General features: G+C 40.2%; 2 protein-coding genes across 2 annotated transcripts; both read right to left on the reverse strand.

Annotated features, from left to right (window-relative positions):
- Positions 1–8962: 8962 nt before the first annotated feature.
- Positions 8963–101394, reverse strand: OXSR1 (oxidative stress responsive kinase 1). The gene is made up of 18 exons (XM_007971749.3): positions 100993–101394; positions 84586–84698; positions 75720–75828; positions 66996–67137; positions 49010–49065; positions 43141–43250; positions 40920–41021; positions 40123–40256; positions 34812–34860; positions 34119–34184; positions 27607–27729; positions 21772–21807; positions 18363–18509; positions 16850–16914; positions 14556–14608; positions 12962–13030; positions 12048–12112; positions 8963–11626 (listed from the first exon to the last, which is right to left on the reverse strand). The coding sequence occupies exons 1-18, from the start codon at positions 101060–101062 to the stop codon at positions 11552–11554; spliced, it is 1584 nt and encodes a 527-aa protein (XP_007969940.1). The 5' UTR covers positions 101063–101394; the 3' UTR covers positions 8963–11551.
- Positions 101395–122110: 20716 nt separating this feature from the next.
- Positions 122111–126465, reverse strand: MYD88 (MYD88 innate immune signal transduction adaptor). The gene is made up of 5 exons (XM_007971751.3): positions 126068–126465; positions 125104–125238; positions 124535–124715; positions 124255–124346; positions 122111–123972 (listed from the first exon to the last, which is right to left on the reverse strand). Exons 1-5 carry the CDS (start codon positions 126432–126434, stop codon positions 123818–123820), a joined length of 930 nt encoding a protein of 309 aa, XP_007969942.1. The 5' UTR covers positions 126435–126465; the 3' UTR covers positions 122111–123817.
- Positions 126466–127205: the final 740 nt, after the last annotated feature.

Raw genomic sequence — 127205 nt, forward strand, 5'->3', positions numbered from 1 at the left:
TTTTGAACTATTTTAAGGGATAAGCAGAGGAACACCACTGAAGGGAATGCAAGGAAGCAATGTTGTGCAGGGCAGCCCTGGCCACCTGACTGGCACAGCTGCTGGTAGCCTGTTAATCAGTCAGCCTGCAGTACAGGTCATGACAGGGCAGACAGTGGAGGGCAGAAGCATGGCCTGACATGCTGCTCAGGGAGCATGCTTTGCTCTTTGCCCCACCCCAAACTCTCCCACCAGGATCACCACTGTCCCCAGCTCTTTTTCCTTCACTTAGCTTCCTTGAGTGTTCTTATTCTCAGCATTGTCTCTATTGAATAAACAGTTGCTACCAGTCGCCACTGCCTAGTCTGGTATTCCTCTTATGGGGAAGAACTGAGGTGGAGACAAGCCTTGTCCTCTGCCCTCATCATCTCCTCACTCCAGTCAGAAAAGGAATTTTTGCTTTGTTTGGCTCCAAGCAACCAAGGAAGCTAGAGCTAGGAGGTAGGAAATGGTAGCCCTGCCAGTGATTCACCCTGAGAATCTGTTCCTTCCTGGCTCTGGCCCTCAATTGCCCCATCTGGGTAAAGGATGGTCTCTAAAGATTCTTCCACTTCTTGGTGTACAGTTCTAAAGCAGAGAAAGAAAGAATGATTAGTAGACTCCTGACAAGAGTGAGGCCTGATCAAAGACCTCCCTAGAGTCAGTCTCCAGCTGAACTATGATCCCCAAACCTTGGAACTGAGGCACCGAATGTCACTGGTCTCATGTTACCTCTACGTTCCCCAAATCCTAATGTTTTGCTTTACTTCTTTCTCCCCTTAACTTTGTCCTCCCTTCCTCCCCACCATATCCTGCAAAGACTGCCAAAGGCTCTCTATAATGCTTCAAGGCCCACGGCCAGGTATCCTCTTTGAAGCTGTCTTCCTCATTTTCCTCTTTGTACCTGCCTTCATTCAAGGCCACAGCTAAGACCAAAGAGGGGTGTAACGAGAGTTTTCTAACCAGCCGAGCAGTTTTAAGTGGAATGAATACACTCTCCATATGGGAAGTATCAGGAAGATCACTGGCAACCACGTCCAGGGAGCAGAGGCAGGTGTGTGGGGTAGAGGGAGAGGGAAGTATTCCTCAAAGATCCCCTGCAGGGATGGACTAGATGATGTCTCAAATCTTTTTCAAATTTGCAATTTAATGATTCTATTGAATAAAAAGTTGTGGTAAGACTTCTGGTTTCTGGTCTGGCACATAAGGAGCTTGGAAGTTGCCACTCCTTTTTAACAAGTAAAATGTTGAACAAACTGAAAAATGAATAACTCTTCTTAGATCTGTCAGTGAAGTGAAGTCACAAGGCAAAAGACTGCCCCAAAAGTTAGAGACACACAGGTGAATACAGAGAATTACAATTTAGGCCAGGCGTGGTGGCTCATACCTGCAATCCCAGGACTTTGTGAGGCTGAGCGGGTAAGATCACTTGAGGTCAGGAGCTCGAGATCAGCCTGGCCAACATGGGGAAACCCTGTCTCTACTAAAAACACAAAAATTAGCTGGGCGTGGTGATGCATACCTGTAATCCCAGCTACTCAGGAGGCTGAGGTTCAAGAATTGCTTGAACCTGGGAGGCAGAGGTTGCTGTGAGCCAAGATCGCAACACTGCACTCCAGCCTGGGCAACAGACTGAGACTTCGTCTCAAAAAAAAAAAAGAATTACAATTTACTGGACCAGAAATCCATAAGAAACCTCTGCAGGAACCAGTACCAGGATAAGAAAACCTGAACTGTAACTGACAAATTGCTGGAGACGCAATGTAGATTACTTTGAGAGTTAAGAACTCCAAAGAAAGGCCTCCATATTTCTGTGGCTTTTACTTCCAAGAGCTCTACTGGGTTCACACAGTGAATATCAGAGAACAATTCTCTTATGCTTCCAGCAGGGAGAGGCAAGTAACCATTTGAAATAAGCCAGAGTGTTCTGTTTTTTTTTTTTTTTTTTTTTTGAGACAGAGTCTGGCACTGTCGCCCGGACTGGAGTACAATGGCGCAATCTCGTCTCACTGCAATCTCCGCCCACTGGGTTCAAGCGATTCTCCTGCCTCAGCCTCCCGAGTAGCTGGGATTGCAGGTCCCCACCACCATGCCCGGCTAATTTTTTGTACACTCTCCATATGGGAAGTATCAGGAAGATCACTGGCAACCATGTCCAGGGAGCAGAGGGAGGTGTCCGTGTGTGGGGTGGAGGGAGAGGGAAGTATTATTCCTCAAAGATCCCCTGCAGGGATGGACTAGATGATGTCTCTTTTTCAAATTTGCAATTTAAAGAGAGGATGGGAGACTGAGAAGCACTTGTAACGTTCGCAGTGCAGAGACACAGGCTCACTAAAAGACCGAGACCTAACCACAGGACCATAGACTGCTTTCCCTCTCCCCACAATTTACCACATCATTAAAGGCCTATTTACTGGAATTCCCTTTACCCAGTACACGTCATGTCTAGCTTTCAACAACAGATTACAAGGCATACTAAAAGGCAAAAACACCATCTGAAGAGAGAGAGCAGAGATCAGAACCAGACTTAAATCTAGCAGTGTTTTGGAGCAGTGTTTTGCCCTGTGACTTCACTTCTTTGACAGATCTAAGAAGAGTTATTCACGTTGGAATTACTAGACTGGGAATTTAAAGCAACTATGATTGACATGCTCTTAGGAAAAACTCAATTTTTCCTCTGCTCTCACACCAACAAAATAATTAAAAACAAAGGCTTCTGTGACCCCCAAATATGTGGGAATTTCTCCCCACCAGCTAGGAAGCAATCAATTCTGTAGCCAACACCAGCTGGGTTTCTTCCAATTCAATTCCAACACTATCTACTTGCAGATAGCATCAGACCCCACAGGTTGAGGGCTAGATCTCCAAGACTGGTGTTCCCACTTTCAGACACCAGTCACAAGTCTGGGCCTCTGGAACTTCTGACAGACCCACTTAAGGTGGGGTTCCCCTGACACCTCTTTGGGTTAATTTGCTAGAGCAGCTCACAGAACTCAAGAAAATGCTTATGTTTACCAATTTATTATAAACAATATTTAAAAGGATAGAAATAAACAACTAGATGAAGAGATACATAGGGTGAGGTCCGAAAGAGTCCCAAGCACAGGAACTTCTGTCCCTGTGGAATTGGGGTGCACCACCCCCCTAGCATGTGGATTTTTTTTTAAAGACAGGGTCTTGCTGTGTTGCCCAGGCTGGAGTGCAGTGCACAATCATAGTTCATTGCAGCTTCATACTCCTGGGCTCCAACGATCCTCCCACCTCTGCTTCCTGAGGTCACTGGGATTATAAGTGTGTGCTATTGCACCTAGCTTCCTGCACATGGATGAATTATTGTTCACCTTCCCTGTCACCCTCCATGTGTTCAGCTTCCTAGAAGCCCCCAGTCCCATCCTCTTGGGCTTTTTTTGTGGAGACTTCATTCAACAGGCATGATATGAATAGAAGCAAGGACAAAATGTGATTGTACAAAAAGGGTATGATCTAAACCCAGCAAGCCCTGTCTGTTCAGATTCTTTTTGGCCACTCTGTGTAGCATTCCTTCCTCCAGGATATAGGGCAGGTCCCCCCTCTGGAATGAGGGCCTTTTATGACCCACAATCAGATTAGAGTCCTGCCTTGGGCAGAGAAAAGGAGACTGGAGAAGGTAAGAAAGAGAGATTGTGTTTACTGTAACAAGGGTTTATGGGAGTCATGGGCCAGGAACTATGGACAAAACATACACACACACACACACACCCTAAAGATGCTAAGGGCTCTAATGGAAAGTAGACAGCATACAAGAACAGATGGGCAGTGTAAGCAGAGAGATGAACATTCTAAGAAAGAACCAAATAGAAATGCTAGGGATCAAAAACACTGCAACAAAAATGAAGAATGCCTTTGATGGGCCTATTGGTAGACTGGATATGCCTGAGGAGAGAATCTCTGAGCTTGCGGATATCGCATAAAAACTGCCAAAACTGAAAAGCAACGAGAACAAAAACTGAAAGGTGAAAAACAGAGAATAACCAAGAACTAAAGAAAAACTACGAAAGGTATAACATGTGCAATGGGAATTCTAGGAGAAGAAAGATAAAGGAACAAATGAAATATCTGAAATAATAATGATTGAGGATTCCCCCAAATTAATGTTGGTCGCCAAACCACAGACCCAGGAAGCTCAGAGAACACCAAGTAGAACAAATGCCAAAAAACTACACCTAGGCACCTCATTTTCAAACTACAGAAAATAAAAGATAAAGAAAACTCTTGAAAAAGTCAGAGGGAAAAAACACACCTTACCTGTAGAGGGTTAGATAAGAATTACATCTTTGGGAGGCTGAGGTGGGCGGATCACGAGGTCAGGAGATCGAGACCATCCTGACTAACATAGTGAAACCCCATCTCTACTAAACATACAAAAAATTATCCAGGCATGGTGGCACATGCCTGTAGTCCCAGCTACTCGGGAGGATGAGGCAGAACTGCTTGAACCTGGGAGGCAGAGGTTACAGTGAGCCAAGAGCACGCCACTGCACTACAGCCAGGCAACAGAGTAAGACTCTGCCTCAAAAAAAAAAAAAAAAAAAAAAAGAATTACATCAGCTTCTCCTCAGAAACCACATAAACAAGAAGAAAGTGGAGTGAAATATTTAAAGTGCTCAGAGAAAAAAGCCCCACCAACTTAGAATCCTGTATCCTGCATAATTATCCCCCCAAAATGGTAAAGAAATAGAGACTTTCTCAGGCAAACAAAAACTGGGGGAATTTGTTACAAGTAGACCTGCCTTGCAAGAAATGTTAAAAGAAGATCTTCAGAGAGTAGGAAAATTACATAGGTCAGAAACTTGGAAGTACATATAGAAATGAAGAGTATCAGAGAAGAAATAAGTGAAGGTTAAAAAAAAAAAAAAAAAGTTTATTTTACTTAAACATAATTGACCTAAAAGATAACATTTTCTTCAAAATAACAGCAGCAAATTAGATTATCTTTGCTTGTGTATATATATATACACACACACATATATAATATATATGCTTATGTGTAACTGAAATGAATGACAGCAATAATATAAAGGATGAGAGGGAGGAAACAGGATTATTTTGTATTGGTACTACCTGTGAAACAGTATACTGTTATTTGAAAAAAGACTTAAATTAGTTAGAAATATACATTGCAAACTCTAGTCAACTACTAAACAAAGATAAAAAAAGAAGTATAATTGGTATGCTAAGAAAGGGGAGAAAATAAAATCATATAAATTCTCAATTAAAACTACAAAAGGCAGAAAAAGAGTAGAAGACAAAAATAAGTTTGAGGAACAAGGGCAACAAATAGGAAACTATAACAAGTGTTAGTCCAACTGTATCAATAGCTGATCACTTTACATGCCATCAGTATTAAAAACATCAACAAAAAGGCAGAGGTAGTCAGTGTGGATCAAAAAAACCCAAGACTCAACTGTATGTTTTCAACAAGAAACCCCCTTTAAACATAGACACATATAGATTAAAAGTAAAGAAATGGAGAAAAATATACCATGCAACACTAATCAAAAGATAGTAGGAGTCGCTCAGACCAAGTAAAGTTACCAGGGATAAAGAGGGACATTACTTAATGGAGTCAATTTTCCAAGATGTAACAATCCTTAATGTGTATGTACCTAAAATCAGAGCATCAAAACATGTCAGGCAAAAACTGATAGAAGTGGAAGGAGAAACAGATGAGTCCACTGTTACAGTGGACACCCACATGCAAAAAAACTGACCCTACAAACAATCTTACACCCTTCACAAAAATTAACTCAAAATGAATCACAGACCCAAACAGAAAATGCAAAACTATAAAATCCTTAGAAGACAACAGGAGAAAACATTGATGACCTTGGGTATAGTAATGACTTTTTAGTTACAACACCAGAGACGTGCTCCATGAAAGAAATAATTGGTAAGGTGGACTTTATTACAGTTAAATGCATCTGCTCTGTGAAAGACACTGTTAAGAGAACAAGAAAAGACACAGACCGGGAGAAAATATTTGCAAAAGGCATATCTCATAAAAGACTGTTAACAAAACTATACAAAGAACTGTTAAAACTCAATAAGAAAAATAACTTGATTTTAAAATGAGCAAGTCTATTAACTATAAATGGCTCTTTAACCTTCCAACCTCACATATAGAGAAACCAACACCAGGATATAATTTCTCCCCTATCAGTTCAGCAAAAATTAACAAGTATAATATATTCTGTTTGCAAGTCATGCTTACATAATAATTGAACTCACACATAGTGAGGGAAAAGGGAAAGCTCTTCCTTACAGTAGAATTCCAATTCATAAATGTAGAATAAGTGATGGAAGCAGAAAATCTTCATTGAGTCAGAATCTGGGACAGTTAATTTAAAACAAAAAAGAAAAAAATTATTTAGCAAATATCACAGTTATAATTAAGCTACGTAAGAATCATCAAAGAATGCTAACGTTTTTGAGCAAAGTTATGAGTAACAAGATTTATACAATCTCAAACTACCTCCTCACAAAACATTAATTAATAATAAGAGGAAAAATAGTAACTTTACAGTGGAGAAATCCAGCAAACACACCTTAACCAAGTGATCAGTTAACATGACCACTCATGAGATGTTTACATGGTGTGCTTCCTGATGATGAATTGCAAAGAGCCTGACATCAATTCAGTGGTTTTCTTTCTCTAAACGCATAGCCTGAATTCAATCATGAGACAACATCAGATAAATCCAAATTATTCTGCAAAACAACTAGCCATCATTTTTCAAATGTGAAGGCCATGAGAACAAAGACCAGGAGCTATCCCAGATTGAAAAAGTCTAAGGAATTATAACAATTAAATACAATGTGAGATCCTGAATTGAATCGTGGGACCAGAAAGAGTAGTAGTGGGGCAATTGACAACTTTTGCATAACATCTGTAGACTAGTCAATAATATATCAATGTTAATTTCCTGATTTTGATAATTGTAAGTGGTTATGTAAGATGTTAACATTTGGGGAAGTTGGGAGATGGGTATAGGGGAATTCTTTGTATTGCTTTTGTAAATTTTTCTGTAAGTCTGAGATTATTTCAAAACAAAAAGTTAAAATTAGGCGGGAAATGGGGAGGGCTAAAGACCTGAACACACACCTCACCAAAGATACACAGATAGCAAATAAGCATATGAAAAGATGCAAATGTCATTAGAAGTTGCAAATTAAAAAGAGGTATCACTACACACCTATTAGAATGGCCAAATCCAAAATACCAGTAACAGCAAATGCTGTTAAAGATGTGGAGTAACAGGAACTCTCATCCACTGCCGGTGGGAATACAAAATGCTACAGCCACAAGGTTTGGTAGTTTCTTAAAAAACATAGCCTTACCCACGATCCAGTTAATCGCACTCCTTGGAGTTTATCCAAATAAGCTGTTGCTGTTTTCAACTGTCTACACAAATATCTGCCCTCAGATGTTTGCTACAGCTTTATTCATAATTGCCAAAATTTGGCAACAATCAAGGTGTCCTTCAGTGGGTGAATGAACTGAGGTACAGACTACGGAATATTATTCTGTTAAAAAGAAATGTGCTATCAAGCTATGAAAAATCATTGAGGAAACTGAAATGCATATTACTAAGTAAAAGAGGAAAATCTGAAAAGGGTACATACTGTTTGATTCTAACTATATGACACTTTGGAAAAGGCAATAGACAGTAAAAAGATCAGTGGTTCTCACAGGGTAGAGGGGGAGGGAAGAACAGGTAGCACAGAAGTTTAGAGCAGTGAAACTATTCTGTGTGATACTGTAATGGTAGATATATGTCATCATGTATTTGTCAAAACCCATAGAATGTACACCACCAAGAGTGAACCCTAATGTAAACTATGGACTTTGGGTGATAATGGTGTGTCAATGTACATTCATCAATTGTATCAAATGTACCACTCTAGTGGGGGATGTAGTGGAGGCTGTTTGTGGGTGGAGTCAGGAGGTGTGTGGGAACTCTTTGTATCTTCTACTCAATTTTATTGTGAAACTAAAACTGCTCTAAAATTGAAGTCCATTAAAGAAAAAAACAAAACAAAACAAAAAACCTTGGGGTAGATAACCTGACTCAAAGGAGGAATCCCTGAATGGATGCACTGAGTATTGCTGCCAAACAAATAAAGCTAAGGAACCAAGCCTAGTGATATGACCTGATTTTGTCAGAAATGGGCAAGTGAAGGCTCAATTTGCCCTTGACCCTTTCCCTTCCCTCCAGATATACCATGGTCACTTACGAGTAACCAGTACCTCCTTCCTATCCCCATGATAGTTTGATTCCACTTTTATAACTTGCTTATCTTGAAAGCAAACTCAACTAGCTGCAGGCCAAACAGTACTGTCAACTCCAAGGCTCCACAGCCCTGAGCTCTGAAATACCAGGACCCACAAGCAGTGTTATCATGGATCAAAAGCCACTGCCATTGGGAAGGATGGATGATGAGGGAAGATTCCTCCTGCAGTTGGGAGAATAAGAGGAATACAAAGGAGCCTAGAATCTTATATGAAACTTCACCATTGCAATATCAAAGCCAAGAAGGGATAAGTTCAGCCCTGTTCTGAACTTTCAAAAGAGACTCCCAAGGGCTTGAATCTGACATCCTTCCTTGCCCAACAGCACGAGCAAAATCAAACATTTAAAAAAGATCAAAAGATAAGAAAAGGAGTTCCATATCCCACCCTAATTCCTTGGGCTGACCTCATCCCTCCCTTTTAGGGTTGCAGTTTCCCCAACTATATAATGGCTTTAACAGTTCTAGGTAATTTGTAGATCAACAGATACATATAGTTTATATGTACTTTGGCTTCTATTCACATGAAAAATTAAAGTTGGTGGTGATTCCCTGACCCACAACCCACAGCTCTCTGCCAAAGGCCACTAAAATAAAGCATCCATACACCACTATGGACAATTTACTCTTTATTGATTAAAAATGAAGAAAACATGCAGTAAAATACAAAGTCCAAAAAAAGGAGGAAAAAGTTGAATATTTTACATCTTCCATAACCTAGCATACATCATAAGGAGGAATCTCCACTTATTGGTACATCATTATTCTATCCTCCAGATTATTAAATATCAGCTGGCTCTAGGATTTGGTTCAAAACTTAAGCAAACACCCCAACAAATCCATTAGTCATTTAGAAAGACCAAACATTTCACAAATAGCATTGGCACATATTACTTTGTGCTATAGTTAGTCCCTACTCCAGGGACAAGGGGATCCTGGGACCTAGTGACAGAGGTGCACTCTGAACCAGCATTCCTAGAAAGGAGTACAGTCACTCACTAGGTTACGTGCTGTTCCACCTGGGCAGTTTCTGTTCATGTATTTTCTCAGTGTCACTGCACAAGCCAGCAAGGGCAGTCTACCACACATCATGCAGAAGAAGTAACACTGTCCTGGGACATGGCGTCTGTCTTCTAATTCCTAGCAGGGCAAACAATGAACTGAAAAGAAGGAGAAACCCCAGCCCAATTCTATTTGCCATGACTGCCCCACTGCAGTTCACAGGTAATGATGGGCTAGAGAAAGTGAACAGGGGATAGGCTGCTGCTCACTCCCAGCAGGGCACCAGACCATCTCCACATAGAATGCTAGAACAGAGTGATACTACCACCCCTTGGATTCATAAATAAGTAGATGATGATGGGTTTGTTTGAAACAAACAAACAGAAAGACTCTAAGGTAAGCCACTAGTCTTGTGCCAAGGAGGATGCTATCTCTTTTCTATACCTCATTCCCACCTCCCCGTCCTTTTTCCTCTCCATCCCCCCCACAAAAAAAGAAAAAGAAAAGCTAAATATTTTTCTAGTAAGCTGGTCAATCTTGTTTTCTCCCTTCTGGCTCAGCAGGCTCCCTCCTTTTACCAAGACTGCTGGGACACTGAACTTTGGTGTCTGATTTTCTCACCTACTCTCCTCCCAACTCCCATCTGAAATTCATCCCCTCTTCCTCCCCAACATCCATCTCTTTCCCAACATGCCTTTGCACCTAGGGCAGGTGAAGAAAGCCCATGACTAAAACTAAAGGCTCAGAATGAAACAAAAGGTGTGACAAGTTATTTGTGGGGAAGGCTTTCAGGTATGTTCCAAGAGAAAATAAGGTAAAACAACCTTGTTCATCAGACCAACACTTCTGGAAAGGGCTCGAGTGATTCTGTAAAGGGCAACTCTCCCCCTTTCCAGGGACCCACAGCCCATCTTTGTGTATCTTTTTAAGGCCAGATTGAGTATCCCACTCATATATAAAACTCGGCGGCAGGGTTACCAGCAGTTAGACAAAGACTATGAAACGGTAGGAAAAAAGAAAAATCAACCTCACTGATTATTCACATATTGCATTATGAGTGCTCTTTTTAAACCTAAAGAATAATTTATATTATTTCTGTAGAAAATCAAATGAACACTGTCTACTCATAAAACCTAAAGGTCATGGCACATGTGGTTTCACTTTCCATCTTGAGTTAGCTTCAGCACACAGAGACCCCCTCCAAAGGGTCAGTGCAGGAGAGCAGGCAGAAGGCAGGCCTCTCCGGCCCAGTGTGTGTCTCCTTTATTGCTGTAGAAATCTCAGCCTTGCATACCCATTTCCTCATGACTTGGAGGCCAGGCAAACTGATTTTCATGGGAGGATTGAGTTTTTCTTCAATTTAATATTTGAAAATAAATACTTCTCCAATGATATGAATTATGATTTTCCTGTTCAAAAACCACCTCTTGCAAAAATTCACATTTACAAGCCATTACTCGATGTTGTCTGTAAAAACAATCCAAAGTTCCACTTTGAAGGATCCGATGGCTGAAGTTCGGCTACAGTCAGATGTTTTGCACCAGCTGAAGTTAAGGCTAGCAACCCTTTCTGGAGAGAGCAATGAAGAAGGGGGTGCCTGAGGGCAGCTTCAGCAAAACGCTTAGAAACACCATGAACAAAACAAGAACACAGTTTAGGCTGCCTCCATCTGAGGCTGTGCTTTTTCCTAACAAAGGTTGCTAGAATTCACATCAGGTACAAAGAAAAAACACTAAATTAAATTCTCTGGGCTCCAGCTGAACAATCAATTCTACTTCAGTGGTAAAGAGATATCCCAAGATGTCCATATCCTGGCAGGTGTGCGGGAACAGGCGGGATGAGGAAGCCCGATACAGTTGCTACTTTTCCACCTGGGCCATCATTGGAGTAAGGCAAGAATGAGCTGACAGATCTCCCTCCTGGGTGTTGAAGCACATGGGCCACTTCTCAGATGGAGGAAGACAGGGGACATATGAAGTAAGTTTACTAACGGAACTCTGGGGATGCTGGCCACTAGTGATCCAACTTTTCTTTTCCTGTGGGAAAAGGAGGAATGATGGCAGGAAGAACATAAAGACTTCTAAAGCTCCTAGCCGGGAGGTTTGTTGCTGGGTTCTTTGGCAGTAGTGGGTTTAGGCCAATAGAAGCAACAGAGATACGCATGTGTGGAATCTCCTTAGGCCGCCTCTTCCAGGGTTGTGGTTTAGCTGATGCTGAGCTGGGCAAATCCTATCAGTTTACCATCATCAGGAATATCCGAGCCTTCGACACCAGATGCCTAAGAACCAAACAAAATGAGAAACTGTGATTATTATAAACAAACTTGCAGGTAGCAAATAAAACTGACATGGGATAGTGGGAAGGTAGGCAGTGGACAACAGGTCCCTAGGATACAAATAGGAGACTGACGAAGGTATTTATTCCAGAAAAGAAGGGGGCTGGGTAAACAGCTAGAGTCAGACTGGCTAATAGTTTCTCTTATGAATAGCCAAGGGGCTGGGGTCAGAGGTTTCCTGGCATGGACAGAGGAAGAGTGGCCACTCAAAGGGAAACATCAGCCCAGGGCACTGGGGAGGCTAAATGAACACAATCCACCACATTTTAATATCCTCATCACTCAGGGCACATAGATGCTGGTCTGGAGAAGCTGCCAGTGTGTAAAAGGCAAGATGTTTTCATAAGGAAGAAGGGATGAGTACCAGTTTGAAAGTGACAGATCGATTTGACTGAGGTTCTTCCACAATTTTCTGCAAATTAGCTGCCACTGTAATCATACAAACAGAAGGTAATGAATGAGAAGTTACATAAATCCACTTTCAACCGTATTTTAAAAGCTTAAATGGTAGTTAAGAATATGCTCTGTACAATCAAAATGGAAGCAGACAGATCAAATAATCACTCCCCAAATGAAAGTGTCTTTTAAACTGATTTCTAAGTAGTACACCTTGAGCCACTGTCAAATTAACTTTCTTTAAAATGTTGTTTTAAGCTAGGAAAGACATGCAGGTAAAAGAGGTATGATTTCCTGATTTATGGATCAGAAACCCCAAGGCCAGAAGTCAACAAACCAGCCTGTGGTCTGTTTTTGTTCTCCGGCAAGCTAAGAGTGGTTTAAAAGCAACAGACACTGTACATGGCCCGCAAGGCCTGAACTATTTACTATCTGGTCTTTCATGGAAAACTGTGCCTAAGGACATGGTCTTTTCCTTCAGTAACAAGGACCTGTGGCCTCATTGGGCCTTCTCTCTTCCTTCCTGCTTTTCTAGGACTAAATCTCTAACGACTTTCGTTCAACTTGGGCCACAAAAATAAGGTATCCAAAACAGATCAGATATGGCCAAGCTTACTTTAACTTGTTACTTTTGCCATAATTTCTATTAGTCTCCTAAAGACCTTGGGTGTGCTTTCACTTACTATCATTGGAGGTCACAAACAAACTCAGAGGTGAAATTTTGTGTGTGTTTAAGGAACTATCCCATTACCTATAATTTCAGCAAAGCCAAGAACCATTTCAAGAACCATCAGACCTACTCAGTGAAATTAAAAACCTGCTTTTCTATGTACTAAGTATACAGAGACACAGGGGCACATGGGCAGAACGCAATGGAGTTACCTATTACTAAATCCCGTCCGTCGACCAGGCCAGCAGAAATGAGTTCCTGAGAGACACCCTCCGCTGTATCTGCAAGGACAAAGAAGACGGTGCTCTGTTTTTTGTGCATGCTTGACACTGTTAACTCTCACAGCTCGTGTGGGTGTCAGTGTGCCATGCTAGGCCCCAGTTGGCTGCTAAATCCACAGAACCAAGAAGGCAGGCAGGGTCTTCCTCCCAAAGACTTTTCCTACCACTGGGATTATCTCAAGTGAGGAATTCTCACAGATCTAGCTAGAGGGCAGAATCTGTATAAACCAGGTGGCAAATATCTGGTTTATACAGCTCAATGTAAAGATAACTTTCTAAATGGTGTAATGTAGATGGGTTCCGGCCCAGTCAGAAAAGCACCTGACATTGATGTTGCAGAGGAAATTCCTATTTTCAAGTACAATCCTGGACTGAGCTCTCAGAGCTCTGAGACATGATGTTGAATACTGAGCATCTCTAGGGCTAAAAAACCAGAATGATTTATTCTCAAAAACTGAGGCAACAATTTTTGTCTCAAAAAAATTTTCTCTTCTCTTTGGGAATCATACTCCAAGTTTTTTACTAAATTCATTTACTTTTTTATTCTGGTGGGCTTTTCTTCTTATCTAGTGATCCCAGGTGGTACAATCTGAGCAATGGGTATAACTAGAAAGTAAAAAGATGAGGATAGAGTATCCCCAATTAACCTCATCTTCAACCGACTCAGTAGTACTGGTTCCCAAGGGCTTGAAAATGAGCACCTCAGAGGGAACAGGAGGACTGCTGTGGAGTGTCCACACATTCACACAGGCAACCAGCAATTTGAATTAATTCCTGAAAATGTGATGTTGCCTGGTTTTTAAAAAGTAAAACTGGTAACACCTCTGTACATCTGCATCTTTTCTCTTTAGTGGTTAGTTGCTGATGATAGTGAGACAGCAAGAAGAATAAGCATGATACACAGAAGAGATACTTGCTGGCTACTCCCCAAATTAGAATCCTGAGTAATAAAGGCAAGAAACAAAACATGCCTTGTTCAAGGTGAAGTTCGACAGCCAGAAACAGTACATGACAAGCCTCAGCTTCTGTCTGAGGAGAGAGGAGACTGCAGACCTTGTTTCTTTACCATCATGGAGGACAACCATGTATAAAGCAAGAACTCTGGATTCTGACAGATCTGGTTTGAATTCCAGCTCTACCTCTTTCCAGCTGTGTGACCTTGAACAAGTTACTTTGCCTCTCTTTAAGTCTTGATTTCATCATCGATAATATGGGGATAATAATTTTTCCTTAGTAGGCTGCTGTGAGAATTTAATAAGATAACACTTAAGACAATGCCTGGCCTATACTAAGCTGTAAAGAGCTATTATATATTTATTACTGTTTGTGTTATTATACAAGGTTTTCTAAATGTGTTTAGTAGTCTACGAACTGCATTTTTATCTCACTTATATGCTCCCCAAAACCGGGAAAATTTTTATTATCCTTTAAAAGCAAAACTTCACAAAGGACAGAAACTTCACAACACATTTCATTGAATCACAAATTAGAAGCTATTTTGTTTTCAATCCGTTTGATGCCTCACCTCTCCCAGGAGTAAATTCAAATCGAATATCATTTAGTTCTTTTTTGGAATTCCTATGAAAGAAAGCAGAAGGCATAAAATAAGAATTTCTAAATTTATGCAAAGAGATTCTGCCAACATGTATTAAGAAAGCTGTGCCTCAAGAAAGACTGTTTTGTTCCCATAGATCATATGATGTATTCAGATATGTTCACACTGCAGAACTCAGAGCAAAACCAATTTAGAATGACCATCTAGTTGACCTACAACCCTTTGAATCTATGTCCCTTACTGATCAATATAAACATTTCATGCCTTTGAGTAGATTCTTATATGCCCACTCCCATCCTTATTCCCACTAAGAACATATAAAACTAAGAGGAAAATTGTATGAGCACAGGAAGGTGTGATTAAAATGATACAGGATGCCTTTTTCATCCTTATCCGCATTCCTACATGCCCACAATTCATTGCCTACCACTGGTGATCAGTCTTGGCAGACTCATAAAATGAAATACATGATACTCCCTCAAATTCCATAGGAATTCAAACAATATATGAGAGATGGGGATAATAAGTAGTTTTTATATAGGACTTAACAGATATGCAGGATTTGGGTAGGCAGAGAGGATAGGGAAAGGAACTGGGTCCATACTGATAGCAGAGTTAATATATGACTCCAGAAATTCAAACATGACTGGTGAGGTACAATTACAGTGATGACCACACTACGTACTGAGATAAAGCAGGATCCCTGGAGGTTATAAGGTTTAAAGACAGAGAAATGAGAGCATTATATCTAAGGGCAGATATGCCTGCTCACTTAGGACTCAAATCTATTTTATATAAACAATGGAGAGGGTTTACTTCTATTTGAAGAATAATATTCTTGAGGATGTTACTGAAATTGTGCTTAAAATAGAACTACCCATCTCAAATATAACCTGCCCCAAATGATTTTCCCTTGCATTGCATTGTCTCTACACAGGTACATACAAACTTATACTTCTGCATGTATACACTACCTGAAATTTGCTTTTAGCTGTGTAAGTACATAGTTCAAATCAACCTCCAACCTAGACTTGATTATTAAGGGAGCCATTTAATTTTCTCTTTTCTCAGTGTCCATCTTTCCACAGTACCAAAGAGTGCTATACATAGTCTGTGCTTAATACATTTCACAATAATTTTCTTAAAGTGTTATTCTTTATGTAGAATTAAAACAGCATGAGGTTGTCAAGACATCCTAGTAATTCAGAATTTTTGAGATGAGACCAGGTATATTGAGTAGGCTTCTGTAAAGGAAAGGTAACCAAATCTGCTTTTCACATTTACGGCATAAATGCATTGCTCCTAGTAGCAGGGAGCAATGAGATTCTCCTTACCACATTCTCTTAAATTGCTCTTGCTGCCTCTATCTCCAATTATGACCTTACCGAAAGATGACTAGGAATTCATATGTGCAAGGGGAATGAGTTAATGGTAATGCAGTGGAACTCTTTTTAAAAAAATGTTAGTTTTAAAGGACCTGAGTTGCCTCAAGTGATACTTTAATACTAATTTTTTTTCAAAGGCATTTATGGGTAGAAAGAGACCTAACTAGAGCAATACAACAGCCATAGTTATTCTGACAAGAAAGCTCTGGAATTTGAATCCAGCCACTAGTGCTGGTGGTAGCGGTGGGGGAGGAAGGGGCGGGGGGGGGGGGCAGGGAGTTAAAATGAACAGATTGCTACCTACGGTACTTCCTGCTGAACAATCTGTCAGGACCTCTCTATATGTTCCCACCAAGAACCACCAATTTAGGGTACTGGCTGCAAAACAGAAACAGACTACAAAAACATTTAGAAGTTTCCTTTTAATCTTCTAAAAACAGGGCCTTTATTTGACCTATCACCATCAAAAAGTCCTCCCCTCTTGGGTTAGTTGATCTCAGAGTCGATGGTGCTTACCTGGTCACAATTATAAGACTGATCTTCAGATAAGCCAGTTAGTGCGCTCCCCTAAAAACTGTTCCTCAATTACAGGCTACACTTCCTAACCCAAACTAGCTACACTGCAAATACACAAACTCATCATCAATTAGCATAGAAACAACTAAGAGAACATGTGCATCAGTTAGTCACAATACCGCTGACATCCAGGTCCTCACACTGTTGCTATTATTTCTGAGGAAAATAATACACCGTGAAGCAAACAGAGCCTGATGCTGGAGAACATACAATCCTATCCAGTTACTCTCAGGCACAGACTCTTACAGCACATGCAGAGTATTCAGAAAACAAAACAAAACAAAACAAAAAATGTCTACTTACCTCAATCTTAGTACTAGACTAATTGGGATCTTGGTTTCTTGTGAACCTGATCCTGAAGACAAAGCCTAAAAAGCATTGAAAGGTATACAGTCATTGCCTGAAACATTAAGTGGGGAGGTGACTAATGGTCATTAGCAGAGGAATCATGTACTTGGCAGCAATTTTCTTCATCTCCAGCTAAGGTTGTACTAATCCCCAGGGCATTCCCTGCTGGAGGAGGACATGCACTCCAAGGCAGCAACAAAAGCTGAATGTCAGTTTAAGTCCAACACAATGAGAAAGACAATTCTCAAGCCCAGATGAAATTTCACATATAGCCACATTTACATTTTAAATTTCTGAGACCCCTGTTCCCCTCTACAAGACTGAAAAACACGAAGCTACGTTTCTCATTTTTTAAAAATCTGCCAGTGCACCATATGGCAATACAAAAGGTAGAGCCTGAACCAGCAGCCCTTCAGGAATCCATCCAACCCATACATAGGTTCCATCTTTTTACGGCTAAACTAATCCTCTCTGAAAATTGTACAGCTATCGCTTGCTTATGGGAGGACATGCATTCAATTTAAGTTGTTTATAAAATGAATGTAATTTTTCCATCAGTTTTCCTAAGACAACTGTATCTTTTCCCATATGCAGGACAGAGATGGAAAGCTTGAGGGATGAAAAAGTTAAACGAAGTAAGTGCCATGACTAATTGGAAATGCTCAAAACAGTGATCTCCAAAGGCAGAACACAAGATGATCTACTGGGGTGCAAAAGAAAAAAAAAATCAGACTGCTAATTTCTGTTTCTTTTCATCTAAAACTTTAGACAAGAAAATGGCACTTCTAGTATTTAATAAATGAATGGATGCTGAAAGTCTTACTTTAACCATGTACCATAGGGGCCACATGCTGTATGCAGTGTCTGAGGTTTACTGAAGGGAGAGTAGGAGTTACACAGCATGTAGTAGCCCACTGCAGGGCCTTCATTCACCTGGCTGCTCTTCATGAAGTATGATTTGATAAAGTTTGTGTGCACCTGGATAAATGAGTTTACAGATTATAATACCCAGACTTAACAAACCAACCCTCACAAAATTGACAAGGAACTTAAAAAGAGTAATAGAGAAAAACCATAGATAATAGAGTATTAATAAAAAGTATAAGCCTGAGTGAACAACAAAAATAGTACAGCCGTCGATTCTCCTAGTGTCTGTTGAACTTCATGAACTGCATTCTGAAGTTAAATGTAATAATTATCTAATACAAAGCTGACAAGAAATTCGCCCAAAATTTTTGATGTTTGAAATATTTCCATCATGAACGTATCCTGCTGCGTAAAAACCTGCACGTGATCCTGGTAAAATTCTCTTACCTGTACACGCTTAAAAATGTCAAGACAGAATTTCTAACTTGTTTCAAAATCTACCAAGACATTAACCTAATTACATTACGTTGTGTTCCATATTAGTATCTGCTCTTTTCATCTACCCAAAGGAATGGCCACGAAAGCATATCCCCGGCTTCACCTGTGCTGTTTTTGCTGGCTCTGCGGTGGGTGGGAGAGAGACTTGAGGTGGCTGTGTAGGCATCTGCCCAGCTGGCTGAGGTAGATGAGCAGAGATCTGTTCTGGAACTTGGAGCAAAGTACCCACAGGATCAGTTGTTGGAAAAAGCTATAACGAAAACACACATACAGTGCTTCTTAAGTTGTATGGAAAGGGAGGCAGGTCTGCTGACAGCAAGTACAGCCTTTCAGGGTGATATTTTCAAAGTAGTTTCTGGGTAGTGTACAGGTTTTGTGTCTACTCCGAATACATCTATTCCAAATGGAAGTCAAATATTTTTAGGCTTTTAAACTTTTAACAACTCTGTGAGGTATAATTTATATTCCTCTACATTTATCCACTGTAACTATACAATTTAGCGATTTTTGTACAATACATAGAATTGTGCAACCATCACCACAATCATTTTAGAACACTTCCATCACCCCCAAAAAGTCTTCTCGTGTCTATAGTTAGTTCCTGTTTCCACACCCGGCTATAGGCAACAAATGATCTAATTTCTATAAATTTGCTCTTCTGGGTACTTCATAAAATGGAATCAGATAATATATAGTCTTTTTTATCTGTCGTCTTTCACTTTGCATTATATTTATTTTTAACAAAATCTATTCCATTCCTTTGCCCAGCAAAACAGCACCTCCAAAATACAGATTTAAATACGTAATACAAAATTATAGAAGCTATATTTTTCCATGCATGGGGACTCTGTATTTCTTACAATCAACCAATAATTCCTTAACATATCTGAAATGCATTTTAAAAGTGAATGTGATGCTTTAAAACTAAAAAAAATATATTTTATATATGTTATTCTATATGTCTGAAATAGTTCATAAATTTTAATTATGTAGTTTGGGGGGAAATGACTGACTCTGAGTATAAAAACAAGTTAAACATATTCAAAATTATGCAGTTAGTTGGGGGAAAAACGATGCAATAGCCAAAATGTAAAGTTGAAAGAGAAAAAAATTCCAAGAGTAGTAATAGAGGTCGAATAGGTGATATTATATAAGCAAAATCAAGGAGACAAGGAATAAAATTTTGTGTTCATTTAACTTCATACATAAGAAGTCGTAAGTTACTCATTGGTTCTAGATTTTTATAGGAAAGTAGGTAGGCCTTTAAGAGTACTTTTGAAAATGTTAATTATTAATGCGATTTCAAAAGACTATTTAGCTTCCAAATTGTATGTACTTACATTTATCTATAGTAAAGATGGAAAGGATATATTTTTAAAAGTAATGAGAGAATGCACAGGAATTGGAACCCTTGTTGATGAGCACGTAAAATGGTGCAGCCTCTATGGAAAACAGTATGACGGTCTTTCAAAAAATTACAAATAGAAGTACCATATACCCAGCAATTCCACTTCTAGGTATACACCGCAAAGAATTGAAAGCAGGGTCTCAAAGAGACACTTGTACACCTATGTTGACAATGGCATAATGGACCACAGCTAAAAGGCAGAAGCAAACCAAGTGTCCACTAACAGATGAATAAAATGTGGTACGTGCACACACACACACACACACACACACACACACACACACACAATGGAATATTATCGACCCTTAAAAAGTAAAGACATCTGACATATGCTACAACAGTGATGAACTTCAGAACATTGTGCTAAGTGAAATAGACTGGCACAAAATGACAAATACTGTATAATTCCACTGATATGAGGTACCGAGAGTAGGCAAATTCATAGACAGAAAATAGAATGGTGGTTGCCAGCGACTGGGGAGAATGCAGTTACTGTTTACCAGCCACAGAGTTTCAGTTTGGGAAGATAAAATAGTTCTGAAGATGGGTGGTGGTGGTGGTTGTACTACAGTGTGAATATATTTAATATCACTGGACTATAGACTTGAAAATGATTAGGATGGTAAATTTTACATTATGTGAATTTTATCACAAATGTAGAAACAAAGTAATGAGCATGAGAATATGAGTATGCAAGAGTTCATGTGGAGATACTTAGGCAAAGGAACAAGGAGAAGACTAAAAATAAAAACTAGATAATCTGTAAAATAGCCTCTCATTCAATTTCTGAGAAATCAAGTATTATTCAACATAGGTTAATTTAGAAGTAACAAATAATCCTGAAGTGTCAGTGGATTAAAACAACAAAAGTTGTTTCTTGGACACACTTCAAGTCTATCTCTCACCAGCAGAGGCTAACAAGCTCGGTATCATCCTCACTCAGGAATACAGGTCATAGTAGCAGGAGTGAGGAGACAAAGGGAATCATGAGTGGTTCTTACTTCTGCTAACATGTCACTGGCCAGAGTAACTGACATGGCCATACGTAATTTCAAGGGACAGGAAAACGCAATTCCCTTACCAAGAAGAGGAGCCACACATACAAGTGAACAACAGTTCTAATATAAGTTGACAGATATCCGCCTGTTAATATGTGAAAGAAGTAATTTGTTTTTACTCTTAATACAGTTCTATGTAAACAAATGTACATAATCACATACAGAAATGTACTTTATATACAAAATAAATGAAAAAAAAGGTTACTTTTTAGCAAAGAGGAAAAAATAGAATTGGTTTAAGAGCAAGAGATGTGTTTAAACCAAATACTGAGCTCAGAATGAAGATGCTGCCAGAAGTAAGACTGTATGACAGAATAGATCATAGAAATGATTGTTTTCCTCCGGTAATGAGAACAGGGAAACCAGCCCAATAAGAATCTGCTTAACAGGATTTCCTATCATACTGACGCAGTAACCACAGAAAATAGAATTTATTTCACAAGAGAAGCGGCTGAAAGAAAAAAATTCAAAAAGGACAGGTGGCATATGACAAATTCACAAACAAATTAATGCAAAAAAACACTACTTTTTAGCAGGGCACAGTGGCACATGCCTGAAATTCCAGCACTTTGGGAGGCCAAGGCAGGGAGATTGCCTGAGCCCAGGAGCTTGAGACCAGCCTGGGCAACATGGTGAGACCCCATCTCTACAAAAAACAGGCATGGTGGTGTGTGCCTGTGGTTCCAGCTATCCAGGAGGCTGAGGTGGGAGGATCACTTGAGCCCCAGGAGGTCAAGGCTGAAAGTGAGCCGTGATTGCGCCACTGCACTCTAGCATGGGTGACAGAGTGAGACCCTGTCTCAAAAAAATAAATAAATAACTTTTCATTTCAAGTAGCCCAAGTCAAAAATAAAAATAAAAAATTCACAAAATCAAGAAAGCAAGGAAGAACATTCTGAGCCCTTAGGCCAACTTTTAAAATTTGATTGGTATAAAGTTGCATTCCCATTTAAGCACACATATGCACAAAAAAAAAGTGCTTAAAATTGAAACCAAAACAAAAGCACATATACTTTAACAAGGATTCAATAATCACAATTACTTACCTCAGAATTTGATATTGATTCTTTCACTCGGGGAGACTAAAAGAAATACAAAAAGGATGGTTATTAACTCACAACTCAGGTTACTTGTAGTCAGTCCCAAACTGCAAGTGATGTTAAATGTAAGTCAACTCCATTTAATTCTGATCCATATATTAACTCACCAGCAAGTCTACTGAAAGTTTTCTGGAAAAAATAACTGTCATGATAGTATTGTATTTTTTGCCCAGGTAGCCTGTAACAAATACATCAATGTACTTATCAATTTTAAAATTCTGTATTTTAAAATTGTAAGCTTTATAAGCATACATAATGGGACTGTCACATTCTCCAAAGTAAAATCTTTCTACTAGTGGTGAACATATTATGTATATAAGATCCCAGACCAAACCTAAACTTTTAAGCTAATTATCTAATACATTCTCAAAGCAGAGTAATTCTGTTTACAGGCTTTAATGGAGAAAACTCTTGAGCCAAAATTGATCTGAAAGCTGCATGTCAAGAGTCTACTACCCTTACTCTTGGTGTCGGATATTCAGGAATCTGGTATGTAAAGAAACATGGGTGGTCCAAAAATAAAGCATGGACCACTAGCAAAAATAAAGGCAGTGGAAATAAAACGATACTTGAGGTGAGGTCTCAAATATCTGATGTAAACCACATTTATTAGGAAATGACCAATTATAATCCGCCATATGAAAATTTAAGCTGTTTATTTGGTAAAATAATAAAAGTCAGCAGTAATTCTGGATACAGGCACTGTAGTTTACCAAAAAACTTACCTCTAAACAAATAACAATTTATGGTAAATTCTGCCAACAATGGACTTAGTCAGAATATGTCAAAGATCAACTGATGGTTTTTTTTTTACACTTTTATCACCATTTCATTAAGGAGTAATCAAAGTTCAGGTAATAGCTAATGTAGCATATCAAGTAAGTGGCCAACCCAAAAGGTTTTTTTTTTAAAAAAAAAAAAACTACTTTGTAAATACTGAATTCATCCAGACTACAAGAAAAAAAACTTGTGTAAATAATTTCAAACTTAACAAAAAAGGTGCTAGAATAACAATACAAGAACATAAGCATATCCTTTACCCCAATTCATTTATTATTAACCTTTTTTCCCCTCTTCTGCTTTATCATTTGGGCGCTCACTTTTTCTTTCTAAATATATTTTTCCTATACCATTTGAGAATAAGTTGCATATATCATGGCTGTTTACCACTTAATACAGAGTGTACATTTCCTAAGAATGAGATTTTTTCTTATATAACTTCACACTATAGTTCTCATTAAATTTAACATGATATAATACTTTTATCTAATTTATAGTGTAAATGTCAGTTGACACTAATGTACTTTGTAGCCTTTTGTTTTTCCTCCAGTATGCGATACAGTCTAGGATCATGTATTGCAGGTAGTTTTCACGTTTCTTAGATTTTTAAAATCTGGAACATCAACATTTTTGGAAAATACAGTCCCTCCACTCCCACCACATACTTTATTTTAATATACGTCCTTCACTTGGGGTTTATCTGATGTTTCCTTATTATTATATTTACACGAATTCCCACTTGGAATTCTACATACTGATGTGTCCTTCTTACTGTATTACATGTTCATCTGCCCCTCGTTGGTGTTGTTAATTTTAATCACCTGGTCAAGGAATTTTCCTACTTCTCCAGTATTAAAAAACCCTATTTTTTCCCCTTGTGGTGAATAGGTAATATGTGGGGACACACTTTAAGACCTTGAAAATATCCTGCTTATCAAAACTTCCCCCTATATTTAGCTTCATTGATGATTCCTACCTAGTCCTATCCTTACAAAAATGATTGTAAAATGATGATTTTCCATCTCCAACACTCATCCATATTTACTGGTCAGCACTTGGTAGTCTACTGTAATGAAGAACCATTCCTTTTCCCCCATTTGTTTATCTATTTGCTATTGGTATAGACTCAAAGATACCTATTTTCTAAGTTATTTATAATTAATTATTGCACTTTATTTTGGTGGTTAAATTGTCCCAGATTTCACCACAGTAGGAGTAACTTCGAGCTGGCGCTTATGTCCTTATGTTTTTTTTTTTTTTTTTTGGAGTATCTTTTCCTTCTGGCAAAAGAAGATAATATTCAAGATTCTTCTTACATTTTCCCTGCCCTAGAATCAACCATTCTCAAAGGAGCCCTGGTTTCCTTTAGTGGGGAATGGTATTAGAGACCATTATCTGGATACAAGGCATGTCATTATTGGGGTTTCTTTGCTTCTGGGTCGTTCAGTAGACAAAGCTGAGAAATATATGCAAGTATAGACATACATATATACATACACGTGCACACATACATTCACACACACACATACTTTACAAAGCTTGAATTCACATCAGTGTCTCCAATTCAAACCCATTCCCACCGGATTCTTTCTTACCTTGCCCTGCTCCGTACCTGCGTATATCTTCTTCTATAGTGAGAATCCTGGTTCCCAAGAACATTGAGACATTTACTTGTTTCCTCAATCCTACATCTACAAGAGTTTCTGAACTGCTCTGCATATGCAACTATGAAAAATAATCCTAATAAAAGGAGATCAAGGTTTATCTTAAGTTTTCTCTTTCCCCCATCAACTCCACCTGAGAACACATGGTCAAATACTATATTCATAGGTTACTTGGATTCTTTCTTTTTATTCCCCTTCAGTACAGTTACATATTCACTTAAAATATAACTATACACTTCCACTTCAGGCCATGATGAATAAACAGGGACCACATTTATCTTTCTGCCTGAAACAGCCCCACCTCTGCAAAAAACACAAAATACATGAAACAAAAACTTTCAAGACATTGGGCATTTGTCAAAGAAAAACAGTGATCCCTGAAAGCCAGGGGGAAAGCGGTGGGCCTTGTCCCTGTATACTGCCTTGAAAGCTTCCAAGTTGTGGCATAGGGAGATGGAACCTAGATGAAATCCAAGCAACTGCCTGACTTGAGGAAACAGAGCTAACAGTCTGGGAGACCAAGGTAGATTAAGGTGATAAAACAGTACAAGGAAGGAGAAAGCCAGAGGGAGAGTGAACCCTAGAAAGTTGCAGAGGGTCACTTTCGAATGTTTGACAGAATACTTATCAACGAATGCATGTGAACAAATGCCTGAGAATAGGGGGGAAAACATCAAAAATGATGAGAGAGAAGAGTGCACAGCACTCACACAGAGCCAGGAACAGTGCCTATTTCCACCAGTCCAGCTGGAAAAACTAATAACTCACAGGGGATTGGGCAGTGTTCTCAAAAAGGTCTTATCTCAGTAGTGGGGAATAAATGGCTGTAGGCTGAACACTACTCCAGACCCAACTAACAAATCATAAAAGCAAGATCTAAAAGCATTAAACTATTTCCAACTAACTTTAATGTATCCCAGAACAAAGCTCAAGAAGACTTACAGAAATACAAAATTGTCAGCAAAGCAATAAGGTGAAAATTACAATGTTTGGCATCTAATCAGATTACCAGATATGAAGAGGCAGGAAAACACTCCTCAAGCCATAATGAAGAGAATAATTAACCACACAAAACCAATTCAGAATTGACATGGATATTAGAATTAGAAGAGAAGGATGTTAAAATAGTTATCATAACTGTATTACATATCTCCAAAAAGTTAAGTAGAGACATAGAAGATGGGGAAAAAAATTAAACTTCTAGACTACTACAATGCCTGAGATGAAACAGCAAGTGGATGGGATTAGCAGAAGATTAGATATTGCAGAAGATGAATAAATTTGAAAGCTAGCATAAAAACTACACAAAATAGACAGAAAAAAAGAATTTTAAAAAATTAAGAGAAACAGTGGCCTGTGAGACAACTTCGAGCTGCCTAATATATATGTTACTGGGGGACAGAAAAAAAAGTTTGAAAATATAATGGCTGAAAAATTTCCAAACTTGATAAAAACCTATAAACCCAAAGATCCAAGCTCAACAAAACCCAAGCACAAGAAACATGAAGAAAAATATACCTAGGCATATCACAATCAAATTTTCCAAAACCATTTATAAAGACGAAATCTTAAAAGCAGCTAGGGAAAAAAGACATGTTACTTATAAAGGAACAAGAATAAGAATGTCACAAAATTTCTCAGTGGAAAGATGCAAGCAAGAAGATGGTGAAGAAACATCTTTAGAATGCTGAAAGAAAAAAACCTGTCAACGTGGAATTCTATACCCTGAAAACATACCTTCTCAAAACAAAGACATTTTCAGACATAAAATCTTAAAGAAATCACCACCAAAAGACTTACAACACAAAAAATATTAAGGAAAGTTTTTCAGGCATAAGGAAAATAATATAAATATGGAAATCTGGACCTACATAAGAGCATTACGAATATTGGAAGAATTTTGTCAAAGCCTTTTTCAGAATCTATGAAAATAAAAATATGATTTTTCTCCTTAGATCTATCAATATTATGAGATTTCCTAATACTGAACCATCATTGCACCCTACCCCGTTTGGTCATGGTATATTCTTTTCTTAACATAGTTCAATTTAGTTTTAAAAGATTCATGTTCCTAAAAAGAATTCATGGTCTCAAAAATGCTATAAAGATAACATGAAAAATACTGGACAGAAAACTACTTACTCTGTGGCCAAAGTAGGTAAGTTTCTGTGTTGTTTAGATACCAATGTATTAGGGTTATAAGAAAGCTACTATAACTATTTCAGAACTACCAAATTTATCTATAGATAGCTAGATAGTAATAATTAGATACTGAAAAGCTATAATGTATATCTCCAAATATTTGTTAGTCAGAAGAAAAATAGCATCATCATCCCTTTCACAGGAAGCTAGAGAACTACAAAATTCATGCAGCTTTAGCTTCCTCTGGTAGCTTTAATATAACAATACATGACAGTATCAATTCAGAGAGGAGTCATGTGAAAAAGGAAGGATGCCATAGTCTCACATTTATAAACAAACATTAAACTCACAATTGTATGTAAACAATATTTGCATTTATCTTCTAAACAGTGTTTCCAAGCTTAGAGCTTAATAGATTCGTGCCAACTTCCATTGGAAGGGCCTTTACAAACTTAGCTCTGCAAAAGGACTAGACTCAAAGACCTCATTAGATAAACAAGGTCAACAAATATTCAGGGTTGATCAACAGAGAGTCGTAAGTGCTTTCTGATCCTAAAAGCAGATCCTAAAAGCAGGAAGCGATATACCAGTATACCCAGTATTCATCCCACAAAAACAGTCCTAAGCAGTCAAAGGTATAATACCCTCAAACATTTATATTTCCTTATAAGCACTTCCAGTCTTAGGAATGAGTCCTGACAACCTGAGGCAGTGCTTTCAGGTAAGAGTGATGAAACGAACCAAAAGGAAGACTCTTGTCTTCACTGTTTTTAGGAAACACACATACATGTACACGACAGATATCTAGGATGCACCAACTGAATAAGAGATACACCACTCCTCCTTAGAAGGATAACAGACTTCAGGGGAAAAGCTTCCATTACTGGGCCTTCAAGTTCACTAACCTTTTCTTCTGCAATGTCTAATTGGCCATTAATCCTATCCAGTGTATTTTGCATCTCAGACATTTGTAGCTTTCATCTCTAGATTTGGGTCACTTTTATATACTCTAAATATTATCATATTCAAACAGATGTCTAAGTCCAACTTTCCATGCAGAATTAACTGGGCTCCTATTATTAATAAGCTGTTCAAGGTAATTCTGTCACAATTGTATTCTTTACATTTTAGCTGGTTAAGCTGAACAAGAACCACACAAAGTTCTAGCTAAAGTACACAGTTTAATAAAATTTACCCTGAGTTGTGAAATTGCTGCTTTCCCTTCCTCACTTTCTTCATCAAATTCATCATCACTCCACTCCCAGCCTCCATCCTCTGTCTTATGGAGGCGGCCACTGGAACCTGGTACTCTCCGAACCTGCTCATTAGAAAGAGAAGTGGGTTATGGTGGTGTTTCATGCTTACTAAGTATGAAACTCCATATTTCTCTCTTCTTCTATCACTTCAATCCATTAAGTAGATAATCATTTTCCCCATAAATGTTCCCATACAAATTTATATCCTCCAACCATCACCTGCTCTACTACCTGTCTTTAGTAACAACCACTGTACTTCTATACTCTTGAGCCCAAACATCAAAATCCTTCCTATGTAAAATCACAGGTAAAATCCGATTTTAAATGTCCTGAGACATTTAAGGAAAAAAAAAAAAAAAAGGTTTTGGGTGCTCAAAATGAATAAATCCAAGATTTAAAATCTGTTACTTTTTCTTTTTAATTTGTTAAGTCAAAACTATACTTGCCTATGATTTCAAGAGTACTAGAGCTGTGCATGTTGTATTAAGAAAAACAGCAACCTCCTAACCTTCAGCTTCATCTCCACTGGCAACCCTTTCAACTCATTTTAGCTTATCCTTCTGGGCATTCATCTCTCGAATACATGTTCCTATCATTACTTACTGATTTTTTGGTTTCAAGAGTTAACTGTGGGACTTCCCACAATAGAAGATGAAAATTTAACTCTGTTATGAACTCTCTATTCTTCTCGCAAGATATACTATAATTTTGGTTAGGTCAATATTCAGTGTTTACATAACATGATTATATGTGTCATATTCAGACCTGAGCCTATTGTGTATTACCACTTCTATTTCCCCTGTAGTCAGTATTTACTCTCTCTCAGCTGTTTATATCTCCTTTTACCATATTCAAATGGGTATTCTGTCAGTACCATCTTCTTGAAGAAGACTCTCACCAGAACCTCCTGATCTGTTCCATCCTAGACTGGTTTCACAGCACGTCTCCTACTTCAGATCAAATTCTACCATCAGCCAGAGGATTGTGCGTCCTGGATCACATGACTTCTGTTTTCAGTTTAAGCACCATCTCCACTATTAGCATGTATATTAAAGTCATGCATTTCTGAACTTATCTTGATTCCATCTTCACACTTCATTCATCGTTTGGTTAAAAAAGAAAAGGCTGCATCAGTAATTATTTTCTTTCATACCTTTGAAGAAAACTGCCTCACTGTATTTGGCTTCCAGAAGTGCTACTGAGGTCCTCAGGACTCCTGATCCTGTCTGTGACATTTCCCCCTCCCTGGAAGACTACAGATTCTTCTTTTTGCCTTCAGTATTCTGACTTATCATGGTAATGTGTGTTAGCATTAGTCTATTTTTATTAATTGTGTTGAGTACTTAAGACTCTTTCAATCTGGAAATTCATGACCATCCAGTTTTGGACATTTTTCTTGAATTATTTTGTCAATGATTTACTTTCTTCTGTTTTTCTCAGTTCTCCTTTTCTGGAATTCTCTTTACTCAAATGCTGAACCTTCTCAAATGGTCCTCTAATATTCTCAGCTTTTTTGTTTTCTGTATCTGGGCCTTTTGAACTCTTTTCTGGGAAATTTCCTCAACCTTTGTATTGAATTTTTCATTTCTTCTACGTTTTCAATTTCCAAAAGCTTTTTGTTGGTACTGGTCCTGGTTCTCTGAAAGCTCCCTTATAATTCATATACCATACAACTGAACCACTCAACGTATACAGTTCAATGATTTTTAATATATTCAAAGTTGTGCAACCATCACTACCATCAAATTTAGAACATTTTTATCACTCCCCACAAGACATGCCATACTCTTTAGCAGTAACTGCCCATTTCTCTCCAAAACCCCCAGTCCTAAGTTACCACTAATCTACTTTCTGTTTCTTTATATTTGCCTGTTTTCAACATTTCACATAAACTGAATCATACAACATATGGTCTTTTGTGATGGACTTTTTTAACTAGTATAATGTTTGAAAGGGTCATCCACGCTGTAGCATGTATCAGTACTTCATTCCTTTTTATTGTCAAATAACATTCTACTGTATGAATATACCACATTTAATAAATTTAATCATCAGCTGATGAACATGTGGGTTGTTTACACTTTTTGGTTTTTATGAATAATGCTGCTATGAGCAGTGTACACATTTTTGTGTGGACTTACGTTTTCAATTCTCTGGCGTGTGCCTAGGAGTAGAATAGCTGGGTCACATGGTGACTCTGTTTAGGCTTCTGAGGAACTGCCAGACTGCTTTCCAAAGTGGCTGCACCATTTCACATTCCCATCACCAGTGCAGAAGTGTTCCAATCTCTCCACATCTTTACCAACAGTTGTTACTGTCTTTTTGATTATAGCCATCCTAGTGGGTGTGAAGTGGTATCTCTTTGTTATTTTGATTTGCATTTTTCTGATGGCTAATAACACTGAGTATCTTTTCATGTGTTTATTGGCCATTTATATATCTTCAAGAGGTTTCTAGTCAGATCCTTTGCTCAGTTTTAAAAATGTGTTGTCTTTTTATTATTGAGTTGCAAAAGTTCTTTATATATTCTAGATACAAGTCCCTTATCACATATATGATTTGTAAATATTTATTTCCATTCTGTAGGTTGTCCTTTCACTTTCTTGCCAGTGTCTATTGAAGCAGAAAAGTCTTAACTTTTAATAAAACCAATTTACCTACTTTTTCCTTTTATTGCTTGTATTTTTGGTGTCATATCTAAGGAAGTTTTGCCTAGCTCAAATTCCCAAAGATTTATAGCTATATTTTCTTGCAACAGTATTATAACTTTAGCTCTTATATTTAGGTCAACAATCCATTTTGAGTTAATTTTTTGTAGGATGAGAGTAAAAGACCCAACTTCATTCTTCTGCATGTGAATATTCAGTTGTACCAAGGCCATTTGAAGATGATTCTTTAGTCTTCACTGAATTGTCATGACACAAATGCTTCTTTAATAGTATCATGTTCACTTTTTGTGCATGTAAACTATTTTTTTTTTTTTCTTTTGAGACAAGGTCTTGCTCTGTCACCCAGGCTGGAGTGCAGTGGCGCGACCATGGCTCCCTGCAGCCTCTACCTTCTAGGTTCAAGCGATCCTCCTGCCTCAGCCTCCTGAGCAGCTGGAACCACAGGCACATGCCACCACGCCAAGCTATTTTTTTTTTTTTTTTTTTTTTGGTAGAGTCTGGTCTTGCCTTGTTACCCAGGATGGTCTAGAACTCCTGGGCTCAAGCGATCCTCCTGACTTGTCCTCCTAATGTGTTGCAATTTACAGGCGTGGACTACCACTCCTGGCAAATATAAACTCTTATCTCTAAAGACAGTCATGATTTTACTTAAATTATCTTCTGTTTCCTGTAAGTTTCTTTTTTTCCTTCTATTTATTTTGTCCTCTATTTTTCTCATTAAGAGGTTTTCCTCAGGTATCCTGTAATCCTAGATCTATGCTCATATTTAAGAACAAAGAACTAAAGCACTGATTGGAAGCACTGAGCTTTTAAGTGGGTGGAGTTTGCTTCACTGCAGAGTGATGTGGGTGAGCATTTCCCACCTACCATGTCAGTGCTTTTGATTTTCCTCTTAGGCTAGTCAGATTGATCAAATAAGGATTTTTCAATGTCTTGCCTAGGGGGTAATAAGCCTTAATGTTTATGTTCCGGGAGCTGAATGAAGTGATATAGATTCTTAATATTCAGTGTGTAAACAATTACTTAAATGCCCTTTTCAGTAAGTTATTCCCATATTTAACTGTGCCTGGTGTCCTTCAGTTCAGAGACCATTTCTTTTACCCTTCTGCAGAATAAACCTCCACACATCTCCTGGAGTGCTGCATGGAGTAGGGGAGGGAAACCAGAGTCTAACTCTATCTTAAGACTTTCAACCAATCTTCCTGTTTTTAGCCCTACTTTCACTCTCATTTCTGGAGGTACCCGGCACTGTTAATTCCCTTCCCTTCTGGGGTTCTGTTGTATATGGTAGCTTCCAAGCTTTTCTTAATACTGGTTTAGCAATTATAGTTCTCTGATTTGCCAAGTCTCTTACCACTAATTTATGGGCATCACAGTTTTGAAAATTTGGTTGCAGCTTTCACTTCTCCCATTTTTTGTACACTAGGGGTTTATGCCTTTCCTTTTTATTCTCTCTTTTCTTTTCTTTTTGAGACAGAGTCTCACTCTGTCACCCACGCTGGAATGCAGTGGCATGATCTTGGCTCACTACAACCTCTGCCCTGCAGGCTCAAACAATCCTCCCACCTCAGCCTCCTGAGTAGCTGGGACCACAGGCACGCACCACCATGCCTGGCTAATTTTAATTTTTGTATTTTTAGTAGAGATAGGGTCTGCCATGTTGCCCAGGCTGGTCTTGAACTCCTGAGCTCAAGCAATTCATCCGCCTCAGCCTCGCAAAGTGCTGGGATTACAGGCATGAGCCACTGTGCCTGATCTCTTTTTATTCTCTTAACAGTTCTTTTAGTAAATATTTTTTGGCAGGAGGTATTCACCCACGCTGGAGTGCAGTGGTATGACCACAGTTCATTACGGCTTCAACCTCCCAGGCTCAAGCGATCCTCCCACCTCAACATCCTGAATAGCTGGGACCAGAGGTGTATGCCACCACATCTCATTAATTTTTTAATTCTTTTTGTAGATATGAGGTCTCACTATGTTGCTCAGGCTGGCCTTCAACTCCTGGGTTCAAGCTATCCTCTCACCTCAGCCTCCCAGAGGTGCGGGGAATACAAGCATGAGTCATCATATCCCCGGTATGAGGCTCACTCTTTTTTTTTGAGACAGAGTCTTGCTCTATCGCCCAGGCTGGAGTACAGTGGCACAATCTCAGCTCACTGCAACCTCCCTCTTCTGCGTTCAAACGATTCTTATGCCTCAGCCTCCCAAGTAACTGGAATTACAGACATGTACTACCATGCCCAGCTAAGTTTTGTATTTTTAGTAGAGACGAGGTTTCATCATGTTGGCCAGGCTGGTCGCGAACTCCTGGCCTCGAGTGATCCACCTGCCTTGGCATCCCAAAGTGCTGGGATTACAGGCGTGAGCCACTGCACCCAACCTACTCTTCTTAAATTAATCAGATTTCAGATACTAAATCAACATGAATCTCAGATGGGATTTATTATAAACAAGAATAAGCACAGAAATTTTATCCATATTTTTAATAAGTATAGAAATATATACATATTATTTAAGAATATCCTGTGTGTCAGGAACTATTCTAGGCACACTGAAGATACAGCAATGAAAAAAAGTCCCTGTTCTCATTAAGCTTTTATTCTAATGGTACAGAAAGACTGTAAAATGTCAGATGGTGGTAAGTAGGGTAAAGGGATAGAGTCATGGAGGGTACTATTTTAGTAATCAGAGAGTATTATTCTGAGGAAAGGCCACTTGAGTAAGATGTGACATAAAATGAAGGAATGAGCCAAGTGAATTTTTAACCTAGTAACTATCCATGAGAATAATCTTCCAGGTCTCACCCACTAAAGACATGACTTTAATTGGTTTGGGATGACACTATGTTTCTTTCCTTTTTTTTTTTTTTTTTTTTTTTTTTTTTAAGTCCCCAAGTGATTCTGACATGAAACGATGGATTATAGCCACTGAAAAAGATATATCTCTAAAATAGAGACAAGTTAACTGTTTTATCAGTGCTTATTAAGAATATCATTTCTAAGTATTTAATATACATTTCCGGTTCTTTGTTTTGTTAAATTCTCAGAATAATATCAAAATTCCCAAGCAGTGAGATCTATGGAAGAGAATAAGCCACTGCTAGACACAATGCTTCTGACTTCTTGGACAGGCTTACCACTGTATTATATAATGTATACGACCTTTACCTTCTTCAAGTCTATCATCAACAGAAGCCTCTTTTCCTTCACATTGGATGAGTATGCTTGAGCAGAGAAGTAAGAGGGGGGAAAAGGGAGGATTTTCTTCTCCCTACTCTCACAGAGGTTCATAAAAGTATCATGGACAGGAAAATTAATATATTCTGCCCAAACTGAGATATTAAAGCATTCTCCATGCTCACATCATGACCAACCTTCTTAGAAATTACATATACATAATAAGGTTCTTTCAGTCTTTCTGTAAAAGCAGTAGAAAATTTGGAGTTCCAAAAAGGGTACTGTGACTTATACCCAAAACTATAAATGCTATGTAAAATCACAACTCATTCTGGTAGCTAGAAACAGTTATCAAATAAGAGTTTAGAATTAATTTACCAATTACTATCTAGCATTCCCTTTCATCCTAATAGACAGCAGAGTAATACAAAGGCATACAGTAGACCAAAGATATTTGCTGAATGAATGTATCAAAGAATGCTTTAGATAGGATTGAAAGAAAACCAGTAATTCTCATATACTATTAACAATGTATTACTTAATATATTTTCAAAATGCAAAAATAAAGTAAATTTTTCAGGAAAAGTGAGTTAAATTCCGATTTACCTTTTTTGCTCTTTCAGAAATGGTTGGTGCTCTCTGCAATATTTTTTCTTGAAGAAATTCTTTATTCTGGAGAGGAAGAGTAAGTATTTTGTTCTTATAAGTTTAAAGGTACCAAAAAAACCCCACAAAAATGCTCACCATAATCAAAATGTGATATAGTAACTGTTCTGTAATGAAGTATGAGAAAAACTTTCATTTGTTTACTCTGAAGTTCCTTTAGTACGTTACTACCACAATTTTATAAATTGAGACAGAAAATTAAGAGGTAGTACACTGTATGAACCATTGTCTATGAAGAGTTTGCTGTACTGTATGTTCTTTGAGATCATGGTCCTAGATTTCCAACTACAGTAACATCCTACTATCTGATATATTTGGGAAATGAGATGTTTACAAATTCAGTAGTAAACCTTAAAATCAGAGTTTGGTATTTTTCACAAATTATATTTATAATGGTAAAATTTAATAATCATTATTCCTATGATCAGTTTAACCTAATATTTAAAAATGGATTTACTAAATTCTGAAGCAAGCATCTTAATTATCAAAGGCTGTATACATACTGCTTTCCACAATTATTTTATTTACCATCATTTTTCCAAACATAATCATCCAACTTCTAAGCAGTGAACATAATCTGAGTAATTGAGGAGCATCCTGTAACACACATAATCAAAAGCTAGAATTTCCTACCTTTGCTTTCTGGAAAAATTTGTGCCTTAACAGTTCTGCTGCTGTTGGTCTAAAACCAGGGAGGGAGGGAAGAAAAGGTTTTACAATTAATTCAAGTGTAATGTGAGATTCCATCATCAAAAATCAGAAAAGATTTTTTCAACAGCAAAATAAAAACTCAGTATACTCCACTTTCCTTAAACTGCTAAAAAGCAAAACAAACTTGATACAAGACATTGAATAAAATAAAAATCTCAAAACAAATATTCTGATAATAATTATTAATATTCTTTGAAAGAGTCATTAGTGAAATGTTTTTTCTGGAAGCATGATTTCTTAATAGAGTCTAATATATTTGCTAATTAATAGTATTAATTTAATATTTAATATTATTTCCCAGTAAGTAAGCTAGACAAAATCTATCTAACATTTTTAGCAAGGCATAAAAATATATTTAAACACTCAAAGAGGAAATGGACCAAATCAAGACCTCCACTTCTTGCCACATGGTAGTCTGCCAGCCTTCAATTTAAGGATCTGTGGTAACCTTAAAAATAGATTTCATAATCTCTCTTTAAAAATGAAAATTCTAAAAGTAAAGTATATTCCCCAAATTTAACAAAACTCAGTTTACCTCATTTCTTCATGGTCTTATTTCCTTTTAAGCAAAGACATGACTGTCAATTTTACAAGCTTTTAAAAGAATAACATTCAGAATAAAGAATTTAACATTTAAGAAACTGGACCTGATTTTTTGCCACACACCTACCTAATCCTGAGCAAATCACAACCTCTCTAAGGTTCAGTATTACTTGGCCAAGTCCCTAAGAGCAGTAGCTCTTAAACACTGCTGTGCATTAAACTATCTGGGAAGAATGTAAAAATCCCAATGACCAGTCGGGCACCATGGCTCACACCTGTAATCCCAGAACTTTGGGAGGCCAAGGTGGGTGGATCACGAGGTGAGGAGTTCGAGACCAGCCTGGCCAATATGGTGGCACCCCATCTCTACTAAAAAAACACAAAAATTAGTAGGGCAAGGTGGCGTGCACCTGTAGTCCCAGCAACTCGGGAGGCTGAGAAAGGAGTATCACTTGAACCCATGAGGCAGAGGTTGCAGTGAGCTGAGATTGTGCCACTGTACTCCAGCCTGGGCGACAGAGCAAGACTGTCTCAAACAAACAAACAAAAACCCAATGACCAGGCTGTACCTCATACCAATTAAAGCAGAATCTTTAATTGGCTTTAGTAATTTTTAAAACTCCCTAGGTAATTCCAATATGCATTCAAGTTTAAGAACCAGCACCTCCGATGATTATTATAAAGATTTAAAAACTGGGCCGGGCGCGGTGGCTCAAACCTGTAATCCCAGCACTTTGGGAGGCCGAGATGGGCGGATCACGAGGGCAGGAGATCGAGACCATCCTGGCTAACCCGGTGAAACCCTGTCTCTACTAAAAGATACAAAAAACTAGCCGGGCGAGGTGGCGGGCACCTGTAGTCCCAGCTACTCGGGAGGCTGAGGCAGGAGAATGGCATAAACCCGGGAGGCGGAGCTTGCAGTGAGCTGCGATCCGGCCACTGCACTCCAGCCTGGGCGACAGAGCGAGACTCCGACTCAAAAACAAATAAACAAACAAAAAACAGATTTAAAAACTGAATAAATGTGAAAGTTTCAGTTTGCATAGCAAACTGAAATCCGACATTATCACTCTTATTTTTCCATTCACTCAAGATTCCAATATGCTCAACAATGTGATTGCTCAACATTGCTTATTATTCATTCCTTTCTTCTGACTTCTAAAGTACAACTTATGGGTTCTTTCTAAAGTACAACTTATGGGTTCTTTAAGTGATAGAATGTGACTGGAAAACTCAATTTCCGTGTGCAAAATAATTTCATGCTCATTCTTGAATGATAGTTTGACTAGCTGGAGAACTCTGGGTTAAAGTCACAGTCATGAGCCTCTTAATGCTTTGGCCAACAACATACTATGTATCTGACAGTAGAGCAACAGGTTACACTAAATAGCCTACGCATGCAGTAGGCTGTACCATCAAAGTTTGTATGAGTACACTCCATGATGTTCACACAATGACAAAACTGCCTAATACACATATCACAGAATGTATCCTCATCATTTTAAGTGACACATAACTGCATTTTCTCTGAACATTTCACTAAATGCTGGCCTCAATTGTTGTGTTATTGGGGAAGTGGCTGTCAAGTCTACCTGCTGATCCTCAGTAGGTAATCTATTCCCTGAGATTGCCTGTAGAAGTTTCTCTTTGTTTCGTGTCCAGTAGTTTCACAACAACGTGTACAAGTGGAAGAAGGGAGACACTGCTTGGAATTCTACGGCGATGGTTCTTTACTCTGAGAATATAGGTCTTTCATCAACTCTAGAAAATTCTCAGCCATTATTTCTTTGAATATCGTTTCTACCACATTCTCTCTAGTCTTTCCTGGTAAGTTCATGTATATGTACATGTACATTTGTGTGTGTGTGTGTGGATGTGCATACACACACATACTGAACCTTCTCAGTCTACCCTCCAAATGTTAATATTTCTTTCATATTTCCCTCTTTGATCTTTCTGTGCTACATTCTGAGCAGTTTCCTTCATATACTGTAGTCTGATTAAAACAGGCACTCCAGTCCAGTTGTATGGGTCAGAATTCTGATTCCACCATTTATTAGCTGTGTGACATTGGGGAAGGTTACTTAACCTCTCTGTGATTCAGTTTCTTCATTTGTAAGATAAAGAAAATAACAGTGCTATCCTCAAAGGATTACTGTAAACAATAGTGCCTGGTACTTGATGAGTACATAAATAATCTCCTTTTTGTTTTACTGGTTGTTCTGTTTAACCAGTCCATTGTGTGTGTTATTTTAACTTAGCAATGTTCTAAACAAAGTTTAATTTTGGTTTACAAACTGGAATAGATTTTCTATAGCTTCCAGTTTTCTTACTTAAAAAAAAAGTTTTATAATGATTTTAGACTTAAAAGAGCTGCAAAGCTAGTACACAGTTCCTACATGCCCTTCACCACCTTCTGCTATTGTTAACCTTTTACATAACCACAGTATAATAATAAAGAAATCAACTAAAATATCAACACTGGTACAATACTATTAACTAAACAACAGACTTCATTCCATTTCTCCAGTTTTTCCACTAATGTCCTTTTTCTGTCCCAGGATCTAGTACAGGATACCCTGTTGCTTTCAGTCTTCATGTCTTCTTAATTTCCTCCAATCTGTGACAGTTTCTTAGTCTCTCTTCCTTGGCAGTTTTGAAGAGTGCTGGTCAGGTATTTTGCTGCATATTCCTCGATTTGGGTTTGTCTGATGTTTTCTCATTATAGACTGAAGTTACAGATTTAGAGGAAGAATACCTCACAGGTTATATGCCCTTCTCATTTCATCATATCAAGAGCTGAATCAGTCTTATCAATGTCTTATTAATAGTGATGTTAACCTTGGTCATTGGGTAGAGGAGGTGCATTGTGAAGTTACTATTTTTCCTTTTTCATACTCTACTCATCAGAAGGAGTCAGTAAGTCCAGCTCACACTCAAGGAAAGTTTGAAATATTAATCACTATATTTTTCATTTCTGGCATTGCTATTTGGTTCTTCTGTCACAGTCACAGTCTCTTCTTGTGGGTTTGATTTCTTCTAATTTTAGTTATTTTCAATATACTTAATTTTATATCTTTTCAGATTATCACTGTATTACCTAAATCTTTTGGAGCACTAATCCTTCTGCTTGTGTCTGCTAACTAGTTCATGACGTATTGTTTCACTGTGTGTTTCTTAATTTTGGGTTGTGACCTTATTTCAGTGGGGCATTATGTTCAGGAATCCAAAGGGAGCTAGAGTTGAAAGTGTTCTTCCAGTACAGCTCTGTGATGGCTTCTGTCAAAAATAAAAAACGATTTGGTGAAGCTTTTTTAACTTTCTAATCCTGTGGGTTCCTGGATAACATAGGTAGTATAAACTCTAAACCTGTGGAACGTTCAGGTTGAAGGGCTTGATTATTCAGGAGAGGTTTTTGTTGTCTCTTGGTGATGACAGCTTTTATTTTTGTCTATCCTTTTACTAAGGATACAGACATCTGAAGTTCTTAGCTTTAAGAAGAAGAATCTCAGTTTAAACTCCCCACTGGGTAGACTCAAGATCTCAATTCCAGTCTTCACATGGGAGTTACAAATCCAAATCAGTAGGTTATCAGAATGAATAGTGACCCACTGAAGACAGCCACGGGATTAGTTCACAATATTTCTTCTTTAACTTTGGGCTTCCTCATTATTTCTGGTATCTGAAAATCTTTAAGTGGGATAGATTTTATCTGGCATTTCTAGGTATTTGTAACAAGAAAATTCTGTTCCTTTAATCAACTAATTTGGTAAAAGAAAAGTGTTTCCTGTCTTTTTTAAGTGTTTACTCAGAAACAGAAAAAAAATTATAAAAACGCAGGTATAAATTTTGTTTTTCTTACCCTTTCCAATATTTCCAACAATAAATTCTGAAGCCTTATTACATTTACTAGAGATGTGATCAAGAACATGAAAGTCTTTCCCTTTTAATGATCTTTAGAGAAACAAAAATTAAAGAACTCAGTGCTAAGAAGCTGAGTGGAATATATATGTGAAACAGACAAATAAGATTCCGAAGGAACAGAGCCCTAAATTAGGAATCAGGACTTTTTGAGATTCAAGTCCTACTCCTATGACTAAGTATCAAGTGACCTCAAAAATAAAAGGTTGTACTCAATGATCCCCAACATTCTACGATTCTGTTTAATTCATGAAGTTACTCATATTGGCTGTTCTTATTTATTTGCTCACTTGTCATTCAATCTGTCTAATAATGATAAGGAAACTATTTGAATTTTTGGTCCACTTACTAAAATATCTTTCTAATATGGAAATAAGTATGATTATTAGACACTAAACATAATTTTTCTATGTGTCTTGCCTTTATTAATACTGTAAATGCCATTAAGACATTCATTTATAAATTTTAAATGCAAATTAAAAACAAACCTCTCCACTAACTTGGCACTTATTAATACAGAATTCACAATGTACAACTTTGTAAGAAATTAACAAGTAAAGGGCTGAACTATTTAAGGTATACTGTATACTACAAAGAAGGCAGAAATCAATTCATTTCTGTATACCATAGTATAATGGTCTCTGTATACTTCTTTAAAGTTTATATTTAGTTCTTTTGAAAATAATTTCCTGTACATACAAGTATGTGACTCTTAGACTTCTCACGATGTTTTACTAGAGAGAAAAGTAGATGTTTTCTCATATTTTACCTTTTTTCTGGATCTTTTTGAAGGCACAATGAAATCATTTTTCTAAATGATTTTCCATATTTTTTCAGCATTTCTTTATCTTGAACACCAGTTTCCAAAGAAGGAGGATCATTCTGCAGTGTCAGCATTAAAACCTGCAAGAATTTTCAATATACTATAAACTTGTGATGACTAAGTAAAGTTTAACTATTGTGGTCAAGATTTTTCAATATAGGCACTCCCCCACCAACATACAAATATTTTATTTCCTTTAAGTTTGTATCTGAATCAGTTTTTTAAAATCCAGAGTCATTATGTGTATTTCACATAAATAATATGCTGTAGATGGTTACCTTCTTAACACACACACACACACACAATGGGTATTATGCAGCCTTAAAAAGCAAGAAAATTCTGCAATATGCTACAACATGGATGAACCTTGAGGACATTACGCTAGCCATGCAAAGATAAACACTGTGGGATTCTACGTATATGAGGTATTAAGAGCAGTCAAAATCATAGAGACAAAAATGATTGCCAAGGGGCTAAGAATGGGAATCAAGAGTTACTATTTAATGGGTATAGAGTTCCAGTTTTAAAATGAAAAGAGCTTGGATAAAGATGGTGGTGACAACTGCACAACATTATGAATGCATTTAATACCATTGAACTATATACTCCAAATGGTTAAAGATGGTGGTCAATTTTATGATCTGCGTATTTTACCACAATAAAAATAATTTTAAAAACTTGCAAATGGCTCTGAAAAGGAACTGGGACTTGAGCTGGGGTAGTATTTGGAATACAAGCCTCACCTTCATTGGTGGATATTTATGGTAAGGAGCTGCCCCCGTGGCCAATTCAATTGCTGTAATTCCAAAACTCCAAATATCAGCTTTGAAATCATAACCTCGGACCTGCAAAACAGATTTGCATCATTATTTTTACCAGCACAAAAGGAGTTTTAAAAGTTAGCTTCTGGCCAGGCACAGAGGCTCACGCTTGTAATCCCAGCACTTTGGGAGGCTGAGGCAGGCAAATCACCTGAGGTTGGGAGTTTAAGACCAGCCTCACCAACACGGAGAAACTCCATCACTATTAAAAGAAAGAAAAAAAAAAAATTAGCCAGGCACAGTGGTGCGTGCCTGTAATTCCAACTATTCGGGAGGCTGAGGCAGGAGAATCGCTTGAACCTGGGAGGTGGAGGTTGTGGTGAGCCGAGATCACGCCATTGCACTCCAGCCTGGGCAACAAGAGCGAAACTCCACCTCAAAAAAAAAAAAAAAAAATTAGCTTCTGAGGCCGGGTACAGTGGCTCCTGCCTGTAATCCCAGCACTTTGAGAGGCTGAGGTGGGAGAATGATGTGGGCTTGAGGCCAGGAGTTCAAGACCAGCCTGGGCAACATGGTGAGACCCCATTCCACAAAAAAAAAGCTGTTTTAATTAGCTAGGAGCGGTGACATACACCTGCAGTTCAGCTGCTCAGGAGGCTAGCTTGAGCCCAGGAGTTCAAGGCTGCAGTAAGCCATGATGGCACCACTGTACTCCAGACTGGGTGACAGAGCAAGACTCTGTCTCTAAAAATAAACAAACAAAAAAGCTACCTCTAATGTGTACCAAGAACAATGAAAGTGTTCATAAGCTTTAAACCAATAAAATAAAGTAGGCAAACTCTAAACATATTTGGTAATACAAAAAATACACAACCTGAATGTTCACCAACAGTGAAAAAATTGTTAAGTATGATATATTTTAAAAATTACAGTCAATTAAAAGCAATATTTATTAATTCTAAGTGAAAATATAAAAAACATTTCTGATAAAACGTGAAGAAAAAAACACAAAATTGCTCATACATCCTGAAACTTTTACAAACAGTAAAATACTAGAAAGAATTAAAACAAAATGTTTTGTAGTGCGGTAGCTTTTTTGTTTTCCAAAGGATCTGTATTGTGGTATTATCACCTTAATTTCTATAATGAAAAAGTTAACGAAGGTTGTGAATACTTTTAAATTTTTACAGTGAATATGTTGCCAAATTTCTCTACCTATATACTGTCACCAGCACATTACATGGCTATAAATTTTAATTTTCTATCCTAAGCAATATAGGAGAAATAGGTTTGGGGAGTGTGTAGTGTGTAAGACCTAAAATTAGGGATCCATAGTATGTGCTGCCTTGCCATCTGGTAAAACTGAAGGGCCTCTAGTGACCTAAGTACAAGTTCCCCTCCCCACTCTGCTCTTGCAGATAATGTCTCCTAGTCCAACAATCCTCCTTATCAAACGACCAGGTACAGTTCCTGCTTGCCCGACAACCAGATTTCGGTTCCCTGTCAGCCAGTCTTATCTTCTCAAGGAAACCAAGGGGCATCGCAATCTGCTGGTACTACAAAGCCTGTCTCCAAAGCCCCTTCTCGTTCATTCTGTTAGTAAGTGCAACTCTGCTGATCCTGCATGGCATGCAGTACCCTCCTCCCCTAGGCTGTGAGTATATGTGACTAACAGACAGCTGTCAATCTCATCTGTCCAGTGTCAGGTGTTGTATGTTCAGCCATTCCCATAACTTTACAGTGGGAATCCTTCCCTCACCAACAGGGTGAATACAGGTGATTAAAACAGAGTAAAAATGAATTCGGTTTGTAGCATACTGAGTTTGATATACCTATAAGGCATTTATGTAAAGCATCTATTAAGAACTAAAAACAATTATATGGAGGCTTAGGAAACAAAACTGGACATAATTTAGAAATCATTAAACCAATAAATCTGTATGTAAAAATTGGTATAATTTGTACTAATAAAATTATTAAAACAAACCTCAATTATATTATTGCTGAGTTTCATATATCCTTTGCAAAGTTCTAGAGTGTTTTTGTTGTTTTGTTTTCAAGGGTGGACTAAAATCCTACCCAAGGAACAGGGACATGTTTTCCAAAGCTAACCTGGTATGCCAAAGAAAAGCAAACACTATTACGTTTTTTGAGTTTTAAAACAAAGCCCTAACCCATTTAAAATTGAAAAAAGACACGGTACCTGTTCCATAACTTCAGGTGCCATCCAACAAGGAGTGCCAACAAAGGTCTTTCTCACTTTATTTCGGGTAATATCACCACCGGTTGCTAAAAAAGCACTAACCCCAAAGTCTGAAATAGAATACAACAGCAAGGTATTTAAAGTGCATCAACTATCATAAATGAATAGGAAAACAATATAATGTAGTGACCATCCTATATATAAATAAAAAGCATGATAATTTCTTATCTTTTTGCTGAACTTCTTGACTAAATTAAGACATAGCTTAGACTAGGAACAGTAGCTCATACCTATAATCCCAACACTCTGGGAGGCCAAGGCAGGAGGCTCACTTGAGCCTGGGAGTTCAAGAACACCCTAGGCAACATAGGGAGACCTCATCTTTACAAAACAAAAAAACAAAAAAGACATAGCTTAGCAGGTGCCTCACTCCATGCCTCTCCACCCCCACATATCATCATCTTCTCAGATTTTCCCCCTTGCTCTAATCCATTCTACATACCACTATCGGATTCATTCATCCATTCATTTTTAAATTATCACTTTGACATGGCCCTTTCAGCTCAGAAACTCCTACAGAATGAAATCCAACCTTTTTAGCTTAGTATTCAAAGAGCTCTCAAGAACTCAGCCCCAAATAAATTAGAGTTCATAATTCTAAATACATATCCTAACTACACCTCTTAGTAGATGTATGACATGGGTAAACTTAGTTCACCTCTCTAAGCCTCAGGATTTTCTCTACAAAGATTTTGTCCCACAATGCTGAAGCCAAAGTACCAGTCACTGATAAGGAGGACTGCCTGCCTCACCATGATCCCCCCTTTTCTGTAAATAGCCCTGGGTGTGTATCTGTACTCTCTCACCTTGACCCTGGGCATACCTGATTTGAGCCAGGGTTAGACACCTTAATCCAAGGTAGGCCTATCTTAGTCTCCTAGAAATGTGAAGCTTGAATGGAAAGACAAAGAAATTAAGGGTCACTGGAGCTAAGCCATGCTAACAGCATCCTGAAGGTCACCAGCACAACTGGGTTCCTGCCTATTCTGAGGCTTAGCTGTTCAGCTGATTTTTTTAAATTCTGTGTACTTCCTAGTATATTTTTAAAATTCCTGCTTTGTTAAGTCAGTCACTGATAATTCCCAATACAACCAAAAGAACTTTAACTAATATACTGAGGCACAACTTATCCAACTTTTACATACCTTTTCTGACTCCCCTTTTGTTTTGTGCCCATTCCAGAATACTCTGCATTATGTAAAATGAGTGTGTATTTGTCCATAATTTATTCTATTTTCAAATTGAAAATAAAATTACAAAACAGAAATTATGAAATTAGAAATAAATTTGAAAATACAATAAATTATGGACAACCCGATTGTGAGGATAATTTCAGAATGGCAAACTTTAAAATTCCAGATTCAGAAGTCTATGAATTCTGCCATTTTCAAGCAATTATTTAAAATAATTGCTTGTCTATACAGTAGTTTTAAAAATAGCAAGTCTATACAGTACAGTTTTAAAAACAATAATCTTGTCTGAATGTACTTAGAATTATGAAAAAAAAACATAATCTTGACTGGGCACAGTGGCTCATTTCTGTAATCCCAATACTTTGGGAAGCTGAGGCAGGAGGATCACTTGAGGCCAAGAGATCAAGACCAGCCTGGGCAACACAGTGAGACCCCATCTCTACAAAAAATAGAAAATTAGCTGGGCGTGGTGGCGGGCACCTGTAGTCCTAGTTACTTGGGTAGCTGAGGTAGGAGGACTGCTTGAGCCTACAAGTTTGAGGCTGCAGTGAGCCACATTCGTACCACTGCACTCTGGCCTGGGTGACAGAGCAAGACACTTTCTCTAAAATCGTCATCATCATAACAGTTTTCAATACTCCTAAACTGGCAAATATCTAAGAACTTTAAAATGTTGTTCCATTTGTAACAACAATAACAAAGTAAACAATTTGAAGTGCATTTGAAGGGGAAAAAAGTACATTTAGTGCATTCAGCTCTGCCACTAGTCAGTTGAACTTGGGCAGGTATTTTCAATCTTTGTGCTACAATTTCTTCATCTGTAAAAAGGAGGCAACAACAGTACTTACTAACAAGGTTGTTGTTAAGGATTAAATGAGTTAATAATATACTTGGAGCAGCCCCTGTAATATATTTTAATACTAAACACTCAACAAGTATTAGGTATTCTTATCACTAACCAGAGAGGCAAAGCCATGCCTTAAAATACTTAAATATGATAAAGACTCAAACAGCTTATGTATATACAACATATTTTTTAGGTTCAATTACGAAGAGTTTTTACTTTTTAAAACCTACTAAAAAACTTCAAGTAGCTTTAAAATAGTCAGAATTTTAAATCCAGAACTTAATAATGATCCAGAATTTTTGTATCTTCAGCTGGTATACCTCTGCTTGTTTCCAAATGAACCCTGAAGACTAGTTGAAACATTTAGCTAAGGAATGTGAGAATATCCACTTTACCAAAATATTCTTGTTAAATAACCTGCACAGCCACAATGCCACGGAGACATAATCAATCCAACCATAAAGTTAAAAACAGAAACCAAAGAGCAAAAATGCCATTTGCCTTTCGTTTTAAATTGCCAACTAAAGAGAAAGAGTAACTTCAATGTGAAAAAAATCATTTAGTTCCTCCATTAACAAAATTTCAATTAAAGTACAAGGTGGACTTTGGTGCCTACTATGTGACAGGATCAAAAGTAATGATCAAGGAAGAAAATGCTCCCCCATTTGTGCAACTTCTAATACAAAAGGTGGAATCAGGCAATTATAATACATTAAAATAAGTGTTATCTGTAATAAGGTATGAAAAAACTAGAAGCCCCTAAACTATAAAACACTTAAAACATAGGAGAAAAGCTTCATGACACTGGAGTTAGCAATGATTTCTGAGATATAATACCAAACTTCAGGCAACAAAAGAAAAAGTAGATAATCAAAATTTTAAAACTTTTGTGCATCAAAGGTCACTATCAACAGAATGAAAGGCAACCCACAGACTGGGAGAAAATATTTTGCAAATCATACATCTGATAAGGGATTGACATCCAAAATATGTAAAGAACTTCTACAATTCAACAACAACAACAAAAACAAACACTCCAATTTAAAAATGGGCAAAGGAATTAAGGAGTTATTTCTTCAAAGAAGATATACAAATGGCCAATAAGTACATGAAAAAACGTTCAACATCACTTAATCAATAGGGAAATACAAATCAAAACCACAATGGGATAGATACCACCTTACATCCCTTAGAATGGCTACCACCTGAAAAAACAAAAAACCCAGAAACTAACGAGCGTTGGTGAGGATGTGGAGAAACTGGATTCTTGTGCACTCTTGGTGGGAATGTAAAATGGTACAGTTGCTATGAAAAATAATACGGCAATTCCTCAAAAACGTAAACATAGAATAGCTATATGATCCAGCAATTCTACTTATGAGGATATACCCAAAAGAAATGAAAGCAAGAAACTCAGACAGATATTTGGACACTTGTGTTCACAGCAGCATTATTCACAATGACCAAAAGGTGGAAGCAATTCAAATGCCCATTGATGAATGAATGGATAAACAAAATGCAGCATATAAATACAATGGAATTATTATTCAGCTTTAAAAAGTAATGAAATTCTGACACTGCAACATGAACCTTAAAGACATTATACAAAATGAAAAAAAGTCAATAACAAAAGGACAAATACTGTATGAGTTCACTTAGGTACTTAAAGTAGTTAAATTCATGGAGACAAAAAGAAGAATGGTGGTCACCCACGGCTGGGGTGAGAGGTGGAATGAAAAATTATTTTTTAGCGGGTACAGTTTCAGTCAAGGAAGATGAACTAGTTCTGAAGACAGATGGCGGTGATAGTTGCACAACAGGAATGTATTTAATGCCACAGAACCATACACTTAAAAATGGTTAAAACGGTAAATTTTATGTTATGTATATTTTACCACTACAAATAAATAAAAATAAAAGACTGAGCCAGGAGGCAAAGTTGTTCCCAAATTCTTGTTTTGTGCAGGTGGCAGGCCATGGTGCCACTCATACTAGACAAGGAAACCCATGTCCATTCCATCTCCTATATTTTTATGATTTATTAATGCTTTTGTATGTAGCTGTAGTTCTACTCATTTTCATCATTATATAGTACTCCAGTACACAGGCTGGGCTCACACCTGTAATCCCAGCACTCTGGGAAGCCAAGGTGGGAGAATCACTTGAGGCCAGGAGTTCGGGACCAGCCTGGCCAACATGGAGAAACACTGTCTCTACTACAAATACAAAAATTAGGCGGGTGGGGTGGTGCATGCCTGTAATCCCAGCTACTTGGGAGGCTGAGGCACAAGAATCTTTGAACCTGGAAGGCAGAGGCTGCAGTGAGCCAAGAGTGTACCACTGCACTCCAGCCTAGGCAACACAGCAAGACTGTCACCAAAAAAAAAAAAAAAAAAAAAAGGTATTCCAGTATATAAATTAACGACAATTTATTTATCCATTCTACTAATAAAGGGCATTGGGATTATTTCAAACTTGTCATGATTATGAACACTGTGGTACACATATGGGTGAGTTTCTCTAGGCTATACACCTAGGAGCCAAAGTCTTACAGCATGCATATCTTCAAATGTAATAAAATGGTTGTACCAATTTATATTCCCATCATCAGATACGAGACTTTTTTCCTTGCTTTACACCCACATCAACAATTAGTACTGTCAAGATGTTTTTGCCAGGCCAATCAATTTAATGTGTTATCACAATGTGATTTTACTTTGCATTTAACAAGTTACTAGTGTAAGCTTGAACATCTTTTACTACATTTATATTTGGATACCTTCATTTGGGAAGTGCCTATGCCAGTTTTCTGCCCACTTTTTTAGTTTTTTTAAAATTTTTCTCAATGAGTTCTTTATACACTCTACACTTGAGCCCTTTAACAATTATTCATGCTGCAAATATTTTCTCTACTCTGTGGTTTACCTTTTTACTCTGTTAACAGTAATAAACCATTTGTTCCTCTTTTGATAACTAGAAGTTGCTAATTTTAAAGGAGTCAAATTTATCAATCTTTCCCTTTATATTAGAGCTTTATGTGACTTGGTTAAAATATTTCCTTACCTCATGGACACGAAGATGTTCGCCTAAATTATCTTCTTAAAGATGAAGAAATAATTTAAGATTTGGGTGATTATCTTCCTCCTGCCAAACACCTGACTGTTCTAGCAGTCTGGGACCAAGCTGAGGTTTTCTCAGATGATCTGCTTGCTAGACAATCCCTGGGTACAGTCGTTCTGGAGTCTCAGCCTGGAGGAGGGGGTGTTTCATCAGGATAGCCACTTTTGGCAGGCCCTGGACTGCAACTCTCATCCCTTCAGCTCTGAAACTGCCAAAAGTGCACTTCTACTTCTCAGGCATTTTTTCCTAATTGACAAATACTCCATTTCCCCCAGGACAGAAGCAGCTCTGTATAGTCTCTATACAACATATTTATTCTTAAACACAGTGAAGATTCTTGACTACTTTTCCTTTAAAGGAAAGTACAGAATGCTACGAGAACCCATAGCAGAAGACCTTAATGGAAGTAAGAGGTGGATAGCTGGAAGGAAACAAGTAATGGTCAGAAAAAAATGTCTAAGAGCAGAAATGAAGGATGAGTATGAGAAGCTATCTTGAGAGTCGGTGGCATCCTATGATGTGTTAACAGAGGATCTTGAATAGAGATGGTCCAGCGAACAGGAGAGAATGCTGATTCAGGAAACATAAAAGATAAGTAATGTGGTTCTACTGACCATTACATCAAATAAAAAGAAATACTAATCATTACCTGCAATCTGTACTGAGCCATCTTCTCCAAGAAGAATGTTTCCAGCTTTCACATCTCTTTAAAAAAAAAAAAAAAGTTATGTATCAAAAAATACCTATTCTTTGAAGTAACATAATTTAAGCAATTGTTGACTATATTCATGTAATACTAGCAATATTTAAATGTTCTATTTTATATTAAAGGATATTAAGACGAATAGAAAAATTTTAGTTACTGGTACTAGGAACCCAAACATTAAAAAGAAAGCTAGAAAGGTTCTTATGATAATATCTGGAAAACACAAGTGATTAAATATTCTTGATTGGGATAAAAGTGGCCAAAGAATGTGACCCTCGCCTAATTCTACATTTTGAAATATTTTTTTTCTACACCCCAATGAATTATCATATTTTTAAAATCATCAGTATGCAACTGAAAACAGGGAATATTCTATGCCCGTAACAAAAAGATGGAAACTACTCAGGCATCTCTATAGTTTTAACTATTCATAACAAGTAATACATAAAAACATTCTTGTTTTGAAAACCTAAACACAACTAAAAAAGCCAAAATTCCTTTGACCATCATTCTCAAATCTAAGTACTCTCTCCAAAGTTTTCAACTGTTATCAGTCTGGTTAATAGAATATATACCGATGACATATCTGGGCTTTTCTCCCAATGTAAACAATATTATACTATCCATTCAAATCTACAACTTAGTTTTTTGGGTTTTTTTTTTCAGCAAAAACAAGTTTTTGGCAAAATTTAAAATCCCCAAATCCTAAGAGTAGCAAAACCATCTCTTGATAACCTAGAACTCTCACAATTTACAAGGAAAGTCCAAGAGGGTTCTACTACAGCATTATTCATAATAAAAAACAAAAACTAGTAACAGCCAACAACAGTAGAAAGGTTAAATTAATTCTATTACATCCATGGAATAATGTCAATCAACATGTTGTGACACGAAATGCTAACATACATTATTAAATGAACAAATCAAATAAGAGACTAGTGCATTTTATATGACACCATTAATGTTGCACAAACACACCCCTTTCCCTTGCCAAATGGGATTTTTGTGGAGATTAATGGAATTGAAGTCTAGGGAATAGTATTTGAATAACTTGTGGGAATACAGTCATTTCGTAATTAAAAGTAAACGTAATCAAATAAGCAAAAGAAAGGCAGCCCTTGAAGCTACACAAGAAAAGCAAGGCCTGCTCATGGAAGAATGTCTTGTCATGAAAAGGAGCCAGTGAAAAGCACAGCACTTCATCCTATTCCTGTCCCCGTTTTCCTCCATGTTTAGATATAACCATGCCTTGGCAAACAATGAACAAGAGTTTCACAACTGTGCAGAAGCAGTATCATACCACGGTACACAATGCCTTTCCTGAATATACACTGAAGCATAAGGAAAACATGTTACTGAGTGTTTTGTACTGCTTATAAACCCAAGCAATTTATAGGTAGTTCTCCCAGAGGCTGACTAAGCAGAGTGCAGGCCAGTCTGTTTTACTCCATGAATCTAGTCTCAGATTCTAGTCACTACAAACAGAAGAGAATAGAGGACATTCTCTTTCCTCTGTGACAAAGATCATCCAACTGAGTCAACCACTAACTTCCAGTTCCCTTTTCTGAGCTCACCTAAAACCCAATGGGGGAAGAAAAATAGTTTAGTCACTCCCTCCTCTGTGTTTTTGCAGAAGGCTGTACTATAATATTAGCAAGGTGTCTTATACGATCATATTTCTAGGTCTGTCTCCCTTCTGTATTTCACCATGAACTATATCTGGGCCTGTATCTTAATATACTACTATAGTCACCTGTACTTACTTAGCATTATTATTAGTACATAGGTGGCATTATTCAAATAGGAGGAGCTCTTCTGCAAATAGATTTAAATAACTATTTAAATTTGTAACAAATATTATATAACCATTGAGGAGACGACCTGCCTCAAATCCTCTTCTGGGGGGGAAAAAAAAGTAGTGTATAAAATAAGAAAGAAAAAATGCCAACCAAACACTAAAAAATACTAGACTATTCCCTCCCTGCTTCCCCAATCCCCACTCCCCACCTCCTAACTCTGTTCCAAACGTCAGGGTTATAGACGAATACGTTACGGTAAAAAATGGGAACAATCTAATTATCCATCAAAAGGAGACCAGTTATACACCTGAACTATAAATTACTATGAATACTAATGAACATACATGTTGACATGGAACTATCTCCAAATACATTATTAAGTGAAAAAATGAATGTTAAATATAGTATGTGGCCATTTGTATTTTCTTTAAAAGAAAAACATGACACAGAGACATACATTATGTTTATATTGACAGAAAATATCTCTCAAAGGAGTCACAAGAAAATGGCAACAAGTGATTCCCTTTGGACCAGGGTATTGTGGATTCATAAAAGGAAGAAGACTTAAAAGTTTATGTTTGAGGACAGTTTCAGATTTACATAAAAGTTGAGATGTTAGTGCATAGGAGTTCCTACACACCTCACACTTAGTTTCCCTTTTTATTAACATCTCATATTAGTATAGTACTTTTGCTACAATAAATGAACCAGTATTCATATATCATGATTAGATAAAGTCCACAGTTTACTCAGATTTCTTTAGTTTTTACCTAATGTCCTTTTTCGGTCCCAGGATCCTGCCCAGGATACACACTATATTATATTCAGCGGCCATGTCTCCTTAGGCTCCTTTTGGTTGTGAGTTTTTCACATTTTCTTTGCTTTTGAGAATCTTGACAGTTTTGAGGAGTAATGGCCAAGTATTTTGTAGAATGTCCCTCTACTGGAATATATACAATGTTTTTCTCATGGTTAGATTGGTGTCAGGGGATTTTGTAAGGAAAACCATAAAAGTAAGGTGCCATTTTCATCACATCATAGGAAAGGCATATGGTATCAATATAATTTAACATCAGTGATGCTGAGAAGACTTATTTTGTACCATACACCATTTTGTGCTGTTTGAATTTTTAAAGTCATATATACATATTACTTACTCAAATCATGTTTTACAAGTTTTTCATTTACAAGTCTTTCGTAAATGAAGAGACAATAATCCATTTTCAGCAGAGCCTAAACTTCGAATGACTACTTTTCCTGATCAGTTCCCCAGATAATGAATCCATGTTTCCTTTTGAAACCAAAAGTGTAATCTGTAGACTAGCTTCCAGGAGTAAAAGCAGAATAGCACAATTAACTGGACAATAAAAAACACCACAGCCTGCCCTCAAAACAGGACAACTAACCTTTCAAGGAAAAGATTTGTAACTAAATATCTGGAAATCAATATAGTCCCCAGTTAAAGAACTTTTTAACTCGGCCACAAAGAGTATCAAGCAAACCAGCAGCTCCAAAAGCTAAATCCTCCATCCACTCTTAAGTAGCAAGAACAGTTTTGCTTTTTACTGCTTAATGTCATTTCTCACATGTCACTGTTGCCCCAAAGTTACACATTCCTTATAAAATTAAAAGGAATATCATAGACATGCTTGACTTTTCATTAATACAGAACACAAGTTTCTGCCCATAACATTTTTATTACTCATCAATAGGCACCATTTATGGAAAACTTGAAAAAGGTCAAGAAAAGCAATGAATCAAAACCAAAGCTGTAAACACACTACATTTAAGCATCTTAAACTGACAAAAATATCCAACATTTCTGTTACAGCCAGCCTCTCTAATGGGAAAAATATTTGGGTAGATACAGAGAGGAAAGTCTGATTTAGAGACCTATTCATCCTACTCAAAACCTCTAAAGCCTAGAAGTCAAAGAGAAAACACAGTAGAAATAGAGGAAAATTACTTTACCTAATCCACTAGGGCTGACATACAAATCCACCTGAAATCACAAGTGGACTTTGAAGATATGAGAAGTAGCAAGACATACTAAAAATATCTGCCTCTGCTTCCCAATACAACAACTTTCTCCTAAGCCTAGGTATCAGTGTATTACAGAGTTGGTTACTGCTAAAGTTTAAGTAATGGTCTCAGCCTTGGCTGCACATTAGAATTACCTAGGGAACTTTTAAAAGTCCCAATGCCAAGGCCTCACTCCAAACCAATTAAATAAATTTCTGGCAGTGGACCCAGGTATCAATATAAAGTTTCCCATATTCCAATATGCAGCCCAGGCTGAAAGTCTATGATTTAAAATATCAGAGAATTCCCATTCCAGCTAAATGGCAAACTGTGCATTGGAAAACAAACTTTCATAACTACTATACGGGCCCTTGACCCAAAACACACCCTTCCCTAGCTACAAGCACAAAGAGATGCTAGATAAATTAGGGGGAAAATATCACACAGCTAGACGCAAAGTAAAGAAAAAATTCTCAAGGTTCAGAAATGAAAGAGACACTTAAGAGGTAGAGCAGTAGGTAAGCCCTGGGAGACAGAACAGCGAAACTGGCCAAATGGCTAGGGGGCTCAGGTTTTCAAATCCACAGGTAATAGAAAACATGGCACTGGGCCGATATAAAGTTAGGAGCTAAAACTGAAACCCCCTAATAAAACCAAGAGCCTTGAAAGATTAGGCCACAATGAAAGATATGCTTACCAAAGGTTAGACAGTATAGCTATAGTAAAATAAGATCTTAATTATCTTTATAAAACATTTAAGACCTAATTGTCTTTACAACAAATAAGATCTAATTATCTTTAAAACAACATTTCTAGGAGTAAAAAAGGTCACTTTATAGAAGTAAAAAGGTCACTTTATAGGAGTAAAAATGTCATTTTATAGGAACAAAAGGAATAATTCACCAGGAAAATAACAATCCTGAACCTGTATGTACCTACAACATCTATCACAGTGTTCAAAGGAGTCATTAGGGTTATAGCGGTTCCTGGGACCATGCCACAGATAGCTGGACAGGTTCCAACACAACCTGATACTTAGAGCCCCGCTCAAAGGATGCTGATTTACAGGTTAGCTGATATGAAGGACCAGACAGAATGCCCAAGTGAGGTACATACTGTCTAATGCCCAATGAGTCCAAATAGAGTGCTAGGCCTCCTTTTTGGTGGCGTGATGAGGGTAGCAGAGGGTCAAAGAGACGGCAGTTTTTCCTCAACTGTCAAAGGGACTAAACATTGTGAAACTGCCCAAATAGTCTCACGAAAGTTTATTTGGCAAGCAGGCCTTTGAATTTTTTTGCATCTAACAACTACCCCTAATGGCAGAGGTGTAATAACAGTGCAAGTCAGGGCCACTATCTTGCTAATAAACAGGACATCAAGAGATCATCTATACAGGAAAAGCTTTGGACATCAGAAGGTAAAGGAATTTTAGGATGTAATCTTATCCAGTTCCGTATGTAAGGAGCTTGTCACTTCTGTCTTTACAACAGGAAAAAAGTCTGAAAATCAACAATTCTTCTTAGATACATCAGAGACTGAGGTCACAGGGCAAACTCATGCCTCCAAAAATGTAGACAGGAAGACAGACTTACAGTTTAACGGAGCAGATGCCCAGCAGCAGAAGACTATTGCTGGAGTCAGTACTGGGGTATAAAAACTTAAACTGTCATTGACAAATGCCTGGAGGCTCAGTGTGGACCAGTTTGAGAGTTAAAAACCCCAAGGGGACCCAGTCTAAGGGAGACTCATACACTTAGATGGGTTGGATGAGCTTTACCTCCTACAGCCCCACAAGGTTCTCGGGGTACAGACAGGAGAAAATTCCCCTAATTTCCCACAGGAGAAAGAAAAAAGTAACTAATTTGAAATATGCCCTGAGCATTTTATCAGGGCTTAATCACCTTGGTTTTACCAGAACTTAACCCATCTATGGGAAGGGAGATACCCAGTCTCAGTCCCATCAAGCCTTCCTGTCTCACCTTGAGGGGGAACCGAGAAGCACTTGTGCAGGTGACAGCCCAGGAGCACAGGCTCACTAAAAACACTGAGCTGGGTAGGGGAGACAAAAGTCTTGATAGAAGTCAGAGGAAAAAGAACACCTTACCTATAGAGGAGCAAAGGTGTGAATTAACATCCCACAGCTCAGAAACCATGTAATCAAGCAGAGTGGAGTGAACTGTTTAAAGTGTCAAGAGAAAAAAAAAAAAAAAAAACCTAGAATTCTGTATCCAGAAAAACGATCCTTCAAAAGTAAAGGAGAAGTACTTCTCTCAGACAAATAAAAACTGAGGGACTTTGCAGTGGGCAGACCTGCCTTGCAAGAAATGTTAAGAGAAGATAAAACTTGGATCCACATGAACAATGGAAGAGCATTACAGAAAGAATAAATGAAAATAAAATGAAATCTTTTATTTCTCTTATTCTTAATTGATCTAACAGTCAACAATTTCTATAAAATAATAACAGCAACAAGGTATATAATGATTACAGCTTATGCATAAGTGAAATAAATGACAATACTGTAAGGGAGGAATTAGGAATATTCTGTTATAAAGCACTTGTGCTACCCATGAAACGATAGAGTGCTATTTGAAAGTGGACTTAGATTTCCTGTAAAATGTATACTGCACAGGGCAACTACTAAAAAAGGTTTTTTAAAAAGTATAATTGGGCCGGGCGCGGTGGCTCACGCCTGTAATCCCAGCACTTTGGGAGGCCGAGACGGGCAGATCACGAGGTCGGGAGATTGAGACCACCCTGGCTAACACCGTGAAACCCCGCTCTACTAAAAATACAAAAATTAGCCGGGCGCGGTGGCGGGCGCCTGTAGTTCTGGCTACTCGGGAGGCTGAGGCAGGAGAATGGCGGGAACCCGGGAGGCGGAGCTTGCAGTGAGCCGAGATCGCGCCACCGCACTCCAGCCTGGGCGACAGAGCGAGACTCCGTCTCAAAAAAAACCGTATAATTGAGGCCAGGCACGGTGGCTCACGCCTGTAAACCCAGCACTTTGGAAGGCCGAGGCAGGCAGATCACGACGTCAGGAGATCGAGACCATTCTGGCTAACATGGTGAAACCCCGTCTCTACCAAAAACACACAAAAAACTAGCCGGGCGAGGTGGCGGCGCCTGTAGTCCCAGCTACTGGGAAGGCTGAGGCGGGAGAATGGCGTGAATCTGGGAGGCGGAGCTTGCAGTGAGCCGAGATCGGGCCACTGCACTCCAGCCTGGGCGACAGAGCGAGACTCTGTGTCTCAAAAAAAAAGAAAAAGTATAATTGATAACCTAAGAGAGGAAAGGAAATGGAATCATATGAAATGCTCAATTGAAACCAAAGAAGAGGCCGGATGTGGCAGATGATGCCTGTAATCCCAGCACTTTGGAAGGCGGAGGCAGAAGGACTGCATGAACCCAGGAGTTTGAGACCAGCCTAGGCAACATTAGAATTACCCGGGGAACTTTTAAAAAGGTCCCAATGCCAGAGCGTAGGACCCTGTCTCTACAAAAATAAAAAACAATAGCCAAGCATAGTAGTGAGCGCCTGTGGGCCAGCTATTTGGGAGTCTGAGGCAGGAGAATGACTTGAGCCCAAGAGGTCAAGGCTGCAGTAAGCCGTGTTCGTGCTGCTGCACTCCAGCCTGAGTGACACAGTGAGCCCCTGTCAATCAATCAATCAATCAATAACCAAATAAGGCAAAAAAAGAAAGACACAAAAAGATGTAATCTTAAAAACTATTTCCCTAATCCTAGAGCAAATAGGAAAGCAAAGGCCCAGAAAAGTAACTGATAAAAGAAAAAAAAAATCAGACAACTACAAATTGTAAAGCTGAGGTTTCAATGAGTAATCAGAATATGTTGAAAAAAGCAAGGTACTATACCTCACCAAACATGCACACGCACATGCATGCGCATGCACACACGTGCGCACGTGCACACACACACACTCCTTAACTGGGTTACTCTTAGAATAACAGCATTTCTAAAATTTTTAATTTCATTTTTTTGAGATGGAGTCTCGCTCTGTCACCCAGACTGGAGTGCAGTGGCGTGATCTCAGCTCACTGCAACCTCCACCTCCCACGTTCAGGCGACTCTCCTGCCTCAGCCTCCCGAGGAGCTGGAACTACAGGTGCGTGCCACCACGCCCAGCTAATTTTTTGTATTTTTAGTAGAGACAGGGTTTCACCGTGTTGGTCAGGATGGTGTTGATCTCCTGCCCTCATGATCCACACGCCTCAGCCTCCCAAAATGCTGGGATTACAGGCATGAGTCAACACGCCCAGCCTAGAATAACAGCATTTTTAAAAAATCCATATATGATAGGTAAAAATCAGTCATCTACAGAACTATTCCACTCTAGGAAAAAATGAGTAATTAATTTCTAGTTGTCTAAATTTTCTAACCTGCTTCAGTCTTACAAAGAAAAAGAAACTTCTAAAAAAAAAAAAAGAAAAAGAAACTTCTTTTTATGAGGATGAATGAGAACAACTGACTCTAAGGAATAATGTATAAACTAGGAATCTTGGAAACATTGAGGGTCCCCAATTTATGATGGTTCAGTTTTGACTTAATTATATTTTCTACTTGCAATGGAGTTGTGTCCCAATAAACCCATCCTAAGTTGAGAAGCATCTGTACTCTTAAAACAATAAGAATTTCCATCTAAAACTGTACCTAATCAATTGCTCTTGTACCTGGTTAACATGTTAACAGATCATTAAAAATGAGGTATGGCCAAAGAAGAACATTTGGGAATATTTTTTCCGGCACTGTTAAGTAGAAAAAAATGTCCTGAAAAACAGAAAATTCCAGTCCTCTGGATTATGATAAATCTATGTATGCATACCTTGATATTAGCAATTAACATAATTCGATTAACTACCTCAGTTCTGATTCCATGTTCATCAGGTAATCTTGGGGGAAAAAAGTGCCACAGACTACTAAATGGCCCTCAATGTCCGGAAGGAAGGAAGGAAGGACGGAAGGAAGGGAGGGAAGGAGGGAGGGAGGGAGGCAGAAGGGAAACGGAGGGGAGTCGAGGGGAGAGGAGCGGGGCAGGGGGGGAGGGAGGGGAGGGGAGGGGAGGGGGGAGGGAGAGGAAAGCAAAGCAAGCAAGAAATTTTTACTGCGGACATGACCATCCTGATGAAAGGCAACATTTCACAGCCTTCCATGCAAAACAGATATAACCATGTGACTAAAGTTCTAGCCACTGTGATGTGAACAAAAGTGGTTTCTACAGCTTCCTAGTTGTTCCCTTAACATAGGTGTTCTTGATCCCAGCACTACTGATATTTGGGCTGGGTAATTCTGTCGTAAGGGGTTTCCTGGACATGATAGGATAAATTTAGCAGTATCCCTGGTCTTCACCCATTACATGTCAGTAGCACATTCCACTCCCCAACTCCAGCCCCTGTTGTGACAACCAAAAATGGCTCCAGGTATTGCTAAATGTCCTGAGAACCACTGCTAATAGGAAATGGCATAACCTCTATTTCCCCTTTCCTTCCTTCCTTCCTTCCTTCCTTCCTTCCTTCCTTCCTTCCTTCCTTCCTTCCTTCCTTCCGCTGGAATGTAGATGTGGTGGAAATCAACTTGGATCATGAAGCAAGAACTTAGAGCTAGTAGAGCAATAAAATCAGAGCCTGAGTCCCTGACTCCATGGAGTCATCATACTGGACTGATGTCATTTATGCCCAGACTATTATGTGAAAGAAAAACAATAATCTTCTATAGCCCTGTAAATCAGAGGTTGGCAAACTACAGCCCACAAACTGAATCCAGTCCACTGTCTGTTTCTGTAAAAGATGCAACCATGCCTATTCAGCTACAGATTGTCTATAGCCGCTTTCATACCAGAAAAACAAAGTAGTGGTGACAGAGAACATCTCACCCACAAAGTCTAAAATATTTGCTATCTGGCCCTTTACAGAAAAGGTTTGCCACCCTCCGGTGTACAAAATAATGACAACGACTGTTCACTGATTCTTGTGTGCTAAATACTATTCTAAGTGCACTGTATATATTACCTCATTTAATCTTCACAACTACTTTATGAGATAGATACTATCGCATCCCTACGTTATAGATGAGAAAATAAGGCAAAAGAGATTAAGTAACTTGCCAGAGGTCACCCAATCAGTGACAGGGTTGGGATCTGAATCTAGGCAGTCTGCTTCTAAAGACTGCTAAGAAAGACTATGCTAACCAATGAAGCTGAGTATCCATCGACTTAATATCAGTTACATTTTTTTGGTCACTAACTCAACAGAATTTTAGTCTGCCACTGAGATTAATTTTAAATATATTGTGTTGTCCTCTTTTATTTAGCATATCCATGTATCTATTTTCTCAAGTCAAAGTTTTTACTTCAGAACACTGATGAAAGTATCTTTTTCCTAAACCTTTATAAATCTAGAATTTCTATAGTGAATAGCAAAATTAACCCAAAATATACACTGAAGTATACATTTAGGGTCTTTGTCTTTTTTTTTTTCTTTTTAAGAATGCAATGAGTGGATTCATATCAATTTCAGGCACAAAGAAATTCAGTTTCTGCTTTACTTTGTATAACATCTACTTTGCATAATGTATCAACTCTCATTTAACTAAATGAGTAACATCCTTTTTAAAAGTGGCCTAAAATGCTGCCATTTCAAAAACATTATCTTGACATAATGTCACTGTTAAAACTGTCCTGGGAATTCCCATTCAGAATTGCCCTCAGTTAGCTTATAAGCCACTGAAAAACTCTATAGACCCATTGTATAAGCTCAAGCAAATCCCCTAATAAGACCTCTTTTTTCACCAGCAAAGTAAGATTAATAATAGCAATGTATTACCCAAGCATGTGATAATATATAAAGTTTTTTGTTTCAAAATTAATTTTAAGAATACAAAATATAATAACTTTTTTTCTTTAGAGATTTTCTTCAGGAATTTCTTTAGATAGAACAAAAATGTATTTATTTCTTATGACAATCTCAAGGCAACCAAATGCACATGAAGAGTAGAGTCTTCCAGCTACAGCTGAGCGAAGAAAACAGATAAATCTTCCCCCTTAAAAAGCAATCTTAAAGCTGGACAAATATGATAAAACAACCATTTCGGTGCTCTGGAAATCAACCTGAGAAACATTTTATGCTTGAAAAACAGCTGCACTTCAGGTAAGAACACTGAGACTCTATGGTGTTCTGCTCTGGGACTAGCCCCAACACTTCCTAGCCCAGCTCAGTCAGCATGGAGGTTCTACGGCAGACAGACCATGAAGACTGGCAGCTTCTCTGTCACGGTTAAAAGAGGCTCCTTTGATTGGACATGGTAGGCAACACCTACACCCAGTGACACTGTCAACTAAAGTGACATTCTGAAGGGTGACCAGCAGGAGAGGGTTAACAGTGGCTCTACTAGCCTGTCGTAGCAGTCTAGATAGAGACAAACATATTCTTGGCCAAAGGTACACAGTGGAGACAAAGAGGTCCCTGCTATTCACACACTCCTGGCCAACCCTGAGGATGTGCACATGAATATAGGAGACAAAAGGGCCTATCCAAAAATGAAACCCAGGCAAACTGGAAAACAGAAATTGAACTTAGAAAATGTTCATTTCTAAACCCACAGAAAAATCCAATGGAAGACAGCCATACAGAACCCTCTGATCATCTTCCTCACAGAAACACCAAATTGAACAACTACCTACATGAAAAAGCACCTTCCTAAGAACCAAAACTCAGGTGAATGATCACAGTACCTGATTTCAACTTCACATCACTGTTAGAGACACTAACGGTGATAGGAAAGACAGTCTTGAATTGTCAATGCCACCCCTTCCCCATCCCCTGGCAGTAGCTGCAGGGCAGAGGAAGAATCTGTGCCTGCATTGGAACTCAGTGCTGCTCTGTCACAGCAGAAAGCAACGCCAGGTAGAGCTTAGTCAGCATCCATGGAGGAAGCACTTAGACCGGCTCTAGCCAGGGAGAATCGCGCATCTCAGCAGTCAGAACCTGAGTTCTGTCAAGTCGCGCCTCTGCAGGCTAAAGTGCTCTGGGGTCTTAAATAAATTTGTAAGGCAGTCACGGCTACAAAGAATGCAATTCCTGGGCAAGTTCTGGTGCTGTACTGGACTTGGAGCCAATGGACTTGCAGAGCACACAACCCAGTGAGACACCAACGGGGCAGCCAAGGGACTGCTTGTGCCACCCCTTCCCCCTACCCCAGGCAGCATAGCTTGCAGCTCTGGGAGAGACTCCTTTCTTCTGCTTGAAGAGAGTAAAGGGAAGAGTAGAGGACTTTGTTGTGCAACTTGAATATCAGCTCAGACACAGTGGAACGGGGGTACCAGGCAGAGTCTAGCTCCTAGATGACATTTCTAGACACACCCTGGGCCAGAAGGTAATTCACTGCCTTAAAGAAAAGGACCTAGTTCTGGTAGGATTCATCACCTGCTAACTAAGGAACCTTTGGTCCCTGTATAATTGGCAGTGGCAACCAAGCAGTAGTTGCTGTGGACCTTAGGTGAGACTCAGAAACATGCTGGCTTCAGGTGTGACCCAACACATTCCAAGCTATGGTGGCTACACGGAGGGACTCCTTCTGTTTGAGAAAAGAGGGAAGAGTAAAGGGGACTTTGTCTTGCAGCTTAGTTACCAGCTGGACCACGGTTGGGTAGAGCACCAAGCAGACTTTTGGGGTCCCCAATTCCAGGCCTTGGCTCTTGGATGGCATTTCTGGACCTGCCCAGGGCCAGAGGGGAGCCAGCTGCCCTGAAGGGAGAGTCCTAGGACTGGCAGCATTCACCCCAAGCTGACTGAAGAGCTCTTGGGCCCCAACTGAACACTGGGGGTAGCCAGGCAGTACTTGCCATGAGCTTGGGGCAGTGGTGGCCATGGGGAGAGACTCCTCTACTTGTGGAAAGGGGAGGGAAGAGTGGGAAGGACTCTGTCTTGTGGTTTGGATGCCAGCTTAGCTGCAGTAGAACAGAGGACCAGGTAGATTCCTAAGGTTTCTGACTCCAGGCCCTGGCTCTCTGATGGCATCTCTGCACCCACCCAGGGCAGGGGTAAAATCACTGCCTTGAAAGGAGGAACACAGGCCTGGCTGGCTTTGCCATCTGCTGATTGCAGAGCCCTAAGGCCTTGAACAACATAAGAAATAACTGGGTAGTGGTTACCATGGGCCCTGGGGGAGACCCAGAGCTGTGATGTCTTCAAGTCTGATCCAGGACAGTCCCAGTGGTGGTGGCCACAAGGGTGCTTGTGTCACCCCTCCCCCAGCTCCAGACAGCTCCGCCCAGAGACAGAGACTACATTTGCTTGGGAGAAAGCAAGGAAAGAGAAAAAGAGTCTCTGCCTGGTAATCAGAGAATTCCCCAGGATCTTATCCAAGACCACCAAGGTGGTTGCACTATGAGTCTATAAGAGTCCAAGACTAGTCTGGGTAACACAAGAAGACCCAATCTCTACCAAAAAAAATTTTTTTAATTAACCAGGTGTAGGGTCCAGCCCTATGGGGCTTAGAGGGTGTTCTCCCTGTGTGTGGAGAAGAGAGATGGTAATTAATAAAGACACAAGACAAACAGATAAAGAGAAAACAGCTGGGCCTGGGGGACCACTCCCATCAAGACGCAGACACCGGTAGCGGCCCCGAACGGCTGCGCACACTGATATTTACTGCATACAAGACAAGGGGGCAGTGTAAGGAGGGTGAATCTTCTACGTGATAAGGTGAAGCAAGTCACGTGATCATAGGATAGGAGGCCCTTCCCTTTTAGGTAGCTGAAGCAGAGAGAGAAGGCAGCATACATCAGGGTTTTCTTCTATGCACTTATAAGAAAGATCAAAGACTTTAAGACTTTCACTATTCCTTCTACCGCTATCTGCTATCTACTACGAACTTCAAAGAGGAACCAGGAGTATGGGAGGAACATGAAAATGGACAAGGAGCGTGACCACTGAAGCACAGCACCACAGTGAGGGGTTTAGGCCTCCAGATGACTGTGGGCAGGCCTGGATAATATCTAGCCTTCCACAAGACGCTGGTGGAGCAGAGTGTTCCCTGACCCTTCCTAGGAAAGGAGACTCCCTTTCACGGTCTGCTAAGTAATGGGTGTCCTCCCAGACACTGGCGTTACCGCTTGACCAAGGAGCCCTCAAGTGGCCCTTATGGGGGCGTGACAGAGGGCTCACCTCTTGCCTTCTAGGTCACTTCTCACAATGTCCCTTCAGCACCTGACCCTATACTCGCTGGTTATTCCTAGATTGTATTAGTAATGTAACAAAGAGTAGTATTAAAAGCTAATGATTAATGTTTATAAAAATAATTGATAGTTGTCCATGATCATCTCTATATCTAATTTGTATTATGACTATTCTTATTCTAACTATGTTCTTTATTATACTGAAACAGTTTGTGCCTTCAGTCTCTTGCCTTGGCACTTAGGTAATCTTTCGCCCACAACCAGGCATGGTGGCACATGCCTGTAGTCCCAGCTACTGGAGAGGCTGGGGCAGGACGATTGCTTGAGCTGAGGAGTTTCAGCTGCAAGTGAGCTACAATCATGCCACTACACTCCAGCCTGGGTGACAGAGAGAGAATCTGTCTCTAAAAAGGAAAAAGAAAAGTCAGTTCCCTTCAAACTCATGCCACCCAGCTTTAATATTATACTTTCTGTCTCTGTTGTTCATTAAGTCTTGCTTTCCAAGTCATCTTGCCTTATCTCAAGAAACTTTAACAATCACAGAGACAATCCACGTAATATCCTGCCTCTGAGTTCACTGATGCCATCTCTAAAGACCCCCTCCTCCACTCTACCTGGGTCATCTACTTCCTCCGTTTTTTATCTTGTTATCACCAAAACTGACCCAATTATGAAATTACTAATTCAGACACCCCACTCTCCTATCTTTCGAGATAACTGTTCAACTACTCTACTATGACTACTCTGACTTCAAAGATCACTAATCCACTGACCTGTCTTGATTTTCCATCAGCCTCATCCAGTTTTCAAGATTTTAATCATACTCTAATAACCTGACTCCCTCTTGTCCCTTTGTTCTACAAGTTGCCTGTTTGGAGCCCAAGTCCCAAACAGCATCTTTAGCAAAACTAAAAGACAAAAATGGAGAGAGTAATTTTTTTTTTCTTTTTGACACAGAGTCTTGCTCTGTTGCCCCAGCTGGAGTGTAATGGCATGATCACAGCTCACTGCAGACTCAAACTTTGGGGCTCACTTGATCCTCCCACCTCAGTCTCCTGAGTAGCTGAGAACACAGGCGTGCGCCACCATATCTGGATAAATTTTTTTTTTTTTTTTGAGACAGTCTCGCTCCGTTGCCCAGGCTGGAGTGCACTGGCGCGATCTTGGCTTACTACAAGCTCCTGCCTCAGCCTCCAGAGTAGCAAGGACTACAGACGCCTGCCACCACACCCAGCTAATTTTTTGTATTTTTAGTAGAGATGGAGTTTCACCGTGTTAGCCAGGATGGTCTCAATTCCCTGACCTTGTGATCTGCCTGCCTTGGCCTCCCAAAGTGCTGACATTACAAGCATGAGCCACCATGCCCGGCCCATATCTGAATAATTTTTTAAAACCTTTTTGTAGAGACAAGGTCTCACTGTGTTGCCCAGGCTGGTATTAAACTCCTGGGCTCAAGCAATCCGCCCGCTTTGGCCTCTCAAAGTGCTGGGATTATAGGCATGAGCCACCATGCCAAGCTGAAAGAGTAATTTTTAATATATAAAAAGCTCAGGATAAAAAAAGGCAGGAAGATACCAGTAGAAAAACAGGCAAAAGTTGAGCTGGGCTCAGTAACATGTGCCTGTAATCCCTGCTACTTGTAAGACTGAGGTGGGAGGAATGCCTGAGCCCAGGAGTTCAAGACCAGCCTGGGCAACACAGCACGACCCCATTTCAAAATAAAAGAAAAACAGGCAAAAATCACAAGCAGATGAGTCACAACAGGAAATACCAATTCCTTCATATAAATCTGTGTCCAACCTCACTAATAATTCAAGATGTCAAAATTGATACTATTCTTCATGTATCGAAATGTGTAAATTAAAATTTTTAATAGGCAAGGCTAGCAAGGGACCAGTAAATCTACCATTCTTATGCACTGCTAATAGATGTATAAATCACTACATTTCTGAAAAGCACTTTGGCAACGTCTTTTAAGATTCTTTAAAATGTGTTTTATGGAAAGCCAGATTTTTAAAAATTATAAAAATCACAGAGGAAAGTATTCATCACAGTGTTAAAAGCAATATAAACATAAAATATTTGGAGAATGGTTCCATGTATCATATAAAAATATGTCACACTACACACTCAGAATCTGAACCCAGGAACAAAACAGATTTAAATAAAATTGTCTCCATTCCAAATCCAGGGACTAGTTCTGGTCCCGAACCAAATGGTGTAGGTTTACGCTTCCCTGTTCCTCCCCTTTAAATATATCTAAAATTCCCAGAAATAATCCAACAGACAATCATAAAAGAAGTCTGAAAGGAGAAAAGAGGAAAGCAGAGTGGCTATGGGCCTCAGAACTTGAACGACAACATGGCATTATGTTTTCTGAGTTTTTCATCATCATAGGAAAGGTTTAAAAAAAAAGTTTCCTGAGCTTTCCTTTAATCTGCTATAACTCAGACTGGGCATTAGAGAGCCCTGAAATCCAGAACTATTGACTGACATATATCAAAAAGAGCCCCAACCCTGCTCTCTCTCTGCCTAAAGGAGCAGAAAAGGGGCAGTCCAGCAGAAATCTAATAGGTGGTCCCATCCCTGACTCCACACTTGGAGTTGCAGGAGAGCCCACCATGCCTAAAGAGCAGTGCCAATAAAGAGCAGACAGGGGACTTCATCCCCTCCCCCATATGCAGTACAGCCAGTAGGCCCACATCACCCACATCAGTAGCACCAGTCGGCACAGCTGGCATCTCTTAGCCCTCCACCCAGCAGCAAAGGACTACGCAGGTCCAGTGTTTCCCAACTCCCCACCCAGGAGCAAAGAATGGTCTAAGGGAATAACCTTCCATCCCCACAGGCAATATCAACAGGGACTGAATGGAAGCCCCACTGGCACCAGGTGGGAGTCCACATGATGGGACTAGGAGAGTGCTCACAGACCCGAAAGTCCTGAGTCCAGCATCTACCACGTATTCTCCACTTGGCAGCAACTGGCCCAGGGAAATCCACTCCACTCCCATAGATGGCATGATCAAGGATTGAATGGAAGTCCCCACAGTGCCAGGAGAAAAAAAAAATCAGACTAGAAAAGCACTGCAAGGGCTCTAAAAATCAAATTATCATTGGAATCATAGCTCACAATAGTATGCCAGGGCCTATACACAAAACCTAAACAGAGCACTTAGCTACTAAGATAGATCATTTAGATAGAATCATGAAATATTAAAATGTTCTTATTTATTAAAGAAAAAAAAAAGGGCTGGGCACAGTGGCTTATGCCTGTAACCCCAGCACTTTAGAAGGCCATGGCAGGAAGATCGCTTTGAGACCAGGAGTTCAAGAACAGCCTGGGCAACATAGCAAGACCCCATCTTTATGAAAATTAAAAATTAGCCTGAGGAGGCTGAGGTGGGAGGATCACTTGAGCCCAGGAGTTTGAGGTTGCAGTGAGCTATGATCATGCCACTCCAGCCTGGGTGACTAAGACAGACTCTGTTTAAAAAAAAAAAAAAAGAAAAAAAGGCTGTAATTAAAAAAATGTTATTTTACAAAAAGTTTTTAATAATTTAGGGAAATACTGAAGATATAATGTAAAATTTTAAAAGCAAACAGACAAAATTACATATACAGTATTGTTTTAGATATTTTTTAACCATATAAAAGAAAATGGAAAGCAATATTCCAAAATGTTATGAAGTGATTGCCTTTTGATAAGAAATTATGAATTTTTCCTGTTTTTATATTTTCTGGTTTCACTAAAGTACTTGTTTAATGTTTACTAGTTGTATAATTAAGACTCTAACCACAGTGTACTAAAACTAGTGATACAAAGAGCTATGATAACACTCAGAGATCATGATTCTGTAAAAGAGTGGGAATGGCCTTAATGAGATGATATAACACAAGAGTGTTGTCTTTTACATACCTGTGGATCTGTCCATTTTTATGCAGATATTCCAGTCCTTCCAGTACTTCTCGGAGTATCGTAGCAATAGTAGATTCATCTAGGACTCCACTTTTGTGTTCCCCTTTTGCCACAATGTGCTTAATAATATCCAGAACAGAACCTGAAAACAGAAGACATAATTTTCTAAAAATCTCTAAATCATTCGATATAATTCAGATCCATTTTAGAATCAAAACACATGTAAACCTTCTCATAAACTTAATTGTGCAGGAATGAAAAAAACAGCAAAAATGAGGAAATATAGAAGTTTAAAATTAGTAACTTATTTTCAATTCCAATGTAAAACAAAAAGTAGCCTGCTAATATTCAAATAGTATGTTATGCCAGCATCTCCTCTGGATGTCTAGAGAGAATCTGAAGAGGTAGTAGAGAATATTTAACTGCCCCTAAATAATCCCTAGGTAAACCATGCTCGTCAGTACTATTATAAGATACCACAAACCAATGCAGGCTTTTGACACCAGATTAGAATATGCACTGCTGTATGACTAAAGATATAAACACACAATTGAAATGCCAATCAAATCAGGAGCGAAATACTTAGAGGGTAAGGATCACATACATACACAAACTAACTTAGGACTAAAATTATTTTTCAGGTTAATAAATTATAGAAATAAAATAGCTAAGGCAAAGATAAATACAAAAAGAATAAAAATTACAGTTCTTTTTAAGTAACAGTCCAGACGTGTTATCAATCCTAAACTTCCCAGGATAAGAAATAATGCGCCTACTAAAGGTTGAAGGCAGAGGAGGAAAAGACACCTATATGGTAATTAAAAGCACAGTGCTGATGACTACCAAAACTGAAGATTATAATCAGTAAAAAGTTTGGTGAAAATTTGTAAGATTTCTGGCCATATAATGGCCCATAACAACCACAGAACCAAAACAAAACAATATTAGCAACTGTGCCAAGAAGTTTAGAACATTACATAGACTGCACAGAAAATATTCAATACCCATTTCTTGGTACAAGACCTCAATGATCAAGACTAAAATCAAAACAACCACTTACACAGTTCTCTTAAAAACTTGCCCTACTGGGTACTTTTACTTCACACACTTAACAAGAAAAAAATATACTTCCAAATACATAGAAAGAAGATGGAATTCTCAAAAACATGAAGGACTGAACACAAGTTTATTTTAGCTCCTACTTAAAATCCACTAACTTGGTAAACTTAGTTAAAAAGGCATAAACCCATAATTTAAAAAGAGAACAGGAAAGATAACAGAAGAGAGATGGCAACAATATTCTGGAAGATAGCAGAAAAAGAAAAAGCAAATAAGCACAGTGGAGAAATCTGAACTTCAGTGCTTGCAGAGGAGCTATGCCATTTAGGACAAAGTGATCCCTACCCAGAGCTCCAGAAAGGCTCAGAACTATACACACCAAGTACCATATGTGAGGAAGGAGTGAAGGAAAGGGTTGAAAACAGAGAAACTGGTTGAAAGTTCAGATAAGAGAGTAAGATTCTCAGATCCCTCTTCCTCCCTGAGGCTTGCCCACTAATACTCTCCACCTCTGATAGGACATAGGCAGTTTATTCTCTGAAGAGAGTGAACCAGAGAGGCTCACTCTCCAGACAGCTTCCAGACAGGTTTTCCTAACACATTATTACAGTGGTTCTTTCCCCTCTCCATTGCTGGAATTCATAAGTTTGTGATCCAGAAGGGGAGAGACCTCAGGAAGAAGTTTGTTCTGCTTAATCAACCACACATGAATCCCCAAAGCAAAGTGATTATACCAAAGGGCCACATGTTTCACTGTTCAAGAAATCCAGGCCACATACGTACTGCTTAGTAAGAAAACAATCATATTAACACTGATCATAAACACAAGAAATCCAGGCCACATATGTACTGCTTAGTAAGAAAACAATGATATTAACACTGATCATAAACACAAGAAATCCAGGCCACATACGTACTGCTTAGTAAGAAAACAATCATATTAACACTGATCATAAACACAAGAAATCCAGGCCACATACGTACTGCTTAGTAAGAAAACAATCATATTAACACTGATCATAAACACAAGAAATCCAGGCCACATACGTACTGCTTAGTAAGAAAACAATCATATTAACACTGATCATAAACACAAGAAATCCAGGCCACATACGTACTGCTTAGTAAGAAAACAATCATATTAACACTGATCATAAACACAAGAAATCCAGGCCACATACGTACTGCTTAGTAAGAAAACAATGATATTAACACTGATCATAAACACAAGAAATCCAGGCCACATACGTACTGCTTAGTAAGAAAACAATCATATTAACACTGATCATAAACACAAGAAATCCAGGCCACATACGTACTGCTTAGTAAGAAAACAATCATATTAACACTGATCATAAACACAAGAAATCCAGGCCACATACGTACTGCTTAGTAAGAAAACAATCATATTAACACTGATCATAAACACAAGAAATCCAGGCCACATACGTACTGCTTAGTAAGAAAACAATGATATTAACACTGATCATAAACACAAGAAATCCAGGCCACATACGTACTGCTTAGTAAGAAAACAATTATATTAACACTGATCATAAACACTGTTTATAATGTGATACCTAAAATTATCATAAACACTGTTTATAACATAATACCTAAAATAGGGAATGCAAAGGAAAACCAATTTCTACTGGAAATGAAAAATTAACACAACTTATCCACTTAACAATTAAGCCCTATTACATTACATGTGAGATCTAAGACTGGGTGCCACCAAATATGACAAGATAGACAAGATATACATGACATGATTGCTGACTTTAAGGGAACTTCCAGTCTGGTAGATCAAATAAATGCAGCATCAAATATCTTGGGGTACATAAAAAGTGACTAAGTCTGTAAAGAGTTTGAAGCACGAACTCCTTTTCAAACTTTTAGATTTTTATTGATTTCACATCATCCAATGATCAATGGGGAGATTAAAGCAATGCACATCTCTAGTGTATGTCCAGAACAGACATTTTGAACAAAGTTTATGTAAGAAACCCTTCTTTGGCATAACAATTTATCTTCAGTTTCAAACTCCTCCCAACAATGTAATTCTCATGGGTGGAGGAATCGTCACTAAGACCTTCATCCTTAACTGAGAGATAATGGTCCTGTAAGATCCCCTGCTTCTTATCCATTTGGTTTTCTAAGCCTCTTGTAGCCTCTAACTCGATGACGGTGTTTATAATCCTCCATCCTCAAACATCAAAATTATGAAGAATTCATGTCAGCTAAGAGAAAGGTGAAGAGAAAATATGCTAAGCAAAAGGGGTCAGATTATCACTGAATGACTCAATTAACACCTAAAGTAGGAATAATAAGGAAAATTTATAACCGCGTATGTAGTATCTTGTCCTCATGCACAATTTGTAAGAAACAGTATATAGGGATATCTGTTCTCAAACTTTAATGTGTGAAGGAATTACTTGGCAAGCTAGTAAAAATGCATATTCCTAGGCCCTATAAGACAGTCATTCAAGGGAACTGAGGGAGGGCCCAAGAAGCTGGATTTTAAAAGGCATTTAACAACTTAGATTACTTTGATGAAAGTTGTTCATTAAAATCCAAACATTTTTCAGAGTAAAAGTAAATAAATCAAATAATGGGAAACAGGGTATTTGGTACAAATTTTGTAACAAAGCAAAAAGTTTAAATGTAGATCATCTATTCCCAAAAAATAATCCCGTCAGGCCTGTGGCATGGAACATTTAAAAAGCAATGCAAAACTTTAATTGTCCAATAAAATCATTATAGAATATAAAAATAATATTGACAAAGTAGTGAAGTGGCTGCTGGCTTCAGACACTTGTTAAGTCTGAAAATTATAACTCAAACTAATGACCCCATCAACAAATTAATTTCCTCACTTTACTAGTATGAAAAGATACTCTTTAAATATAAAATCAACTTGTTCAATTTAGTTACTGGTATCTCTAAGAAGTTTTAATCAATCTTTAGCCACTACTATGTCTTCCTAAGCCTCAGAAGGTTTCAAAGGGGCCAAAATTTGCTTGGTCTGAATATTCCATTTTAGACCAAAAGATGTTATAGAAATTTTAAAACCCTGCATTGTTGCTTGAACATCCAAAGCTGGTCACTATTAATATCAGACATTTTATCTGGGTCCTCCTTTAGCTCAAGGAAGTCCCCATGCACTTTATCTCTTAGAAAAAGACAAAGTTGAGGGCAGCCTTAAACAACTATCTCAGACAGTGAATTTACCTTAGATTTCTGCATTTCTACACTTCCTCCCTTTAAGTACTACAGGTAACTCTTTTTTCCTCTCAGAAGTTTTCTTAATTACTTTGATTTCTAAAAAGCTTACATTTGCAGTTTGGTGCTAATAAACTGGAAATAGCTATTTATACCAAAAGTGCTTCTAACTTCTAAAGCTTAACTTCCTGTAGTAATAAATCCCAACATTCAACATGAGAGTTTTAATTAGCAAAGATAGGAATATTACAGTTATAAGGAAGGATTATTAAATGATTATAATATTGACACAATTAAACTTATTTTAACCAGGATGTACACCTGGTTGGTGGGATAAAAGTGACACTCACTATTCATTTTATGATTTAATTAACTTATTAAATTCTACATCAGTACAATGTTCCTAAATCAAAACTACGCTTTTGTTTTCAATATTCTAACTAAAAAAGTTGATGTGAAAGAAGGTACCCTATACATATTTCTGTTAACTCTGGTTATTTACATTTTTTAATTTGGGGAGCCTTTGCTTATCAGTAAGCCTCTTCCAAGAGTCCTCTTCTCTCATTCTCTCTGCTCCAACTGTGAATCTGTCAGTTCTCAAGACATACACACTCCATCCTGTCTTCATCCCCGTTTTCACAGTATTCTCTCTAGCTAGATCACATCTCCCATCCTTCTCCAGCCTCCATTTCACCTGGCTAATTATTAGTTATTCTTTTTAATTTTAATTTTTTTTAGAGACGGAATCTTACTCTGTCACCCAGGCTAGATTGTAGTGGCAAGATCATGGCTTGCCATAACCTCAAACTCCTGGCTTCAAGCTATCCTCCAGCCTCCCAAGTAGCCAGGGCCACAGGTCCAGGCTTAGCTAGTTGTTTTATTTTTGGTAGAGACAGGGTCTTGCCATATTGCCCAGGCTGGGCTGTTGAACTCCTAGCCTAAAGCAATCCTTCCGCCTTGGCCTCCCAAAGCACTGGGATAGCAGGCATGAGCCACCTCACCCAGCCAATTATTACTTATTCTTTAGATCTCAGGTGGACATCATCTCCAGAGGCAAATCTTAGTTAATCCCACTGCAACTGTTCTCCCTCAATAAGGTTAAGTTCTCCTGGAATTTGTTCCCATAGCCCACAAGAGCAAGGATCTGATGGCTTTATTCACCAATGTACTGGAGACCAATAAGTATTTGATGAATGTCATTTTAATTAAGCTATAATCCTGACACATCTTCCTCGTGTTTAAAAAAAAAAAAAAGTAAGCTATGCTTAGTTCTAATTTTTGTTTTCTAAATGTTGCCTAATGTATCACCTCGGTTTAAACGTTTATTCATTTTATAACAACAAAAGCAAGATTTCATTTTCCTAAAAAGTGCAAAATTTTTAATATTTAAAAGGTTTAGATGTAATGATCATCTAAAATATAAGCACTTATAAAAAGAGTTATGACTAACTGGAACACATTTGAAAATTATCCTCCAGGAAATCTCCTGAGGGCTAGGCTAGAAAAATTGGGTAATGTCCCAGAAAACCTAAGACCAAGAGGGACAAAGAGCTACATTTAAAAGACATCCCACCCATCTACATGTCCTGCCCCTTCTATGATCAAGACATATACTCACTGAGACAGGGACAGGAATTCTAAAAAAAAAAAAAAAAAAAAAAAACTCGTTCTGCTTAGGAGTAGCAGAAAGCATAGGCTGGCATACAGGTATGGACGAGAGAATTAAGCAGACAATTTATTCCCATTCATCAGAGGACTTTTTTGCAAAACATTAAAAATTTTGTATTACGTATTCTTGTAAATTACAAATAAAATTATGCTATAGGTGATCAATAACGAAAGACACAGTATTACCTAATACTCCCATATCTCTCCATACTGAAAGAACCATGCTTGACCACCATCTTGAAAGGTGGTAGGTGTTAGCAAGGCTTCCAACCATCATATGAACAGGGCCTTTAACAAAGCAATCCAGTTTCTCCAGTGTGTCACTAATGGGATTGAAACAAAAAGGTGATTCTGGCTACACTGAAAAGCATCAAATGGCAAGGGCTTATTACTATTAATGACTAAAATTTCTTGTGCACCTATTACATGTCAGCACAGCACATGATACGTGATTTACATGTATCATCTCATATACTCCTCATCAATACCCTGAAATGCAGAAAGGTATTCCCATTTAACAGACAAGTAAAAAGTTTCAAAGAGCTGAAAGAGTTTTCCCAATAACATACAATTCCTAAGTAGAAAAACTGAAATTTAACTGTAAAGCCTTATGTTGTTTACAGTCTTTTTGGGGAAGTATGGTGTTCAGTGAGATATAGCAATAAAATTGCAAACTAAACAAATATGGATTATCTTTTCTGTAACTCTACATTCTAAGATGGAAAATCATACTCCCCACAAAATACACATGCAAGCAAAAACCAACCAGCATAGTGATAGGAAGGCCAGTGTGGCTCCATCACTCACTAGTCCTACCAGTCTTGCCATGTGATTCAAATCCATGCCTTGGCAAAATGACTAATTTACCAAATGGCATGAGCTTTTTGGTAACCAAAACAAAATGTTCGATCTATATATGCCAAGGTTTCACAGTTTGCAATCAGCAATATTTATATTTTATTGTAACAATAAAGTAGAAATAATTGTATATATATTGCAAGATAAAGCACTTAATTATGTTAATATTGGGTAGCAAAATTTTCTGTGTAAAGGAAAAGAGATTCAAGCTTAAAAAATCTATGACATTAAACTTGTATTGGAAACTTGAATTAATGTCAACTTATAATTTTATTTTTAATATCTGTATTTCCAAGCTCTAGAAGCAATTACACTAGAGTAGTAATGAGCACTCCAAGCATCCAAGTTATGCTTTCTAAGTACCATTCCCGAGGAAAAAATATCAAAGCTCATTAGAGTATTGGCTGATTCAGGGTCTGAATAAATCAATGCAAATATAACCCTAGGGAATCTTGAACTAAAAAGTTAAGGATGTAATGAAAGACTGATGAGTTCATGTCAAAAGGACACAACAGTGACTTTGAAAGGGCTCCCACTGACAATTTTGGACAACCTGCATACCAAAAAGAATAGAGTATAACTGATGGAAAGACACTGAATACATAAAAACCCTTGGGTCTATAATAATACTTGAAAAAGTGAAGGTCCTACCCAACTGGAAAAAGGAAAATTTTTAAACCCTCTCTACTATTGGAGATGATTACTAAACAAAATTTTTACTCTAAAACTTGATCCTTAAAAAAGACTCAATTATTTATCTTGCCTTTTCAGTAGGAACTAGAGTACAGATTAATCAGTGTCCCAGTTGATATGGAAAAGTTCTTCATATAAGGATGTCAGTTTATAAATATAAAAGAAATGATGCTGTAAGAAAAATCACCGTTTTACAACTCCTGATGAAATAACTGACTCAAACAAGGATTCAAACAACGAATGTGAAAACCATTAAGATAAAAGACTTATGGAAAACTGGACACTCACTGGATACTCACAAAGTAAAATCTCACAGATTACTTGCTAGCTACAAAGGAGAAAATGTTACCTTTTCCATGGAGAGGCCTGGCTGTCCTAATCTTAAATAAACAAAACTAACATCACTATTAAAGATACAACCAGATAGCAAATATTTCCTGATGTTATGCAATATGAAATACACAGCATCACCAAGAAGTATCCTCCCACAAAATATTTAACTTGAATTTAATCAAGCATTTAAATCTAATTTTCAATATACAAGAAATAGAGGACTACAGATAAAGTTAAATACCACCAAGAAGAAATAATCAGATAAATCCAGAATATGGCATATTCTACAAGATAACTGGCCTAGACTCTTCAGTAAGTTTACATCATGGAAGGGAGGAAGCAAGATGGAAGCATCCTAAATTGAGAGAGACTTAGACCAGGCACAATGGCTCACACCTGTAATCCCAGCACTTTGGGAGGCCAAGGTGGAAGGATCTCTTGAAGACAGGAGTTAGAGATGAGCCTGGGCAACAAAGTGAGACCCCATCTCCAAAAAAAATTACATTAAATTAAATAATAAAATTAGCTGAGCATGGTGGTACACGCCTGTTGTCTCAGCTACTTGGCAGGCTGAGACGGGAGGATCACCTGAACCCAGCAGTTTGAGGCTGCAGTGAGCCATGATTGCACCACTGCACTCCAGCCTGGGTGACAGAGCCAGCCAGTCTCTAAAAAAAATTGAGAGAGATTTAAGCGGCATGACAACGAAATGAAGCAAATGCAATGTGTGAAACCTGTCTTGGCTCATAGATTAGCATCTTCAGCAGATACTGTATTTTCAGTATGTCCTCAAATGCAAATGTCCATGAAAACTAAATCATAATAGAAAAGGAAACTTCTATTAACTTTTCAAACCATGGTACTTATAGCATTTCCTTGTACTCTACTCACCTCCACTTAGCAGCTTCATGACAAGCCACAGCTCATCTTTTACCACAAAAGACGTGTAGTAAGATACAATATTAGGATGATGGCATTGACTCATGGCTTGAATTTCTTTCTACAAAGAAAAGAAAACATGATAATTCATTATATGCAAGCCTTAAAAAATGTTATGAGTTAGCAAATCCAGATTTTGAAATCTCAAGATTTTGTCACACCTTTCTGGGATCTCTCCATGGCTCTGATTTCTTCAAGAATGGTTAAATCAATAAAACCACTTTGTCTCCCTCAGTCCATTCTGATTCAACTTCTTCCTCCACTCATTACACTAGTAATCTTTCAAACTAGAAACATACTATTTAACACACCCTGACACAACACTCCAGGAGGCCTCCTTTGGGACATGTATTTTTGCTTCAAGGTGCCCTTGAAGAACCATCTTGGGAAATCTGGTTTTATACCTATAAAAGATATTAACTAATAAACAGGTTTTTTTAATAATTTGTGTAGGGATTTTTTTTTCTTTGCAAAATATTACTTCATTCTGTTTTTGTGATATGATTAACAATTCTCACACTAAAGAGAAACAAAATGAAATAGGACAATGACAAAAACTAAATCCAGAGTAGAAATCTGAGCCAAAAGTCTAAGCTTACTCTATCTCAGCTTATGATTTTAAATTAGATTTGGTATGACAAAAAGCCTTATAAAGCCTTGTGTGATAAGGGCCCTGTTTACCTGCTTCTTTTTTTTTTTTTTTTTTTTTTTTTTGAGACGGAGTCTCGCTCTGTCGCCCAGGCTAGAGTGCAGTGGCCGGATCTCAGCTCACTGTAAGCTCCGCCTCCCGGGTTCACGCCATTCTCCTGCCTCAGCCTCCCAAGTAGCTGGGACTACAGGCGCCCGCCACCTCGCCCGGCTAGTTTTTTGTATTTTTTAGTAGAGACGGGGTTTCACCGTGTTAGTCAGGATGGTCTCGATCTCCTGACCTCGTGATCCGCCCGTCTCGGCCTCCCAAAGTGCTGGGATTACAGGCTTGAGCCACCGCGCCCGGCCTTACCTGCTTCTTTTAACTCTGGACTTTTAACCCTATCGTGCCTCAGTCTCAAATACACTTCCCCTATCATCTCTGCCTAGCTAACGCCAATTCTTCCTTCTGATCTCAGTCTAGACAGAATTTCCTCCCAGCTTCCCGGGTTTAGTTAGATGCTCCTTCTCTTAGCTTCCAAGCACCCTGTATATCTCCTCCCATCATGGTACATAAAATAACGGATAGTACATTGTGTGCTTATCTGTCTGTCTCTCCCTTCTAGGCTGAGAGCTCCATGAAGGCAAGTACTTAAAAGTAGATTCTCAATCACTCTGGAACTTATCTGACCATACTATAATTGCCTATTTCTTTTCACATCCCCCACAAAACTGTAAGCTCAGTGAGAACTAAAACTGTTCTTAGCACATATCATTGTGCCTGGCACAAAGTATACCTTTAATAAATATTTGTTGAATGAATGAAATACTACAGTACTTTATATGGCCTTTCACCTATTAATGTACCTTCCCTATGCCCTTGGGATTTGTTCAGTAAGATCAATTGTATGAAAGTCGTTCATAATCCCTGATTCATGAGGAGTACTCAATAAATGCTAACTTTCAATTTCTCATCTTCTTTACTTGAATGCAACTTCCTTTATGGCAAGGATCTTGTCATATATATCTTGCAACCCCAAAGTCACCAGCACAGTCTTCTGTACTAAAAGATAAGTAAATATGAAAGAAAAGGAAGAAAGAACTAAAGTAAGCACCTTGCTATCAACACAGTTATACAGAATTTCAAGGATAAGGTAAGTACATATAAGAGGAAACAGATAAGAGAGCATACAGGTACCAAATGAGTAGTAAAGATGTTAAATGTTGCAAGATGATTCTGCTAAGAAAGAGCATAAAGGAAAAAAAAATAAATGTTAAAAGAATCTATAGGAAAGAACAATTAGGGTAGGCAAGTGTGAACAAAAAAAGCCTTTACAGAAGAGGTGGGAATCAGGTTTAATTCTATAGGATGGGGAGAAATAACAGTACAAGATGGTAGGCACATATGATTTTCATAAAGGATGAAATACATAAGACATCCAATGAGTAATCTGTCTAGGATAAGAAGTTCATGTTTTCAACAGATATTTACAATACTAAGCGCCTACTATAATACCTAGTATGTGCCAAGCATAGTGCTAGGTACTCAATCACCATGGGGAGTCCTCATGAAACACAGTTTGGTAAAGAAGTTAGACAAATACTACTTTACAATACAGAATAATAAAGAGCTCACAGGGGAAGTACTAGACACTACATGATTTCATTGGAGAGGCACATTAAAAAATAGGAGTCATAACATGGAAGGCTTGGAAGTTTCCTACATTAACACTCCAACAGGAAAGGAAGTAGGTTTTTAAGATTTTTGATTGTTTAATTACCTGGGACTAGATCATAAAGGACCTTGAAAGTATATTAAAAAATTAGGCTTCATCCTAACAGCAATGGAGAGATATCAAAGGTTTAACTATATTATACATTTTCATAAATCACCCTTAGATGCCACATAGAAAATCAATGAAGAAGACAAGACTAGAGACAAGGCTTCTGTGTAGGTTGTTGCCACCATGTGAGTGAGAGATGACGGGGAAATGATAAACAGCTAATTTATCAGTTCTGATTACTACACTACAGTTATATTAATATTAGGGCAAGTTGGGTGGATAGCATGAGGAAACTCTGTACTACTTTTGCAATTCTTCTGTAAGTTTTAAGCTATCTCAAAATAAAAGGTCAAAAAATTAGTGGCAGTATGAATGAAAAGGGAAGAGTCAAGAGATAATAACAGAGAGGTACTAACAATAGGATTTGGTGACTAACTGATAGGGAAGGTGAAGGAAAGAAAAATCACATGACAGAGTGACAATGCAAAGAGTTAGGGTCAAATTGTGGAAGGTCTTAAATGTTGAGCTAAGGGTTTTGAGCTTTAATCTGGAAAGGGGAGTACTACAAAGGGTTTTCTAGCAGGAGATTATCAAAAAAAACACAAAATTAAAAGATGAAAAGGGGCTTAAATATTCTTTTTCTTGCTTCTATTCCTTTAAAGGGGAAGGGGAAATCTCCTTGTACCTTAACTACCAGTAGAGTTATCCTTTCCTCCTTTCAAAAAGAAAAATACATACATAAATGATTCACAAGGGTGGTATATGAATACTGACTTAAATTACCCAGCAGCTTCCTCAACCACCTAGAAGTGAATTCCTGGGCCAGGTACAGTGGCTCACCCCTGTAATCCCAGTACTTTGGGAGGCCGAAGTAGGAAGATCCCTTAAGCCCAGGAGTTTGAGACCAGCCTGGGCAACAGAGTGAGACTCTGTCTCTATTTAAAAAATAAATTAATAAAATAAATAAATAAAGTGAATTCTACCCCTTCTAATGAAACTGCTTTCTTGAAAATCTCTTATTGTCTGCTAGAGCCAGATTTTTTGTTTGAACTATATAGTTCTCCACCTCAAGCTTTCTGAAGCCTTTTTTTTTAATAACTTTTTATTCCTTCCTGAAATTCACTCACTATCATTTCTACCATTACTTTCTGGTTTTCTAATTCCCCAAATGTAGTCAGTTTTCCTCCATTTCACACACCCAAATAAAGTTAATTTATTCATTCATTCATATACGATAAACAAAATAAAGTCTCTGCCTTAACTGAGTGCTCATTCTAGTACTAATGTATTTTCCATCCAGGAAATCTGTGTTTTCCTTTCCATTACCACCATCACTCCCTGAATTTAGAGTCTCGATATCTCTGTATAGCCCAGTGTACCTCAAACTATGTGTTATAATCTATATGGGTCATGAAATAAATTTAGTGGATTGTATTTTAAAAAGATGAATAAATAGGATAGAAAATGAGAGTACATTCTATATAATATGAAAATGTTTCAGTTATAATATTTATGAATATATATCTTTAAATACCAGGTAATGATAAAATATATCTTTCTTAGTGAGGGTCTTATTTTCAAAATTTTACAAAGTTGTTGGTCTGGACTACGGCAAAGCCTACTAACTAGTCTCTTTGCCACTGATCTCTTACTCCTTTGCAATTCACTTTGCCAAATATTACAGAATTAATCTACTGGGATGGCTATGACAAAAAAGATGAACAATAACAAGTATTGGTGAGGATACAGAGAAACTGAAACCCTCATACATTGCTGGTGAGAATGTAAAATGGTACATCTACTTTGGAAAATAGCTTGGCAATTTTTCAAAAAGTTAAACACAGAGTTACCATATTACCCAGCAATTCCACCCTTAGGTATACACCCAAGATAATAAAACTAAAATGTACACATAAAGACTTGCACACAGATGTTCATCACGACATTACTGATAAAAGCCAAGAAGCAGAAACAGCCCAAATGCCCAACAACTGATGAAAGGACAAACAATATGTGGTATATCTATATAATGGACTGTTATTCACCAATAAAAAAGGAAAAAAGAACTGATACATGCTACAATATGGATGAACTTTGGAAACATGCTAAATGAAAGCCAGACACAAAAGGTCACACATTGTATGAACCTATTTATATGACATGTCCAGAATAGGCAAATCTATGCAGACAGACAGTAGATTAGTTATTGCCTAGGGCTGAGGGGAGGAAAGAATAAAGAATGAATGGTCATAGGTATGGAGTTTCTTTTTGGGGTGATAGTGGTGATGGCTGCACAACTGCGAATATACTAAAAACCATACCATTACACATTTTTAAACGGTAAATTTATGATACATGAATTTTATATCAATAAGGCTATCATATTTTAAAAAGTATTATAAAACTAAACTTCCTAAAACTCGGTTCTAATGAAGTCATTTCCCTTTAAAAAAAAAAAAAAAAAAAAAACTTCAAAGACATTTGCCTCTATTTGTGTAGCTATCAACATTTCCTATCAAATAAAATCCTAATTCTTTTTACCTATTATTTCTTCTTTATGGTCTCTAGGCTGTCTACTATTCTTCCCTGATTTTAAACCCCTGCCAGGCAGAGTTGCCATCTATGCCTGTTTAAAGTCTATACAGCCCTGGTGGCCCAGGCCACAAACATTTCCACAAAGCCCTCCATTTTCACAATTAGAAGCTCTCTTCCTCCCCTTTCTTTCACACTGCTTTTTTTTTTTGGGAGATAGGGCCTCACTCTGTGTCACCAAGGCTGGAGTGCAGTGCCATGAACATGACTCACTGCAGCACTGACATCCTGGGCTCAAGCAATCTTCCCACGTTAGCCTCCTAAGTAGCTGCGATAACAGGCGCATACCACCACGCACGGCTAATTTTTTTCTTTTCCATTCTAGAGACGAGGTCTCACCATGTTGCCCAGGCTAATCTCGAACTCCCAGCCTGAAGTGATCCTCCTGCCTCAGCCTCCCAAAGTGCTGGGATTACAGGCGTGAGCAACCATCCCCTGCAGCAGGTTCTTAAATATTAGATTTTATTTTAAATTTTGCATTATATAAGTTTTGTACCATTTCTTGTTTGTTTTCTGAGACAGAGTCTTACTCCGTCACCCAAGCTGGAGTGCAGTGGCACAATTTTGGCCCACCGTAACCTCTGCCTCCCAGGGTTCAAGCAATTCTCCCGCCTCAGCCTCCTGTGTAGCTGGGACTACAAGCTTGTGCCACCACGTCTAGCTAATTTCTGCATTTTTAGTAAAGACGGGGTTTCACCATGTTGGCCAGGCTGGTCTCGAACTCCTGACCTCAGGTGATCCGCCTGCCTCTGCCTCCCAAAGTGCTGGGATTACAGGCGTGAGCCACCGTGCTTGGCCCTGTTTCAAATTACTTTATACCTCCCCTGAGGCATTTGTCACACTCTGCCTTGGTACAACAGGCAAGAACCTTAACTCTTTAACTAGATGTGAAACACCTGATAGAAGGAACATTTTAAGCCTCTTGATGTTCCCCATTGATGTCCAATGACTTTAGTCCTAGCATCTGTCAGACAAGAGAAATATTTCAAAATACTACAATGTGTCTTTCTTAGAGAAAAGCATAGGAGTACAATCTCTGGAAAAAAATAAATGCAGTAAGATTTGATAGCTGATTTTCCCATCACACTTAGCAAAGGTCATCAGATAGAAAATACATGACAAGAGAAAGAATACAATGACCCCTCACTAGTAACTGTCACACATGATACACACCTGTTAGCCCAGTTTACATCAGCACTCTTTGGAGAACCCAAAGAGTGTTGCATTATAATAAAGATAGCTTTGAAAATAAATTTTAATATTACAACATCAAAAGTTTAGTACACTGATCTCATAGACTTTTTTTTAAGAAAACTGAAGGATTTCACATCTCTCAGGAATAGAGCCCCTGGCACTCAGATCTCAGTATCCTGTAGAACAGGTCCTGGTATCACAAATAAATAAGGTATTCTCTGCATTCCTGATGTTTCTTCAGGATGTAGTGAGATCTTACCTGCTTACTTCCCCCACCCCCAAAAACCCACGTATCTTAAACTTGCTTTACTAAAATGTACTTTTCCCCCCTTTACTTATTTGCCAAGTATTAATATATGCAAACTATATTTGCAACACAAAGCTTATTGAAACATGAGCAAAATGTACACATAGCTAACCAATTTTCTTTTTAATAAAATATAACAAATTTGCCCGTCTTTAAAAGGCCCTAATGTAAGAACAAAAATATTGCTTTCAAGAATGTCAAATGCTATTTAAAAGGAAATGTCCAGCCAGGCACAGTGGCTCATGCCTGTAATCCCAGCACTTTGGGAGGCCGAGGCAGGCGGATCACCTGAGATCAGGAGTTCGAGACCAGCCTGGCCAACATGGTGAAACCCCATTTCTACTAAAAATTGAAAAATTAGCTGGGTGTGGTGTCGTGCGCCTGTAATCCCAGCTACTCGAGAGGCTGAGGTAGAAAAATTGCTTGAACCTGGGAGGCAGAGGTCGCAGTGAGCCAATATCACACCACTGCATTCCAGCCTGGGAGACAGAGCGAGACTCCATCTCAAAAAAAACAAAAAAAAAAGAAAAGAAATGTTCTTCCTACTTTTGAACTAAGATTATAATCATTTTATTAGTACTATACTAAGTAGACAATAATAGACTTAAGTCAGAAAGACCTGATTTTTAATCCAGACTCTGTCACTTATATGATTTACTTCCTTCATCTATAAAACAGAGCTACTACTTAGCTCATGGAGATGTGTGTGAGGTTAAAGCACACTGAAGTGCTTTTTGGGGTGAACCCAAAGATGTTTGTTATTATCATCAAGTGAACTTAAGTTATTTAAACTTTGAGCCTCAGCTTAATCATGAAGCAGTAAATAGTAAGACTTTCATTCATTTTACTCTATCCTTATCGATTAAATAACTGGCAAATTATAGGTTTTCATACTGGACTTCTCAAGTTCTAGTCTTAATATGTAGGTTAAAATTTTTGTTTTTCTTTAACAGAATTAGTTTGCAGTTTATCAACTTCTTTTATCACTGCAGTTCAAGTGTCCAAACGGTGCTCTAAAGTATTACGGTATGTATCAATCCAAGATCTTCAAATAAGATTTCAATCAGCATTTCCTTCCAAGAAAGCGTTCTCTCACCAAAGATGGCTCAAGATCAATCCAGCAACCCACTCCTTCAGGTCCTACTCGTACATTACCAATTGCTAAAGAAATATATTTGTCTCGTCCATCTCGTATATAATTATATATTATGCTATATATAATTCCATTACCTCTTTTTCTTTAATTCCAACTATTCCCTAATGCTCAGTACAGACACCACCAGAAATAAAATACAGTTTGGGAAAGCAAAAAAAACTTCTGGATGGGCAGGTCATTCCAGTCCTAATACCTGATCTTTCTAGCACGAGCTGTACATGCTCTGAAAGAAATTACTTAATAACAGTATTAGTTCATATTTGTATGGCAGTTGAGTTTTCAAATACTGTATCATTTGAGCCTCAAGAAAAAGCTCATAAGGTATCCAAAGCAAGCATTACTATTTTTGTTAAGCCAAAGAAACTGAAAATTTTGAAACAATAAGTAATTTTAAAAACTAGTTTCCCTTGCTGAGCACTGACTATATACTTAAAACTATTCTGGGTATCACAATGCATAAAAGAAGTACAATACAATCCCCGTATGGTTACATTTTAATGTCACAGGACATCTTACAGCTATTGCTTGGAACTTCCTTTTCTTCTTCCTTTCCCTAGCCTTTGAAGAAGCTAATGCTGCTTGGGGTTGTTCTATATCTTATATCAACTATCAGAATAAAAGTTTAAAAGGCCAGAGCGTTTTAAAGGATATTCCTTTTGACCCAGGAATCACAATTCCATGGTATTATTTTAAGGGAATAGAGAAGTAAGCATTGTTTGTAACAATAAAAAACAGGAAACAAGGTAATTAGCAAATATCAGAGAACAGTTAATAAACTGTGGTCTATTCAACAGAATACTATACACATATTGTAAATGATACTGATCCATATTTACAGACGCAGAAGCAGTTCTATGATAAATGATTAAATGAAAAGAGTAAGCATCTGATTACATTATCATAAAAATACAAATATATTCAAATGTTCACTCTGAAAGGTTATATATTAAATGTTAATCTCAGAGTAAGAATATTGTAACTTTTTTCTTTCTACTTATCCAGACTTTATAAATTTTACAATGAATATTATTTATTAATGAAGAAATCATAAACCTTTTCTAAAAAAAGAAATAAATCAAAAATTTCAAGTTATTTCCCATTGTAATGTGAATATATACAAGTATATCTCTCCATTTCAGAAGTATGAGATGTGCATACCAGGAGTTCATCCATGCTAGTTTGACATTTCTCAAGGTTTATCCGTTTGATTGCCACTTTCTCCTTTTTAGGGGCACAATAAGCTGCTTGGACCACAGCAGTTGCTCCACTCCCTAAAAACAAATACATAAAAGAGTAAATAAGTAGATGAATATATAAGAACATGACATTTCTAATTCCCATACAATTTAAACAAGAGTAATCCCTACCTTGTTCCTACAGTGCCTAAAAGATGCAGAAAAACACTCTAAAGAGTGTCAGTTAAAACAAAAGCCTCAACCATTTCATATGTATTGCCAATAAATACCAGTGCAAAAAAAATTTCAAAACTGCTAGTATTCCAGTTCCAGGATACAACGGCATAGGCTCACATTTCCTCACTCTTCCCCTCCAAATACAACTAAATAGCCTAAAAATAATTCAACAATCAAAAGAGGACTCTGAAAGGTAGAAAGAGAGAGGCAGACTAGTTAGGGATCTAAAGACTTCAAGAAAACACCACAGTAAGTTCACTGGGTTTTCCCTTTATCTCCCAAATATCCCAGACTGGACACCAGAGAGGCTTGTAAACTGGAACAAACACCACGAATGGATGGATTAGGCAGATAAAGACAAATAAATGAGAAAACTCTGCTGTCTCTGGCCAACAGTCTACGAAAGGGGCAGCACAGCAGAGACCTAGTGGAGAGATACATTTTCCAGTCCCCACCCAGGACAGTGGTGAACCCAATCCACCCCAACATCAGCAGGGTCTCCACACTATGCTTCAAACAGTAGCAGGCCAGATTCAGCACAGTGCCAGTCAGGTGTCTGCCCCACACACGTGGCAATGTCAAGCCAATCTGCCCTTAGCAGCAGCAGAGCCAGGGCCCCACATCCACAGGTCAGCCCAGGCAGCTGCAGAGATAGAACGGGAGTTCTAGAGGTGCCAGAAGAATAAAACAGAAAAAAACAGCATTGCAAGAGATCTGAAAACTGAATTACCATAGGATTACAGCTCACAAAAATAGGACAGGAGCTACACACTAAACTTAAATAGGGTAACTGCCTATTAAAAGAGAAGAATTAAATAGGATCAAGAGTCTCAGCCAGGTGCGGTGGCATGCACCTGTAATCCTAGCTAATCAGGAGGCTGAGGCAAGAGGATCATCTAAGGCCAGGACTTAGAGACCAGCCTGGGAACATAGCAAGACCCTTTCTCATTAAAGAAAAACAAAACAAAAGAAGTCTCCTAACATAATAACCCAAATGTCCAAGGTACAATTAAAAAAAAAAAAAAAAAAAGACCTCTCATACCAAGAACCAGGAAAAGCACACTTAAATGAGAAAAGAAAAAAGACGACCATACGATTATAGTGATGCCAACACCAAGATAAATCAGATGTTGGAATTTAAAATTCTGATAAGAATTTTAAAGCAACCACCATAAAAGTGCTTCTACAAACAACTGCAAAATCTTTTGAAACAGGCCGGGCGCAGTGGCTCACGCCTGTAATCCCAGCACTTTGGGAGGCCGAGGTGGGCGGAACACAAGGTCAGGAGATCGAGACCATCCTGGTCAACATGGGTAAAACCCCATCTCTACTAAAAATACAAAAATTAGCTGGGCGTGGTGGTGCGCACTTATAGTCCTAGCTACTTGGGAGGCTGAGGTGGGAGATCACTTGAGCCTGGGTGGTAGAGGCTGCAGTGAACCAAGAACAGGCCACTGCGCTCCAGCCTGGGAGACACAGTGATACTCCGTCTCAAAAAAAAAAAAAGGTTGGAGTTATACAGACATGAGCCAGGGAGCAAATACTGACATATGCTTAAAAACACTGTTTTCATTATGAAAACATACTAAGTGACGCCAGGCACAAATAATCCATATATAGTATGATTCCAATTATATGAAATACCAAGATTATAAAAATCCATTGAAGCAGAAAGTAGATTAGTGGTTACCAGGGTCTGGAGGGAAGGAGAAATGGGGAGTACAGCTAATGAGTACAGTTGACCCATGAAAAATGTGAATTTGAACTGCATGAGTCCACTTACATACAGATTTTTTCCAGCCAGGAACAGTGTTTCACGCCTGTAATCCCAGCACTTCAGGAGGCTAAGGCTGGCGGATCACTTGAAACCGGAGTTCGAGACCAGGCTGGCCAACATGGCAGAACCCTGCCTTTACTAAAAATACAAAAATTAGGCTGGGCGCAGTGGTATGCCTGTAATTCCAACACTTTGGGAAGCTGAGGTGGGCAGATCATAGTGGGTCAGGAGATCAACACCATCTGGCCAACATAGTGAAACCCCGTCTCTACTAAAAATACAAAAATTAGCCAGGCATGGTGGCACGCGCCTGTAGTCCCTGTTACTTGGGAGGGTGAGGCAGGAAAATCACCTGAACCCGGAAGGCGGAGGTTACAGTGAGCTGAGATTGCACCACTGCCCTCCAGCCTGGGCAACAGAGCAAAACTCCATTTCAAAAAAAAAGATTATTTCCAATCAAATGCAGATGGAAAATACAGTATTCACAGGATGAGAAACTCACATATATGGAGGGATGACTTTTCACACAATAAGCGTTCTGCAGGACTAACTGCAGGACTTAAGTATGCATGAATTTGGGTATACTTGGGATTCCTGGAACCAGTTGCCCACATATACTGAGGCCAACTGTACACTGTTTCTTTTGGAGTTATGAAAACATTCTGGAATTAATGGTGATGGTTGTACAACTCTGTAAGGATGCTGAATTGTACACTTTAAAAGGGTAAATTTTATGGTGTGTGAATTGTATCTCAATAAAGCTGTTATAGGCCAGAAATAATGGCTCATGCCTGTAATCCTAACACTTTGGGAGGCCAAGGTGAGAGGACTGCTTGAGTTCAGGAATTCGAGACCAGCATGGGCAACACAGCAAGACCCTGTCTATGAAAAATTTAAAAATTAGCCAGGCCAGGGGCGGGATGTGAGTCCAGCACTTTGGGAGGCCAAAGTGGATGGATCGTTTGAGCCCAGGAGTTCAAGACCAGCCTGGGCAACATAGTGGGACTCCGTCCCTACAAAAATACAAAATTTAGCCAGGCGTGGTGGTGCACATGTATAGTCCCAGCTACTAGGGAGACTGAGGTAGGAGGATCGCCTGAGCCTGGGAGGTTGAGGCTGCAGTGAGCTGTGGTCACGCCACTGCACTCCAGCCTGGGTGATAAAGCAGGACCCTGTCTCAAAAAAAAAAAAAAAAAAAAAAAAAGGCCACGTGTGGTGGTGCACGTCTGTAGTCCCACCTAGTCTGGAGCCTGAGGTAGGGAGGATCACTTGAGCCTGGGAGTTTGAGGCTGCAGTGGGCCATAATCACACCTCTGCACTCCAGCCTGAATGAGAGAGAGAGACCCCATCTCGAAAGTAAAAGAAAATAAAATAAAACTGTTATTTAAAAATCTTTTCAAGTGTGCCAACACATTTCTAATACTAATGTGCTACAAACATTAAAAATTTAACATGAGGCCGGTGTGGTGGCTCATGCCTATAGACCTAGCACTTTGGGAGGTCAAGGCAGGCAGATCACTTGAGCTCAGGAGTTTGAGACCAGCCTGGGCCACATGGCAAAACCTCATCTCTACAAAAAAAAAAAATAGCTGGATATGGTGATGCAGGCCTGTAGTCCCAGCTATTTGGGAGGCTGAGGCAGGAGAATCACTTGAACCCAGGAGGCAGAGGTTGCAGTGAGCTGAGACCGCCCCACTGCACTCAGCCTGGGTGACAGAGCAAGACTCTGTCTCCAAAAAAAAAAATATATATATATATATATGTATGTATGTGCATATATATGTATACATGTGTGTATATATATGATTTACACATATAACTATATAATTCGACAGAATTTGCATTTGTTACATTTAAATCCATTTGAAAATCTCTCAATAAAGCCACACAAACACAACCATAGGCAACACCAACATGGATAAATCCAAATCACAGTTCTGACAAACTAAGTAAAAACTCTGCACACAGCTGGGCGCAGTGGCTCACACCCGTAATAACAGCACTTTGGGAGGCCGAGGCGGGCGGCTCACTTGAGCCAAGGAGTTTGAAACCAGCCTGGCCAACATGGTGAATCCCCGTCTCTGTTAAAACAATACAAAAACTAGCTGGGTGTCGTCGCACACGTCTGTACTGCCCGTTATTCAGGAGGCCGAGACACAAGAATTGCTTGAAGCTGGGAGGCAGAGGTTGCAGTGAGCTGAGATTGCACCACTGCCCTCCAGCCTGGGCAACAGAATAAGGCTCTGTCTCAAAAACCAAACAAACAAGTAATGGCACCAAACTCACAAAATGCAAAATTTAAAATAAAATCTAATATTTAAGAACACACTTCTGGTGGTGGTGGCTCACATGTATAATTTCAGCACTTTGGGAAGCTGAAGCAGGAGGACCATTTGGGGCCAGGAGTTCGAGACCAGCCTGGGCAACACGGTAAGACCCCGTCTCTAAAATGAAAAATAAAAATATTAGCCAGGTGTGGTGGTGCACACCTGTAGTCCCAGCTACTTGGGAGGCCGAGGTGGAAGACTGCATGGGCCCAGGAGGTCAATGCTGCAGTGAGCCATGTTCACACCACTACACTCCAGCCTGGGTGACAGAGTGAGACCTTGCCAAAAATAAAAATAAAAAATAAAAAAAGACAGAGAAAGAAAGGAAATAAAAAAGAAAAGAGCATATTTAGCATTCAATAACATTATCCCATAGTGTACACAAACAACTTTGACAACAGTTGAGGAACATTAACTTTTACTTGATAAAAATCATCCAACAGGCTACTACTGAAATAGCTTGCAGTTGATCTGCTTCTTGGTTGAGCTCCCTTTGTCATGTGTATAAAGCAGAGAGGCAGAATGGTAGTGCTTGCCATTAAGTTCCATCCCTCTCACATCCTATCCTCTTAATTATTTCTGCATAGAAGCCCTGAAGAAAGTTTAACTGCTTTCTCTTGCCTTCAGTGAGAGGCCACTGGCTGACTCTTGGAAACACCAGGGAATAGGAGAAGTAAGCTAATCATGCTGGTCACAAATCTACAAGAAAGGCATTTCTCAAGTCACAGGAGACATAACATGGCCTCTGCAAAGTACCTTTGGTCCCAGATAACAGACATCTTCTAATATGTAAATGTGTTCACTGATTCTTTACAACATTTTTACAAATGTACTATCCAGTGGTATTCTTTTTAACCAGTATTAGTTCCCAAACCAGCTATTCTACCCCTGGATAATCTAACACTGATTGATTTATCTTATATATACGAAACCTGAAATATATTAATAGCATGTCCTATGTAAGCCAAAACCATGCTGGGGTTAAAAATGTAGATAAAGAAATGTTTGATTTTAACTTTAGTTATTATTTTCTAGTCATCAGTAAACACAATCAATTTCACTAATAACAAAATACCAAACATACATATTAGCAATCATAATTGTTTAGATACTAAAGTATCTTTCTTTCACTTAAAGATCTATTCACTTCATGAACAAATCTCCTCACGAGCAAGATACTACGCTCTGGTGCGATTTAACAAATGGCCAAATGACAAGATGCGAATGCTTCCCACACCCGTTGATAAAAAGAAACCTGCAGGCTCCAGTTCTTCTATGCTAACAGTCACTTTCATCCATCTCCATATTATCTTCCCAAAATAAATGTTAAAATAATCTTCAGCAATTGAAAAATATTTTAAGGTTCTAACATAAAAGATTTTGGTAACACGGTAAAAACTCACTACTTTCAACACTAATTCAGAATAATCAACGATGTTCTCTCATTAGAAAAAAATTTACTTCATAGAAAATGGCAATTAATAATGTAGATAAGATAGGGAAGAATAAAAGTTTTATCATAATTATTTTAACTATTTTCCAATAATCTAATAATATAGAAGGATTAAAGATACAAATAAAAAAATTTCATCTCTTCTTCAAAGCAGGGTTCCTTAATACAGTTTTTTAACAATTTACTGGGTTTACCATCATTTTTATTGATGTAAATAGGATCAAATAGAAAATATCAGTATACACTGCACACAACAACAACAGAAGTTATTTGTAAAACTGTTACTTCAGTATAAATATTCATACATACGGGTAAAAGGTATCTGTTAGGAATGGTTTAGTCTGCTATAACAGGATGTTTTAGAAAAAAAGATTTTAAAAAGAACAAAAGGAATGGTTCAGTCAAAGTGTGATAGCTACTTCCCTAATGCCCTTGACTAAGCAGTGGCCTAATCTGAATACTAATACCATGGAAAATTTTACACAATTTGCAATAAAACAACATAATTCAGCCTTTCACTATTTCACATTGGCACGCATCCTCAATGCCCCATCCTGCATCCTCACTTCTTCCACTCCTCTATCCTCTCCTAGTTAGTTCTTTAACTGCAACCAACGTTAGCATACATCACACAGCAGAATAAATTAACGTGCGGAAAATATGGATGAACCTTCTCTTTAAATCTTTCAAACTAAGTAACTCTACTTCTTGAGACAGAGAAGGATCTGCCCAAGCATGAGCAGGACTAAGAAAAAATTTCAGTCTCTCTCCGCTTTACGAGACTTAGAAATTTGAGAGAGAACCGGGCCAGGCACAGTGGCTCCTGCCTGTAGTCTCAGTGCTTTGGGGGGCCAAGTCAGGCGGATCACTTGAGCTGAGAAGTTTGAGACCAGCCTGGCCAACATGATAAAACCTACAAAATCTACAAAAACTACAAAAATTAGCTGGGCTTGGTGGCACACACCTGTAGTTCCAGCCACTGGGGAAGCTAAAGTGGGAGGATGGCTGGAACCTGAGAGGCAGAGGTTGCAGTGAGCCATGATCACGCTGCTGCACTCCAGTCTGGGCAACAGAGCGAGACCCCACTTCAAAAATAATTTTTTTTAAAAAAGAGAGTGATAATTAAAAATAGATATTCCTGTGAGGATAAAAATGAATTAAATGAATCAAATCAAATGAACACATTTTCCCCAAAATTGTGTCCAGCCATCACTATAATAGGCTTATAGTCTAAAGATTTTAAAGTATATTTTAGTAAGGTTTTGCATTCACTAAAGAAAAGCACTAGCCCAGGCTGTTTGTTTTGAAAGATGACTAAAGCATTGTCACCTGAACCATGCAAAACATCAGAATTTACAATTTTGTTAACCCCTTTTCTAAATAAGGTCTCTTGTCAGAGTCATGTTGAAAATTAACTAGCAAAACAGCTGTAAGAATAGTCATCATCATAAAAATCATGCTATTCTGTCCATACAAAGATGAAAATAAAGACACACTGCCATATGCTTCAAGTAATTATTCAAGCAGCCTGATGGTTTTGCAATGAATCATCACTCGCTCTCCTGTTCACTCTGGTGATCTCCCATCTGAGCGGATGACAACTCCATTCTTCTAGATGCTCTAGCCAAAAATCTTGGAGTCATCCCATCTTCCCTTTCTCTCACATCTAATCCAACGGCAAATCCTCTAACTCCAAAAAATATGCTATATCCAGAATCTGACCTCTTCTCACCATCTCCACTACCACTTCTCTCCCCTGGATAATCTCCTTCCACCCTTGTACCCTTATAAAACGATTCTTCATATTGCAGCCTGAGGTGTGTGTTTGTTTGTTTTTGAGACAGTGTCTCATTCTGTCACCCAGGCTGGAGTGCAGTGGCACAATCTCGGCTCACTGCAACCTCTGTCACCCAAGTTCAAGTGATTCTTATGCCTCAACCTCCCAAGTAGCTGGGATTACAGACATGCACCACCACGCCCAGCTAATTTTTGTATTTTTAGTAGAGATGGGGTTTCACCATGTTGGCCAGCCTGGTCTCAAACTCCTGGAATCATGGGATCCACCCGCCTCTGTGTCCCAAAGTGCTGGGATTACAGACGAGGCACCTCGCCCGGCCTGCAGCCTGAGTTTTAAAATGTAAGTCAGGTCATGTTAAATCTCTGTTCAAAACCCTGCAACGATTTTCAATCTTACTCAAAGCAAAAGCTAAGTTCCTACAATAACTTACAACCTGACAATCAGGACCACGCATCCATACCACCTTACCTTTCTAACCTCTTCACCTATCTGTCTCTTCACCTTCTGATGTACTCTGCTCTAGCTGCCCTCACACCTCCTTAGCATTCCTTAATCCCATCAGCATGCTTCTACTTCAGAACCTTTGTTCTTGTTGTCCTCTGCTTGGAACAAACTTTCTGCAGATAACCACATCATTCACTTCTTCACCTTCTTTGGGTCTTTCCTCAACTGTCACCTTCTCAGAGAAGTTTTCCCTGACCTAAAACTGAAACCCCACCTCCATCCCTAGCAGTCTCTAACTGCTTTCCTGCTTTTTCTTCTTCTTTAGAGTTTCTAGATTATAAACTCTGTAAAAGCAGGCATTTTTTGTGTTTGCTTCACTGTTTTATCTCCAGCATCCAGAACAGTGCCTAGTACATAACAGGAGTTCAATAAATATTTGCTGAATGAATTAATCAAATAGTGGGGTATATTTTCAAGAAAAAAAATATATTGTTTGGGGCAGAACAAACACAGAAATAGCCCAGTCTTCATGGGTGTTATTTCATTGTCACCATCATGTACATTAACATTCACTGAGCATCCATTCTGTGTGCCAAGTCTATGCTGAGTACTTTCTTTACTTACATTTCTTCTTTTCATCTAATCATTACAATAATCCCATGCGATAGGTTCATGGTCTTACAAGGCAATGTAAGTAAAGCAATGTAATTAAGGTAAAACTTAGGTCATACAGTTAGTTAGGCACAGTAGGGCCTAGAAATAAGAACTACCTGAGTTTCAACACTTTGCTCTTAATTGGTAGGCATCTGCCTCTTCAGATTAAAGCTAACATTTATTAATTGAATTTTACGTATCAGGTTAAATTATTTACTTGCAATACCCTATTTAACTATTTTCATTTAAAAAAAAAAAAAATGAGGCCAATATTTTTAGTTGCTTAGCCAATATACAATTTCCCCTTCTTTAGTAAGAGAATCCTGACCTATTTTGTTTGAAGTAATAATGTGTCCAGCTAAAGCTTCATTTCCCAGCTTCCCTTGCAAATGACCAAATTATATAGTTCTGGCCAGTAAAATAGAAGTGGAAGTCACTGAGAAAGGAATCCAGGAAAGAAAGTCTTTTGAAAGAGAGCCAACTCAGCTTCATGTGTCTTTGTTGTTTTGCCATATTCTTCTGGACTAGAACACAAGCATGAGTCTAGAGGTGGAACAACCATCTTCCAACTATGAGAAGGAGAGTCACCTGCTAAGTGTGGTGGCATGAAAAAAAACTAGGAGCCTGGGTGCCTGACAGCACCTAGGCTGCCACCTCCAGTCTTCTTGTTATATAAGCGGGGAAAAAGATTTTATTAAGGCACTATTATTTCTATTTTCCCCACATGCAGAGAAATGTAAGCCCTATTTGATACAACACTATGAGGTTGTTGGCCCAATGCTGGCCTCATAGAAAATGTCACCTTAGCTGAGTCTCCCAATAAGTGGAAAAATACACTATTAAGCACCACTCTATTGAAAGCATGAAGTCCTTCACATTTATGGAGGCGCTAAAGGTAAGGCCCTGGAATCTGTATTTGAAAACCACAACTTTAGACTCAAAATGTGTGGCTAGTAAACAATTAATGAAAATAAAAAGGGAAAGTCAAGAATAGAAATATATTGCACTGCCTTCACCAAAGTGTCAAAGCTAGGTGAATCACACCTTAAACCTAGTATGAAGTTTTCAGTTTTCCAATCTGAGGTAAATAGTAAATACTCATTGAGACTTTTCACAATGCAGGGCAATAAAAGCTAACTGGCACAGCCCTCTCTGCCATTATATTGTATTATTAGCAATATCATGGTTACAGTTATACTACCATGTCCAACATAAATCCCTAAATCCATCTAAACCTGAATGAGGCCTGGACTAAGAAAAAAAAAAGATGCAAAAATAAAATAAAATAAATGCAATAATATTCCAATAAGCATTAAAAACAGATTCAAAATATTGTAAGTGTTACAAGATTTCACATCACATAGGATTTCATATTTCATGGCAATACCAAAAGTTGGGAAATATGAGGACAAGAGAAAGGGTAAAAAAAGGTCAGAGATAATAACAACTATCATTTTATACAAGCTAAACACTTCCCACAAATAATGACACTCAACCTATGTAACAACCCCAATGACAGAGGTGCTATTCTCCCCAGTATACAAAAAGCTGACATGGAAACTAATTACATAATTTGTCTAAGATCACATAACTAGTAAGAGGCAATGCCAGGATTTGAATCTGGGTCAGTCTAACCCCAAAGCCCAAATTGTTACAGCTGCTTCAACACATGCCAAATACAGTATAACACATGCTCAGAAATTCTAATCTAAGACTAAGGGCTCAAAAATACTGAAATTCTAATCTAAGACTAAGGGCTCAAAAATACTGAAAGATCAATGATTAATTGTGAGAACGACACTAACATCTTTTACACATAATCATACTTAAAGAACTTCAAATCTTGCCAAAGCATGCTTAAGGCGATACGATTCTTTTTTTTTTTTTTTTTTTTAAAAAAGCCCTTTGAATTTTCAGTCTATAGGCTTTTAATGTGTTCCTAGGAGATTCTGTTCTCTGCAGGACTTTACCAGACAGACGAAGAACAAAACAGAATGTGAGAAACAATCCCATAAATAGTACAGTGCTAAGAAGCAAATGTGAAAAAAATTACAGTTCAAATAAACATATTACAGTTCAAATAAATGTATGTGTTTTGATGGAGATGACACCATTACACTGATTTCTCTAGAAAAAATCCTTTGAAAACAAAATTTAAATGATCCCAAAACCTTTTTTCTAGATTTTAATCATTTGTTTCCTGAAAAAGTTGAGTGTAACCTGAAATCGCAAAGATTCATTTTGAAGACCACAGCTTATTATAAATTACTATGTACCAAACTTTTTGGTACGGAAGCAAAGTTAGAATAAGAATACAACGCTTTACTGAAACTTGCTGCTTGTACTAGGCTGTAGATCAAGGAAAAAAATTTTTTTCTCCCTGTTGGGAAAATGGAGAGAGGCTGTAAGGAGTAGACTGGAAGGATGTGACAGGTGTGGAATATCTATCAGATTTTTTTCACTCTAAGGATAGATACTTCCCTTGGCCAGGCACAGTGCTTCATACCTGTAAATCCCAACACTTTAGGAGGCTAAGGTGGGAGGATCGCTTGAGCCCAGAAGTAGAGACCAGCCTGGACAACATATGAGACCCTGTCTCTACAAAAAATAAAACTATGAGGTGGGCATGGTGGCACGTGCTTGTAGTCCAGCTACTGGGGAGGCCAAGGCAAGAGGATCACTCAAGCCAGGAGTTCGTACAGTGAGACAGTGAGCTGTGATTGCATTCCAGCCTGGGTGACAGAGTGAGACACTGTCTCAAAAAAAAAGCAGGGGAGATATTCCCCTTAATCTGTGAGACAATGTCCCCCATCTTCCAGTTTATATCCAAGAACCAATGTAGATACAGGAACAAGGATTCTGAATTAGGCTACAGGAGACATAGATGCCAGTATTGGCTCTGCCTCTAATTAGCTATATGGCTTTAGGCAGTCATTTTACCTTTCTGTCTCTGTGTCTTCAACTGTAAAACAGTTGTAGATGGTTGTGGTAAGGTGGTTCACCTTACTTCACACCATACACAAAAATTAACTCAATATGTATCAGAGGCTTAAATGCAAGAGCTAAAACTAACACTTAAAAGAAACCATAGGATAAAAAAATCTTCACAATGCTGGGTTAGTAAAGATTTCTTAGATATAACACCAAAGGCAAAATAAATAAAAAGAAAAAGTGATAAACATCAAAATTCAAAACTTTTGTACTTTAAAAGACACCATTAAGTAAATGAAAGAGGTCAAGCGCGGGGGCTCACACCTGTAACCCCAACACTTTGGGAGGCTAAAAATACAAAAAATTAGCTGGGTGTGGTGGCACGCATGTGTAATCCCACCTACTCGGGAGGCTGAGACAGGAGAATTGCTTGAACCCAGGAAGCAGAGGTTGCAGTGAGCTAAGATCATGGCACTACACTCCAGCCTGGGCGACAGAGCAAGACTGCAACTCAAAAAAAAAAAAAAAAGTTAAAATTAAAGAAGGCTAGGCACAGTGGCTCATGCTTGTAATCCCAGCACTTTGGAAGGCTGAGGCAGGCGGATCGCTTGAGCCCAGGAATTTGAGATCATCCTGGGAAATGTGGCGAAACTCGGTCTCTACAAAAAACATAAAAATTAGCCAAACGTGGTGGCGTGCACCTGTAGTCCCATCTACCAGGGAGGCAGGGGTGGGAGGATCATTTGAGCCCTGGAGGTGGAGGTTGCAGTGAATTTGAGATCATCCTGGGAAATGTGGCGAAACTCGGTGTCTACAAAAGACACAAAAATTAGCCAAACATGGTGGCGTGCATCTGTAGTGCCAGCTACCAGGGAGGCAGGGATGGGAGGATCACTTGAGGCCAGGAGGTGGAGGTTGTAGTGAGCCCTGATCATGCCACTGCACTCCACCTTAGGTGACAGAGTAAGACTCAAAAAAAAAAAAAAAAAAAAAAAAAAAGAAATGAAAAGAAAAAAAAAAACTACAGATGAGAAAATATTTAAATTAAATCATATATCAGAGAAGGACACATACCCAAAATGAATACACATACCCACACTTCTATAACTCAAAAAAAAAAAAAAAAAAAAAAAAAAAACCGGCCAGGCACAGTGGCTCACCCCTGTAATCCCAACACTTTGGGAGGCCAAGGCAGGTGGATCACCAGAGGTCAGGAGTTTGAGATCAGCCTGCCCAACATGGTGAAACCCCATCACTACTAAAAATACAAAAATTAGCTGGGCATGGTGGCAAGCACCTATAATTCCAGCTACTCAGGAGGCTGAGACAGGAGAATTGCTTCAACCCAAGAGGTAGAGGTTGCAGTGAGCTGAGATCTCACCACTGTACTCCAGCCTGGGCAACAGAGCAAGACTCTATCTCAAAAAAAGAAAAGAAAAAAGAAAACAAACAACCCAATGGGCAGTCCAACTGGACAAAAGATTTGAACAGATATTTCACCAAAGAAGATCTATGAAAGCCTAATAAATAAGCACATGAAAGGATGTTCATCATCATTAGTTATTAGGGCAATGCAAATCCAAACCACAATGAGATACCACTTCATAACCACTAGGGTGGTTACATGCAAAAAGACAACAAATGTAGAGAAATGAGAACTCTTATAATTACTAGTAGGAACATAAAATGGTACAGTTACTTTGAAAAACAGTTTGGCAGTTTCTTAAACAGTTAAATTTGTGATACAACCCAGCAATTCCACTCCTGGGTATACATCCAAGGAAAACGAAACATATTCATGGGATGACTTGATGTGAATACTCAAAGCAGCCTTATTCCAAACAGCCAAAAAGCAGAAACAATCCAATGCCCATTAACTGGTATCCAATAAAAAGGAACCATGTACTACATGGCAGATGGATGAACCTCAAAAAGCATTATGGGAAGTAAAAGAAGCCAAACGCAAAGGACCACATATTATATGATCACATTTACATGAAATGTCCAGAAAGGGCAAATCTATAGAGACAGAAAGTATATTTGTGATTGCCTGGGGCTGGGGGTGGAAACAGGGAGTGACTGCAAATGGACATGAGGCATCTTTCTGGAATGATGGAAATGTTCTAAAATTGGATTGTGGTGATGACTGAACAATTATGTAAATTTACTAAAAGATTATTGAATTGTACATTTTAATCAGGTAAATCTTATGGTATGTAAATTATATCTCAAATTTGTTTTTTTCAAATGAAAAAATATTTATGCTAAGTGAAAGAAACCAAACATGAAAGTCCACATGTTATATGATCCCATTTATACAAATGTCCAAAAAAGGCAAGTCTATAGAGACAAAAAGTAGATTTATGGTTGCCTAAGGCTGGGGGTGGAAAAAGGGATTAACTGTAAGAAAGCACAAGAGATCTCATGGGGATGTTGGAAATACTCTAAAACTGGATTATGGTGAAGACAGTTGTACAACACAGGGAATTTACTAAAAATCACTAAACGTTACACTTAAAATGGGTGAATTTTATATTAAATTATACCTCAGTAAAGCTGTTTTAAATCCATGAAAGATGGTCAAATCACCCTGGAGTTTCTAACCTTTTAAAAACCATGGACCACTTTGTGAATGTGAGGAACACTAACCCTATCCAGAAGACTGAGAGGCTACCTTTTGCCCACTCACAGACATCCTAAGGGTCTGAGGACACCAAATTAACAAATCACCAAATCTCTAGCACCTTTGTAACTCTGAAATTCTTTGCCATCTTAACACCAAAGGCTTTGAGAATGACTACAACCACCCTCTTCACCCTAGAAAGATGGACACACTACCAGAAAAAAAATAAAAATAAAAACTCTTCTTTTAAAATGATGATAGGGAACCTCATCTTTACTTCTCTGACATCATTTTAGAATCTTCCATTTAATCTTTTCCTTCAATATGAAACTCTGACTGGCGGAACCAGAAGCAATCAGTTCAGACCGGGAACCAGCTGTCTTTAGAACCAACAAATACACGTCAAAGACCCAATAAAAATGTAGCAAGCACACAGGCCCATGAAGTGGCTTAAGCAAAGATGTGATGTCTTTATTTAGTCCAGGTTTTTTTGTTTTGTTTTGTTTTTGTTTTTCCTACACAAACCAATACTACTTTAAGCCCAGATTGTCTTACAACAAGAGGCAAGTAAAAAAAAATTTTTTTCACAAAGTTTTTTTTAAACCCACAGTGAAATAAACACCGACACTCCCAAGGCAGCTAATAAGTCTTCAGTTGGTCTTTGTTATAAAACTAACTTTAGGGCAGGATGCTGGCAAAGTAGACAATTCTCCTTCCTCCAATACACAGGTGTCTGCTCATGTCAGTTTGATTGAGCCTGTATAGCTAAACCCACCCCCTTTTGATTTCCAAGGTCACTGGGTTATTGTTGTCCAACAAATACTCCCCTCATCCCCAGTCCCCAGCCTCCTCCCAATCCCTAGGCTTCTGTGAGAATTACAATCTATGTTTGTGCAAGTTTTGTTCTCTGCCAACTGGTATTCCTGGACCCCCTTCAAATCTTTTCACACACCAGCCCAATTTATTGGATCACGTCAAGGCACTATTTGAGGGCCTCCAGTGATACATAAAATTCCAAAATCTGTAGCAAGGCTGAGAAGATCCCTAAGCTCTGGCTCCTCCCTTCCCTCTCTATCCTTGCCAGCCTTCCTTCAGGTCCTAAAACATATCAAGCTTTTGCCCTACTCAAGGCCACTGCATCTCCTCATCCCTCTGTAAGGAAAAATCTTCCTGAGGCTCTTAATCCTCACTTCTCATCCTTCAGGGCTCAATTGACATGTCATCGCCTCAGAAAAAGAATTTTCCTTGAAATCACCCTAACTAGATCTCCAGGTTATTCTCTATCAGAACATCTTGTTTATCTCCTTCATGGCACTTGCCAAAACCTCTTCTTTTTAATTCCACCTCCCCACCACCACCACCAAGGACGGAGTCTCGCTCTGTCGCTCAGGCTGGAGGGCTATGGTGCGATCTCGGCTCGCTGCAACCTCCGCCTCCCGGGTTTAAGGATTCTCCTGCCTCAGCCTCCCGGGTAGCGGGGACTACAGGCGAGCCCCACCACATCCAACTAATTTTTGTATTTTTAGTACAGACGGGCTTTCACCATCTTGGCCAGGCTGGTCTCCATCTCCTGACCTCGTGACCCGCACGCCTCGGCCTCCCAAAGTGCTGGGATTACAGGCGTGAGCCACCGCGCCCGGCCCTTTTTCTTTTTGCCTACTTATTTAATGTCTACCTCCTCGACTGGAAAGTCACTTGAAAGGAGTCAGAAGCTGGGTCTCTGTGGCTCAGCGTGGTTCCTGCAGCTTCACCTGGAGGATCCCCAGCTCGCCCCAGCACGGACCAGGAGGAAAAAACTAAAGCAGAAATCGATGGCTGTGCCCCCAACTTCAAGATCCCATTTCCCACACAGCCTCGTAAGGCCTGGCCACACCTGCACTTTCTCTCTCTACAGGACACATGGGTCGCTCCTGTCCACACAGCGGAGAATGCTGTGCACAAATCTCTCCTGAGCCCCCCCAAGCCCCACCCCACGCCGCCTCACACGCGCGCCTCAAAACCCCCTTCCCGTCTCACACGCGCTCGACACAAGCGTCCCACGAATTCCTGTGCGGGCTGCGCTCCCCGAGCTTCCGCGGATCCCCACGTTCCCGCGTCCCCCGCCGCCCAGCGCCGCGCCTTCCCCCTCCGCGGCGCCTGCTCTCACCGATCACCTCCTGCAGCTCGTAATCGTCCCTGTTGATGGACCAGGGCAGGGCGCTCGAGTCCTCGGACATGACGGCGGCAGCGGCTCGCGGTCCTCCCTCAAACTCGCTGACCTCGCTCGTCTCCTCGCCGCGCGTCTCCCCACCCCCAACAGCCGCCGCCGCGCCCCCACCAATCGTCTCGGAACAGCCACGGGTCGGACGGCGCCAGGGCGCGGGGTCACCGCGCGGCAGAGCGGCGGGGGCTCAGAGCTCCGGCAGACCTCGCCTCCTGCTCCTCCGCGTCCGGCACTGCCCGGCCCAGCCCACGTCCTGTCCTCGGCCTCCGCAGCAGCAGCGACAGAAGCTTTCCCTGGGCCCAGCCCCTCTGTCCCGCCCTCCACCCCAGCCCCACGCACGGGCCAAACTTTCCCTTCTCCCTCCACCTGCCGACACGCAGCGCGCTGACGTCACCGCGCTGGTCACGCCCCACCTCGGGCTCGCCTCCGGCCGCCATGTCCAGTGTGGCTGGATACAAAGTGAGCGAGCTAGAAACCCGAGAAGGTGGGAGTTGGCGGTGAAAGGGAAGAAATGCTTAGGTAGAGGTTCATCGAAGGCGTCGAAAAGCCGTAGGAGAGCCTCAAGTAGCACAGAGGCAGTAGCCACACTAAGCATGGCGACCAAAGGGCAGCAAAGTTGAAGGGGCGGAGCCACTTCTAGCGCCTGGGGCACGTTGCTGGCGCCGTCGTCGCATTCATTGGTTTGTTTGAGAAGGAATCAGAAAAGCAATGGGTGTGGGTAGACGTCAGTCATAAGCTGGTCCCGCCTCCAGGCTCTTAGAGCGCTTCTCCGTGTTAGGGCTGCAACCCTTCAAGAGCCCCATTACCCCGCTCGTCTTACCACTTCCTCTGGAGTGACGTCACGGCGTAACCGTCACACCCTCGAGACGTGCGAAAGCCTCCACGGAGTGTGGAGAAGCCCTGAGGGAGCGGCTGGGTGGGGTAGCCTTCGGGTGTGGACCACTGCCAACTAGGATAAAAGGCCTTGGGCCACCGGTCGGAGTGAAACTGGAAGTTTGCCTGGTGACATTTTTTTCAAGGCGGACGTTCTTTCTAAGGCATGCTGTGGCGCTGTCTCTCGCGGTTCCCTCCGGTATTGGGCGGGTTCTGTCCATTAGCAACTTTAGATCTGCAGCTCAAGCACCTGCCTTGAGGGCCTCGGAAGGCTTTTTCCCCCCGAACAGGGCTTGGGCTATTAAACAAGTCAGATCGACCCACGGATTTGGGGGTTGTCTCACGAGCCTTGGCTTTTGTCACCCCCACTGAACAGTTTTCTCAGTTTGACTACGTAGTGCCGTTGGAGAAATTAGCGAGCTGAAGACAACACGCTTGGTAAATTGGATTTTAAAAAATAAAGAGCATCTAACAGGAATAGGGCTAGGTGCGAAACTGTTCTAGGTTGGACACCTTTCAGTCCAATGGCAGTTATTAAGGAAGAGACCTTAGGCCGGGTGCAGTGGCTCATCCCAGCACTTTGGGAGGCCGAGGCAGGCGGATCACCTGAGGTCAGGAGTTCGAGACCATCCTGACCAACATGGTGAAACGCGTCTCTACTAAAATACAAAAATTAGCCAGGCGTGGTGGTACGCGCCTGTAATCCCAGCTACTAGGGAGACTGAGGCAGGAGAATCGCTTGAACCTGGGAGGCAGAGGTTGCAGTGACCCGAGAGCATGCCGCATGCCACTGCACTCCAGTCGCCGACAGACCGAGACTCCGTCTAAAAAAAAAAGAAAAAAAAGGCTGGGTGCAGTGGCTCACGCCTGTAATCTCAGCACTTTGAGAAGCCGGGGGATCGGGGCAGGGGTGGATCACAGGGTCAGGAGTTCGAGACCAGCCTGGCCAATATGGTGAAACCCCGTCTCTACTAAAAAAATACCAAAAATTAGCCGGGCGTGGCAGCGCGGGACTATTCGGGAGGCTGAGGCAGGAGAATGGCTTGAACCCAGGAAGCGGAAGTTGCAGTGAACGTTGATCGTGCCACTGCACTCCAGACTGGGCGACAGAGCCAGACTGTGTCTCCAAAAAAAAAAAAATTCTTTCCTGCAAGCCATTGGAAGTTCAGGGTTTTTTTTGTTTTGTTCTGTTTTTTTGTGGGAGACGGAGTCTCGCTCTGTTGCACAGGCTGGAGTGCAGTGGCATGATTTCGGCTCACTGCAACCTCCACATCCCATGTTCAAGTGATCCTCCTGCCTCAGCCTCCCCAGTAGCTGGGACTACAGGCACATGCCACCACGCCCAGCTAATTTTTGTATTTTTAGTAGAGACGGGGTTTCACCATATTGGCCAGGCTGGTCTCGAACTCCTGACCTTGTGATCCACCCACCTCGGCTTCTCAAAGTGCTGAGATTACAAGGGTGAGCCACCGCGCCCAGACTTTTTTTTTTTTTTTTTGAGACGAAACCTCGGTCTGTCGCCCAAGGTAGAGTGCAGTGGTACTATCTCGGCTCACTGCAACCTCTGCCTCCCAGGTTCAAGCGATTCTCCTGCCTCAGCCTCCTGAGTAGCTGGGATTACAGGCGCCTGCCACCACGCCTGGCTAATTTTTGTATTTTTAGTAGAGGTGGATTTCACCATGTTGGTCAGGCTGGGGAAGTTTAGGTCTTAAGCTTGAGCTACACCAATTCTCCTCTCCTTGCTAGGAGTCCTGCCTGTCTACTGCAGCAAAACCTGTGTGGCAATCTGGCGTTACTGCACTGGGCAAGGAGATCTTAGTTTGGTTCTAAAACACCTCCAAGCACTGGAAGCTCTGTGTGAGCTCTGCTGTGGGAGGTCCAACTGACCATGAAACCAGTCAACTAGAAGTTACTAGTGAGTTTCCACCTAGTTGGTAGGATTGGAGAATGTTTCATGAAGAAGGAAGCGTTTGTACCAGACCTTGCAAAGTTAACATGATTTCAATAGATGCACATTTAGAGGATAGAATAGTCCAGGCCCAGCAAAGGTGCCACAGTTCCAGAAAGCATAGCACAGGCCTTGCTGTAAGTGGTTTCAGCCATTACTACTGACACTTTCTTTACCGTATGTTCTGCCTTTTTCTTTTTGCAGGGAGGAGAGGGATGGGATCAAATGTATCAGAAAGGAGCTAAATCTGATGGTATTAGCTTCAAAGTTTGCACCAATAGAAAGGTCTACAAATCAGAAATCCTTAACTTGGGGTTGTTAAGCTGTATGACCCATGGACATACTTCAGTTTTGTTTTGTTTTTTGTTTTTCTCCCTGGCACGGTGGCTCAAACCTGTAATCCCAGCATTTTGGGAGGCCCAGGCAGGTGAATCACGTGAGGTCAGGAGTTCAAGACCAGCCTGGCCAACACGGTAAAATCCCATCTCTACTAAAAATACAAAAATTAGCCAGGCATGGTGGCTGGCCCCTGTAATCCCAGCTACTCAGTAGATTGAGGCAGGAGAATTGCTTGAACCAAGGAGGCAGAGGTTGTAATGAGCCAAGATCATGCCACTGCACTCCAACCTCAGCAAAAGAGTGTGGGACTCCGTCTCAAAAAAGAACTTATATATATATTTATAAAATATATAAAAAATATGTATAGAAATATAATAGGATATACTTCAGGGAGAGATTTTGGCAACCTTCCTCCTTTCTTCCCCTTCCCCAGTGAAAAGGAGCTGCTAGTCTAACAGTGAAAATTCAAGATGTTAATTGGCCCATGTTCTTGGCAGGCAGGGTCACCAATGGATTTTGTTCTGCCTCCTCCACAAGCATAGCTTGATGGATTAGTTGAGCCAGAACCAGCTCTGCAGATCTGTTCATTTCGTTTATCCTGTCTCCTTGATTTTCTCCATGTAGCCTGATAGAGGTTGGGATTCTGTGATTTTAATATGCAAGGAATTGGCAGCTCTTTGAGGTCAGAATCCAAACCTCAACCTCATTCTCAGCCTGTTGAGTACCTTCCATGTGAAAGAGAGTATTGTCATAAACACTGAGTATAAAGTGGTGACCAAAGCAGACTCAGTTTCTGTTTTCAGGGAACAGTCTCGTAGAAAACAGTAAGCAACTAAGCAAATCATGTAGGAAAAGGCAAGTATACTGTGACAGAGAATAGTTAGGAAGCCAGCCATGTGGTGACTACAGTTGACCCTTGAACAACACAGGTTTGGACTATGGGGTCTACTCGTAATAATACATGGATTTTCTTCTGTTTCTGCTACCCCAAGACAGCAAGACCAACCAGCCATTCCTTTTCCTCCTTGTCCTCAGTCTACTCAATGTGAAGACAATGAGAAGCCCTTTGTGATGATCCACGTCCACCTGAGTAGTAAATATATTTTCTCTTCCTTAGATTTTTTAAAATTTTCTTTTCTGTAGCTTTATTGTAAGAATACAGTATATAATACATGTAACTACAAAATATGTGTTAATCTAGTTTATGTTATCAGTAAGACTTCCAATCAACAGTAGGCTATTAGTAATTAAGTTTTGGAGGACCCAAAGTTATATATGGATTTTTGACTGTGCAGGTGGTCGGTAACCCTAATGTCCTCATTTTTCAAGGGTCAATTGTATTTTAAACGGGGTACAGTGGGGATTTGGGGCACTTTTGAAACTTTTTTTTTTTTTTTTTTTTGAGACAGAGTCTCGCTCTGTCGCCCAGGCTGGAGTGCAGTGGCGCAATCTCGGCTCACTGCAAGCTCCACCTCCCGGGTTCACGCCATTCTCCTCAGCCTCCCGAGTAGCTGGGACTACAGGCGCCCGCCACTGCGCCCGGCTAATTTTTTTCTTTTTTTTTTTTAGTAGAGACGGGGTTTCACCATGGTCTCGATCTCCTGACCTTGTGATCCGCCCGCCTCGACCTCCCAAAGTGCTGGGATTACAGGCGTGAGCCACCGCGCCCGGCCTTGAAACTTCTAATAAATGCTTTTATTCCTATTATATTATGCTGCTGCTTTTTGTATATAGCTCTGTCAGTAGTCTTCAGGGGATGGGGAAGAGGGAAAGTAGGATGATTCTGGAACTGTGGCCCTTTTGTCAGAATTTCACCAAATCCTACCTAGGTTTCTTGGAAGTATGGCATATTTTCCTGAGGAGAGGGACCTTGTTTTTCCTTACATTTTCAAAAGATCCCTTGTCTTAGTTTGGGTTCCCCTAACATCAGACTCAGAGACCAGGATTTGGGTACAAATAGTTTGTTTAGTAGGTGACTCCAAGAGGCAACTCCACTTTTGAAGAAGTGGAGAAGTAAGACAGGAAAGGAAGGATAGTCATTAAGGGTGTGTTAATGAGGGGTCACTATGTGGGCAACCAGGCTTAATCCTGCTGTGAGCCATCTGGGAAACTATGGAACACACTTCAGAATTGTCTCACTAAGAGGTAAGGAAGCTGAGCTATTATCCCACCAACTCTCTTCCTCTTTAGGCTGTTAACACTCCTGCACCTCTACCCAGCTCAGTGCTTGGAAAGCATGCTCCTAAGGTCGGAGAATGCACTCATGCAGACATAGGCAGTCCTCCTCTTGTGTTAGAACTCTCTAAAAGCAAACTCCAGAGTAGGCTCAAAGGCTATGAGCCCAGTATAGACAGCATCTGCTGCTGTGCATAAACCCAAAATTTGAGACTCACTGTCTGAACTGAGAAACGGGAAACAAAAGTATATTCATGCTTCTCCTTCTTACTTTATTGCCCTTAAGCAACTTATTTGCATTGGGCTTTGCTTTTAGTGCCTGCAGAATAGAGGAAAAAAGACTGATTTCAAGACTAGTGATGTCTCAAAGTGGGGAATTATAGCTGTAACAATTCAAGTTTTATAGGCTCCTTTGATTCAAGTCTAAAAATTAATGTGTACTCTATGTGAGAAACCCGAATATAAAGAAAAGCACAACCTTATACCTCTGACCTGAGCTGATTTTCTTAGCAGTTTCATGTCAGTACCGGGACCAATTATAGACTGCTAGAATTTATTCCCTCCCATCTATCTCTTATCACATGTCACACTTAATGTGATGGGAGGGCGATAACAACCAAACCCCCTTAGGTGAGCTTTTCACTTTGTGCCTAGAATAGTACCCTGCAGAGGCATGCATTCAGGCATGGTGTTGATTAAACAGATGAAGTGTGAGAGTAGAGGAGACATGCGCAAGCTAGGAGTCTGGAGCCTGGTGACAAACTGACAGCTTGGCAATCCCAGAAAATGAATGTCTAAAGTGATGGGCACTCAAGACCTGCAAAAATGCCTATGTATAAATGTTATTGTAGGGAAAAAAAAAAATCTGTCCATGAAGAAAGTACAGTCCAGCATCAAGCTGGATTCTGAGCCAGAAAGGAGTTTCAGATTCTTCCAGGCTGGCACCATGCCAACTAGATGAGCTCAAGCTAAAGTGAGCAAAAGATGGAAAATACCTGACTGGGGTGGAGCAGATTTCTAAGTGCCTGCAACATTTCAAACACTCTTGGAGGTTTAATATATCTGAAAACCCAATTAATTAGGATGTTTATTGTGGCATTATTGTAAGAGAGAAAATTTAGAAACAGCCTATGTGTTCTTTGATAGAGGACTGGTAATTGCTTGTGTATATTATGTGGAACATCTCAGGACACATAAGACATTTTCTGTGTTAATGTAATTGATGCTAGCTGAAGCAACAACCTGAAAATCTGGATGGCTTAACCCAAAAGCTTTTTTCTAACACACATAAAGTCCAGTGCAGATGTCTCTGGTCCCTCTCCTTCAAGAGGAGAATGAAAGATTTTGGCTGTCTCCATCTTGTGGCACCACCATCTTCTGGGGCCTTCTTGGAGTCTTTGCTGGATCCTCTGCCTTCAGCCAGCCAGTCAGTTGAGAGAGAGAACACCACAAAGTGGGCCAAGATTCAGCTGTATCCGTTACCTCTTCCCATATTGTATTGGTCAGACCAAGTCATCTGACTCCAACCTAACTCTAGGAAACTGAGAAATGGCTTCTGTGTGCTCAGGAAGAAGAAACAGATGGGACTGGTGAGCATCTAGCCAATTTCTACCACAAATGCCCATTTTGGCTGCCTCCAGGCCAAAGGCAATAACTTGTTGAGGAAAAGGAGTGGGAGGGATATATCCTCTTTTATATTTTGGATATTATAAATCCATATTACTTGTTTAAAAATTACTTAATTGAGAAAGTGTGGACTGGTAAAATTATGGCTCATCCATACCATGAAACATTATACAACAGTTAGAAGAATGAAGTAGGCCAGGTGCAGTGGCTCATGCCTTTAATCCTAGCACTTTGGGAGGCCAAGGCAAGCAGATCGCCTGAGCCTAGGAATTCAAGACCAGCCTGGGCAACATGGCAAAACCACATCTCTACAAAAAATATAAATGTTAGCTGGGCATGGTGGTGTGCACCTGTGGTCCCAGACACTTGGGAGGCTGAGGTGGGAGAATCACAAGGTTGCGGCTGCAGTGAGCTGTGATTATGCCACTGCAGTACAGCCTGGACAATAGGGTGAGACCTGTCTCAAAAAACAAAAAAGAAAGAAAGAAAGAAAGAAAGAAAGAGAGAGAGAAGAGAGAGGAGAGAGAGAGAGAGAGAGAGAAAGGGGGAGGGAGGAAGGGAGGGAGGAAAGGAAAGAAGGAAGGAAGGAAGGACTGTACATACTGAAATAGGATGATCTATATTAAGGTAAACAAGCAACTTGTAAAATAAATTCAATTTCTACCTGTACATAAATATATAGAATAAGTCCTGGAAGGTACATGGAAGCGCAATACACATTTGCTTTATGTGTATTGTTTGAGCTCTTTATAAGGAGAAATACCAAAGAACACAACGTGACTTAAATTGCTGAAAGCAATTCTCCAAGATTGATTCCACAAAAATATTTTGAGAGCCCATAAACATAAACTTCAGCTGCATTAATCAGGAAAATGCAAACGAAAACTAAAATGTGATATCACTTGACCCTTCACCAATAGGTAAAAACTAAAAAGCTGGAGAATACTAAATGTTGGCCAAAATGAGGAAAACAGAAACTCATCTTCTGACAGTTGGAATGAAAATTGATGCAACGTCCCTGAAAAACCTTGGTATTACCTAGCAAAGTGGAACCTGTGCCTCACCTACAACCCAGCAATTCCACTCCTGGTATACAACCAAAATAAACTTTTGTACTTGTATTCCAAATAATATATACTAGAATACCTACATCAGCAAATTTTGTAATCGCTAAGTAAAGGAAGTCACCCAAATAGAATGTAAAAGTATTCATACAATGGACATTATACAGCAGCAGAATTTACCTACAGTTGTATAAAATAGATGAGTGCCAAAACAGGCCAGGCACAGTGGCTCACACCTGTAATCCCAGCACTTTGGGAGGCTGAGGTGGGTGGATCACCTGAGGTCAGGAATTGAAGACCAGCCTGGCCAACATAGTGAAACTCCGTCTCTACTAAAAATACAAAAATTAGCCAGGCGAGGTGGCAGGCACCTGTAATTCCAGCTACTAGGGGGGCTGAGACACGAAAATCACTTGAACCCAGGAGGCAGAGGTTGCAGTGAGCCAAGATCATGTCACAGTACTCCAGCCTGGGTGACAAAGTGAGACTGCCTGAAAAACAAAACAACTACCCCCCAACACACACACACACACACACACACACACACACAGCAATGCTGATAGAAACAAAGTAACAGAAAAATTCATAGAGTATGATTGCATTCACAAAAAGATCAAAGTACAATTGAATAATCTTATTGCAAGGAGACAACAAAAAAATTCAAGTTAGTGATTAGCTCTAGGGGGAAGGAGAAGGCTACAGCCCAAGTAGGGCACATGGAGGACTTAGTAGATATGGGTCATATTCGATTTCTAAACCTGGATGATGGGTACACACATGCTCAACTATTCATAAATGTTCATGTGCTCTTTCTAAGTATGTTTCAAAATTTAAATACCAGTGTTTATGGCACCCCCACCCCAGCCCTTCCTCTCTTTCACTCTGAGGAGACTCCAACATGCTCCATTCCCACCTGGTCTCATTGTGCCTCCCTCAGCCCTTGTGCTCAGCTTATTACTCCTTCCAGGAATGCCACTTTTTTTTGGCTCCACCTGTCCAGATCTTACATGCTTTGCCCAGTTCAACTGATGACCCACCCTCCCTGCTCCACCCACACCCCTTGGAATGCTTTTTCTGAGATTGTTCCAGCCTGAGGGCAGTTGTATATGCTTACCACCTCCCTCAGACCATTTCTGGGTACTTAGCCTATGGTGCCATGTACCCATAGTCTTCTTTTTTTGTGAATATTCTGTATTTCAGATTAGGTTGTAGGTCCCCTGTGAGGAGTGGAAATACCCTATGACTAGAAAGGAAGTAAAGCATTTTTCTGGGGTTTTCGTTTTTTGCCCACCTTAAGTCCTGTCAGCATAATGACAATCTGAAAACTTATGAAGAGCTGATTTTCTCCCCTTCTTAGGAAAATTTGCAAAAAGATATGCTAGTCAACTCTCAACCTTGGGCAGGAGTATCTCTGAGGGGCAGCTGTAATTTATAAAACATTCAAAACTACAGGTGTCCATCACTATCAAACCCAGGAACTGGATATTCATATTTATGTTCAGATAATTTGGTATCCCCCACTCTCTGAACTCAGGATCTGAATAGATTCAGACAGCATGTAATATAATGCCTACTTTCATAACTTGAATTCAGATAAAAAGCCCTGAGCAGCCATTAGATTTAAGTGCTAGGCAACACACTAAAGGATATAAACATCTCATTTAATCAGTAAAATAGCCTTGTGAGGTTTTATGCCAGTTTTACAGATGAGAAAACTCAGAAAGGTTAAGAAACTTGCTCCAGAAATTCCTGGAAATGCTTAGCACAGTGCCTGGCTTATTTTAAGTGTTGAATAAGGGATAGCTGGTAATTATAGGTTGATGGAAATAGAATAAAGCGTTACGGAGACAGAGATTAGGCCACAATGCTGAGTGGTTTGACTCAGGTCTGCTTACTCAGGAAAAACAGGAAAAGCAGACATCTGTGTAATGTCATTCACACCATACCATTGCTGCATCATTGCTTGCCCATGGCACTGCCTAATTTATTATTGCAAAATCTGATTACGGAAATAAAAGCTTTCTATTTGATTCCCAGTGGATTGTGGAGCTTTCTTTGCCTTGTTTTCCTTTAGAACCCAACCTGAACAAATGAATCAGGGTTCAGGATCTACCAAATTAGAGAGGGCTTTGCCTGTGTAAGCTTTGAACTGAAATTTTTAAGACATCAGGAAATGGGAACTAAAGTGCCCCTTAGTCTCTATCAAATGTAATTCACAATATTTATGAACGATTCTCTGTGTGCACAGCTGTGAGCAATCTACCTAAACAATGTCCAAAGAGGCCTGGGCCCCTAGAACTGACGCTGTTTTCCTGGTGAATGGCAGTGGACCCCATCCAGCAGGCAGTGAAGACATTATCCTCCTATTATGAGTCACCTGATCTCTCTTAGGTAAATGCTAATTCAATTAGCTCTGCAGTGTCTAGTTGAGCATGAGTGTAATAAAGTTCCACATTGACCCCTTACATGGAATTACATATAACTGTCCTACAGAATGCCCTGCCCAAGAACTTAATGCCTACTAATCCTAGATAGAAAAAGAGCTTCCTGTGCCCCAGGAAGGCATGGGGAAGTATTGTGGAGGCCTGTACAGAGAGTTGGAATGAAAGCCTACAGAGGTGAGACTTTGTGACTGAAAGAAAATGTTTGGAACTGTAGACTTCAGTGCTGGATGCTGACATCACATTCCTAAGGCCATATGAGGCCCGCTGCATCTCAGCAGGTGACACATAGCAAGTCAGGAATAAAATCAGGTCAGGTACTCCATGGCAGAGCCAGAGGACAGTACAAGGACCTGCTCACAGAGATCCAAGGCAACCCTTTCTTTCCACCACAAGGTCACATGAGCCTTCTCTTTCCCAGACTCCCAGACACCATCTTGGCAAGATGAAGAGAGAAGGGAAGGAGGCCTAAAAAACAGCATTTGCCTAAGAGTGATCAGGTTACCCACAAAAACACCAAAAAAATCTGATAATATTATTAATTGGCAAGCTAAATTTTCCCCGTCCCACCCAGCAGGGCAGGGGTTCATGCAAAAGATTCAATTATAGAAAACAAGCTACACTGTCTTCACATCTCTGAGTTATAAATGCGCATACGTACTCTAATGATTTTTGTGCTTTAAATTAGCAGACATATGAATTGTCTGGTTACAGCCAGCCCTTCAGTAAAGCTGGATACACCCACACAGTTATCAGTAGAGCAGGAAAGGGGACCCTTGTGACAGGAACAGTAGTGATTCAGGGCAGACTACGGATGGGCCCACTGTTCAACAGCAAAGTGGACAGGACCCACAGCAGAACAGGAAGTAGACTATCGTGGACATGGAGGGACTGGGGTTGCGGGAGTACTGCGAGGGGCTTGCAGCAAACCCATTTTGTCTCGGTTGCTCGTGGCAGAAACCCCAAAGTTCACTAGGATGCCAGCATTCCTGCTGTAACAATGGCCAGATAGAAATCCATTTCACTCTGGCTGTGTGCCTTGACTCATGCCTATAATCCCAGCACTTTGGGAGGCCGAAGTGGATGGACTGCTTGAGCTCAGGAGTTTGAGACCAGCCTGGCCAACATGGTGAAACTCTGTCTCTACTAAAAAAACAAAAATTAGCCGGGTGTGGTGGTGTGCACCTGTAATCCCAGCTTCTCAAGAAGCTGAGGCAGGAGAATCGCATGAACCCGGGAGGCAGAGGTTGCAGTGAGCTGAGATTGCGCCACTGTGCACCAGCCTGGGTGACAGAGTGGGACCCTGCCTAAAAGAAAAGAAAAAGGAAATCACTCTGACATAAAAGTCTGAGTGTAAGCAGTCCTGACAGATAGTTCAACTCTGTAGTATCAGGGACCCAGGCTCTACCCGTCTCATTTCTGCCATCCTCAACATGCAGCTTTTAGCTCCCACCACCACACCCACACTTCTGCAGCATGAGATGAGAAGGTTTTAAAAATAAAAGGCACACACCTTTCTGTTGAGGTCACAAACTAAGAGTTGAATATATCACTTCCTCTTACATACCATTGCTCATGACTTAATCACATGACCATACAAAGGGCGTTGGTTAGTTATTGCCACAAAGATGCTATGTGACAAACAACCACAAAATATCAGTGGTAGATAACAATAAGCATTTACTTCTTGTTCAGGTGTCTGCAGATCAGATTGTATTTGGCTGATCTATGTTGGACTCAGCTGGACTTGGCTCCAGGCTATTCCTGATACCAATTACTGTGCCAGTCAGGTCCTAACAGGAAACAAATGGCACACTCAAAATGGACAATTTGAGGACAGTTTAATAAAGGAAGTATTCTCTTCCTGCTGTCTGATCTCCCACTGATGCCTCCCATTGGCCAAGCCCAAGAGGAAACCTGTGGGCAAGGGGAGCCAGTCAATACCTTGGGTCACAAAACCTGGTGCAAAGAGCCATGTAGTCATGGGCAAGGAATAGGAAAACCAAATGGAATAGTGCAGTACTCTAGGGCCAACCACCTCCAGGAGCCATTATCATTCCTAGGCCTGACAGAGCGAGAGGACTAAGGCCTACTAGAAGCAGAGAAAGTAGGAGAGAGAGAAGACTGCCTGAAAGTAGCTGTAGCCTTTTGTAGAGAGGTATAATCAGCCCTCAGCAATCCCACAAGAAGAGAGCCAAGGGAATAAATACCCTCACTTCGTTCTCTTCCTGCTCTCTCATCTCCCACTGGTGCCTCCCATTGGCCAAGCCCAACAGGAAACCAGTGGGCAAGGGGAACCTGTTGATGTAATCCTTGAAGGTCATTATCCTGGGGCACAGAGCCTGGTGGAGAACAAGGGAAGATGTGGAGGAGAAGACAGGTAATATCTAGCACACAACCCAAACTATTTTAAACAGAGAATTTGCTGGCTCACATATCTGAAAATTCTGGCAGTAAGGCTTGAAGCAGGGGCTCACATGATGTCATCAGTACCTGGTTTTCTCTATTTACAGGCTTTATATGGAAACCTTCATACACAAATATAAATTCTGGAGCCACTTTGGAGCATGATGGCTCTGCTCCCGTCACTCTTCAAAGTGGCTCCAGAATTTATAACCTTTTACATTCAATCACAGTCGGAGCTACCAAAGGAATCATTGTGTCTCACTGAGTCTGGTCAAGTCACGTGACATGCCTGAACCAATCATAGTGCTCAGAAAAAGAGAGAGGCGCGCTTTTGTTTTGGTCTGTGTCTGGAGGGAAATCATGGCATGGAATCTAAATGAGGAGATGGAATGTTGATGGTGGGTAGCCAAAAACACTGTTATCCTAGGTCTCTCTTCCCAAGTGCATGGGGCAATATTTCTCAACCTTTCTATGTCTATTAATCACTTGGGGCTCCTATCAAAGTACAGAACGTGATGAATTAGGTTTGGAGTAGGGCCTGAGAGTCCTTATTTCTAACAAATGGTGTCAATGTTTCTGGTCCAGGGACCACACTTTGAGTAGCAGCGTTCTTTAGAAGCACAATCCAATCTACAGTAGCCACTAGCCACATGTGGTGATTGAGCACTTGAAATGTGGCTAGTCCAAATTGAGAAGTGGGCTGTAAGTGTAAAATACACAGTGCCTTTTTAAGACTCAATGTGAAAACAATGTAAAATATCATCAATAGTGTTTATATTGATTACATGTTGAAATAATATTTTAGAAATATAATTTTTATGTAAAATATTTTAGATATATTCTATATGTTTTAGATCCTTAGGTTAAATAAAATATTATTAAAATTAATTTTGCCTGCTTCTTACTACCTTTTTTAATGTGGTTGCTAGAAATTTTTCAATTATATATGTGGCTCAGATTATCTTTCTGTTGGATAGCCCTGCTTTAGAAAGAGGTAACACCTGAAGCAGCTGAACTTGGTGTTTTTAAAACACATTCATTTTCACTTATGGATAAGCAACCAGAGGAATCTGGTTGAACCAGAGCCACATGAGACCTACCTCATATGGCCTTGGCCTTGGCCCACCCTCATGACCTCAGGGATAGGTCATTGCAAGTTGAATTAATGCATGAGTGTTTAGGACAAGGAACACTGGAATGAGTCATTTGATCTGAGGAAGGAGGAGATTCTGGAGACTACGGATTCTCCTTCCTATCCAGCAGTCACTTCATTTCTCATTTTTGTTTGAGCAGCTGCCTGAAGCAGAAACTACTACTGTGCTTATCAACTTCCTTAATCTATCTTGCATACGACCACTAAACTACTTTTCTCCACACTCTGGTTTTAACAATTCCCTCCTAACCAGACACAATCGATGCTCCCTGTTGCAGCCTGAGTTCCAGTGCCCCCAGTAATTCCTACTGAACCTGGAGTCTTGTCCTACCAGTCTACTCCCTGCTCCTAAATATGCCTCTCACTTTCCCCTTCTGCTTAAATTATTTCCTTACTGCTTGAATCTCCTTCCTCTCTTGGTGTCTACCTACCAGTTCTGCCACCTTCCAAAGCCCCTAAATGTCATCTTTTCAAGACCTCTGTCCCACAGAGGCCTGTCTGCAAGATTCGTAGGACATACTGTTTTTGGAACCAGCCAACGCATCTGTTGTCTAACTCTTGAGTTCTTCAAATCTTCTGTGTTTGTGCTTCAATTATTCCACTGGGTTTTAAGTTTCTTGAGAACAGAGCCATGCCTAGCTTAGCTTCATATGCTGCTTTTGACCTGGACCAATATAATAAGTAGGTCCTCAAAAGCCAAGTTGGTCAATTTTTTCAACATAATATGAAATTGTGGTTGAAAATATATATTCTTTTACATATGCATAGTTATCAGCAATCACTTTTATAATGAAACATATTCTTCCTTTAAAAAACAAGATGGAAAATTAAGCTTTGGTCATTTCATAAGCACCCAGGGGCTTTTGTTTCTACTTTTAAAATATGTTTAATTAAAATATTTACATAACATTAATTATGTATTATTAATATAAAATATTATTATTAAATATTAGTAAGCTTCAGTATCAATATTAATAAATTTACTTCTGGCTGGGCACAGTGGTTCATGCCTATAATCCCAGCAGCACTTTGGGAGGCTGAGGCAGGTGGATCACCTGAGCCCAGGAGTTTGGAGTTTGAGACCAGCCTGGGTAACATGGTGAAACCCTGTCTCTACAAAAAAAAAAAAAAAAAGTAGCCTGGTGTGGTGGTGGTGTGCACCTGTAAAACCAGCTACTCAGGTTGCTGAACTGGGAGGACTGCTTGAGCCCAGGAGGCAGAGGTTGCAGTTGCAGTGAGCCATGATCATGCTGCTGCATTCCAGCCCAGGCAACAGAGTGAGACCCCATCTCAAAAAAAAAAATTTACCTGTATATTTACTTATTAATTAATAAATTAAATAAAATTTAATGTTAATACAGTGTTAAACTATATTAATTATATTAAATTAAAAATTGTTTGAATTTTTTATTTTGAAATAATTGTAGATTTACAGGAAGTTACAAAAATAGTACAGGGAAGTTCCTATATCCTCAGCACAATTTCTGGCAATGAATACATCTTACATAACTATAGTACAATATCAAAACCAGGAACTTGACATTGGTATAACGTGTGTAGAGTCTTAAGCCATTTTATCACATATATAGATTTGTGTAACCACCACCAAAATCAAGATACAGAGCTACTTGAAAAAAATAAACATCTTTTCTTTTTTTTTTTTTTTTTTTTTTGTTTGGGACGGAGTCTCTCTCTGTCACCCAGGCTGGAGTGCGGTGACGTGATCTCGGCTCACTGCAGCCTCCACCTCCTGGGTTCAAGCGATTCTCCTGCCTCAGTCTCCCGAGTAGCTGGGATTAGGAGTGTGTGCCACCATGCCCAGCTAATTTTTTGTATTTTTAGTAGAAACGGGGTTTCACCGTGTTGGGCAGGGTGGTCTCAATCTCCTGACCCTGTGATCCGCCCGCCTCGGCCTCCCAAAGTGCTAGAATTACAGGCGTGAGCCCCCTCACCCGGCCTGTACTGCAACATCTTAAAGCTCTGCCTCTTTGTAGTCACACCGACTTCCCTCCCTCACCCTATCAAAACACTGGCAGCCACTGATCTATTCTCCAGCTCTATAATTTGGGGACTTCCAAATGAAATGAGAATTTCATTTTGATTTATTTATAGTGTTTGAGAGTAACTGTTTGAACAGATTTTTTAGTAGGTGCTCTAGGTGTAACGTTATACATATGTTAACTTATCACAGTTCTACTTGTGTTGACGTTTTATCAGTTTCAGTGAGCTATAGAGGCCTTTCCTTGTTTAAGTGCTTTGACTCTCCCTCATTTATAGCTGTCCCAAATATTTCCTGTACATAAGTTGAAAACTACATCAGACAATGCATGGAGTATTTAGGAGAGGAAGTAACCTGGTGGGTTAGATATTTTGAGGAAAGAGGAAATTGTGGGGATCCCAGAGTTTCTTCTCCCAGCCAGTAGTCATTACATTTCTCTTTTTTGTCTGTGAAATTGCCTGAAGCAGAAATTACCACTATGCTTATCAACTTCCTTAATCTATCCTGCACATAACCACTAAACTGATCTTTTGCTTAAACCATCAGATATAATTTTGGCAATTCAAGAAAATGAAAGCTTACTCAATTTACACATCTTTTTACTGGTTCTCTTGTTTTTCTTTCTTAGTATTCCAAGATTTTTTTTCTTGTATGTCTTTCTTTTTCAAAAACTTCCTTTAGCTATTCTTTTAGAGTAGGCCTGCTGTTGACAAATTCTCATGGTTTTTCTTCATCTGAGAATGTCTTGATTTCCTCCTCATTCCTGAGTAATATTTTCACTGGATATAGAATTTTGAGTTGACAGGTTTTTTTTTCAGTCTTTGAAAAATGTTGTGCCCATGTCTTCTGACCTCTATGGCTTCCAATGGAAGAAATCTACTGCCATTCAAAAATTTTTTCATTATTGGTAAGGCATCATTTCTCTCTGGCTGCTTGCAATATTTGTTTCTTTGTCTTTAATTCTCAGAGGTTAGACTATGAGGTACCATGGTGTGGATTTCTTGGGGTTTATAATGGTAGGGGTTTGCTCACCTTCTTGGCTCTATAGGTTTATGGGTTTTGTTGTTAGTGGTGGTTTTTTTTTTTTTTTGCTATATTGGGCAAATTTTCAACCATATTTATTTTAATACTTTTTTAGCTCCAAATTATTTCTCCTCTCCTTTTGGGACTCTGATGACATACATGTTAGACTTTTTTTATTGTCCCACAAATTACTGAGACTTAATTTTTTTCCAGTCTATTTTCTCTCTTTTGTTCAGATTGGGTGGTTCCTATTGGTTTGTCTTCAAGTTCACTGATTCTTTGCTATCGACGTCTTACAACAGAACCCATCCAGTAAGTTTTTTCTTTTTTTTTTTTTTCAGTGCTAACGTTTCAATTTAATTGTTTATATCTTCTATTTCTTTTCTGAGACTTTAAAAAAATTTGTTTCAAGGATGTTTACAATTACTTATTGAAGCATTTTTACACTGGCTGCTTTAAAGTTCTTTTCAGAAAATTTTAACATCTGTGTCATTTTGGTGTTAGCATCTGTTGATTGTCTTTTCTTGCTTAAGTTGAGATTTTCCTGGTTCTTGGTATGTTGACTGATTTTCAGCCTTGGACATTTTGGATGCTATGTTATGAGGCTGGATCTCTTTTAGATCTTCTGTTTTAGTTAGCCTTCTTTGACATCAAAACAATGCTGTCTGGTGGAGGTAGAAGTGCAGGTTACTCTATTGACATCCCAGGGTAGAGGTGAAGGAGAACAAGGGAGAGAGTGCCTAGTTACTGCTGTGTCAGGATGAGAGTTTAGGCTGCCCACTAAGCCTCCCCTGATACAGACTTGGCTGGGAGGGAGAAGGATGCCTTGTTACTACTCCGCATCTGGCCTCCACTGACGTGATAGAGGACATTACTGCTGGGCAGTGGTGAAAGTGTTGACTCTCTGCTAGACTCCGTCTGACACCCAAGTGGGTGGGAGTGGAAGTTTAGGTTCCCCATTTGGCCTTTGCTGGCAGGGTGTAGGTAATACTACAATTTTTTCTATGGTTTAGCTGGAGTGGTTATTTTGTACAAATTTTCTTTCTTGCAAGACTGTCCCTTTCTGGTCCTTTGGCTAGTAAGTGCAGGTTTTCCTTTTTTTCTTTTTTTTTTTTTTCTTTACCTGTACTCATTAGTTTATAGTTTTCTGCCTTCTCCATACTCAATCTGAGATCTATTAGGCATAGGCAAAAACAAAACCCTAGGCCAGTGCCATGTGATTCCACAGGTCCTGAGGTCCCTAACCATTCTATCTTCTTCTTTCCATGCTTCAAAGTCTCCTTATATTTGTGTTTTATATAATGTCCAGGGTGTTTTGCCTGTACTTAGCAGAGGGAATAAGCAGAAGTGTTTTTACTCTATATTGTGTCAGAACCAGACATCCCCAAGGGCATTTAAAACATTCTGTATCATCTGGCAAATAGCCAGTGGGGACAATGTTCCCCTAAATTGATGGTGTGGTCCCTCATCTTCCACCCTTACCCGCCCAGTGTTCTGCTGTGTGAATTTTTTTTTTTTTTTTTTTTTTTTTTGAGACAGAGTCTTGCTCTATTAGTGCAGTGGCATGATCTCAGCTCACTGAAACCTCAGCCTCCTGGGTTCAAGTGATTCTCCTGCCTCAGCCTCCCAAGTAGCTGGGATTACAGGAATGCACCACCATGCCTGGCAAATTTTTGTATTTTTTGTAGAGACAGGGTTTCACCATGTGTGCCAGGCTGGTCTTGAACTCCTGACCTCAAATGATCCACCCGCCTCAGCCTCGCAAAGTGCTGGGATTGTAGGCATGAGCCACTGTGCCTAGCCTGTCTTATTTCACCTAGCGTTATTATGCGATATTGCAGCATATATCAGAATGTCTTTCATTTTTAAGGCTAAGTAAAATTATGTTGTACATATATACCACATTTCATTTACCCATTTATCTGTTGATAGATGTTGGCTTGGTTACACCTTTTGTCTATTGTGAATAATGCTGCTATAAACATGGGTGTACAAACATGTCTTCAATACCCTGCTTTCAATTCTTTGGGGTATATACTCCCAAGTGGAATCACTGGATCATATGGTAATTCTGTTTGTAATTTTTTGAGGAATTGCCATACTGTTTACTATAGCAGCTATACCATTTTATATTCCCATCAGAAGTGTACAAAGGTTCCAATTTCTCCACATCTTCAGCAATGCTTGGTGTATATATAAAGATATAAATATATATATATATATATATTTTTATAGTAGCCATCCTAATGGGTATGAAGTGGTATCTATCTCATGGTGGTTCTGATTTGCTTTCCCTAATTAATGATATTGAACGTATTTTTATGTGCTTATTGGCCACTTGTATATATATATTTTTTTTTTTAGACAGGGTCTCGCTCTGTTGCCCAAGCTAGAGTGCAGTGGTGCAATCTTGGCTCGTGGCAACCTTCGTCTCCTAGGCGATCTTCCCACCTCAGCCTCCCGAGTGGCTGGGACTACAGGTGCATGCCACTACGCCTGGCTAATTTTTGTATTTTTTGTAGAGACAGGGTTTTGCCATGTAGCCCAGGCTGGTCTCCAACTCCTAGGCTCAAGCAATCCACCCACCTCAGTCTCCCAAAATGCTGAGATCACAGATGTGAGCCACCACACTTGTCCCTCATTTGTATATCTTCTTTGGAGAAACGTCTGTCTAAGTCTTCAGCCCATTTTTGAGTTAGGTTGTTTGTTTCTTTTGTTGTTGAGTTGTAAGAGTTTTTTTTATACTTTCCAGATATTAACCCCTTATCAGATATATGGCCCAGTATTGTCTTTTTACAATTGGTCAGTTTGAACCAGCAACCAACAAAGTCATACTATATTAGTGCATTTGATCTTTATGACCCAAGTCTTATCTCGTCTAGAGGAAATCCCTCTCTCCAATTCTCTCCCTGGTCATTAACTTGTGGCGAAATCCATGTCCATCGTCATGCAGAATCGTAGTTTTGAATTACAACTATGCTGCTGCCCTCCAAAGTTTCCTGCTTTGCCTTTGATAATTTCAGCAGTAAATTTTCCTTATTGAAAAAGGAAAGTTTCTCTTTTGAATGCTCCTAGAGGACTAAAACTGAAAATGAGAAGAGGAAGCTTTATTCACATTTGGGAACCCAGCTAATGGGAAGGAAGGCACTGGAGACAGGCAGGTGTGAGGAATGTGAGGGTCATATAGGGGTGGGGAGCGCACATTTGGGTCAACAGCCTGGCCTGAGAGAAGAGAGGCTTTTCCCAAGAGGGGACCGGCCCAGGACTGTCTCCCCAGCCATGGGCAGCACATGGCAGACCCTGGGGGCACCGCCAGGGCCACACTGTGACTCTGCTTCCCAGGGGATGCTGGAGAGAAAGGTTCGGCCTCAGGAGTTCTCTGAGTACACAGGGCCTTCCCAGGAGTACCTGAGGGCACAGGGGCAAGGCTGGGGAGGCTCCAGCATCCAGTTGGCTCGAGAGCCAGGACATGGCAGCAGATAGATCACTGAGACATAAGCTACTGTCACTGACAATGTCTGAGCTCTCTAAAATGTCACTAGAGTTCTCTCTGGGATTATTATGAGTTTTTTTCTTTGTATTTTCCAAATTTTCTTAAACAGTGAAAAAGCAATACATTTGCTTTAAAAATAGATCAGTACCTTTAGGATTAACATAGATGTGCCCAAAGAAGATTAATAGGAATAACAGTGCAGTGCTCAGTGACTAGAGTTGGGGGGTCCTCCAGACTCTTTGGAGCATAGATTAGCCCCTACTCAAAGACTGGGCCAGGGCCCAGGAGCATGGCACAACCTGGAAAAGATTGAACATGGCCAGAGGAGGGCAGTCTCCTGAGTGTCTTTAGCTGAGATCAGTATTCCTGGTTCTGCCTGCAGCCCTGCTGAGGACTGAACCTATGAGGAGGGGGCCCAGCTTTCAGGAAGCCCCTGCCAAATCCACTGGAACCCACCCAGTGGACCAGCTTCTCTTACCCACATTACTGCTTCCAAACCTCTTCTGCTCAACACACACAAGTTTCCAAGGTAGAATATTCTTTATTATGATAAACTCAGGATGCAGGATGTATTCCAGGATACAGAAGAATGGCAAATATAGGCTTTTCTCAGATATCTTTGAAATTATTATAATGCATACAAAATATGTAGAAGATGCTTCTTGAGATTGCTCTAAAATTCCCAATATTAAAGGGGAACAGGTGCATGGCAGCTAAACACCTCAACAAGATCATACATACAGGGGCCTCCATATTCCCTCCCAAGATCCTGAGAAAAGACACCTTGCTCCAGCCTGGCTGAAAGTGGAGCAAAGAGATGCATTTTCTATTGGATTTAGGGTCCTAAGGTCTGCCCTGGGGCACAGACACTTAAGACCATGACACCTTGTCCCCAAAGGACAGCTTGAGAGTAATGTACAAATCACTCTGGGAAGGAGAGAGGGAGAGAACAGCTGTGTCTGTAGTTCATTGTTGTGTGAGTTTACGCAGCTATCCTCTCTCTGTGCTTCATTAGAGGTATAAATACCAGTTCACTGGGTCCTTTCCAGAGTTTGGTTTCAATGAGTAGGGACACAAGAGAAAAGGAATACAAGAGTGCCCAATTTTTGTTCAGGGACATGGTTAGGCTCCCTCAATGATGGGACTTTCCCACCTAGCTGTTCCTGGGAGCTGTACCTAGAGAAACGTTCGTATGCAGCTGCCTGTGTGTGTGAGAGTGCACATCTGTACATATGTGTGTGTCTGTGTGTGAGTTCGTATGTGCCCATGTGCCCACAAGCTTTGGGGCAGGAGGCTCTTATATGGTCGCTGTTTGTAAACAAATAACTTTGTAAGGCAATCAAGGTACAAAGTTGGTGGGAAAGCTCTCAGAGGGTGGCCCAGGGAGGAAGGCTCCCTGCTCACACCATTACAGTGACTCATCCCCAGAACTCATACTTGATGAATATGCCAGAGGCTAGGATCCCTTCTCATGCCAGGTGGAGCTGAGAGCACGACCACAGGCATCCTGACAGGCGGAAATGAAAAGCAGCTCAAGCTGCTCAGGCAAGTCTCTTGGGGACTCATCACTGCTGAAGGTTGGGCAGAATCTGGGAGGTGTCAAAGATGCAGATGAGAGGTGGACTCATTAAGAAATAAGGCTCAAGGTGGGATCTCCTTGTGCTGCCCTGTGGGGAAGTGGAATGGGAGGTGTGCAGAGAGGCACTGAAGCATCAGTAGGCATCATCGTGGAAGAAGCTGCCTCAGCAGTGTCGTGGTCACAGCAGTGGCCAACATGTAGTCCAGCAACAGCCAGCTCTCCCGCAACCAAGACTGCCCTCCCCCAGGAGACCCGGAGCTATGCTTCACCTTTCCCTACAGGGATTCAAACATAGCTACTCTCTGTTCTCCCCATCCTACTCCTCAAGTGAGGAAACTGAAGCTGAAGATGTATGAATGGCTCAGAGCAGAGCTGGCTCTGCTGGTCCTTCTCCTAGCCCCAGCTGGTCCTGTTCTATACTGTCCTGGCTGATAATCCAGCAAGTGGACATGCCACTCACAGCTAATGGTTCCATGCAGAACATGAAATGTGATGTCCAGCTGCTGCAGATGTGTCTGTGAAGTTGGCCTCTCCAGGAATTGAGAGGCAAGTAGAGCACAGATTCCTCCTATAACCAAAGGAGGAGGCAGGGCAGAAGTACATGGACAGGCAGACAGATACACGCACACCCAGGGCCTCAGAACAGTCTTCAGGGCAGGGACAAGGCCTTGGCAAGGCGAGTCCAGAACCAAGATTTGGTGCAGGGGTTGGTGTAATCGCAGACAGTGATGAACCTCAGGATGCTGGGGAACTCTTTCTTCATTGCCTTGTACTTGATGGGGATCAGTCGCTTCTGATGGGCACCTGCAAGCCAAGGGGTGCCATGCTGGCATCAGGCCCTTGTCCCATGGTGGGACAAGCCCAGTCTTCAACACAGGGGTTAACAACAGCCATCCCCCATCTAAGCACCCTGGCACACATTCACTCACACAAAAAGGCACACACATGTACACATGCTCAGGTGTGCAGAGATCTTCAGCAGTTCTTTGGTACTGCATCCACAGCCCTTGGGGAGGGAAGGCTGACAATCCAGAGGCCCCACCTACACATTCCCTCATTATCTTGCCAGAGCAGGGTTGAGCTTACCTGGAGAGAGGCTGAGTGCAAATTTGGTCTGGAAGTCACATTCCTTGCTCTGCAGGTAATCATCAGAGACTACCACCACCATCCGGCGGCACCTAGGGAAGAGCGGGCAGGCTGCAGGTCCCGTGGCAACTTAGTCCAGCATATCCCCTGGGAATAGCTTCGGGAAGAGCCCACTGTGCCCAGGCTGGACAGTGCACAGCTAGGAGGAGATGCCCAGTATCTGGACCCCAGGGCAGGGCTTCATGCATCCACCCACCCACCCCATGGCCTTCTAGCCAACCTCTTTTCGATGAGTTCACTAGCAATGGACCAGACACAGGTGCCAGGCAGGACATCACGGTCAGACACACACAACTTCAGTCGATAGTTTGTCTGTTCCAGTTGCCGGATCATCTCCTGCACAAACTGGATGTCGCTGGGGCAATAGCAGATGAAGGCATCGAAACGCTCAGGCATATGCCCTGGGTGCACAGCACAAGGTGGTGGTCAGAGTTCCATGGGAGGTCTTGGGAGGCGTCCAGCCAAGAGTCCCCTGCCTAGGCAACCCTGGGCCCTGCACCCTTCCCAAGATGATACTCCTCAGAGAAAGTGCCCTTCCTGGGAGAGGAAAGATGAATACCTCAGGGGCTAAGCTCTGGATTAACCACGAGACAGACATTGTTTCATGAGCATCTCACAGCAATCCAGATGTAAGACTATTATCTCCATTTCTCAGGTGAGGAAACTGAGGCTCAGAAAGATTAAGTGACTTGCCCAAGGTCCCACTGCCCATCTGCTTCCAACACCCATGCTCTTAACGCCACAATGTCCTATTCTACCTGTCCCATGGGAACAGTATTGGACCCTTACCCAGGGGGTCGTCAAGTGTGGTGATGCCCGCCAGTTCTGCTGTCCGTGGGACACTGCTGTCTACAGCGGCCACCTGTAAAGGCTTCTCAGCCTCCTCCTGCTGCTGCTTCAAGATATACTTTTGGCAATCTTCCTCTGTGGGGAAGAGACAGGGTAAAGCAGGTTCCCTGGGAGTGCCCACCTCTTTACCTGCAGTCAGGATCCAGGCGCTGTCCCACCTCCTCCGCCTGGGTTGTTCTAGAAGGCTTCCCCAGCTCACTGGTGCCATGAGCAGTTCAACAGCTCTAAGAAGTTGAGCTCCCACTGGCTCTCACTGACCCAAAGGGATGTCAGTGGTGTTCTGGCTTTCTGGAAGGCCATGAAAGTCAGGTTTGTATCTCTGTCCTTTCCTAGGGATCCTGAGAATGGTACCAAGGTAGGTCTGCTTCTTCTAGGATCCAGGGCAGATGTGAGCAAGGCGCTGGGCATGCCAGAAAGGCTCAGGAGACCCACTGGTTATGGGGCAGTGAGGGCAGTGATTCCAACCCAGAAGGTGTGCCTGTCTGTGGGCAGCTGTACCCAACGCCTACGCATGTATATTATGTAAGTGCCACTGAGTAGAAAGAAGGGCTGCATTTCCCCAGGACCTGAGATTTCTAAGACAGTCCACTGTCAGTCGCCCCACCTGTCCTGTTGCTCTACTTGAAACAGCCCAGATGCCCCCACAGAAGCCTGATTCTGACTCCTGGTCCTACCTGAAAGCCTCTGCCTAAGCTGCTTCCTTTCCATCTCGCCTCTCCGGACCTTTCTCCAGTCCTTCTTAATAACCGGGACTGGTTATTAAGAAGAAACGGGACCCGCATGGTTCTCCCTCTGCAGGCTTCTCCGGCCCCCGAGGCAGGATATGGGGTCTCTCCATGGGAGACAGGATGCTGAGGCCGCGGAAAGTCAGCCCCCTCACCCCCCAGGAAGGGGACGTCCTCACCAATGCTGGGTCCCAGCTCCAGCAGCACGTCGTCGCGGCCCAGCTTGGTAAGCAGCTCCAGCAGTCGGCCTACCGAGGCGCCAGGGCGTCCCTGCCAGGCGTCCAGCAGCCTGCCAGTGGGGTCGGCGTGCGCCTCCAGTTGCCGGATCTCCAAGTACTCAAAGTCCATCTCCTCCGCCAGCGCGGTCCAGTCGGCCGCCACCTGTGTCCGCACGTTCAAGAACAGGGATAGGCGGCGCCGCACTCGCATGTTGAGTGCAGCCAGGGGAAGGGAGGATGTGGAGGAGACCGGGGCCGCAGACTCAGCGCCGGGACCTCCTGCAGCCATGGCGGGCTGTCCTGGAGCCTCGGTGCGGTCGGGTCGCATTGTCTGCCAGCGCTTCCTCTTTCTCCTACGACACCCGCCCCGCCCCGCCCCGCCCCGCCGGCTTTCGCTTTCCGAGAAGCGCCGCCCTGCCCTACAATCCGGAGCCCCGCGCAAAAGTGCGGAGGCGGGGGCGCCCACCTCTACCCTTGAGGTCTGGAGGCGGGGGATGTGGGAGCGTGAGAAGTAGGAATCTGCCTTTTGAGATCTAGAGAGGTCCACAGCACTGCCCTCGAGGGTCTGATGATGGTAGTAGTAGGTAGGCGGCGGAGTGAGAACCACCCTCCTTCAGAGGTTGTAGGAAACGGGCCTTGCTTTTTGGGATCTGGTGGAGCCACAATTCTTCCACCGGGGAATCTGAGGGGTTCATACGGTCCTGCCCTCGAGGATGGCGAGGAGGGGACAAGTGGGAAGGCACCAGCTCTGCCCTCCACTGTCTCTAGGGAACACGCAATCCTGCCAGTAGGGGTAAGGGAAGACCCCTGCTGTGCTCCCCAGGTGGGAGTGGGAAAGGGACAGCTGTCTTCTGGAGCCTGAGGCATGCCGTGACCCTGCCATCGAAATGGTTGGGGACGTCATGACACTAGGTTGGGGACCACAAGGCACCCTGTCCTTTGGTGTCTGTGGGAAGCCCAGCGCTGCTACTCTCCAGGGTCTCAGGTAACCACATGGCCCTGCTATTGGGAGTCAAGGGGGCACGTGGCCTTGCTCTTTAGGTTTAGGGACACAGTCCTGACCTAGGGAGCCCTGGTTCATTCATTTACTCATTCAACA

This window comes from Chlorocebus sabaeus, chromosome 15 (assembly GCF_047675955.1).
Source record: "Chlorocebus sabaeus isolate Y175 chromosome 15, mChlSab1.0.hap1, whole genome shotgun sequence".
In the NCBI taxonomy this organism is placed as follows: Eukaryota; Metazoa; Chordata; class Mammalia; order Primates; family Cercopithecidae; genus Chlorocebus; species Chlorocebus sabaeus.

Bases quoted from the DNA above. Each gene is read 5' to 3' on its own strand.
- MYD88 (XM_007971751.3), bottom strand. From the start codon at position 126,434: ATGCGACCCGACCGCACCGAGGCTCCAGGACAGCCCGCCATGGCTGCA. The intron at 125,239-126,067 runs GTGAGGACGTCC...TCTTCCCCACAG, and splicing joins GGAGCTGGGACCCAGCATTG to AGGAAGATTGCCAAAAGTAT. The intron at 123,973-124,254 runs GTAAGCTCAACC...CTTGGCTTGCAG, and splicing joins TGCACTCAGCCTCTCTCCAG to GTGCCCATCAGAAGCGACTG.
- OXSR1 (XM_007971749.3), bottom strand. From the start codon at position 101,062: ATGTCCGAGGACTCGAGCGCCCTGCCCTGGTCCATCAACAGGGACGAT. The intron at 34,185-34,811 runs GTAGGAAATTCT...CTTCCTCTCCAG, and splicing joins AATTTTTCCAGAAAGCAAAG to AATAAAGAATTTCTTCAAGA. The intron at 27,730-34,118 runs GTAAATCGGAAT...TCTAATGAGCAG, and splicing joins TTTCTGAAAGAGCAAAAAAG to GTTCGGAGAGTACCAGGTTC.